Below are 110,275 nucleotides of genomic sequence, written 5' to 3' on the forward strand. Positions count from 1 at the left end.
TTGTCTCTTTCGGAGATTTTCAAACCGTGTTTATGTAACGGCAACGTAACATCCAGTTACTTAATTTATTTGCATTATCAATATGATTGTTAGTTTGGGCTTGTATACGCCTGGTTTGCTCCTTTTGTCATCCGTTAATATTCATTTAAATTGAAACAATGTGGGTAAGCTTTATGGCTACAGACAGCCAAGTCACCTGTAGCCACTGTTTTACGCAACATATCATCCTACCCTTTAGAAATTTTACCCAGTCGCGCCTACAACAACGACTCAAACGCCATTTCACAAATGCCACAACCTGTGCGTCGCCCCTTTTTCTATGAGAAAAATAATCCTATATAGCAGTGGTTCCCAAACCGTGGGTCACGTGAAGATTTTCCGGGGTCGCCTGATTTCTGGCGAACATGCGCACACAAGTGACTAAGATTTGAAAGTTGGAAAGCGAAATTTGTTTTCGTCGGCTGGTATCGTAAAAGTGCCTGATTTCGGCCGATTTTCAGCAATAATTCGACCATTTATTGTCCAAACGGCGCCAAAATTGCTCAATAAAACTTTCATGTGTACCCAACCTTTTCGGCTGGTCGGCAGGTATCGGTATTAGTAAATGTAATTGAGTGACAGTGTTACGAGCGCCAATAATATTTTCCTCATACTTTTTTTTTTTTGATCATGTTACATTCCAGTAGTTGACCCGCTGGTACGCGAATCGGCCTTTAACTAGGTGTTTGACAAGTATGGTATTGATTGCCAGGCTGTGTCTTGGTCGATTAATTTCACTTTAGTTTTCGATCAGTTGGGCTATTCCAGGTGACTTTAAGGGGCAATTCCAGAAATTTTGCTTGTTAGATGCACTATATGTTTACATTTCCAGCTACATGTTTTGTGTTTTTGTTCAATCAGTTGCTTTATGGGGTTGGAACAAAATTGCACAAAACTTACACACAAGACTTAGTATATATAAATATATAGTAAAATACGGGAAACGGTAATACGGGTACGGTAAACTACGGGACAACAATTCCACCAGGCATTACCGTTTCACTGTATGGTGTTGTAAATTATCACGATGGTACAGCAGGAGCCCATACTATTTTATGGTGCAGTAGCTGAAGAACACCTCTATGTGTTGCTCAAGTAACTTAAAACAATGTAGATCGATGCCAATAATGGGCACAATGTATGTGACACTACGGGACATTAGTCCACTTTGGAACAGCAGCCCCTATCATCTCTTAGAATTCTGGTAATAAATCGTTAGATAGATGAAAACATTTCCTACAGCACTGCAAACACCCAAGCTTCATTAACTTAAGTTCAGTGCATCTATTTTAAATGAAATAACTGTACCAGACAATTGAACACTAGGTGTTACGATTCTTCACAAAACATGTCGATTATATCAAAATTTCTATATTTCAGGCCACTTTGTGTGAATTATCAAAAATCTGGGTGAAATTTTAACTTTCTCGATGAAAGAAATGCAATCCAATAAAATTCAAGTGTATTTTGATTTAAAAAAAAATACAAAACAATTGTCATTGTCACTACACTTTTAAAAAAATATATGAAATTCAACAGTTGCTTGGAATGGCGCAGTTGCGAAAGAGCTTTAATTCGCGCACGTGTCTAAATTCTACGAGTAGGTTATGTACGTCTCTTTTGTCCACATCGCTTCCACATAAAAGTGAACGTTTTCGTATTGCAATATTACGTACACTGCTGGAATATGCTAAATAAGATTTTTTATTTATTCATATATATATTTAGAAACAATCTTACTATTTCCGAAGTATCGCGTAGGCTTCCTTACGATCCATCACATTTTATCAATTCAGATATTTTATAATCAATATGAGGCAAAAGAAAAACACAATAAACTAAAAAAACAAAAAACATTGATTCATTGCAATTGACGCGGGGTCGCGAATAGACTCAATGAGTCATCTAGTCAGCGACACCTTGGTGCTGTATTAAAGCAGCAAATATAGCAATGAATTATATAGAACAACAAAAAAAGGAAAATTTATCTTCAGAAATACACAAATCATTGAAATACAACAATAGATTCAAAGTAAAATACACAAATCATGGAAAGACAACAGTAGATTCGACAACAAAAAAGGAAAAATTATCTTCAAAAATACACAAATCATGGAAAGACAGCAATAGATCCGAAATAAAATACACAAATCAAGTCCGTCTATGTTTCGCAAAAGAACTGTCATAATTCTGATCTAAGATATTTTACACCATGGTTTTCATACGATGCCGTGTGTTTTCAAATCTTCTGAAGTTTTCCGGCGCATTGTCGGACTTGTTTGTATATTTTTTTGGGACAATGTTCACCGTGAACGTCCACCTGCGGTCAATATAAAGGTAGGCTACACTGTTCCCGTTGAGGCAATCGAAACTGATATACTGATTTTTGAAGTTGCTGAACGTTTTTAGTTGTGAGTTCGCGAGTATTTGTAATCTTCGATTTTATGAAAATTGGGGTCGCGAAAAAAAAGGTTTGGGAACCACTGCTATGTCCCTCGGACCGCTCGAATCCCTGCCCATTTTATGGGTATTTTTAAACTTATTTTTTTTGTCAACCATTAAAGCATACTGTTAATATGACGTTAATATCAAGTCACCCCCATAAAGGCTATCCTAATGGAATTGAATTTCCTTCATACCGCCAGTGTAATGCAGTAACGTATATGCAGTATACTCATTGCAAAAGTTACCTATTTGAAGTATAGTGTTATGCCGGTAACTTTCTCCCGTTAGTCAACAGTTCAACCATAAAGATTATTTGAGTGGCACATACAACTCAATTACAATTATGCAAGACCTATATTTCGCACGACAATGTTTGTTAATCTACGAAACAAACAGCTTAGCTTCGACGATTAACAGATTTACAATATTGTTTGCAATGGTCCAGACATCTAACTAGTTTCTTTGTTTGCGAGTCTGTTGTAAATAGTAGCACACAAATCGGACTTTGACTCATTGATCTATGTCGAGTTGCTATTCGCTTACCAAGCAGTTAAATACTATCAAACTTTTTGCGGCGATTGCCACATTCCTCATCATAACAGTCAGTTCGCTGCGGTATAGCCAACAACATATCCTAAATGGAAAAACGCGGGAAGCCATTTCGTTCACGATCATTCAGTTTTGGTTCACTGCGCACAAAAAGGCCCGGAAGTATCGAAAGAAACCAGCTTCTAGATGTCGTGACATCAGTTCCATTTAACAACATGGGTAAGTCTTGACATTTATCTATAATTCGCCGCTTATTATTTCTAAATTTTCAGAAAGTCTTCACAGTGCAGCCGATCATTTATCGGCAGAAAGATTGATAACGAGAGCAACGCATGCGCTTATTTGAGTAATGCCCCATTTGGTTATGTGAATGGACCAGTCATATTCGAGTCACTTGTTAATTTTAAATATCAGTCAAGGTAGGCTAGAAAAGTGGCAGAGGCAACAGTCTAACTAAATAGGCCAATCATAACATTTAGTTTAACATTTTGGTTGGTGTGAACTAGATGAAATTCCTTATACAGATGCGCGGGACACAAGCGCACCACGCAGGAAGAATTCATTTTGTGAGCGATGGAATAAGACGATGCCATATCACGAAATTAAAGCTTACAACAAACATATAGAGATGAAACAGACCTATTTGCCTGGCAGGTGGGATTCTAGATATGTGACTATCTTCGGTGATGCAAGTTTGATTTCTCTGCACTTCATAATTTAGCTGTTAAAATTAGTTGTTTTATATATAAGGTGGCTTTTTGAAAGCAAATTGCGAATTATAGGATAGTATTTCCTTATAGTACAATACAATTTTATTACGATGAACATAAATTTTTCAGAAGCGTCTGTCGATATATTTGCAACATTTTAAGATTCGTTGCCACAATATTGATTTCTGTTGCCTTTGCATTACATCTCCAATATCACTGGCAAATGGGAAATTATGCGGTAGAAATTATTGTTGTCAGTACCACAGGAATAACATCGTTCACGTTTGTCGTGATTCTATATATTTTCTTTGGCTTGAAAGGTGAGATATTAAATGTAGCATCACTTTCATCATCATTTTTTTTTTCTTCAAACGAGGTCTCGAGCCCTGGGATTGGTTGAGAGAGTTGCAACAAAGATTTTAAAGGATGCCAGAAGAAGACAATACGTGTGCTGGTCCAGAATCCCCCTCATCTCGTAATTTGGTGAATACGTAGTCGAAAGAACCCGGTAGTTTCCACTGGAAATGCTCAATCACTATTTTTTTTATTTTTTTCAACGTTCTTCAAGTTTCTTCTCTTGTGTTTATTATGATTCCGAAAGTTGTCATGTATGGGATGTTTTTTTCGTGAATTTTATTATATAAACCTGGGGGGGTTTTATGTACTTAATTTAATATGAATTATATTTTGCAGCATTTTCTCGAAGTATTGTTCATTTCTGGATCAGTCTGATGTATGGGATTCTATTCATTCAGCAGACACATTTAAAACTTCTGAATAAAGCAATTTTGATTTGTGTACTTTTCAGCACAGCTATAAGATGCTTTTGTTCGTTAGCAGAAAGAGTATTCAAATTGACAATGCACAGGTAATTGTCAAATACACAACTTTAATTTTTAGTACGTCACCTCAAACTCGTGAAATATTGTACATCCATATATATACTAAGTTTTTTGTTTGTACAGATCCCAATTTCTTTCAAAAACAGAACTTTGTGATTTAGTTGCTTTTGGAAGCACTTGTTTTCTTCTACCTCCTCAAAAATGCTTGGATTTATTACTGGAGATAGGAACTTTGGGATTCATTGTAATGCATCTGCGGATGAAGTCTCCACTTTGTATAGTCACAGTTCTTATTTACGGAATCGTAACTGGTAAAATTATTGATTTGTATGTTCCAAAACGCGTTCTCAAACGGTGATGCTAGTTTTTTTTTTTATAGTGACACCAACAATCTTAACCACTTGGTTTATTAAGCAATTGGTCCAGTATAGTTTAACAAAAAAGCGATTTTTTCAAAATGAAAAATAATAAGAATATTAACAACAACAAAATAACAAAGCGATCAATATGTCCACTTCGGGTCCAATAAACATGCTATTAGGTTACAATGAGGCGGCCGTAAAATAGCTAGCGTCCATGTTTGCTGTTTTTCTTCTATTCAAACAAGAAACTGTCTCAAAAAAACTAGCTATGTTTAACAATTTTATTCTAGGAATTTCCGTTCTTGGCAATCTTGGAGTGATAACAAACAAATATGCTTTCATATGTTTTGTTGTAAGAATGTTATGGGATCCTATGTTGGATCTATTTTTCTCCAAGCTCCAACCACTTACACGATGGAAATGTTTCTTCAACATACGACGGTAAGATATGCTCTTTATGAAAACTTATAGATTGCTATTATTGTGTTATAGTAAATCGTAGTACTGTATATATATGGTATATTTGATCTATTTAATCTATTTAAATAAACTGGTTTCCCTGTTCGGCCTCTGTTTCCACGGAAGTTTCATAAAAAACAGCATTTTCAATTACTTAGTTTGGTTGGAAGAAATGTGTTATAAGATTTAAATAAAAATAATTTCACGAAATTCAAATACAATAAAACACTGTTCCATAAACCATTATGTGTTCCATTATGAATATAATATTTTCTGGGTAAAATTGGCGCGTATCTGTTTTGAAATTTTATAGTAGTAATAGGTTGAATTGCGATACTTCGTCGACATAGAAGCTATTTATAGTATATTATACTACTCTAATGCTACTTCAACGCAAAAATCATTGGCAATATTAGGTTGCATGTTTTTATTTAAAAATGAAGTTTGAATTTAAGATTGCTGTATTTTATTTGTATTTCAGGATATGGATTTGCTTGTTCTTCTTTTTTCTGCTGATAGTTGAAATCGTGTTTCTCCTTGTTGCACTCCAGGTACATTTTAAAATATTTATTCCATCGGTCCAACCTGTAATACATATCTAAAAACACGACATATTCACGTAAATCGAAGAAATCATTTGTTGCAAGTAACGAAATTTTGTCTGCCACGGAGTTTACTCTGCAGAATTTTTGGATACTTTCATTCCACACTTCATGCCTCGTCTTGAAATTCAGTTTTGAATAAACAGGGCCAGATTTGACGCACCATCTTACAAAAAATAGTATCTGTAAATATTTATTGAACTTCACAAAACATTTTGATTTTACAGGCAATAACAATGCACGCCAAATACGAGTGGCCTGTATTTCTTCCATTTGTTGTTCTTTCTACCCTGTCCTGGCTGGCAATGCACTCAACTTACTTTACAATGCAGGTATTGCGACTTCTACATGTACCTGCTACAATTCTTTTCATATTGCTAAACGATATTTGTCTTTCTATCTTTAGGTGCCATTTCTTAATAGAGTCTCGAGATGTCAACGATTATTGGAAAACTCAAAATTTGAAGAAAAAACTCTGTACCAAGTTTTATCAAGTCAAGGTGATGAGGTTTACAACATTTAGAAATCGTGCTCGGTAAATGTGTACCCATACCTTGCTCCAATTGACTTTAAATTGACAACCATTCCATGAGACTGCATCTAAAGAAATCTTTCCCTTTGTTCAGGTGTAAAGTTTCTTTGTGGAACTTGTCATGGCGTTACATCAGGATGTGTATTCGGCACTGGAATATTGGGAACAGTTTGTTGGAGAAGAAATGATGGAACATATCCTGCTCTATTTCTCTTTTTGTTGACGATCGAATCTTTGTCATTAGCGCTGTTTGCACATCTGGCAACCTATCTACGTGGAACTTCTTATGGATATGGCATAGTAGCTTCATCGGACAACTATTCGAGGTACTGGCTATGGTATCGAATGTCTTAGATTCAAGCATTTCATAAGAATGCATTTAATGTATATTATGTTGTTACAATCGATTACTTCTTCAAAGTTGAGAACTGTACTCGACTAATGGTTTTGATGCATTCTGCCTTATGCTCTTTCACGCAAATACAATTTGGTGTTGTGCTTTGGTTAAAATAAATAGGAAAATTTTTCCCAGCTGATGGTCAGTGGTAAGCACATGTGGGATTTTTGATAAATGGTCATGTAAAGTTTAGATTATAAAGACTCCATGGTGAACACTAATTCAAGAAGCTTTCCCTTATTTTACTATCTTTCGATTCCTTACGAAAATCCAGTGAATCATAATCAGCTTGATCGCGTTCGTTTCATCTCCCATCGAGGGACAACCAAATAAGAAATCATGAACTATAAACTACCACACTGCAATTCTTGAAAACCTACCTCAGTCAGAGCACATCCATATTACGTGTAATCGAGTATTCGCAATATAAATTAATTTTACAGAAACAAGCTTAGCCTGACCCTACCATCAAGTTCTACCGAGGTGCAAACGATGTCCGCAAGTCGTATGATGAATGCCATTCAGCAGTGAGTTCTATTATCTATCACTTACCAGAATGAATATTGAACTTTATATGGGTTTCTTTCGAGCATATCAAGATTGGCATATATTGTCCATTTTATCGTTGTAATTCACTCATACTTTTTAATAAATTTTCAGTTTTTTCCGAGATCAACTCATTGATAGTCTTGGATGTGATTGTTGGTCACGTGGAGCAAAGTTAACTCTGTCATCTGTTGAAACTAAACTTGCACTTCTTTTCTCAAAACGAACTTCCCGTGACGAAGTTCCGTACGATAACTACGTTATTTACTTCAATGGAATCGCTGATGAAAATGGATCATGGATATTAGCAGGTTATAGATTAAGTAGATTTTCTATAAAACACACACTCATCTTCTTACGATTTTTTATACCGTCCAACAAAGCTGCACACTAGACAAACAGTCAACACACGCCGATTCTCGTAGAATAGTTTGATTGCCAACATTGACTCAAACCCAATCCGGGATGTCAACAACGCAGGATCATTGCGGCTGCAACTTTAAATTTAACAATGATCATCCCTATATATACCTTAGATTTGTATATGCACATTTTCAACCCAATCAAACGCACCATAGGTTTTGCGTACTGTTCACTAGCCTATCGCTTTCTTTTTTCATCGTGCGTTCCATAGTAATTATAAATGTAACATTGCTTCAAAAGAGAAGCTACGGTTGTCAGCAATATAGTTTCATCGCTTTCTGAATCCATCAGGCAAAATGGGATATCTTATATTTAGATGGAGGTAGATTATCTCTGGACCGACTTCTTCAAATATGGAATGATCGACCAGGCGCTGGTAGTCTTGATAGAAAATCAAGTCGAATGATCATTATATCAGACGCTTCAAATTCGAAAGCTTGGATTGATTCAATAAAGCGATCAAAAGTCTCTATTGTTTTCCAATGTAGCACATATGCATGCGATGAAGGCTTTAAAACCAATATGATTTCTGAAGAAGCTTGCGCCAATCGTGGTGATTTTACCTTACTATGGACAGCATTTCTGAAATCATTGCAAAATTTAAAAAACGAAGAATCGCAAGAAACTTTAACACAGAACTTCATTCGTGAAGTAGAAGGGCAAGGAATTCGAACAAGATACACGTTATCTAAAAATTATATAACATCTACTTTATCTCCACCAAGCGGTAACTTTTCTAGTCACGGATGCTTGCTATGCTGCCTTCCGACGGTTCTATTTACGTCTTTTGTGTCGAAACATTTATTTTGGTTTATGAGTTTTGGACCTTTGAAACTTTTATGCTTTCATATAAATAATCAGTGCTTCAGGCAGAAGATGCATGACGTCGGACAATTTCTAATTTTAATAAATTCTAAATAAAATTGCATACGGATTATGCTTGTCTTAAGAAATTCAGTTACATGTTACTATATATAATAAGAGTCGAATACTATTGTCTGTTCTTGGTTTCTGGTAGTCAAATATACACACACCAAAATTAAAATTGGAAATATATGCGGCCATTTAGCAATTTTGAAGAGCTATTAAGACAAGCAATGCTCAAATACATAGACACGTTAATCATAGCGAAGCAATTCTTACCTTTGACGCAACCGGTACCTACGGCGCTGTTCGCCATTCCCTTTAACAAATCTTAGCAGAGCAAGGACTTCGTTCCATACCACCGACGTCCAATGATCAAAAGAACAGGAAGAGAAAAACGATCCATAAGTCCACTCCGTGTCCAGTAATGAAAAATAAAAGTAATAGATATATATTATTCAAACAATTCTATTCAAAACTATATATAGGTCCACTGACGTGTTCAATAAACACCCAGAATATTCTGTCATGGTAAAAGTTCATGTTTGAGCTTCGTATAGTCTACGATGCCATTACCAGTAAGTAGGCTAAATATTGACACACAACAAAAGCAATGACGTTGAAATTTTTTTGCTTCAGGCTGTTCTATGGATACGAGTTACGGCGATAACTAGTTCTGACGTAAGCTGTTTATATATGTATATTTATATAATCGGTATATATATATGTGTGTGTGTATTGCTAAAATTACGCCAAAGCGGTTTACATTTCGCGAATCAAACGGTTTGTAATTCGCTGCTTACTGTATTCTTGACGTATAGCCGCTTGTTAAAATAGCACTTAATCAGTATTTTGAGAAAATCCATATTATTTATTAATCGTTCCTATAGCGTACAGCATGTGGATTGAAATGGCAAGAGCCCGAGATGACAATTTATGATATATAGAATAGCAAAACTGTAAATTGGTAAAGTATACAAAACTGACGGAAGAAGTGTAAATTGATAGCACAACCGATGACAACACGCGAGTACAAAAGAATAACTTTGGATATATATTTGATTTTTCTGCTTTACCTCTCTTCACATCAACATTTTGGTTGTTTCATTCAGTTTGCGATTCACTATGTTCTTCCGTTTTGTTGTAACAATATAATTTAAGCCCGACCTGTAAGAGTGTCAGTTGTATATAGTTGACTTTGGCAATGAAGCTGTTTCGACTCGATTGTAAAAACTAAACGAAGTACAAGTATAGCTACAGTATATCGTTTTGAATATTGTTAGGTGAAATAAAAAAGCATCTGAAAAAAAGATGTTCATTTCAAATACTGACTTACATCTACATTATAGTGTTCAAACTATGAAAATTATTGCTGCAATTGTATTGTACTGGATTTGCTTAAGTTCCTGTAAAAAAGGTACGTTTTTCTACATTTATTAAAAATTTTCCTAATTTTTAACATATCAAATAATTACGAATTCAACCACACATTACATTGTGGTATTTATTGTATTATGAAAAGAAAACGAGAGAGCGATGCTCAAATATATGGGCACTAAGAACAAAGTGGAGAAGTAGTCTATCTAATCTTTTAACAGTAGCGGTAAAAAAACTTCCGGTATTCGCGAAGCAAAAAAACCGAAAGAGAGAGGGCGAAGAAATACTACAAATAATTTGTATTAATTTCACAGGAATGTAGGTCATCGCACAAAATTTCGAAGTGAAAAACGTATCACGTAGAGAACAGAAGTTGTGAAATAGATTAAAATTGGCGAATACCTTAATATTTCAATCCAGTAGTTAATGAGAAAAGCGATTTGTTTTTCATACGGTAACAACAAGTAGAAATATAACAACAACCAAATAACAAAACGATCCACAGGTCCACTCCGTGTCCAATGAGTTGTATGTAGTATCTGTTAAGAATCTATTTATTTGCTTAATAAAATTTGGAAGATTATACTTTGTGAAAATTGCTAAAAAAGTTTGTATGAAAAGAGAGACAGAAAGAAACTAGTGAAATTTTCGACGTTACGATTATGCACAAAAAAAGGCAAAGTCAGCTGAAAAAACACATTCGTTCTTATTATAGTAGCTTCTAATATAGAAAGAAGGGTGGAGTGAAAAGCTAACAGAACCCAAGTCGTGTAAAAAATACAAAAAAGAAGCATTATGCATGGACATCATGGCAAGCTACGCATATCTAAGAGAACTGATTTAGCCTAATCACAGCCGGTCCCTTTTTAAATATTATTTGCTTATACATTTATTTCAAAATATTAACACATTTCAGTTTCGCGCCAATGCATCCACAAAATCGGTGACACAAATGATAAAGTTAAATTTCCGGGAATGAGGTTTAACGACGAAGCGAATAACATATTTACAGAAGGAAGAAGAGTGAAAGGAATTTGTATCATACATGGAAAAATATCAGAAAATAAGCAGTTGATATTGAATATAGACCCGTCAGTCGCCTACAAAAACTGGATATCGGTATGCCCAATTTTGCTTGCTATGTACCGATAAAGGAAAATAAACAAGTTCAGTTTTACCTCATTTATGCAAACTGAAATAAATTGGTGTTCAAAGAATAAAATAAATATAGCATGCCAACAATTTTTCTTTGTTCCTGTTTTCGTATTTTGTTTCTACGTCAGATAAAACCCAGTTATTATATTGCTGCTGTAATATGCAATCGCATTTTGAAACAATTCAAAATCGAGCTTGTTTCCGCACCTTTTTGAGCAACTGTTAATGAAATTATGCTACATAACTCTTTACCAACTTAGTCATTGGCAAAGTAATCAAATTATTCTATTATTGAAAAAATTGTTTTCATCAAACACAGCATTGAATTAATCTTGTATTTTTATGTGCTTCCAGATCGGTGGAAGGATTTCAAAATACGGCGACTGGAAAAATATGGTTCTTTTATATTATAATTATCAAGGATTGATTGATATGGACATCGACCACGAATATCGTACATTTACAAGAGATGGTAAAAACGGGACAAAAGAAATACTGCTTTCAGGATACAAATTTGACCATTTAAGAATTGTCTTCCCTCGACAACAAACAAATTTTACAATTACGTATTCGTGGACTAACTACCGTGAGTTTATTGTCATATTTTGACAATTTTTCGTGTTTTTTAAATCAAAAAAAGAAAGAAAATATGTGTTCGTTTATCTCGAACTAAAGCCCAGTATAAGACGACTACGAACTAAATAACGTGACCAGACACTTAGTTATAAATATCGGAAATATTTGCCGGAACATCAAAAAAATAATACGATATATATCTACAATTACTTTTTGAGTAGGCATATGAATTATCATATCATTATTGAAGAGCAATTAAGCATCTTGAATAAATCTATCAAACCAATATGTTTGTATCGACTAGAAAAAAAAAACTGTGTATTATTCTCAATACATAAATAATTTCAAAATGCACCATGAATTTAATCTTTTGATCTGAATTAATGTCCCATAAATTTGAGATTACCTGCACGTTACCAAACCGGTTAGTGTACTGTATTTCTAAAACAAAACAAACACTACTGTAGAGTGATTAATGTTGCAGTAACTAAACAATGAAAAGTCTTTGCAATGAATGAGTGAATATTTCTTGCACATACCTATAATATATACTCCGAAAAAAATTACTTTACTTGAAGGAAAAGCCTGTAAACCGTTACCCGACATCGTGGACATAGTAACATGTACTAAGAGAAAAAAAGTTAATTCAGTTTGTACAGTGAAGTGTAAGACTGGATTTGCTCCGTCACCGATATTATACGAACGAGCAAATGATGAAATTAAAACAAAACTGCCTCTAATGTCGACAACATGCAGGTAATCTGACTTTCATTGAAAATGTAATATTTATTGATTTGATATTTTTTTTTATAATTTATTTTACATTCTATATATTCAAGTACGCTCAAGACGCCGCCTTGAAATAAAATAGAAAAAAAGATCATCGATAGACTGATGAGCTATGTATTTAAATATATTTATAGTTATCACCCCGTGGAAAAAATAACAAAATTATGCATTAGCAGTGCGTCGAATTTTTTCGAGCGTTCAAATGTTGACGTCGGACAACTCCTGATAGTTGGAATGTTTATGAAAGTTATATTCTATTGTTTTTAACGGTAATAATTATACATAATCTGCGCGGTACAAAAACAAAGGATCGCAAAAGTGTCCATCTATTCAACTGTGCCCATTCTGAGTTAGAGCAGTGACTACAGATGAGCAGTTATGTACACACAGACTGATAACACCGCATTAGAATAACGTTTTCTGACATGTTTCACAAAACGCACTTTGGGCATATTATGTAATATTTATCGAGTATTGTTTTAAATGATACAAATTTTGTTCACATCGCAAACCACCGTCTACAAAAATTAAATTATGGCAAATGGCAGGTATTTGAAAAATCACAATTATTGTCATATTTCTAATATATTTCGTGTTCATAAATTTTACATATTTTACAGGGGAAATGGTTTTGAGCCGCCAGACTGGTTTCCTAAAATTGCATCAACCTACTATGAACTGAGCTTCAAGGCATTACCCTGCATCGCTTCGTTCATTCCGACACAGATGATTCCGATACAGATAGTGTGAGAAAAATAGTTACGATTGACAAAAGCATTTTCGCATAAAAAAATTCTGTATAAAAAAATAGTAAGTTTTCGATCAAAAATTATAGAATGAAAAATGGGAATAGAAAAATTGACCTTACGAATAGACAAAGCATCAGAATTCCCTACCATTCTGTAGGGCCGACGCCCTTAACTTTATCTTTTGATGTATAATAACTATATCAAGAATAGAACGATCAATAAGTTGAAATCTTTGATGTTTGGCAAATGTTACTGAATTAAAGTACAAATGTGCTCAGAATGTCGAGAAAAGTACTCAGCCACAGTCAATAAAGAGGAAGTTGCAAGAAAAATAGTACGAAAGCGTAATGAGGCTACGTGTACGATCAGTGGCGTTTCTGGGGTGTTGCAGCCATGGCTCTTGTCATGGGCGCCGCTTGAACATGGGCGCAAAAACGGCAAAAAGTTTTAATTTAAATAAATGTTTCAATGAAATAATTTCAAATTGGAAATAAGTGAAACTTGTACTTTTACTCGAATAACAACGTACAAGTACGTCATTTCAATAACAGTCATTATAAATTGTCAACCAACTATCAATGGGCGCATTTTCAAACTTTGCCATGGGCGACATTTTACGTAGATAGCCACTGTGTACGAGTTACCTGGGTCTGGAAAAAAGTGAATTCAGCTTGCTTTTCTTCGCTTTCTAGTTTTGAGAGCTTGAGTTCAATTTGGGCATGATGAATGTGTTCTCAATTTTTGTCACCAGGGCACCCGAGGTCAAAGAATGGTATCATGCAGTGTTAATCAAGCCAAATTTCGATGATATGTGGAAGGAAGATGTTATAAATTCGCACAAATGCGTTGACTTAGAAAACATAGCTGATGCCTGTTTTCGGGCAGAGCCAATATTCGTCACGGATGGGATAATGGTAAAATTTGTTGTATGGATAAAAGTAACTTTATAGTGTTATACCGCAAAATTAGATGGAGATGATTGTTTCAGAAAGCAAAAGTATTCAATATGGTAAAATGAACTAAATATCGCTAACGCCGAATACAGACTTAACATAACTCTGAGTGTAGTTAATATATATATTTTTTAAGCGATGGTCAAGCACCATTTTAGTACTATCCGATTTGCGAATATTTTCATAAAACGTAAATCTTAACTCGCCATTATCTGACTGACAACTGCCAAAAAATAATGTTGTCGTGTAAAAATATGTCGCAACTTGAATGCACTGTATAATCATTCAACTTTTGCGCATAGAATTTTAGGCTCGACAAGTGCCATTATCCAAATGAATATGTTCTGGAGTTATTCGGCGAAGATGGGGGCACTGGAGTTGATCCCGACACAATTCCAATTCCAACTCAACCCACGCCAAAAGATCGAATTCAACAAATGGATTCCGAAGCGAAACTGCATCTACTTTTGAAAGTAATTGAGCAAAGAGAAACTTATACGAAATATCTTCCCAGTGAAACAGAGGTGAGGAAAATTGAAAATTTCCTGTCGCGTATACCTACCAGGATAACACAGACAGCATCTTGTATTTTAGAGCCCTTGCATAGTAGATGAGTACGAAGATCTATATAATGTTTTGCGTAAACAAGCTACGACCTCGAAGATTGACAACATTTGGAATGAATTCAAAGAGTATGCAGATAAGGTAGGTCAGTGCTTCTGGTTTTAGATCTTCAGTACTGCAGTGTTGATATTAAAATGTATTTTTAAAATCTTGTTCAATATATATATATAAGAAAAATATGGAACTAATGGCTTTATTAATTTAATTTTAAAATACAGGACATAATCAACAAATTATTTCATGATTTGTTGAACTTATTTGGGAAAGTGGGAAAGGTTGGGACACTTTTTTTTATTAATTTTAGCCCCATAATCTGCTTATTTATTTGACATTGCATGGCTAAGTCAGAGAAGGATAAATGAAGTATTTATTCAGCGACTAAGAAATTCTAAAGCGAGACATATTTTACCACCAAAATGCTCTTAAAGACGTTTGTTAAGTGTCCCACTGCATCTCACTGGTCAGGTACATTAGGACACACCCTGGTGCACAATGGAGCAGTCTGTTAAGTATAATGAAATATACTGTTAAAAATGAGCAACGAATCAGCATAAACATTTGAAGAAACTGTGCGACTTCAAATTCAACGATTTAAAATTATTGAAACTTATGTTTAATCTAAATATTTCAGATCTTTTTAAAAAAAAATTCTCAAAATTTGCATTGGCAACATAAAACTGAAAAGGCGTATCTATAAGGTCTACCATTGTAATCGTAAAACTACTTGTTGAATTTTTTAGATTCTTTTTATTAAATCAGGAATACATTCATTACTTTTGGATTATGCTTAATTCTAATAAATTGGAAAGGAATACGAAACTTTCATTCTTAGTAATGACAGTTCTTTGTTAAAAAAAAGCCATAAACGCCAAATACGGATTTTGAGTGCCCAAAAAGAACAAAAACGAATGTGTGGTTTTCTCAATCCCTAAACTGTTCACTGTTTCCAATAAAATAACAAGCTAGTAATTTAATATCAACAAGTAAAGGGTCCAATTCTAGCCAAAAGCAAATAATTTACTCCTTCGAATACACTTTGAAAATATATTTTTGAATCTAAAATATATTTCAAATCGGGCCATGGGCCCAAAGACAACCTAATATTACACAAAGCATAATGCTGTAGGCCTCTGAGCACTCAATTGATAACACACTGTCGAATTGTGCCCATGGGAGCATGTCCCGTTGAAATCCAGTCTATTGTTTCCATGGGCACCAAACATTTTCAGACTGCTCCATGTCAAGATCATCAGGACACATTTCACAGTGGACAGGTTATAATATGCCAGACAGCAGTTCGTTCTGTTGGAAAGGCTAAAGTAGAAAAATGAAAAGACTGAGATGGCGAAATTTTAGTTTCAACCCCATAAAAACCAATTCCATCTCATAGCTTGCGTCGCTCGTTTGTGGAGACGTCGTAAGAAAGACGGAGTCAACCTCCAAGCGAATGACTGATTTTGGATATAGTATGAGCATGAGAGCTGATTTTTTCACTGTACGCTATGTAACATCGTGCTACATTTCTCGTGACTATAATTAAAAACAAATGGTATATGTCGTGTTTTTTTCCATACAGAAGTGTTTCAAAGTATTATCTGCTGGATGGAGACCTCACTGTTCTTATAACATTTGTGAAATGGTCGAATTAAAATTGATTCGTGGGGGAACAGCGCACGAATATAAGTACAAGTGTGCAAGCTTTAAAGGTATTTTCTTTGAACTTCAGAAGCACTTTAAAGCGTAAAAAAGCAAACCGCTTTGATGAGAATAGCAATATCCTATAATAATAATATCCCCCAACCCCCATACAACTAAATAAGTTTGTATCGAATCGGTTAAATCTGAACTTTGTATCATTTTTGTACTTGTTGCAAAATTTTCATTCTAATGGGATAGAAAACTTAATTCGCAATTTGGTGGAACGTTGACACTTTTAGTAGGAATAGTCTTTCATCGATATATCGAAACTAAACTAAATAAAAATACAGTATATCTTATCAATAAAATTTAAATTTATGATAGAAAATAAAAATGCGAGCTACTTTCAACAAATCTCGAGTTTTGCCACAATGGAAAGATATTGTGTGTGAAAAAACTTATGACCCTGACCCTATTAGTACAAATCGGTAGAATGACAAACTAAACGAATTTTTTGTTCTAATGCATATATTTATTTTACAGAACCTGGCCGACGCGGTGAGTGTATTATTTGCAGACACGGAAAGAATAAACTCTGTCAAACTCTAAAGGCATATGCATAATCGGAAGACAAATAATCAATATATATATATATATATATTTATAGTGTTCACACGGTGAAGTAACGTATAATCAGTTGAAAACATAAATCCATGCCAAAATCATTTTTTACCTTAATAGAGTAAAATACATTGCGATTCTTTTGCATAACAAATAACTGCTTAATATTAATGTATTAGTAGAATATAATATATATCGAAAACGTTGCAAGAACATTATATCGGGGATCCATTTAATCAGATTTATTTGTGTAGAGAGATTGCAAGTGCATTAATGCAAATCGACCCAGAACCAGGACTAAGAGGTAGAAGTTTAGCGTGTTTTTGCTGGAGCCGTATCGTAGACTCAAATAGCATTAAGATATACATACACAGCCACTGTAATGTGCATATACAGCCAAATGAATATACATATACAGTCATTTAGATAATGTACAAATACGGCCAATCCGTTTCATGTTTATCCAAATTTTCTACACGTTAATATAACGAATTCCGCCGCTCTTGGAGCATGCATACGAATAGTAGGTTACTTTTCAATGAGGCTTTTGTTATTTGAAGTGCCAATTTACTATTTTCAATAAATAACCAATTCGGAATTTGGGGTCTTCCGATCGAACAACCACAGTAGCAGAGCCTAAACTGTTACACATCGACATTGAATTTCTCATTTTAAGAAACTTATTATTTGGCCATTGGCAGTGAACTGTCTACAGTGTGAATACTGATGAAAAACCAGGAACAGACGGGCTGGAATCTCTAATGAATTCTATCACACATTTTACGCGCTTCCCAAAAGGCAAAATGAATAAAAAATAATAACAGGAGACTATATTTTAGAAACACAAAAATGTGCCATACCAGGCAAGTCAATTCAGGACTCTTTGCGAAACATTCAAACCGTTCGGGAATATTGTAAAACTCATCACACACTATGCTACAATGTCAGCTTTGATCAAGAAAAAGCGTTTAAACGAGTAAATCAAAAATTCCTATTTGAAATTATGGAGATAATATAATAATACAATACAAAAATACAAAAGCTAATCAAAGAAATGAATAATAACATATTTAGACAAATCTATGGAACAACAACTGATAAAATATAGAACAGCAGAGGAATAAGGTAATAAACAAACGAACATATTAATCAAAGAATTTACCTTACTTTGTTTACCTCAAACACAATGTCATTTTAAACTAGTTTGCGGACGATAATACCACCTTTGCTGCCACTATACCGGACATAGCAGAAGAATAGCATAGCATGGAATTTGAAAAATATGAGAAGACAACTGATCAATGTCTTAACGACACAAAACAAAAGTCTTGTGCTCAAATACGTTAGCCAAGAAAAGAACACAACATACTCATTACGTAAAATACGTATGCAAAAACAATAAGATATTAGAAAAAAAATATTTGACAAAGACCACGTGACAAAAACACGTAATTAGTTACACATCGTTCGGTAAACTGCAAATATTAAACGCGCTGTGCATATCACAAATAATTAACCATGTCAAAATAATCCCGATCCCTACTTGGTAAAGAAATAAATTCAATAAAATAGTCTTTGAATTTCTGTGGAAAAAATAATAAAACTAATAAAACAAGATAAATTAATATGAAGGCTTGTAATGGAGGAATTGGAATACCACGCATAAATAGCAAAAACGATAAAAAGTAAAAATAATGAAAAAACCGGACCATCCTAATGAAATCTGACACACTGTTGAACGTTATAAATTGAGAACGATAACCAACAAAATTAACAAAGAAATTTACACCAACCAGATGCCACACCACGATAAGCAACCAGTAATATGGAAAAATATTTGAAAAAGTTTGAACTACTAACGAGGAATAGGGAACAATCTCTCTCAAACAGTTATAGCAAAAAACATTTGAACTAAATTTGGCCATAAAGAACAAAAAGATAAACAAAGACATAAATTGGAAAGAAGTTCTAGAATGAGAAAGGGATGTAAACAATTTTAACAAATAAAGAGAAAATAATTTCTTATAGATTGGCGCACGACGGAATACTGAATGGTCAGAAAAGAGAAAAGATTCAATTGATTGCATTCAATTGGAGAAAAAAGAGTAGCTTTATTTGTCATTTTTTTAATAGTAAACAAGACAACTCTGAACATTTATTAACAGAATGCCTCTTTACATGGTGAATAATGTATAACATCCAAAATATATTAAATACAGTATTCTGAATACATCATCCTTTTTTGAATGAGACAATCTACTACGATAATTATATAGGAGAAAAACAATTAATAGCGAAAATAACAGTAAACATTCTGAAGGCTGAAATATGCAATTTCAGGAAAATCAATTAATCAATCAAGAAAATCAAATTAAAACCGTGGGCACCAAAAAAGGGTGATTTGGATAAGAATAACGTTTTTTTTTAGCTGTTTTGAGTTGATTTCTCCTGTAATATTTTGGACATATTTTTCAAATTCTTTCCCGATAGGTCGAGGCGTCCTCACCACCACCGGTATTGTTAAAGTTTTCAAATTCCCACATCTTCTGTATCTCGATTTCTGGATATTTGTATTTTGAGAGTTTTCAAATATTTTTAGAGGTGTTTCTTTCGGATGGTATAGCTACATCAAAGATTGTTGTTGTCGCAAAAAAGCTATTACACTTATTTATATATTTCTAAAATTTCAGTGAGCTCCATGGTATTCGTTTTTCACTTTAAAGTGTTGTGCGATGATGTCATCAAAAAATTGCTCACCGTTCATACAATTAATATGAGTTCACCATTTTATGGCTAGGTTTCTGGAGCTAGGAAAATTATTAAAGACGCTTTTATAATATTATGTATTAATACTATATATATGTAAAGTGTAAATATATATACACATACATACATATATAGCTTCAGAAATGGTATATTTTGTTTTTCTTTACCCGGCCATATAATTTGCCTCGTTCTCGAAAATTGATTGACTTTTTGTCTAACATGAGGTAAAACTAGATTGAAAAAGTGATCATTGGTCACTGATTATTTACAGTAAAGACATAGAGAATAAAGACTTCCACCCGGGCATTGAGATAAGGATGATATGGCTTACTGATTCTTTGGCCAACGTTGCACTGCATCCAATATTGGGATTTTGTTTGGGATTTAGTTTATTTTGGTGATGCGCTGATCGCGCAATCAGTTGTACTGTATTAATGTAGCTTAGGTCTTAGTATTGATTAACACCATTTTTTATATGAATTTACAGTTATGGCTTCTTTGCAGTAAATGGCTACATGCGTGTCGCCAAACATTTGTTTCATCGTTGATTTGGAAATTTCTATGAAGTAGCAACATTTTACTAGTTTGAGGAGATTCATGATGTGATCTAGTCAATGCTAGATTAATCAATAAGAAAAGTGTGCTTAGGGCACCATGGAGAAAAGGAAACCACAAACATTTCAAAATTATGATTTACTCTTTTTTATTTTTCATTTTTTGCTTTTCCGGTTTTTTTTTCGTTTGCTTTTCTAGTTTTATTTTATTATTTTCATTTCAACACTACAACATTGTTGGGTATATTGAAATTTGATATTCCAACTTCATAAATATGCTTTTCGCTTTTCTCCAATGCGACGTTTGCATAGCGGACAGTCTGAAATAGAATTTGAGCATTCTTCACAGCAGCAGACGTGTCCACATGGAGCGAAGTACATATCTTTACTCCGATCCCTACACACTACACATCCAACCGACGCGTGTCCCTCGGCTGTAAATACAAATATGATTAGACTGTGGCGTGCATATCGTATGTGGGAATGCTTAAGTTTATTCATGGTTATCTTACGCAAAAATAAACCACATAGAATACAACAAATATAAACAAAAATATGTTACTTGTTTTCAACGAAAATTTGGATTGCATACATTATAATTTGAATTTGTTGGACTGAAATTAAAAGGGCCCCGAACGTTGCAAAGTTAAACTGCCTATTAACACTTACATTCACTCATATTTATAAATAAATATAGTACTACAACATGAATTTTAGCAGCAATAAAGATCCAAAAATGTGACTTCGTGTCATCTATTTCTCTGAAACCATCGCTTACCGAGTTCCTAAAATTGGCATTCACACAAACCTATTTGTTGCCCCTTGTAATATTGGACACGAAATGTACATATGGATCGTTATGGGGAATTATGGAAGAAGTCGTTAAAAAGCTTTTTTATGGGTACATAGAATGCGATATTTCACCAAAAAAATTTTGCTGTTTCATTTTAAAAGCGGAAAATTTTTTTATTCCTTATTGCTCTACTCCCTCCCTATTGCTTGCCCTCCTATCTTTTTAGCAAAATTGGTGCTCTCATGCCGTACCTTTCGTGTTCATATATATTTGAGCCTTGCTTTTTTCTTATCATTATCAAAAACATAAACTACTCACTTCTGACAGCTGTTGCTGGATTGCTGGGGTTCCCATCTTCGCTAGTATCTACAACAAATCATGTACATGGAGTTCGATTGGATATGATTATTAAGTATGGTTACTTATTACAACCTGAATTTTGAGGAAAAGCAGATCTGAAAACTCACTACGTGTGTTCCCTCATTTTTATCTAAAAAAAAACTACTTACCATTTCCTTGCCTTGTTGGTCACCCGAATCGCCTTGGCGCACATTATTATTAATATTATTATTATACAGATATGAGCAACTTACTTGCAACTACAGGATTACTAGAGAAAGTGGGGTTACCGTCTCCATTGTCATCTGTAACAAATGACACAGATGTATAGCTTGTTAGAGATTATAGTTAAACCTGGACGGTCATCAATATTCTGTAGGCCTACATTGGATTCAATTCATGTGTGAATACAAAAGCGTGAAAAATTAGACACTATGAATATTTGATTAGAAAGATATAATTAACATAAATACCTATAACAACATCGTCAGATATGCTATGCTCTCCGTCTATCTTGTGTTTGTTTCGGGCCCAAACTTCGAATTTGTATGTACTGGACTTTGATGGATCTGCCATCACATATGGGGAGTGATTGCGAACTGCTACTTCCTCGCGTGGGTTTCCGTTTTTAATAGTTTTAATTCTATATTCCACTTCATCTTCTTTGTCTTCTTCCCAAGTTATACAAATTTTATCTTCCCAAACACAAGCGACAACATTTTGAACTTGTATTGGAGCTGTAAATTGATTATTAAAAGGAGATTTCACGGCAATACAATATATATGTTATATTTTATACTATTAATCACATCACATTTGTACCCATAAACTGCAATCAGGTAATTTGCACCTGCATAATTTAGCGCTCATACATTTGTACTCACATATTTTAGCACACATGGATACATTCTAATTTTTCAAGTTTCACTTTCATTTATAATACACAAATCTTGTCCCATGTAGAATGGTCTGTAATATTTACTGATTTATTAGGTAAAATGTATTTCCAGGATATTTACGGTGATTTTCACGAGATCTTGAAGAATGTAAATTCACTCAATTTAAAAAATAAATTCACTGGCTCTTTTCGGTAAATATTACCAAGGATTTTGAATTGTGACAATGAGTGCCGGAAAAGGTGGAAAGATCACAAGTAATATCCTGTGACATTTACAGGTGATCCATGGTAATTTCAGTAAGAAATTTTTGTTCATTACGCTAGAATGGAGGTAATTTTTACCGATGCATGGACGATTCCCGGTAAAAAAAAATTCTGGAGTGATACTCACCAGTAAAAATTGTCTCAGATTCTGTGTATTTACTGCGTCGATTATTGATTACAGCACACACTCTGAAACTGTATTCCGTAGATTTTCTCAAATTATCAAATCTATGTGTGGATCTTTCTGTCGTTATGACTTCTTTCTCTTGCTGACATTTCATTACAACTAGACGATATGTTGCAATCCCACCATCTTTGTTACCATCCCATGAGACCGAAATATCTCTTCCACAACGTGCTATCTTTTTATTCCTTGGTGCACTCGGATCTCAAAATAAATACATATTTATTAGCTGACGAGTAGTTAATGTTTTTTCGAGATTTTAGAAAGGATACTCATTGATTTGAACAATTAAATTTAACGATCAATAATTGAACAAGATTGTCAACTCGCATCAAATGCTGGACTTTATATCGTTATTTTATCCATCTATAATGAGTCTACTTTTGCAGGCAGATCATTAAAGAAAGTTTATATGATCATTTTAGTTCAAAATTCCTGATGCGTCTTCGGCTAAACATATATAGGCATAATAATTTCTTATAATAGTTGTTTTATTTAGATTAAGCAGCAATACGAGGTATCTCGTACGCTGAATCGCTTTTACCCCAGTCACATATACGTCTAATAAGATACAGTATTAGACTCCAGAACTCTGAAGTGAAATGCTAGTTCTAAGTGTATGAAATACCGGCCGATTTTGAGCTGAAGTACCTGTGAAAATTTTTCTTGAACACGCGCCGACTCCAGAATTGTATCCATTGTTGGCGATTACTTCAAAGTGATAACGCGTAGCGGGGAGAAGATTTTCAAACTTCCAAATTGTGTTTTCGATCCAATCTGATGTTGTTCTACCATTATCGCATACAGCCGCGACCTTATATCTTATAATGTATTTATCCACAACAGGTTGCCATTCCGCAGTAATATTACCATTCGCCTTTTTTACGATGACACCAGTAACTTTTTTTGGACCTTGAAAGCAATGTTAAAATCGAACATTTTTGAGTTTTAATTAATTCAGTCATGCTAAAAAGTTATCGGAATCTACAAACATATAAATTTCAGTAGATTGATCAGTGGTATGATTGTAGGCAGCATATATCTTACAGCACCAAATCAAAAATGTTACTGGAGTAAATTTATCGGTACCAACAGGTTTGTGTTCACATATTCGCGACATGCTTGGTGCCACAATTGGTGCCACATTGATATGCGATTGAGACCACGTTAAAGCAAGTGAGATCACGCACCAAATCAGTTTTATAACGCTGATATCACCTACCAAAGTGGCACCCAATTATGATGTACATATACTAATTAGTGAAAGTTGGTTGATTTTTAAACTATTCCAGAACCGCCTACACTTCCAAAACGTCAATCCTCCAAAAACTCAATCTCTCCAAATCATTCACCTGTTATCACAGATTCGAATGTTGAGTATTCTCCAGTTCCCCATTTATTTTCTCCCCTAATTCTGAAAATATATTTGGTTGAGGTTTGAATATCGGATACTATACACTGATTTTCACCGCATGAGCCAAGTATTGACCACTGATTACTACTCTTCTCCTTTTCTATCTTGTATGTTCCTTCAAAATGTTGAAGTTGATCCCAATTTAAAATAATTTGTGCATCTTTCGCTGTGGCTACCGGGTTTTTAATTTGTCCCGGACCTGAAAATAGAACCATAACGGTGGTTCCAACTATTTGATTTGTTAGAAACTCATTACTGGCATGGCGCTTGTTCAGTTATTTATTCGCTGGTACATTAATGAAATTCGGAGCTGAGATTGTTTGCTCACAATGCAATCAGAATCTTGTAGACTATTTTATATTTATCATACCTAAAGTCCATACCATCAATTGTTTGGTGGATGTGTTGAATTTTGAAAACTGTTCAGGAAAAGAATTTTTTGGGGCTTCAAAAACAATTAGTTTACCTTTCAGAACAAAGGTTGATGTTTTCTTTTTTCCATGAAGACCATTGACTACACCATGTATTTCCACCGTAATTTCTGTATTAGTGCGTGCTCCGATACATTCATACTTGCTGTCTGTTGTCTCCGTCAATACATCATCTATGCCACAAATTACCCTCACATTGTAATAAACAGATTCCTTTCCTGTTAGATCGTCCCACACGATGAAATGCTTTCCTTCCACAGCTTTGTACGTTATATTTTGAACCTGTCGTGGGCCTAAATAAAAAATTCATACCGTGTTTGTCTCCTTGTCTCAAACCCAACCTAACTAAATTGGGCTAAAAATATATTTGGCATATCTGCCACAAACCGCAATTGATACACAACTCACCTGAATGTACAATACACAGGTCGGACTTGTTGCCATTTCCATATTCGTTACGAGCTTTCACCCAAAATTTGTATCGTGTGTCAGGATTTGGATCAGCAAGTATATATTGATGAACGGTTGTATTTCTTTTTATGAGTTCATTATTTGAAAACACTCCGATAACGTACCCATGTGTCGCATTTCTATTTATGTTCCACTCAAGTTTAATATTACCATCCTTCGTACAATATCCTTTTACCCTTTTAACTTTACTCGGCTCTGAATACGATACATGTATGTATTTGTATAAAAAAAATGAAAACGAACTAATGTGGATATATTTAATTATCCAAAATTTCAAATATAAAACACAGACAATTTGATACTACTGATACTACGCAGACCACACAAAATAAATTATCGGACTCACCAATATGCATGTAATAACTTACTTCTAAAATTTCTTAGGACACTTCGGCACATTTTGAACGTTGTTTTTTTGTGTTTTCTTCTCGCCAATCTAATAGATGCCTATCAACTGTAAATGCCCGACCATTGCATCAAAACAACAATACGATAATTTTCAAACGCACAGTGAAAACATTCTCTGGCATGTCCTATGTAGCATATTAACTTCTACATAAATGCTTATATACATATATATATATACTTGCCATTTCAAGATATTGCACCATTATGTTTGCTAATAAACAGTCAGTCGTACCTGTTACAGACAAAGTTTCTTTGTTTTATTTCATATATATTTGACCTGGGGTTATCTCGAGATAGATCGGTCATTGCACTTTGTCGAATGACCGTTCAGGAAATTACTCCCTTTAAGGCGATTTCACCATCTGTTCGTGGGCAGGAATGAGCATGTCAGCGTAAAGAAAGTCTGTTATCGGCCTTTTCTTTTTCTCTCGTTTTTGTTTGTTTATTATTTTGAATAATTGCCAGTCGGCTGTTTATCATTTATTTCGTGTTAAGAGTTAGCTGTTGAAGAAGTGCTAATTTATTCGCCGCAATGAGCGGATTTGTTTACTTGTCCATCAGTTTAATAATAGGGTTAGATTCATTTTGCCTATCTTGTATTTTAATGTTGCTATTGTTTGCATCGTTTAGAATTAAGTATGTTATTAACCTGCCTGTTGGGTTGGTCGTAAACTTTAGCAACCCTCAATATTGTTGTAATCAATTGATTATTGGACCTCAACATTGCTATATCAATTTATTCGGACTTCTACATTCTGCAATACTGGAATCGTTTGTTTTTTATCACCACACAATTTCCTATTTCACGTGACTTCAATAGATTTCAATCATATTCAAGCTGTGGAGTTGTTAACAGCGAGAAACCAGGCAGGTTATACATAAAAGAAAGTTAATAGCGCGAAGTGTCACCGCCCAACACGTTATAGGCTTCTTGTAGAGCCTCATCATAAGTACTAAGTCGCTTATAATCTACATGTGTTGCTAAAATATTGGCTTCGTGACACTCGCCATTCGTGGATACTTTGATCGTGTGAACTTGCGTTTATATTGTCGAAATGTCGTCGTCTCGGACATCGATAACATCGTCGATGACGTCGGATCAAGCCAAGGCCGAGCGTAATCTACGTTTAGCGCAATTAAAGTTGGAGCGGGCGAAGAAGGAAGCTGCGCTTGAGAGCGAACGTGTCCAACTTGAACTTCAGCGAAGTATATTGGATGCGGAAATGGAAGCAAAACAAGCGAGGATAGAATTGGAAAGCGTCGGGGCAAGATCAATCAAAGGCTCAACGCGGGATGAAGAAGAAGAAGTGGAATCCCTAACCACCTTATCACCGAAGAGATTGATGGAATATGTGAAGACACCAGCAGGGGGGAAGGGACTGTTTTCTGTGCCAAGTCACGATGCACAAATAATTAATAAACATAAAGGTAACTCGGAAATATTAGATTTTAATGAGGATTGTGACAGGAGTATTTTCAAAATTATAAATTCGGATCAGGATAAACGTTCTACTGCAGAAAAAATTGTTCAGCGGCCTATTTGTATGTTGGATCCAGGCGTACCTCTCCATTATTCAAGTCCGGAGCGTGAGGTGCCTGTGAATCAAAGGATATTGGTGAGTCAAATTTTACCTGATAATTACGAGCAACCACTAGATCCACAGATTAGTGCGGGGCAATTATTGTTGCCTAATTACGTCAAGCCAGAGATTAAGCCTGAGTTCAAATCTGCCAAGCATGATATCGTGTATGAGGATAAGGCAGGCATGAGGGCGCCATATGTGGCCAAGCCTCTTGCTACTGAAATGCCTAACATGACACTGAATGCTGTTGCGCAATTGACCAGGGCGATGATGGCGGGCATGACTGATGTGGCAAATATAATCAAGCAGGGATTCACATTGCCTCAGATAAAACTTTCTGTGTTTGACGGGAACGTACTAAAATATCCTGAATTTGTTCGTGAGTTCAATAACTATATTGGGTCTTGCAAACTGGACACTGCTACAAAATTGAATTATCTAATATCTCATTGCACGGGTGAAGCAAAGGAAGCTATAAAATCATGTGGGAATTTACCATCAGAAGAGGGATACAATTTGGCACGTAATATTCTTCATCGAAATTATGGTCAGACTCATTTAATCATTGATGCACATCTTAACTTGTTGTGTGAGGGACCCGCAATAAAAGTTAATGACATTGAAGCTTGGGATAAATTGCTTACTCAAACAAGAAGCACATTTATAACATTTTCACAATTTGGTATTAGAGCCAATTTGGATGACTTAACTGTACTGAGAAAAATTGTCAAAAGGTTTCCATCTCAGCATTTGAGGAAATTTGCAAATTTGGCCAATGATCGTTATAATGCTGGAGACTTGGTAAACTTCGATACACTCTTATCATTTATGGAATCTGTGTCAAATGTCAATCGATCAGGTTTTGGCAAACTTGCTCGCGAATCACAAAGGAAGAAGAAAGTTGACGATTCTGGAGGTACTCGTAGTAATCGCAAGATGTCATCCTTTCTCATATCCGAAGAAAATTCTGGTAAAGACAATTCAAACCATAAAAATCATGAGTTGAAGTGCATGATATGTGACGGTAGTCATCAATTGTGGAAGTGTGCAAAATTCAAAGAAAAATAAGTTTCTTTCAGACACAGGTTTGTGCGACAGAATAATATCTGTTTCAATTGTTTGATTCCTGGTCACTGGACAAGCCGGTGTCAATCTAAAATTCACTGTAGAGTGGAACAGTGTTAACTCTAAGCAAATTATGAGTGCGAAAGTGCTTCGCAGTCGAAAAAAAAAGTGCGAAAGTGCTTTTGCCGATTTTAACAAGTTAGGTGCCCTAGCCTTTCATATAACCCATTTAAAAGGGCATAGATACTCAAAAAAGCGATCCTCCGGTTAATATTATGAATTAAAAAGAAGCCTTTTCGTTAACCGAGTTCCCTTTAAGCGAATTCATGTTTAATTGAAACAAGCGAACGCATCGGCAACGAAATGACATCTGCTAACACCTGCCGGGACAAAACTTTCATGCAATGTATCACGGTGTCAGTTGCTTACTCGCGTAAACAGCAAAGACTTTCACATTTGTTACTCTTTCCATCTAACAGACACGAGCCAGGCTGGAAACCATATTAGTTACAGGGTGGATCGTTTGTACAAATCCCGTGCAAAAGAATCCCCCCCCCAACCCCCCCCCCCCCCCCCCCCCCCAAATATAAATAGCAATCAACTAATTAGGGTTAGGTGCGCTGGAAATTCAACTTTTCGATTTATCCCTAAACCTAATCTGATAATTATTAATTTGTGATTTTGAACCACTTTGAAAGTCGCCACCCGCTGTTTTAAAAGATAAGTTAACCTACGTTCCCTCCGAAATATTATGCTGGATACTCCCCTGTTTTAGGAGATAGGTTGACCTACTTTCCTTTCAAACCTTTTTCTTTTTCTCCGAAATATTACACAAGATCACTTTGAAAATCCTCCCGTTTCGTGAGCTAGCGTGACCTAATTTCTCATTTACATTTATATTATACTATTTCAGAGCTTACCCAAAGACAAGTAATTTTTAAATGTCGACATGCCTTGGTTTGTGTGCGAGTTAGTTTAAATCGGGCAGAAAACTTCATATATTGGCAAAATGTTCAGTAATGTCATGTACTTTCAGCATTCATAAATAGCACTCTTTGTAATGCTGCTGACTGACCTAGTATCAAATATTCGCATCACAACGCCACTTGCGAGGTTTCCATATATTTCAATTACACTAATAGGAACGATGATACCAAAGAGTTTTCTTTTGCGAAGGTACACTAAATATAACGAGGGTGATTCTTGAGAAAAACATGAATATAAAAAATAAACGAATGATATGATAGTGGATCCCAAATAATTTTGAGAGTGTCTCGAAATACCAATCCATTTGAATAATAATATTATTCGACCACATGAACGCTGATATCCTGAAAATTAATGTTGAAAGAGAATTACGCATTCTCAGATATCGGACATCCAGTCGCGATATTCAATCGTTCATATGCACAAATCTCACATTAATAGTAATTGCTACCCAAGTTTGTGAAGTTAGAAACCAACAAACAAAAAATAACTTATCCTAAAACACAATTAAAATTCAGTCGGCAATAAATTCGTCGCCAAGACGATGCAATACAAAGCAAAAAAGATTTGGTCGCGAGAGTTACGTGAGATGACTGCCGTTGTTTTTTAAGCAGAATGTAAAAAAAATTATAATTAATAAACGGGAGTTACGACGCCCTTCACACATCGTGTGTATTAAACTTCCCTGGTAAGTACTTTGGTAAGTACTATTATTATTGTACTTATACACCTGTTGGAGTATTTCGGACAATTTTGAATTTAAAATAAATGAAAACCCGACATATAATAATGACGCAAAAGTAAAATGAACATTTATTGAAAAAGTTATTATTTAAGAAAGACAACATGATCGTACAATTCCGCCAAAACCTCAATGTTCGCAAGTGAGATGATAAATAAATACTTCCCTGTATTCGATCAATTAACTTTAGCGTATCGTTGTTCTGCCAACAAACAGCCGGGTGCAAAATATTTCCGTCCTGTGATATGCTCACAAATATTCTCGATATTAATATCATACCCTCGCGTATGTACTTTCTATTAGCTCTTTAGTGATCCCTTCCATCCTTGGCCAAGTCATGTTTCGAATATGTGAACATTTTATTCGACCCAACGTGGCCGGCGTGATGTTAAAATTGTAAACAAGAGAGAGGTAAAATCAATCGCTAATTTCGTTATAACGGCTCGGCTCGTTTACGAATTGTTGCGCCTGTTATCGTCGAAAATGATTACATTTGTTGTATTTTGAGGCATTTAAGCAGTAATAATTAGGGCATGACATCATCAAAATCGCCAAGTGAGATCTTGAAATTGCAAATTCCGTAAATAAAATTGTGAATTATTCGGTAAGGAATTCAGCTTTAATGACCGTCGGGGTATTGTTTTGTTGAAAATTATTATTAATGTGAGAGCGCCAAAAACATACAGTCCATACCGATGCGACTGCAATTTATATGGTCGCAATTGGTCTGGCGCGTTTATTAATAGTGTAAAATAAATTAAACGAATATCAATTATAACCAAGCCTGTCAGCGTGTTTATTTTCTGTTGGCAGGAATCATAATATACCATCTTGAGACAAATTCACTCCTATTACAAAATCTTAATTTTCAGTTATTATCGTTATACAAATAACGTGTGGCAACTTTTTAATTTATCGTCGACCAAAAAACCGCCCCACACTCGTCCAAACGTGTGTCGAGCTTGAACGACAGGAACAGATTTATCGACGACCTTAATTAGGGAAAATATGCATTTTATTGGGAATGCAAAATAAATGTAACTGAACGCATTTTTTTGTGATATAACTTTGTATTTTCGGAAACGGGTTGCCGTGAAAGGTAAAATTTGATCTAAATTAATCGCAAAAATGTTTTATTTTAAATGTAACAAAACACATTTTGCGATATAATCTTGTATTTTCGAAAACGGGTGTCCTGGAAAGTAAAATATGATCTAAATTAATCGCAAAAATGTTTTATTTTAAATGTAACAAAACACATTACAACTGTATTTTCGGATACCGGGTGTCATGAAGAGTAAAATATGATCTGAATTAACCGTAAATAATGTTTCATTCCAAATGTATCATAACGCATTTTTTGCGATATAACTTTGTATTTTCGAAAACGGGGCGTAACGAAAATTATTAATCTAATGTTTTATCTATCGTCTAACTAACGTCAAACACATCATTTTCGGGGAGAACTCTAGCCCGCGAAACGTCATTTAATTTAAAATAGAGAATGTTTCACGCATTTCAAAACGGAAAATCACCTGTAAGTGGACGGGAATTCAACCATCCGGATTCAGTATTCTATACCCCCGTGTCAGAACTTTCTGAAGAATGGAACAAAGAACATGTCAAACCGCCGTGGAAGAAGGGGGAGTATTTTTTGCACTAATAATTAGGGCGTGACATTATCAAAATCTTCAAGAAACTGGTGAATTTGCAAATTCCCTAAATAAAATTGTGAATTGCTTGGTAACATTTTAGCTATAATCATCGCCGGGGTATTGTTTTGTTGAAAACACGTTGAAACTTGAGGGAATTAGTTACAATTAGCGCCTGAATTCTATTAGGCACTCGAGCACTCGAAAAAAAAAGCACTCGAGCCCAATCTTTTTAGCATTAAGTTGCATACGTAAAATATCCTGTAAAAGAAGTGCTGTTCATTAACGTCATCTCGTCTTATGACCACGCAGAAATGCCTTTATATCCGAATTATTCAATCACTATTTTAAATCAACATTCAGGATTGGCACAATTTCAGATTTGCGAAGTTTATCGCCATAGAAATACATGAGAAAGTTAATTATCGTCTCAATAAATATCTGCATCACGGTATGGACAATAATATTACCATTCGCATAAAATTGGGACGGTAAATTTACAAATCTTGATAGGTAATATTAAAGCCAACGCAAATGTTAATTTGAGTCCTCAATGTCTTCAACAGCTGTTGCCGATGTGAACGAACGGGTAAACCCGAAATATAAAACTTCAATGTCCGCCGACCCACAAGAATTCATATTTGTATAAAAGAGAGGGCGGGAATATAGATTACCCAAAACCTGGATATCGCCGCCAAAACGATCGCTGACAAGAACAATTAGCGATTACAACGGAATTAACCAGTAAAAAGGCTTTGTTGCCGATTTTTCAATGTTTCCACCACGTTTATTCGGTACTCCTTAAAAATATTCGATTCAAAAAAATATTGAATTTTGCCGACCTCGCATATCAATGAGAAATAGTTCTGTAAATATCGCAAAATTACGGAAAATGCCACTCCTTTCAACATTGTGATTACAATAAAATGGCACTTAATAATGGTATTTTGTGAATTTGGTGATTTTGCAAATCTGTGACATGCTGCTAAGAGTTTCGTCTGATTTGAAAATCGTGCAGTTTGGTCACAATTCATTCAAAGTGACTATAACACCTAACACTTTTATAGTCATTTTGAATTCATCGATATCATTGATAGTCACATGACTACTCTCTTCAAAGAAACGCACTGTGTATTATTCCAACATCTGGTTTCAATCACCCGGGAGCTTTTGCGAGAGAAGCGGAATGGGTGTGCTTGTATAATAATCATATTATAAACAAGAATTTTGCCGTTAATGCAAAAGCTTTATCTCCTATGTCTGCATCTCATAGGTTAGAATTCCGGTAAATATCGTTATGATATGCATAATTGAGTTACAAAAGTACTAGTATGTTACTTATTTGTCAACTTAATACTCGAAAATATTTGTTAACTTTGAATTTTTATTCCATTCAAAATCAGAAAAAAGTGCTATTTCTCTTCAAAATCGGAAAAAAGTGCTATTTCGCAGTCCCTAAAAAAAGTTGCGAAAGTGCTTCGCAATTTTCGCAAAAAAGTGCGCTAATAGTGAACACTGGAGTGGAAGGCTGTGACCTAAAACATCATACGCTGTTACACTTTAAACATTCAAAGAATGGACGAAAAAACGCTAAAGTTGACTTGAATAAATCAACTGTCGACGCTCGGTCTGAGGAGCATGGGGACGTTCATCATCGAAGGAGGCCGGGTCTGAACCAGTTGAAGAGGCCGGGACTCGTGTTTTATCGTCATTTTGTTCATCAAGAGAGACAACATCACATATTCGTAGAAAGGTAGTACCAGTTAGATGTTGGGGATCGGATGGCCGATCTTGCGACACGTATGCCTTTCTAGATGATGGTTCTGATGTATCGCTATGTACAAATGATTTGATGAAGAGGCTTGGCATAAAAAGTGTCAAAGATGAAATTGTTTTGAAAACCTTGGGTGGTGTCGTTAAGACTGACAGTGCTCGAGTATCATTGAAACTTCGTGGATTGCGTGAAGTGCATTCAATTCACATCAAAGACGTCAGAGTTCTAGATAGACTTCCGTTCCATCCGATCTGGAGATTAACATTCCTACAAATGCTGATTCGTTAAGATGCAATCACATTCGGGCCCTGAATTTTCCAACGCTTGAAAATGCCAAAGTTGAGATTTTGGTAGGCGTGGATGCTACGGAGGTGCATGTAATTTCTGGGATGAGACGTGGGAAAAAGGGTCAACCATATGCCGCAAGAACAGCTCTAGGCTGGGCGTTGTTTGGTCCTGATGATACTTACAATCAGTGCGATGAATCTCATGTTGACAATATTTCATGGATTTCTTTGAACAATGACAAACTGCATGAGCAAATGGAGAAAGCGTTCGAAACAGAGTTTTCAGGTTGCGATGCATTCGATACTGCTCCTTCAATAGAAGATAAGGCTGCATTATCAATCATGGCAAATACCATCTGTAAAGTGGATGGTCATTATCAAGTGAGCATTCCTTGGAAAAGTAAAGATCCGAAATTGCCAAATAATATAAAAATTGCTGAGTCACGTCTTACCAATTTAAAGAAAAGATTGCTTCGTGATCCAGAATTGCATGATAAATATAAGAAGAAAATGGAAGACTACATATCGAATGGGCATGCAAGTAAAATTTCAAATGACAAGTTGAAACACACCAAGAAGACGTGGTATCTTCCTCATCACTGCACAGGAGGAAAGTTTCGGATTGTTTTCGATGCTTCTGCTAGATACCAAGACACATCTCTTAATGACAATATTCTATGTGGACCTTCTCAAACTAATTCGCTAATTGGTGTCTTATCAAGATTTCGACAAGAAAAGATTGCTGTGGTTGCTGATATCAAAAGTATGTATCACCAGGTTCTGGTTACACCTGAAGATCGCGAAGCTTTGAGATTTTTATGGTGGCCAGATGGTGATCTCAAACAACCAGTAGCGGAGTATCAAATGAACGTTCATCTTTTTGGTGGAAATTGGTCGCCAAGTGTTGCATGCTACGCTTTAAGACGGGTAGCTGAAGATAATGCAAACCATGAAGATGAAGAAACCTTAAATGCGATCAGAAAGAGTTTTTATGTCGATGACTTGGAACGATCTGAGCTGACTGTTCCTCTTGCATTAAAACGAATTAAGGAAGTTTTCGGTTTATTGGAAAATGGGGGTTTCCATCTTTCGAAGTTTTCCAGCAATAGCATTGAAGTTATGAATTCTATACCTGAAGTTGACAGAGCTGTTTCATCAGTGAATTTAAATCTTGACAAAGTGTCATCGCAAAAGGTACTCGGACTGTCTTGGAATATTCCACTAGATTCTTTTGTATTTGAAGTTGATATTCAGCAGAAACCATATACTCGGAGGGGATTGCTCTCAATGCTGAGTCAAGTTTTCGATCCTTTGGGTATGCTGGGCCCATTCCTGTTGCCGATGAAAAGGTTATTGCAGCGTTTGTGTACCCAGGATCTCAGATGGGATGATGATCTTCCTGTAGATGCAATTAAACTATGGGAGAATTGGATTGGACAATTATCTGAATTGACAAAAGTGAATGTACCAAGATGGCTACATGGAACCAGGTATGATTCATGCAAGATGCAGTTACATACTTTTTGTGATGCCAGTGAATCTGGCCTTGGAGCAGTTTGTTATGTAAGAGTTGTCGGCACTTCTGGAGCAGTTCAATATGAATTTGTTGCAGGAAAATCTAGAGTAACTCCTCTGAAGGCAGTATCAATTCCTCGATTAGAACTGTGTGCGGCAGTGGTTGCATCAAAACTGAGTGCTATGATTCAATTGGAATTGGAATATAAATTTGAAAAGATTGTCTACTGGACAGATTCAATGTCTGTTTTACAGTACATCAATAATGTGTCAACCCGATTTAAAGTTTTTGTTGCAAATCGAATTGCCACCATCCATGAACTTTCAGAGCCATCGCAGTGGCGTCACGTGGGAACAAAGAATAACCCAGCTGACATTGCTTCAAGGGGAGTAATGCCCAGGACATTGAACAAGTGCAACATGTGGTTTCATGGACCAAACTTTCTTAGTGATTCTGAGGAAAACTGGCCTGAAAGACCAAAGATATTACCACAGATTTCAGATAAGGATCCAGAAACAAAGGCGACACGTCAACTGTGTGCAACAACTGGAAAATCGAAGCCAGCTCTATTCAAGATCTTGGAAAGATATTCATCATGGATAAAGCTATGTAGAAGTGTTGCCTGGTTGTATCGCTTCAAGAAATGTATTCTGTGGAAGTATGGTAAGAAAGATAAACCTAAATTTCATCAAATTGGATTGAGTGTTGATGAACTCAAGATGGCATCAATTATTATTAGACTTGTACAAGATGAATCATTTTCTAGTGAAGATGTGAAACTGACTAAATCATCAAGTTTGAAGAGTCTGACACCATGCTTGATCGATGGGGTAATTAGCGTTGGTGGACGACTTCAACGCTCAAGTTTATCTCAAGAATCGAAGCATCAAATGATTTTACCATATCATCATCATGTTACAGACTTGATAATCGACCATTATCACGATCAAGAAGGACACAGTGGTGTATTACACATCTTGTCTGTGATCAGGGAAAAGTTTTGGATAATCAAAGGACATTCAGCAATTAGAAATCGAATACGAAGATGTCTAAAGTGTAAAATCATGCATTCCAAGTCTGGAGCACAAATTATGGCACCATTACCAGAAGTTAGAGTAACACCAGGAAATTCTCCTTTTGCAAGTACAGGAGTAGATTTGATGGGACCGGTATTGATCAAGTCTGGCCGGAGTGAAGTCAAAAGATGGGCTGCTATTTTCACCTGCATGGCTACCAGAGCTCTTCATATTGAAGTTGTCAATTCTTTAGACGCATCAGCATTTCTTGAGGCCTTTGATCGTTTTACTGCAAGACGAGGTTTACCTCTGGAAGTGTTCTCTGACAATGGTACAAACTTCACTTCCTCTAACAAATATTTGAAGGAAGGTGTTGAAAGATGGAACAAGTCCGTTCATCAGAGTCTCAGCCGAAAGGAAATAAAGTGGAATTTTAACCCTCCTGCTGCCAGTCATTGGGGCGGTTGCTGGGAACGCATGATACGGTCTGTCAGAAAAGTGTTAACTGCTCTTGTTGGGGAACGGCAGCTGACGGAGGCATCTTTCTACACATTTCTGACACAAGTAGAAAGGATACTGAATAACCGACCAATCACAGCCGTTGGAGATGACCCTAAGGATTTGAAAGCATTGACACCTGGAATGTTGCTGACTGGACGTCTAGATCCTGCATATTCATCTGACATATTTCTCAAGGCTGATGGATACAGAAAATCATGGAAGTTGGTTCAGTGGATGGCAGATCAATTTTGGACTCGTTGGGTGAAGGAATATTTGCAAATACTACAGACTCGTCAAAAATGGCAACAACAAAAGAGGAATTTTGCTATTGGAGATTTAGTGCTTGTTTCGGATGAGAACTCTCCTCGTGGATCTTGGCCTAAAGCTCTTGTGGAAGAAGTTTATCCAGACCAATATGGAAATGTTCGTCGAGTTCGTGTTAGAACAGCAAAGTCGACTTACATTCGGGACATAAGGAAGCTGTGTTACTTAGAGTCACCTTGATTTGTACATATTTATGAATTACACATTTTGTTTCAAATTGCACCTAATGTTAACTAGTGATCGGGAAGAAACTTGTCTGTATTTGTTAAAATGTTTGAAAATAACTTTTGTTCAATTCGTTATTTTGAGGCCGGGAATGTTACAGACAAAGTTTCTTTGTTTTATTTCATATATATTTGACCTGGGGTTATCTCGAGATAGATCGGTCATTGCACTTTGTCGAATGACCGTTCAGGAAATTACTCCCTTTAAGGCGATTTCACCATCTGTTCGTGGGCAGGAATGAGCATGTCAGCGTAAAGAAAGTTTGTTATCGGCCTTTTCTTTTTCTCTCGTTTTTGTTTGTTTATTATTTTGAATAATTGCCAGTCGGCTGTTTACCATTTATTTCGTGTTAAGAGTTAGCTGTTGAAGAAGTGCTAATTTATTCGCCGCAATGAGCGGATTTGTTTACTTGTCCATCAGTTTAATAATCAGGTTTGATTCATTTTGCCTATCTTGTATTTTAATGTTGCTATTGTTTGCATCGTTTAGAATTAAGTATGTTATTAACCTGCCTGTTGGGTTGGTCGTAAACTTTAGCAACCCTCAATATTGTTGTAATCAATTGATTATTGGACCTCAACATTGCTATATCAATTTATTCGGACTTCTACATTCTACAATACTGGAATCGTTTGTTTTTTATCACCACACAATTTCCTATTTCACGTGACTTCAATAGATTTCAATCATATTCAAGCTGTGGAGTTGTTAACAGCGAGAAACCAGGCAGGTAATACATAAAAGAAAGTTAATAGCGCGAAGTGTCACCGCCCAACACGTTATAGGCTTCTTGTAGAGCCTCAACATAAGTACTAAGTCGCTTATAATCTACAGTACCCATACAAACCAGTTAAACATTTCTAGACTTTTATTAGGTTATTTTCTCATTATTTCATGGGCTTGAGCACACATAATCAGTGGCGTAGCCAGGAGGTGGTTTTGCGGGTCGAATGCCCATAGAAAAAATAGTTGAGCTGTTATTACGGTTATAAAAATAGGATAATGCACTTTTCGCTGACAACTCATATGATTACAACAAAGTTTTGCAAAAAAACTGATATATATATGCTGAACATAACAAAATAGGTCTTTAAATGTTTTCCATATATGCTAATTTCAACATGTATCATTACGCAATGCATAATACGCAAGCAACAGAAAACAAGCGAATATGTTTTTAGTTTACTTACGGAATGCTTTGAATAATATGATTAGGTACATTTACATTGAGGAATTACTTAAGTCAACAAACGTCACGCGCTATCACTGTAATGTCAGAAGAAGGGGATATAATTAGCAAAGTCGCTGTTATGCACCCGAATCAAAATCCCTCAAGGTTGAATAAATACAATACATATTAATAAATTACCGTTTAGATGTAGTAGGCCTATACTGCCACGAAGAATCGTACTACTAGCGCGATGTTTTCCGATGTGGCAAACGCCATTGAAATGATCTGACATAACAGCCACTAGCAACCTTTGTATCTTTGATAAAGGAATAAACAAGTCTGTGAAGTCGACTAACATCAAATCAACTGAACTAAAGCCAAATGTGCCTTTATCATCACAATATCATTTTCATGTATCCCCAACAGCGCCACCACCAATTTTAATCGCAAGTATAGCCACGAGTTATTACCTAATATATATATTCTTTCTAATACATATTTATACCTTGCTTATCTCACTTCACCTGTACATTTCCACATAGAATCCCTGAATTTAAATAACGTCTAACCGCAAATAAGGTACGATAACTTATTGTATTGTAAAAAAGTTGTTTTATATTTGTACAATAATGATTGGATCAAACAAACATCGTAATTTTTGTGTCGACTGATCAATCATTATGTCGCAGACAACCATATTTTTTAAAGTATCTGATTCAGTTTAAATATAAAACGAAATATCTTAGAATATACATTGCGAAAGCTAGCTTTTAAAATTGCATCTTTATCTTTCCACTCTAACAGTTCTTGAATCCGAACACTTTTCCATCTTCATTTTTTGTTCTTCCCTTATACCGATATAGTTAACCCCTAGTGTCAAACTCGAAAAACACCAACTCGTTGTCGACATTTAATGTCCGCGACAGGTAGTTTATCTCCAGTCCACGGCTTATAGTACATCCTGGGAGCGTCGTTAACATTCAAAGGCTCGAATACCTGAAAATAAAGTAGCAATGCTTATGGCCACGGCTATCATGCTCAAGAACATATTAGTGAGCTCTGAGAATTTCAATTGATTAATTAGGACTCCAACTCGTTCGGATATCCGGCTATCGATTGACAATATATTTGTGCTTGTCAAATTTTTACCTCGAATTTACTCCCTATTTTTCACGGATAAGAATCCATGGATTCATGGATAGATAATGAAATTTCGCTAACAAACTTTGATACTATCAAATATCAATTTATTTTAGTTTCAAATTTTCAACTTGATCTGACATTTCTAATATCTTGGAGTCTGAAATTTATATTCCGGAGAGATAATAATTTTTACTCTAAATCTTGCAAGTCATAGAAGACTTCGTGTCCAGTTCTATAACATAAATGCCAGATTACTGACTCCAAATCCAAATTATGAAAGAATTATAAAAGGACATAACAATAGCCTTGTGTTAAAAATTTGGCTTACTCTAAGACCATGAACTTGATGAGCGTATTCAGAAGCAGATCTTCGCCTTACAAATGCTACATCACGTTGACTTTTTACCGATGGTGACGGTGTAGCATAAGACAATTTCGTCATTGGAACAACTGCCAGTGAAGCACGTCTCATGGGAAGTGTGGGGGACAATCTTGTAGAATGTTGTGGATGAACTAAATTTGGTGGGGCGGACATGGTACCGTTTTGTCTGCCGGGGACAGTAAGCAAGGGCCGGGAAAATGTAACACTTGGTCGTTTCTTTACATAATTTGATGGAGGCCTGGAAAAATACAAGAATGTTTTTTTTTTTGAAATATCATTCATTTTAATTCTAAATCTACAACAATGGTAAATTATTAGTACTTTTTTGGGCTTGCAAAAACCAACCTATAGGCTAAGGTCGCAAATATGAGCACACCTGAGTTGCCAGAACTGACTGGGTGGCCAAGTTGGCCTGGAATCTTTTATAGATCTCGAGGCATCGTTTTGAACTTTCGGTATTCGGGTAGGGTTACCATATTTTTGTGACCTCAAAGCGGGACGCCTATACGAAGACCATATCTGTGATTTTTAGGGGCCTACATTCAAAAACATCCCGGCTGTCTTCCTTGACCATATTGTCATCGAGAGTTCATGCGATGTCCGTCTAAATATCGGTTTCGGTTTGAAAAATAGAAAGGAATTTACGTTGACGTTAAGCACCCTTTTGGCATACGCATGGTAAGCCTGTAATTGGGCATTCAATAAAGTAAGCCACCATGAAGAATACCTTGGAACAGGACTCGGCGACTGACTTTGTGTCCTTGATGGCAGTATTTGAGTTGTGTTTGCTGTTTGTGGTCTGGGTTGATTTGCAATAAGTTTTCCGACTTCATTTGTCGCTATAAATCGATAAAAATCAGTATGAAATCCAAAGTTAGCAGCGTTCTATCTTGCTCTAAAGGTAAACAAACTATCTATCTGAACGCAATCTGTAAGCTGTTTCTGGCAAGATACCTTTTAGAACAGCAGAATATGTGCGCAAAGCTTCTCCGTACGAATGCCTCCTCTTGCAATGAACTGAATTGCGTCGAATGGTCGGTGTTCCGCATCTGAAAGGTGTAACTGGACTTCTAGGTGGCTTTTTGGAAAAGTTACTCTCTGACGTTCGTGATGGTGTAACTTCTGTTTCTGTTCCGTTAATTTGTATGATCGGCATGGTCTTATTACGGGTTAGTTCTGTGAATATTAGAATATTAAAATAAAATATTTCGCCGGTAACAGACGCAGATACAACTAAAAAATCCTCATTTATTTTTTCACATTTCTAATCTGTTTCATTTCTAACTGGGGTAGATTGTTACATTCATAACGCTGTTCTAATTAAGGAAAGAGAATGATGAATGCAATCGCCTCTGCCGTAGATCAAATATCAATATATTCACGGTATATATATCAATAAGAAATAACTACAGGTAAAATATTCGTACCAGGCATCTGATGCGTTGTGCCCTTTGATCGATCCCTTTTAAAACCTTCCATCAATTCTGGATGAACAATATTTCTTGGAACGCTTAGAGACCATAGAAATCTAGAACAACAAAAAATTATCAGAGTGGAAAAATCATACAAAGACAGAGATTTTCGTGACTGTTCATATAAATATTTTTATTTCTCAAACATGGAAATCTCAGACTGTTGTTAAAAAATGGCGCTAAATGTATATATATCACAGCCGGCTTGCTAAACAATTCAATGAGCGCTGTGAAATGTAAAATACTAAGCTAGTTTTGCTCTCATTTACTGACCTGTTCCAGAGCTTGATAAGTTTCTTGCTGTGAATAGTTGTGACATCTAAAAATTGAACCGCTTGTGGGCTTATCTGCTGGGCTTTTACGTGATCTTTTTTCATTGACTTCTCGTTGTTTTGGAGCCGCAAACCTTCCATGAAATTGAATGTCATCTGCGAGGAAATAGAGAATTTAATAAATTCAACTATAGACTATGCTATGAAATCAGTGATGTTTCAGTATAAAGATTAAATATCCTGAACGAATTAATTGGGCCGAATAAACAGAAGTCAAACCTCGTTACGAAGCCTTGTGGAGAAAAACTTCCAGCATAATCTAAAATGAGCAAGTCCGGAGCACCCGAATGACCTTGAAACATGAAAAATATTATGGGAGTTCGTACATATAGAGCGGAGTTTCAAGACGATTGTGAAATATTGTGTTTTATAAATTAGTAAATGCTATTACCGGAACGTGAAAGTCATTATACCCTTTTAAATTGAAGTGGACACATTTTCTCCCTTTAAACCGGATGGCGGGAGGATAGTCTTACGAGAACGTTTGGAGTTCCACCGAGACGAGAATGACGTAATACAACTACATTTAACTCACTCAATTGTTTAGTAAATAATATGCATATTACAACTCGTGTGAAAATGTTACCCGAAACGGCTGGTCAATAGATCCTCGCAACAGTAACGCGCATACATGGCATGGATTGTATCGCAAAGCTCGATTTAGATCATCCACAGCTTTTTCTGTGTCCTTATTTGTGTTCCACAACAAAGCCCTGAATTTACAAAACGTGTTTGAACACAATGAGAGTAAGCTTTGTAAAAACATCGTGACAGGTTGTCAAAACAAGTATGGCCAGTGGAAGGTAGCACCACTCTTTTCAAAATTATGTAATCCTCATGTATGGCATAATTTTAAAAAAAGGATAATAGTCTATGTAATTGGATGTAGACCAGACGAATAGGCTGGACCATTGTGTCATAAGGTAATCCATTATTTCGAATCTTTCACCAATAGAAACATAATGGTGTTATTTTAGGACTAATAGGATTTCCTTGCCATTGAGGTTGTGGGGAATAAATGTCACAAAAATGTAACACAACTTAAAAATGTCCGTATTTATTACTTGAAAACAATGATTATCATTACTCTTTGGTGGAGAAAGCTATGATTCATTAAATAATCAATTTTACTAATCAAAAATACCTTATACAAAATAAGTCTGAGTTCCTGGTGTCCAAAACAACTGCTTTTTCGATGTCAACGAAAGCGTTTTTCATATCTCCCGCCCGTGCGTGGGCATACGATCGTTTGGCCAAGACCGGAGTTTGGAAGCAAGAGTTCGAATTACATCCAGCTAGACAGCCATTCTGTACGACAAAATTATTACACAAATGTAGAACAGGATTCATGTCTGTTCAATTTCCAAATTGAATTACAATAGAATGACAGAAAAATTTTCATCAAACACGCAATTATAAAATGCAACTTTATGTGAACTCTGATACATCATAGCAAATTTATTGTACACTTTCGAAACACCATCCGTTAGGTCTCGATTCCACAATAGTTGCCATCTCCTTATACACATATAAAGAAAAATTTAGACAATAGCAAAAATATATTTCATATTGTTACAGCTATAATAATAGGTATTATATGTTTAACAGAATTATTATTTACTTAAAATCAATCGATACGAGTCATCACATGTACCTGAAACATAGAATGTAGCGAATTTACTGAAAGTGTAAGAAAATGGAATTGACCAAACCTTATGAATATTAACAGCGTTCATTGCTTGTGTATATGCACCGATAGCTTCTTTGTGTCGCTCGAGATTCTGTAATGCCACTCCCAAGTGATAGTACGACTCATATATCAACATCACATAAGAATCTGTTATCGTAAAACCTTGAGGCATTGACGGTCTTGATATCAGTTTCAGCAAAGCCCTATACACATCAACAACCTGGAATGATAATAACGGAATTGTTTTAATTTGAGGAAATTCTTATGATCGGTTAAATCAATTGGTTAAATCAATTCTACAGCGATTGAAAATAGACTTATAGTGATTTTGTTATAACGTCTTTGTCAAAATGAAAAGGGTCGAGCATGGCTTGTATGAAACTAAATTAGTTGACTGGTAAACGTATATATAAGTCTTGCATATAACACTTCAATTTCCGATATGACAAGATCTGGCGATCAGATCAGAATTCCCGATTTAGGCACGGCAATTATTTCACAATCCCCTTAGAATACTACTGTGACAAGCTATATATGTACAAGCACCTAGATATTATTTCGTCTGTTGAAATCAATATTTCCCACTTGACCTTGGTGTATATCAAAATCAAGTATCGTTATAAGAGCGCAGTGATATTAACAGAATACTTATACCACTTATATTACTATTAGTCACAAAGTAAAATAACAGTTTATCTAACTTCTAAATGATTTTGAAATGCAACAAAATGTATATGACATATCATTAGCGCGAATATTTGATCGGAGTACACTCTGTATTTTTTTTGAAATAATATATTTGTAAAACAAGATGTTGCCACTAGAGATTCATAAAGAATTTCATGCTCATTCAATGAAACATAAAAGATCGTAACAAGTTATGTTTCAATTCAGTGAACATATTAGTTATCGAAACACTTTAACTGTGACGTACCCCACGTGTACTTATCCCACAGTTATCATATTCATCTTTCAAGTCATCGTATATGTTACGTTCATACGAAGATCGATCCTTGCACCCAAGTATTTTAGAATAATAATATGCGAAGTATTTGTAATCTCGGATTTGCATATAAATCATCGTTTTGTAATAGTACATAAAATTTCATTCTCCTACCTTTTCCCATCTTCTGGCTCTTTCATTCATGATTGCACTTCTGAGATAAAATTCCGCCTGCGACTGGATTTCCACCATCTTTTCCAGTGGGTCAATCGCCATTTCTTTCGTACGTGTAGGAGGGCGCATGTTGTCGTCACCAAATTCTTCTAAAGCTGTTGATGCTAGACTGCTTGCAATACTATAACAAGACGCACGTCTGTTGTCGTTTTCTGAATACCCCATGATAATTGATGAAATTATAAACCTCGAAAACTTTCTTTTATTTCAGGATATCTTTAAACCACGGATTTCATTCAACAGGTGAATAAAAGCACAATTAAGCAATTACTGACGTCGACGAATTCTCCAATTAAAATTCCACACTTTGAACTGGCTTTAACTTCTGCTCCCAACTGAACCTTCCATCAATTAAAATAGGATTCGAAAATCTTTGGACGGCCCGATGTTACGGATCTAGTCGCGACTATAGATAGCATGGGGTCGTATTTATAAATATTCCTAAGCGATTTTTTCTTTGATATTGATGACAGCAATATGGAATTTAATACTTTAGATTTTATTACGAGTAATACCCAGCCCATTGGGGCCGCGATATATCATCGAATTTCTATTCATACAACACGATACAATTACAATTGTTTTCACAGGCATTTAATTGTTGTCAAACACGCTTACTAAACAAGGTATAGTATTATTTATGGGATTACACAATTCTCGACTAAACAATATCTGGAAACAGATCGGTTTGCCCCAACAAACATTACGTAATGCGGCATTCTGATCGATTTTCTGATAAATGAGCGCCATCTATTATGTCAGAATACATATAATTTGAGCGACATCCATTGCGATCATAAAAAATAAAGTTGTGGTGAATTTGTCAGTCAGTCTTTTAGGAGTAAAACTACAAAAGCGATAAATTTTGGAGGATTGGCCTGATTTTAAAACGATCTCACATGTTATCTGATGTCAAATTTTTGCAAATTAGCATTTTGTGGGAAAGCATTTTGCAGAAATTCATCATTTCGAGTAACATAAATTTATCAGATACCGAGGGGGTTCTACTGTATTCCAAAGCAACGAAATCATGTCATAACCAAAGTTTGTTAACTTTTATCTTCTCCTTTACCCTGTGGCTAATTTACCCCTAAACTCTGTATACTGTCTATTCCAGAGTTACTCAAACTGGGCCCTCGGTCATCCCTAGAGGGTCCCGGAGGGGTTTTTTGGGGAGCACGAAAATCCACTGGTTATCATTTACGATAACTATATCGATTTAACGTAAATTACCTGTTGTTTGTTTCATTCTTCGAACGTAATGAACTTATTATTTTACTTTCGTTGGTTATTTTTTATTATTAAACGTCACGGATAAAATACCTGATGGAACCGATTGAAAACAAATCCATTTTTTATTGAAGACCAGGTGGTCAGACTCACAAGTATTGAGAATGTTTAGGATGGGCCTACGGTTCATAAAAATTTGAGATCTACTGGTCTATTCCATGTGTGTTGTAAGTAAGAGATGAAAGAAAATGGCGCTGGGCTAAGACAAATAACATAATAGCATCTATTGCGCAACATAGAACGTTGAATTTTGGTCAAATTCACTCCCAAGGCGGAAGTTGGGAACCTCTACTCTGAACGACTTTCACTCGTAAACGTATTTCTCAATATAACATAGAGGATGCTGCAATGTACAGGTCATGGCGAATAATATAAATGCTAAGCATAAGCTAGGGACACATAAACAGATCCAAAGTTACGATTGGTAAAAAGCACTAAGCCTGCCTGACTTTTACCTCCCATACGCTTTAATTAACCCCCTTTAATCCCAAAGTATTAAATTCAATAGTTTATTTTTACCGACTCATACTCATGATCCAGTCTAGACTTCTTGTCACACTATTGAAAGACGCCTCGAATGTACAGAACTTACATCTCAATATTTGTCAAGTTGAAGCTTTTGTTACATTGTTTACTTTAATAAACGAAGCCTCTGAATCGTGTGTGAGCCGGGTTGATTATATATATCAAAAATTGACTTTGCATTCGGTTAGCGTAAGTTATATAAATATTTGTTCGACTCGTAAGAACGTCACAACGATCTGATTTTGGGCATCCTGGTAAAGGCGCGTAAAATTGAATGGCATGCCATGACTTTCCCTCTGAAGACGCACGCGTGGTTTGACCGCTCATCTATCGTAAATAGGGATATCAAAGTAGGGGCTGTAAGAAATTTTTCGGGGTCAAAGGACATCGATACACAAATTGCAGTTCATAATTTCCATATATATTCCAAGCGCCTAGAGAATGTCGCTTACCTAGGATATAGCAAGCGAAAATAAAATTATGGCGATGGAGCTTTAGATAAGGATCGTAATGATGAGCCCTAATACAAAGCAGGCAAACTCCGACACTCACTAATTTATTATATTCAGGTGTAAAATCCAGTGGCGGCGCGTGGTCATTTTGACAACCGGGGCAAGCTACTGCGGGACCAAGTCACCCCCATCTACGGGGACAGGATGAGCGCTGTAAGTTCTCCCATCATTTTATGAGTATAAAAACCATTCCATCGGTAACAACCAATCGGCAAAAGCGACAATTTTTAACGATAAGAAAGTGTCTTTAAAATCGGTCCAAGTCAAGGGATTAATAAATATAGACATAGTTTATTTTGAAACCTCTTTCAAAAGGAAAGGCAATATTTACCCAGATAAATACAATGACATATTAACAGAAACTTCGGGAAAGCAGACAAAACCTAAAATAAGGTTTAAAACGTTACTATGAAGAAAGGAAAGTTAATGCAAAGATAAGGACATGCGTCGCTCACTCATAGATATATATGCTGGCAATGCTGCTAGACTTCTACTGCTTGAACATATATGCAACACGCCGCGGTTTCTTGGAAGCAAAATGCTCAATAACGCGCTGATTAAAGTCATGCATCCCAGAAATAACGTCTCTGTGAATGGATAAAACAGCCAAGGAATTTAATCTATCTTGCTTCATTGTGTTTCTGAGATACGTTTTAATACGCTTCAGCGTGCTGAATGTTCGCTCTGCGTCGGCGGAGAAATAGGCGTCGTCAAAATGATGTCCAGAAATTTAGTTTGATTGGTGTATATACATCGCAATTCATTTTTCAATTTACCCACGTTTATCATGGGGTAAAATATGGAGACAGTAGCCAACAAATGGATGGGAAATTGACGTGCAAATTTTGAAAAATTTTTGGGGTTTATCAAAGAGAACGCGGCAAGGTGTTCAGTGCGCAGACGATCGCCTATTTGATTCACCAGAATGTCACAGCATTCCTTCGCAGACAAAATCAAACGGCGCGGCGTAAAGAAGCACTCCATGTGTCGTCGTATTTTATTGTTTCCCGGATACGAGATACAGCATCGCAGAAGTCTGAAATACACGACTGCACAGACGCTCCATTCATTAGCCTTGACTGCAATGCGCCGTATAATACATCCACGTGATAGAATATTGTGGAGAAAAAAGCGAGAAAAAATCAAAACTCACCATCTTCGAGCAGACGCTTTAGACCTGCCGCCTCCCTCACAGAGCGTTCGTCCCAAACCGGAGAGCTCTGAATGCCATTGAAACACTCAATGAGCTCAGACCTAATTTCGGACACGCCCTGCACCACGCGTGATTGGAAGTTCCAACGTGTTGGTGCACAAGCTGGGAGACGGCGGCTACATATCTGGCGAAGGAGGTCAGAGCGCTTCGGCGAAACGGAAAAAAATGAAGAAAACCCCGAAACATTTGCAAAAAATATACGGACGAGAGGGGTATCAAGACACATATTTTTAATAACGAGGTTAAATTGGTGTGCATAACAATGTAAAAAATGCGCATGAGGAAAATCTTCTTTTATATAAACTTGAACACCATGTTTCGACCCACTCATGACTGCCGCGCCGTCATAAGTTTGAGCTATCAATTTTGACTTCGCGTTGTAAGGCTGTAACACTTCTTTCAGTACAGTCGATATCCCGCAATCCGTGCGATCAACGATTGGTACAAAGCTGTGAAATCTCTCGGTAGGTTTACCATCTTTCACGAACCGAAAAATCACAGCCAGTTGGGAAACGCACGTGATGTCAGTTGTCTCGTCAGACTGAATCGAAAGGAACTGGCAATTCTCAATTTCCAGAGCCAAATGTTGTAAATAAATTTTATACATTGAGTCGAGCAAATCATTTTGGATATCCTTAGATGTCCCTTTCGAAACAGTTGCGGCATCAAGATGATCTCTCAATACTGTATCTAGGGATGTGGTGTATTCCACCATATCCAAAATCCCCCTCTATTAGAAGAGCCAGCCTGTTCATCGTGCCCACGGAGGGACAGCTCGTGACAACCAATGAACTTCAAAACATCTATCAATCGACCGAGAACATGGCGGTTTTTCTCGACGTTTTGGTTGTGCCGACGAATAGAAACCGCGCGTCCTTCATCCAACTGTGCTGCAATATTAACATTTCCGAATGTTCGGTATTTTACTGCATTGTCCAGATGCTCCATAGAAGATTGATGATCCGTGGCACGCTCGGAAAGATGTTTAAGATCTCTAAAACCAAATTTACACCAACGTGAGTCACGGGCGGTAGCAAAAAGTAGGCAATAAAAACAAAAAAGTGCATTTTTGTCCTCGCTGTAACACAACCATTCGTGTTTTTTATATCAAGTTTCTGCGCAGAATGTACGCCGACGCTATGGGATTGTTCCAGTGAACAATTTTTTGGTTGATAAGGCCCAAGACGTTGTACCTCCAATTTTTGTTCCAGCGGCAGCTGCGAAAACGGAGTGCGAAGTAGTGCATCAACCTTATTCATTATGAGGTCTAAGGCTAAGAAATGCGAAGTCGGAAAGAAGTGAGGAGCTCAAAAGGAATGTGGAAAATCGAAAGCAAATGGACTAAAGGTCTCTAACTGATTCAAATAGCGAAACAAGCGACAAAAACGAAGGCGAGGAAACTATCAACTCTTCAAGCAACCAACGAACGAGAAGGAATGCGTGAATATGTCAACACGTTGTTGTAAGAAACGTCGGCATAGTGTCGTCATAATTTCGGGGCTAGCCCCGATGATTTAGTAAAAGAAACAGAAAACAAACGCGGCGAGTGGAAGATAAAAGAGAGAATACGATATACAATGAGCAACCGGGGCAAAATCGGCGTCGCCCCGTCGACGTTCGGCGAAGGCTTTGCGAGCGAAAAATGAACCATGTCGGGAGAATATGGCTAGTGTAGACAGTCTGTGCAACCGATATTGAGGTATTTTTCGAATATTTTTTTTCGGCCCTATTGACGCGCCGCCACTGGTAAAATCGATAGCATAATACCTATACACAACTCTAGTTCTATGCAAACTTATTGGAACAGCCTGCATCTTAACACAGTCAATTAAGTAGGATAGGATTTACATATCCTGGAAGAGAGGAAAGTCGACAAGACGGCTTAATCATATGGCGAACCTCGGCATCTCGTCCGGTTGCCAAACCATCTCTGTTATGGGATTAGTCAGTCAGTTATTTGTTTTAGGAAGCATGGACTGGGGTCAAACTTCTTCAGTCAATTGTGATTGAGCAAAGAAGTTCAATTCTTCCCAAGTAAAAAGTAAATTTCACGCAACTAGTTTGATACTCGCCAGAAGATGACAGTCCTAACAAGCGGTGAAAAATGCATTGGGCGTACAACACGCATTGAGCAGAGGTACAACACTGGGTATACAGTAAAGTCAACAGCAAGATTTATACTTTGAGCAAACTCAACCATATCGATATCTGCATATTTTTATTGAATTCTATCGCGGAATCTTGTTCAGTCTCCTGACATTTTGTTCTATATCCGTTTACAAAAGAAGTATTACAAAATTTTATTATGCGCACAAAAATTTAATTCGAACTATTTTGGCCTATCACATTGCCATGCCATGTAGGCAACATCCAACAGAAGCACCAGATCAATTGATCATGCCAATTTCACATCGGCTTTCCATAACACCTAATCATCATTGGAATTGGCTATCTGTTCAAGTGTTTGAGTTGGAAGCAGGTAACTGCCAAGGTTCATCATCATCAGATGATGAATCGTCGTTTTCATTTTGAATTTTCTGGAAAATATTTGAATTCCACAGTGAAAGAAAGAAATGAAATCTAGCTGATACAGATCACATTAAATACCCTTTTTCAGAAAAAAGACTATACCAGGTGTTAGCATTCCTAACTAGGCTAACTACTGTACAATAAACTTAGGTAGTAATATTGAATAATGCTGCATGAGACATTCACAAATTCATTCTGTTATATTCCTGGCCAAAACACCCATAATTTGTAAAACAAATGTGAACTGCTTGTCTGAGAAATTCTGGGTTCAGTCATAAAAACATTACAGCATAAAATTTGTTAAAAGTTTAATTTAACCTTTGAACCACAAAGCTATAGCTGCTTTGATTTTTATCACAGTATCCTTGCCACTAGTGCAATATGGGTGCACCTACACAAAGGCATAGAGCAGAAACGGTACTCCTGAAGTATGCGCATCAAGATGTCGCACAACCTGAACCCTAAACTGGTACACAACCGGAGTTCAGGTTGTGCGCCATCTTGGTGGGCATACTTCAGGAAGTCCGCAGAAACAGTAGTTAGGAACACACCACCACATTCAATCACTGCTGAGTAAATTCAAAATTAGTTTACCATTCTTAAAAAATCAACTAGTTTTGTTGCGTCTTCACCGCGACTTAAATCTAGGAAATCTTGTGGCATTCTATAACTCAGCGTTTCACTTGGTTGCATTGTTGCATCTCTCTTAGCAAATCTGAACATTCCAATGGGTTCACCATCTAAAAATAAAACAATGTTTTTTCTGACTAAACTGTTCGATTTTATTTATGTGCACATGACCTTGTATCCAGCAAATTCTTATGAAAAATACAATAATATACCTGGTGTAATAATGGGACAATCTTCTTCAGTTAATTGTGATTGCACAAAAGAGTTCAATTCTTCCCATGTAAACAGTAATGAATCTGTCATTGAACCCCAAGGATTAAAATCAATTATCCAGAATTTTCCCTGAAACAAGAAAAATGTTGTTTGTAGGTCATTAAGTGAGCACATTCGACAGTTTACTATGAAACAATAAAATGGGTCTGGTTCATTACTGAGAAAATAACAGCAAAACATAGAAAGCAATTGCAAACACAACTAGAGTTAGTAAATGAATGAATTTAACCTAAATTCTTAATCAACCTAAGTCTAGTCATCAAGGTAAAAAGCATAAGCTATATGTCCGCCATCTTGGTTCACATACTTCGGGAATACCATATTTCCTATATTACATCATGATCATCTAATTTACCAATTCAGAAATCCGAAACTGAAAAATATATTTTCTAAGAACAATGATCTAGTTAAATCTATTAATACTCACATCTCTCTTCTTGTAGATGTCAACAACATCTAAAAAAAATTGGGTTATTCAGTACTTTTGAATCATTAAAATAACACAGGTACTAGAGAGAATAGTAATGTAAAATTTTGCCAATGGTTATGGCATATTGGCATTCTCTAATCCTTCATGAGATTCAGATTTGTAGCACTCACACAAAGTGATCATTGGTTTAATAATGATTGTCAAGTCTGTAACATAATAAATCATTTTTAGACACTTTATATTTCATTCAATCATTTTCTTTTACAAGATACTCACAATTAGAATTATTAAATTTATGTTGAATTTTTTCTTGAAAAAATCTGCAAATTTCTACAGGTAAAGACTGTTGTTGGCTTTCAACATATTCATAATATTGTTGATGATGTCTCTGACACGCAGCAATGAGTTTGTGGTTTCGTACAAAACATCTGAATTCCATTCCAGGTACTAAGTTTGCCCATTTCCTCAAAACCAACTGAAAATATTTAATAAATCTGATAAGAAAAAAGATACGGTTTTATTTTGGATCACATTTTCATAAATTTTATTTTGTATTGTTCCATCTGACCAAAGGCAGACTTCCTCAGACAAACAGTTTACAATAATGATAAAAAAAAAAGAACAATTATAGGATGCATTATACATGCATGATATTTATGACAATATTTGCTGATATCAATATTCCGATGCTTGGAAATTGCTGATTTGATGCTGATGCTGAAATTGTTAATCTAATTTAATAATCAGATTATTAAAATTTGACATCCTTGCAGTGGGAACATGATTTATGTCAATATCATGTAATATAAATCTCAATAAAATATTCTAATTTAAATTGAATAAAATTCCAGAAAACATACAATTCGGGTGTGAACATCCCTTCTGGCGGAAAGAACGACATATATATAATTTTGAACAAATTATAAAAGATTAAAATCTTACTTCTTTCTGGAATTGTGGATCTGGTATTGAATCATCAGTACATAGTTTAAATGGAGATGTCAAATCGTAAGTGATGAAGTCGGAACTTTTCATAAGTAAAATGATGTCACCTGATAAAACAATAAATATAGAAAAGAATTCAATTTCACGAAGCAGTATTTTGAACTCTAATTTCTGATATTTGGACACACTTTAAAAAATATATTGCTGTACGAAGATTGTTTATAATTATTAAACAAATGAGCAAGGTGATTCGAGTGCATCATAGGAATAAATCGAACAGATTCTAATTGATAGTTCCTCTTTGATGTAATAATATTTGTGTCGGCATGATACGCAATCAGTGAAAAGTTTGAAAATATTTTCAACAACAATTAACATTAACTGCCCAAGTTTTGGCATCAGGCATTCTGTAACAAGCAGAAGCAAAAATGCTAGTAGTAAGCCTCATCTATGTTGGCAATAATGGCTAAGGGTCAATCAGGACCATTGTCCTCAGACAGAATGTAACAAGGAAGTAGCCAAACCTAGTTTCAAGTTTTTCCAGACATAGTGGTGTATTCAATAACAACCCTATTTCATGAAAAGGGTATAAAAACATAAAGTCACCTGGAGTGTTACACTTCAAACTATTATTCGATGTTATCCAAATAGCATCTTTGGGTGAACTCCAATTCAATTTTGGAAATGATTTCCAATTTAATTTCTCTAAAACTTCTTTGATTTGTTCCAGAAGAGCAGTGAATTGAGGTGCCTGTAAACAACAATTGTCTTCTTCAATTGCTTCTCCATAAGTATATAAACCACAATCCAATATTTCCAAGCAAAAATATTGCAATCCCAGTACTGGTATATTTTGAAATAGGTATATAATATATACATATACCAGAATTTTTTTGTAATAAATCTTCTGAATTAGTAAGTTAGGATAATTATGAATCCATTTTTTCAAATTATGACTGAATTTGGCGTCCCTACAAAGGCAAGAATATCACAGATTCGAAATCTTAGAAAATCTTCAAACCTCATTTTCATTTTGTGTTTCGTCTTCATCTGACCAATTTTCATTATCATCGAAATTACTTTGTATACTTAAATCAGCACCTTTTGGTAATATCAATGGACCATCTTTTTGCAAATATTCAACAAAATCATCCGGCAATGGTATAATAAAGCTAAAAAACAAAAATCCACAAATGACAGCCATCGATTATTAAACACATTTGAAGTGAACAATTACAGTTCTTCAACATATTCAGTATTAAGAGTTCAATAGCCTGAAAATTATGAATTTCAATCTAATAGTTAAATTATATTAGGAAATTTAGTGTTATTTACTGATATATGTCAAAAACTAATTTACATTGCATCTAGTATAAATCAAATTCACTATATAATTTAAAAGAATCCTCGAAAAATAAATCAAAGAACTGTTGAATTCAAATTAATACGAGAGATTAAAAAGCGATAAATGTAAGCAAAAAATAGATGAATATTTGTTAAATCGAAATAAAAAGATCATATGTTTTCCTCTGTTGCTGGGCCACAAACTCCGTCAGAAAATTCAGTGCCATCTTCAGATGGCCACCACATTGGAATATGACATCGAAATTTTAGCTGACCATCTTTTGAAGAAAGTGTCTCTCCTGAGTAGTTCAGTCTCACTAATGCAAGACCTACTTTACCATCAGAATGCATTGATCGAAACTTTCCTGCACTTTTTCTCTTCTCTGTGTATATTGAAGACCCAGATTCAATAGATCCTTCTCCTTCTATGCTCACAGGAACAAGTCGTTTTCTAATGACACCGGTGAATTTGGTACGAGCTGTGAGCTCTTGACCAATATAACATCCTTTATGAAAGCTGACACCATTCATAAAATCAAGATTGCATTCCAAGGGCAGACAAGTTCCAGGTGGCAAATCTAACGGACCCTCTGGAACACCAATGTAATGTCTTTTATGATGATATGCATTAATATCCATGTTAATTAATGCAGAGTCACTTTCTGACATATTTTCAACCACCAGTCTATGCCCGAGCATTGGGACCCTCGGGTCAATGGCAGAAGTGACTACATTGCTGAACTGTGGAGAAATATGAAAAGAATTTCCAGACATTGCCTGCACCACCGATAGATTATCTCTGGGTGTAATACTCAGTTTTTTTCTCAGTTTATATAATTTTAAAATTTTAATGATACTTTCGGAATTTGACGACTCACATTCAAGAAGGACTTTGTTTTCTGTGTCGTGTTGTTGATGATATAACATAATATCATGCATAATGCGTCCATGTTGGTTTAAAATCATTGCATACATGCATTTCATTTCAGGGAGAAGTTCAACGTCATTGGTTATAATCCCTTGTAAAAAATTGGTAACATCCCGTCCTTCGAGTTCAAGTAAACTCCGATGTTTCAAATGAGCATATCTGACATTATCCTGATCCTTGTCAACAATATGCATATGCCTTGCACTAGACAGCATTTTTGATTTCGAACAGAACCGCGGAAAGATACGTCGTAATAGTGTAACTCTTGACATAGCCAAAGACATTTTAAATAAAATAAGATTTCATCAACTCCTACCTTTTTATTGTGATGTCTGAAAATTGTGAATACCATTTTGAGAACATGCAATTCATCACATGTTCTTTTGTTAATGTTGTCATATTGTAGTATTGTTGAGTTTCAAATTTTGAGGAAGTTTAAGTATACCTTAATACCAGTCAATCAATAATTTTTCTAAAAAAAGTTTTGTAATCTCATGTTTATATTGACTTCAACAATCCATATTTAAAAAAAAAGATATGACTTTATTGGCAAAACTAATATATAATAAAATACAGAATATGAAAGTTCTTCATGACCACTAACAGACTACTAGAATTGCATGAACAAGAGGACAAGAGTAAAACTGTAAAATGAGACAGGCATGGTGAAAATAGATACCTGGATCTAAAGAAGCGAGTGCCTTGACGATTACGCCCCTATCCAGTTATCTGTAAATATAGTAAAGATAGTTGGGCACAATATGTCTATCTCTCAGTCCTCCATGCAGACGCAGTGATGTAAGAAAGCAATCTGGTATTTTTGTATTTCATTATTTGTCAAACAAGTATTACTGTATTAACATTCTTGAATATCTGTCTGAGCGAAACAAGTGTCTGAGTGGCCTCACTAACTTTACAGCTTTAATTGTTACGTCAATCTGTCAATATTAACTCATTGCCGATAGGCCATTAGGTATTACTGCATTACGGAAAGAAACATGGAAATTGATGCTCGTGGAAACATCCATAGCTTCCTTCACCATCAGATCCTAATTCAGTACGGTACCGGTAGGCTACCGTATTTTCACGCTCCTGGCAATGCAAACAAAAACTCAGTCAAAAGGAAAAATTTGTCTCAATTATTGAGTTTATATCTGAGTTATGCAAGTAAAATAAAAAATTAACATAAGCTGCGGCAGACGGGTCCAAGGACACTTGCAACAACATCGTGATCTTTAAATTTTGTGTCTTACCCGACATCTCTTTCAATTCCAAATATAGGCCATCCATACAAAGGTACATATGGTCTTTGGTGCGCACGATGCTAAGCGTTACGGTATCATAGCGCCTGTGATAATCATACACGGCTCGCAGCTGGACTCTTCGCAGTCTGTAGTGGTGGTAGCAAAATAGTCAAATTAGGGATGGCCGAATACGGTCACTGGGCGTCAAATTGGAGATGGAAACTGCTCGGTAACACCTACATGAAGTCTATACACCTGAAACAAATACATGACCAACTTGAGCCACCGTGTGAGAACTGAGAAGATGGTGGTTCTACTCTACACCAAATGCTTATTGTCTGCTACACGGAGATAAATATGGGAACCTATCCATTTAGTTATGGATCGAATCTTATATTCTTAATCGGAAAAAAACACGTCTGCTTCAGTGAGTCATTATTACATAGTGTTGAGCATTGCGAATGCAGAATATATCAGGACTGATGCGATTACTGGTACTTGATTTTATGGAAATCATGTGCGAAAACACGGATTCGTTTTTTCCGAAAGCAATGTATGCGAGAAAAGAACTTCAAAGTAGCGTTTAGTTCTCGTATACCCCCAAAACATTCCGGGACTCTCGTTGGTTCATATTCCACCGAAAAAGAACATCTGTAATAAGACTAATTATGAGAAATGAAAGATCAATTTCATTGTTATGTCATAAACGTTTTAATGGCATTGCTGCTAACTACATACAGGTATATTACAGTAGTTGACTTGTCGGCCGGTTATTATCAGTTTTCATTATGGAAATGTTGGTAAGTTTTGTTTTCATTAATTCGTGATTTGGTGACTCACCGAAAAAGCATGCTTCAATTGCAGTGAGCGTAAGTGGATGTAAATTCGTATTTCTTACTTATGACTAACTGCTTGCATCATTTTGTCATTTCCACCCCTTCTCAAAATGCCCGTTGGACCTTTTTATTCGGGAAGCACCTCGGCGAGAAAATTATTACGCAACAAACCCTTTGAGAAACCAAGCACCGCCCTGGCAAGTTTGCTCATCGTCAAACATTTATCACGTGCCCACGCTCATCCACGTTTGTCTGGTAATTTATTCTCTCCTACAAACGAGAGAAGAGAAAAAATGAAAGATAATGGGACTACTGGAGCATGACAGGTGACGTCACCATACAGAGTTATTTTTGCTGGAGATGGTTGGGCGAAGGAAGTCGTTGCCCGCGTTCAATGCTTTGTTCATTGCAGTTAGAGCGGAATTTCGGTCATTTGCGTAATGTTGTTAATGAATCTATATGTTAGATGTGAATGCCATGAATTTTGACAGATCGACTTGGTATACCTTACCCTGCAAGCCAGTTACTACTCCAGTACTCAGCTCAAAAATAGGCAAATCCAGCTGCAGAAGCGTGGTGACGTTGCTGTGATATCCTAGTATCCTGGTATTTAGATGTCATAAGTTGATACCCATGGTTCGTTTCGTGCTTGTAAAAATGCTGTAATCTTTATTGTTAAGTATAGTTTTTTTCAAATTAATATGGGTAGCCTATGTACCTGATTTAAAACTTACAAGTGCAATTAATTTCAGCAATACCCAAATCTGTAAATGCAGCCAGGTGTCAAAACATGCCATTTTTGAAGGTTCTATGGTACTAACCTAGTAATGAAATAGCCTAGCCTACTAACTGCTTAAAAATAAACAGAAGAACATTATTCTAAAACAGATAGCATCTTGTAGTTCAGTAGTTTGTTAGTCTTGTGTTATTGTATTGATAAGTTCTTCTTTGACCGCTTGAGGAATCAGATGTTGTTGGTTCTGTGGTTTGGGAAGTGGACAGCAGGATTTCCGTATTTGCCAAACATATTGTTCACATACGGCCATTTATATAAAATTGATGTTCTACATAAATTATAGAGTAATTTACATTACACAATCAGCACGGCTGTTGAAAAACTAAACTAAGATTTTCACATTGTTACGATAGATGTAAAACGAATTAGTTATAGAGGCATTTACTACTAAAATACGGCACACTAAACAGATCGAGAGACATTGTCTCGTTCCAAAGAATCCCATTTTGCGGATGAACAAACACTTCTCCTTTCGAGGACGTCTGGACATTGTTGTCCCTCAATATACGTTAAAATGAAATTGGGCAAAAAACTACAGAGAAGCGCAATCTAAAAACGTCATTGTTGAATTCCTCTGGAAAAAATAATAAGGAATCAGAAGGAAAAACTTTCTACCGTGGCATTCGAGAGTTTTTAGCAAAAACAGCAATTTTGATCATGCGACGGCCACGATTAATTTACATTATTATCGGGGCACACATGACGCCATATGGCACCTCTATCATTGTGTTAGACGGCCCTCGTTTGTGAGACAGATGGAGTGTTTGTTTTATTGAACCAAATGACGGGACATTCTTGGAATTCGGAAAGTGTGCTGTACTGTATTATTTTTATACTATGTTGAATGTTTTACTTCATTTTTTATATTGTGCAGCTGTTGAAACTTCTGACTAACTTAGTTGACGTCAAAACACAGATCTGTAATGAAAAACAACGCTAGCAGTGTTCGTATGCCATCACCACGTCAAAATGCCGATAAATCTTCCCCAAAACGAGGATCTAAATCTGATAATCAGAATTTGAAGTTGCAAGGTGGTTGCAAAGGTGCCAAGCCGTGCACAAAGGTACCTATAATTCCATGTATATTAATTCTATAATAATAACACGAACATATCTATAATTATTGAAATTTATTTAGGGTGGAGATACAATTGTTAAACAAGAAGAAAATTATCTGGCGAGATGTACAAATTTTCGGTTGACAACTGGTTATGAATTGAGCATTTGTAATTGTAAGCATATTCGAAAGATTCGAATTGGAGAACGACATTCGATTGTGAATCCTCAGCGATGGTTATGTGAAACATGCTTCACAACAGAATCTGTATGGGCGTGTCTAAGTTGCCCGAATGTAGCATGCGGCAGGTACGTATCTGAAGCCTACACTCTGTATGTTTTACTGTGATATGTTGTTATTTTTCGATATCCCTGTTGCGTCAATTAGTTTCAATAACACAAATTTTACTTCTGCAAATTCACAAGCTCACTCGCACATGATAGAAACTCACTCAAGAGTAGAGAGATATATTTCCTGTTTTGTGTCTTTGTACTCAGCACATTAATAAGGTCTTGTATCATCAATGTTTTTAGTCAATCCTATATACTTTTGAATAAATTATTAACTTATTGCTTTCGGACATAGATGGACCAGATATTAGCATTCCTAAATGATCAATCAACTGCATGAAAGCTCTAATTTTTTTTGCCATTTGAATTTATATACATTCATCATTTGTATATATTTATTTCATTAATTTGGTAAGTGAGATAAAATTTCTATTTGATAAAGGAATGTATTTCAAAATGATTGTATGTGAATGTGTTCATACAACTGGGTTCGAAATCAACAAATTTACAAATGTCAGACAATTGTATTTGTTCGATAATTCATCTGCTCGCGTCAGGAAATTATATCTGTCTTTGGAGCCCTCTTTTTCACTCATAATATGACATCAGAATTTTCCGTTAGTTTTGGCCAGTTGTGACTAAGCTTTAAGAAAGTTCTCCAATACTGTAATTGCTAAGCTGGCTATTACCAAATATTAGTTTGTTATACTAAATCAAGTTTGGGCCAGACATAAGATATCAAATCATGAAAATATAAGGATGAACTTTCACCTGGTATTAAATTGGTTATAAAACAAAAGGTCAATTTGTCCTATATTAAACGAGTGGTTATGCTCTAAAACAGTGGTTCTCAAGATTTTTGAGCCGAGCCCCCTTTTTAGAAAATCCCAAGTCTCATGCCCCACCTCAAAAATAACTAGCTAACAATAAGCTACGAATAACAGATAGTAAGGCGAAAGTATGTTTTATTTATAAAGCATGTTGGAAATACGTGTATACGTGTACGTGTATACATAATAAAGAAATGTTTGAGCACTACTGTCTAAAAAAAGGCTTTCTCAAACTTATTTAGTTCCATATAATATTAAATAGGCATATTGTTTTTTTATTCGACCTATTTATACACCTCTCTGGGCAAGGCTCTGTATAAGCATCCGATAGGTAAGAACCTATGATATTTTGGAAGGACCAGATTCCTTGCAATTCGTCATTGCCTATCCAATTTATTACAGTCTGAGTAAGGTGTCATACATAGGATTTGAACCCAAGATTTTTAATCAGTAATATTACTTCAGCATCTTTACCACTTGGCCATTGCGCCTATTGTATTTGTAACAAATAAACAAGAATACGTGGTACTGAATATATGTAATGTAAAAAATTTTGTTTTGCAGGTTTATAAAAGAACACGCCCTAACACATTTTCAAGAATCTGGTCATCCACTGGTTATCGATGTCAATGAACTGTATGTTTTCTGTTATAAATGTGATGATTATGTGCTTAATGATAATAATTCCAGTGACATCAAAGTCCTCAGAGAAACTCTTTTGGTAAGAAATTGGAAGGAGTAATGTCGTTAAGATAAATTTTAATTTAATGCTCTACCGGAAGATATTATATGAATTAATAAAATCAGAACGCAATTTCATATATGTACTATAGATAGAACGGATTCGTGATTGAATCTTTGTTGGAAATTTGTTTTAGTAAAATCTGCTAAACAAATTTTGTGATTTTGCCAGAGAAGAAGTAGAAAATTTTTTTATAGTATTGCAATTTGCAGACATGTTAAGTTTTTTTCCTTACGTTTCCAGATGTCAAACTAATTTTAATTTCACCTCATTTATTATTTTTGATTTGATGTGTTATGTAGTAAAATCATGAGACATGTCAGAATGTATTATATAAAATAATCTGAACAAGGCTTTCTATAAGCAACTCTGAAATGAAGGATAACTACTATGTTTCTGGTTTGGCATTACCTTACCAACTTATTACACCTTGGGGGAGGTGATTGCCATGGAATCTAAACTCAAGATTTGGGGCTCCCGAAGTATGCGAACCAAGATGGCGGACATCGGAATGTAATATGTGTACTAGGTTAGGGTTAGGCCATAATTTTATGTATAAATACTACGGGAGGCTCTTGACTAGTCTTCGAACTGATAATAGGACTAAAATAAGGAAAATTGGAAAAAATTATCGCCTAACCCTAACCTGTTGCCCATGTTACGTTCCGATGTCCGCCATCTTGGTTCGCATACTTCGGGAGCACCCAAGATTTTTATCTGCAATGCCAACATATTTCAGTCCAACCATCGCTTTGATACATAGACTTTTGAACCCACAAAACCCACCCGACCTGATTATATAATTTTATATGACAATGGCAAGTATTTGGCAGCAACTTTTCAGATAACTCTCTATAAAACGACATATAAACTTCACGATTATCAATATAATAAATTCAATTTAGATCGTGATTAGTAAATGAACTACCAAGTAATTTCGACCCACCCATATAAATTATTTAAATTCACGATCACCAACATTCATATATTCTCATCCAGGCCATTCGATACCAAAACTTCACTGGAACAACTCGCAGTGGTCATACTTTAAGGTCAGCAATGATCACTGAACAAGTTGATGTTGAAATGAGAAGACAAATGCAACAAGAACAATTAGACAGAGATGACAGACTTTTCACTGCTATTTGGCATTCTAGGTTGGTTGTTACTCTTTCGCCTTACCTCTGTTATCAAAAAGTCAATAATCAATGAAGTTAAGATATCCATCGTGTTCATTAGTAATACCAAATGAGTTAATAGTCAAGGAAGAAGTCTAGTTACCTTGGCACCAACACAGCCTATTTTAAGTTATTTGTGCAACAAGCTAGTAAATTTTCGGTTTTAGAACAGCAACATCATTCTACGTGTTATATGGTTAATCATATTACACCAATTATTTTTGCTATTTCAAAGACTATTCGAAAAATAACCTTAAACACTTATTACAATCAGTGTACTAAATTTCAAACAAAATTAGTATTTAAAGAGAAGATTATATAAGAGATTACTATTAAGAGAAGAGATATATTCCACATAATTACTTATCGATTTCAATCGGTAAGTATGTTGATAGGTATTTGTCTATCTGTTCGTCTGTTAGATGCACGCGATATCTCATGAAAGCGAGATTGAATCTGCTCCAGATTTTGCATGTGCATTCATCATATGTCGGACCAGAAGCCTATTGATTTTGGATGAATTATGTCGTATAATTAGCGAGTTATTAATTAGTGATGGGACACAAGGTGTCACTATGGAGTAAGAACGCTGTTTTGGGGGATCCCCTAACTTTCGATCGATAAGTCTTCGGTCTCTGACCGATATTCTCTTTTCGTTCTCATTGTATACAATTTTTTATTTCAAATTTTTTATGCATTATTCTTTTGTCTTAGGTTTGTTAGACAACGAAAAGCATTCCGACGATGGGTTCGATATATTCATTGGAAAAGAACAAAAACTGTGTTCCCATTAGAAAGTAGTGATGATGACACTGAAACTGAAAGCTCAGATATTGTAATGGAACCACCAGATCTCACAGGTAAAATAGTCTGTCCATTTTGATATGAACACTAATTAATTATTGACTTGAACTCACCATCTTTGGCTTGAAAAATTGCTTCTTTCAACAGTTTTCCATGTCGTAGTGACTTGAACTGGCCTGTAATGCTCCACCATAAATGTATACTGTTTGTCATTTCAGTTGTTCGTAACTTTTCTTGGAGAGGAGTCTCTTTTACTTTTGAATGAGTCCACTCGACTCCGATTTGAGTAAATCCAAAAAATTAGTAAAGCGGGTGGTATTGGTGGTATATAATGTTTTAGATAGTAACAGATTTTTTTATATTTGAGCTGAATCACAGGAGGGTTCATGTGACTGCTGTACGGTCCGTTACTGCTGTAAAGTTATGCACCGGGACTGATTGAAGGGGCTGTGATTTGCCATAATTTCCAAGCCTAAATAACTAACAAAGATTGTTATATCACATCTTTTTTTAACTGAAATAATAGAATGTTTTCGAAGTGGCATATTTCGCACAGTATTGAGCAATAGAAAATTACTTTGCTGTACTAAAATTAATTCATTTTTAGAATCATGCCAATCTGAACCGCTCATTTCTTTGCCGACTAAGGAATCCGATATCAAGGTGCTGTCTTCTTCACATCATATTGATAGTGATGATGAGAATAATTTACTTTTACCTGAAATCTCTGTAAATTCTGAATCGGATACAAAATCAGATACAACGGACACTGATGTTAGTGATTTTCCAAATATAAAATCTGACTTGCCTTTAATAGAAGAAGATATCCAAATGGATGTATCATTATCGAATATGACGGAATTATCTGAAATTACTGAAATATCGCTTACAAACTCGGATGTTATATCTTATTTGCCGCAGACTTTTTCTTCCAATCAAAGTACATCGCAGGTTATGAAATTACCCAGCGTCGATAATAATGAAGAATTTGCGATGTCCGATGCATCATCATGTCATTTGTCATCTAACGAGAGTTTACCTGGAGTAAATGAGACCGCAGATGTTATTGTTGATGTCATGCTAACTGATGATGTCATCAAAGATGATGTCACAAAAGAGGAAGAAAATTCTGATGTAACTGAAGTTCCTGTGATTCCTTTGAATATTTTATCGAGACCAAAAAGATCTAATGCGGCTGCAAGGTATTGTGTAGATCGTTTATATACTATTATTTTTTGCCGGTTTTTCCATGCATGAGTAAGCTTCAAGTCAATGTGTATATAAAGCAATATTGCTTTGAAAAATGTAAGAATAGTTTAAAAAGATAATTGCCACTGTAAAATTCCCTGTTTTGGAATACTCTGCACCTCCCAATTTAATTTTTATAAATTTGCAAAGATTTTTTCAAATTTTTCTGTTTATTTAATGTTGATTGCTCAATCAAGAATATATTCGAAAATACCCCTTTAAAATATATTCCCATTAGTAAGATATTCTATTTTGGCCATCTTTGACCTATTGACAAAAGAAAAGCACCTAAAAATTAAATCATTTTTCCTAATTATTCCCACTCAGTACCTTTGTGAAAAGAAATCGCATTTTTTTTTCCAGATACAAGGAAATTTTTGGCAGTTTAAATAGAACTTCAACAGTAAAAAGAGAAAGAAATATACCCTCGCAACCAAAGTTCGGTGAAGAAGGTTCTCCTGAACAAAGAAAAATGAGTCTCAGACCAAGACCGTCCGGTCGGCGCAGCGATCGAATAAAGAAAATTAACAAAAAGAAAGAGAGAGCATCAACGACATCTAAAAAGAAAGTTGTGCAAAGAAAACCGCAACAATCTGTAAAATTAATAAAACAAAGACATCCACCACCAAAACGGAAACGAATCGTTCCAAAGAAAACTAAGTATGCAACTTAGTAACTTATGTGAAAATAAATACCTTCATTATATGGAATAAATATTTTGTGTTATTTTTTGGATTGGATGATGTCTACTCTTTTTAGTCCAAACAATATCATGTAAGCAGCTGAGCAGACGCGGACCAAACCTGGCTCGACTGATGCTTCCACCACCAACCTAAAACCAAATTTTGACGTTCTATCAGAAAAATAGCTCAAGGAATTTTTTGAGATTGCGATTAAATTTAGTTTTGGCACGAAGCTTATTGTTTGTAACACTGTGAATATTGTTCATAAAATGTAACTTTTTAAGTCACACTCGCATCTGTACATGGCCCATCAGTCTTTGTGGGCAAATTTTTGGCCCCTGGTCTAAAAACCTTGCCCAAAGAGCTAGGCCATTGCAGTTACTACATGGGCATTCTCCCTGTTCAATTCAGTCTTGCATACAAGTGAGTTGAATTATGTTTCCATGCATTTTTAGCTTTTTCATGTATTTTCCTTTATTCAGGCCTCGACCAACAAAAAATTCGATTCGATCAATCCAAGATAAACAAAAAAAGAGAAAGAAACAGCAAGCCGCAGCACAAACATCACACCGTACTAGACGTCTAATAAGTGCAAGCGGATCGAGACAGGAACGAAAAAGACTGGATTCTTACCGACCGCCATCATTATATGATAATATACCTAATAAAGCTGTTACTTCATTGATTCCTGGTGTCACAGGTCTACGGAATTTGGGAAACACCTGTTATTTGAATTCAATAATTCAGGTATATATAATTGAGTATTTCGAAGTTACTAACTCGTCAAAATTATATAAATAATGGCTTATTGAAAGTCAAACCTCGTTAGTGGAATTGTAAATTATAAATCTTGTTTAGAATATGTTAAATTGTCTATTTATTCATACTTAACACATTTGCCATTACCCATACCCATTTCTCAATTAAACAACCTTTTTCCCTGTGCAACACATTATTTTGTCGGAATATAAAATAAACTGGCGAGTCAATGCTCGTTTACATTTTCAAGTGGGTCACAAACCTATTAAAAATTGTTTGGTATTGATAAATCAGTTCAACTTTGATTGTAGTAGCATTGAATGATGATGCTGTTTATGCTACTGAGTGGTAAAGCTCATTTTAATTATTAAATGGAAAGTGCCACATAATTTTTTGTGCGACAAAAGTGGGTTACAAAAGAAAAAATTCAGAGAAACACTGGCTTAGAGTAATAACTTTATTTGCTATTCAGGTTTTAGGTCACCTACAGAAATTCAGACTGTGTCTTCTTGCATTGAGGGAACTAGAGTTCCGTGAAGCATTTTCCCTCGTTTCGAAAGAAATTTCTACTAAAAATATAAGTGATAATTTTGTGTTTTCAACACCGCAAGCAAAACCAGCACGTACAATGAATCGAAGAACTACTGTTGAACTTTATAACGAACAGAATAAACCAACACCACTGTCTGTGAGAAACTCAGATAGAGCTAGATCAGGTTTGTCAAATTACTCTCAAATCATAGTAAATTCACCAGAAATTTTAATAGCAAAATTTCCATTTTTCATTCAATCAATGAACCCAGATTGTAACTGTGTTATATAACAATATTTGCCTTTTGATTGAATTTTGAGATTATTATACAAGAGGTACATATGGTCCAGTATAAAGGATAAAATTAGGTATAGGAGTATTCTTTATTTAAAAATTGTGTAATGGGAATCTTAATGGACCAATTTTACCGCAAAAACATGATTTTCCAAACCAAATTTCCCATGTAAATTTGATTAATAAACAAAGCTTCTGTTGTGAAATGACAAGTTTTAAAGTAACGATAATCTCCAATATCTGAATTTATTGAATCTGCCACTGATACCAAACTATATGTGAGGAGCTACCTTCTTTGGAAGGACTGAATCTTTGCAATTTGGCATTGCCTAGAAATCTATAACACCATGGATGAGATGGTGAAATGGGATTTGAATCCGAAGTGTGTAACCTGCGAGCCAACACGCTCACTTTTTCTGTTCTATACTAATTGTACATATTCTCTGTAATATCCTCACTTCATAAAACTTCATTATTTGACCTGTTTTATTTCTCTGATCAGGTCTTAACGGAGGTCAGTCATCGAACAGCATTACTGAACCCTTGCCTCCTGTATCGCCACCCTCTCCCAGCAGAATCAACTGTCGCTCGCCATCATCAGTGACAGGATCTGAGCCTTGGTCATCTTCTCTATCTCTTTGTAATGAACTAGATCACTTGTATCAAGTGATGTGGTCCGGGAAATGGAAACTGGTGTCTCCTTATCACTTCTTACATTCCGTTTGGAGTTTGATTCCATCATTCAGGGTTCGTATAAAAGCTATTTGAATTGTATAGTAGAGGAATTTTTTTTTTGTTGCATCAATGACTAATTCGTCTTTGCTTGCTTGATGATAAAATTGGATTTTATAATTCTGGTCAATTTGGTGATTTTAGTCAGTTTAAATCACGATTTATTGCAAAAAATTCTTTGCTGACTAAACATAGTTAGGATACATAGCTGTAAGAAGAGTGAACAATAGTTTCTTACATTTGTTTCTTTGGGGTTTTACATGTTTACTATGAATAAGCTCAACCAGTGTTTAGCCCTGAGTGAAGTCGAATCAAAGGTCATTAGAGTCCGAAGTCGAACTAATCACTGAGTTGAGTGTTACTGGTAGTCTACGAAGAGTCTGTGTCTTAGATGTCTCAAGTCTTCGAAAATTGTGACTCGAGCCACCCCAACAATGGTAGAAACAACATTTGGAACAGTATGACACATGTATTTTTGTACAAATTACGATCATAACTGAGTTTATTTTATACTAAAAGGGTTATACACAACAAGATGCTCAGGAGTTTTTATGTGAGTTGCTCGACAAGATTGTGTCAGAACTGGAAAGATGTCGAAATACTGAAAATAAATCGGTGCTTAGAATACTGGAGGTAAATTTTTTGAATATGATAATCTAACAAAATTGTCATGTGCATGCTTTCAAAATTTACCTTCTGGATTTATGACTCCTGTCCACCAGAAGTTGATAACACCAGGTATATTTAAAACAATTCTGTGGAGTCAAAGATAGTTTACACTCGGCTTAAAATCTTGACATTCAAAAAGCGACTCCGACTCTAGGCTTGCAAACTTGGATTAAGACTCCCTGACCCTAACTAACAAAATTTTGAAGAAAAAATAATTTGGTGTATGCATACCTTGTTTAATTGCCTGTTGAGAATGTTTAGTCAACTTATGGCTTTCTGAGATTCTGTCAGAAATTGTTACTTCTTTTTAGTATCATTATAATGCTATAATCCCTATGATAATAATTCAAAATTTTGACTAGAAATATGTTTATATTCGAATCAATTTTAAATTATAATATTCCTTGTCTTATTGAAATTCTCAATAGCTATTTAAATTAGAATAACTTCAATCTAAATATTATCAAATGCCAACCCTAAAAAATAGAATACCGATCAATCTATCGACAAAATCCTTGACTGCTACATGACCAATGTCTAACATGATTCAATTTAGAATATATTCAACATTCCATATTCGAAAATGTATTCAGAACAGTAGATTATTTGGTTTTGACTATACTCGTTGACCACTACATTGTATAAATTTATGGTCGCTAAAAATATCCGAATTCCATAAAAATAATTTTATTCATCAACCAACCTAAACCATGATTTCTTGTGTCAATAGAAAGTGGTTTCTCATTGATTTATTGATGTTGTTGAAATGTGATTTTTTATGATATCGATGGCTTCAAGAATACCGTAACAATATTTGCATATATTTTAAAAATGCATTTGACATTCAGGTTGTTCAAAAGGTTTTTGAAGGTCAATTAAAGAGCAGAGTTCGATGTCTGGAATGTGGACATGTTTCATCAACCGTTGAACCATTCTGGGATTTATCGTTAGAATTTCCTGAACGTTATCACAAGATTAATTCAACCAAGTATGTTGTGTTAGATATGATAGGACAAAGTATTTCGAATTCCGCCATAGTATGAGAAATGGACGATAACACATATTATTTGATATTTCATGATCGAAAAGTTTCAGTTTAAGATTTGGGGCCAAAATCTTATTTATATAATTGTCTTTTTTAATTTAACTAATGTATTAACCAAATACTCAAAAAAGTTACATCTTGTCATAGCTTTCAGTATTGGCTTGAAATCTATCATAAGGCCAAATGACAAATAACCTTTGATTCACTCCGCAGACGACGGCCTTCAACAAATTCCAAAGCTCCACCTGTGCCTGTTGACACGTGTACATTGCATGAAATGCTCCAGAATTTTACTGCACCGGAAACATTGGAAGGAGGAAGAGTTTATGGATGTTCTAAGTGCAATTTTTTTCAACAACCACCTATCATAAATCCGGATGTAGCAGGTAGTCAGAAAATATATCCATTTTTTATGCGAGTTTGTTCAGAGAAATGTTGCAATTTATCATATAAAGCAGGGTTTCTGGAACTAGGCACTCTCCTGGGGGCATTGGCCTTCACTAGTTACCTTTTGCGATGACTACATCAATTTAAAGTAAATTGTCGGTAATTTGTTCGATTTAATGACCTTAATTATTGAACGAGGGAGGAAGTCACAACTAGCGTTGATGTAATTTGATGGGGGCTGTGGATTGTGTATATTTGAGAACCCCCTGATATAAAGCAATTCCTGGTTTGCCTGATAGAATAGTAACAAACATACATTGCCATGCTAAAAAGTATATTTCTCTGTATAAGTACGATTTACATTTTACCTTCGATATGAAAGAGTATTCAAATAAGGAACCACCAAGATACAACTTGGCCCTCAAATTGACTTGAAGTTAGTATTGGCCAATTCCTAGACCGGACAGACCGTTTTTTCACTTTGTACCCATTCTGTTAACTCTGATTTTATATTTGAATCATGACTTTATTTTCCAGGTTCAACACAAAAGAAAAGACCTCCATTTCGGAAAAATTCTCAAAAACTCACTGAAGCTGAGAAACAGCTCAAAGTACTGGAATTGCCACAGGTAAGGTATATCACTACTACCATGGGTTATAGAATTTCAACCCACACTCAAGCAGTTTAAAAATACCGTTCCATCCAAAGCCAAGTGCCTGTTTACTGGTAATGTCTATTCTCCTAGGTTTTGAGGTTTCATTTGAAGAGATTTCGATGGATAGGACGAAATCACAGAGAAAAAATTGCTGTTCATGTGGATTTTCCGCCTGAACTAGATATGCGACCATACTGTTGGAATAACGGAAATGTGAGTTGTGGTATTATAGTATTTATTTGCCTAATTTTTTCTGCATCAGAATTTTAAAAAAAAATGGACCACACTTTGGAATTTGGCAATTCTGCTTTACTTGCGCGATACAATCGACTCTTGGAAGTACTGATTTATCTCTGTGTTTATGCATAGTTTACATAGTTGTAATCAGGCTGCTAAAAAGCCCAAAACAAATACGATATTTTAGGTGATCGTGATCGATTAGATTCATTAATTTAATTTTCAGCATTAAGTTGGCTTAAAAAATTATCAGTTTGAGTAATTATTCTTTATTCAAAAATAGTATTTTAGAACATATTCAGAGTTAAGTTTTGAATTTTGGCTATTATATCATGATAATATAAACGTTTTGAATTCCAGGATTGTAATAATGAAGTACAATACATGTACGATCTTAGTGCAGTTGTTATGCACCATGGACGCGGATTCGGTTCAGGTCATTACACTGCCAACTGTTGGAATGATATTGGAGGTACTTGTTTTTCTTGTTTCACAGTAAAGGCAAATGGCGCTCTTTGTATAAGAAAACTTATCAATATATCACATTTCAGAATTGATATACATACAAAGTATGACAATATTTTCCTTTTTAATTTAATATTTAGACAAGTGGTGATATTATTAACGACACCGTACAGTATTGAACAACATTTCATTCTTGATTGCACATGCGTATAGCAAGGTTGACCTCTTGTGCCTATCCTATTTCTCCTTGCACTAATTTATACAATTTTCATTCCAGAATTTTGGGTCCACTGTAACGATTCAAACCTTGAACTACGTTCGATCGAAGATGTGATGATGTCACAAGCCTATATTTTATTCTACACCCAGCGAGGTCTCGACCCACAACCTCACATTTTAAGCCCACCGCAAACACCAAAGGTCTCATCACCTACACACACAACACCGCCTCCATCATAGATCTGTTTGTTACTTTTTCAGTCTAGTTTTTATTAAAGTAGTGAAATATGAATAATCAACCACTGAAACAAGCGAGATTTTGAAATACTAAGTTACTCCTCGGGGGTTACATGAAATAAGAAACTAATCTGCCATTTTAGGCAATCACTTCAAAAGTGCATTCATCACCATGGATAGGCTTTATTAAAATAAGATACTCTTATCTCAAAAGCTTCAAATATGTGATACAGTCTTTCTTGTAGTTACCTATTTATTAAACATGATACTTTTATTTTAGACTTAATTTAGATAACGCTAAGTTCTTTTTCGACAAATCTCCGATGAAACAAGTTCTTTGTCTTCTCACTATATATCATTGACGTTAAAAGAAATTGGTCATTTGTCCAACTGTTGCGGCATAAAGTGTTTCTTTCTCATCGATTATTTTTGGTTGTTTAATATCAGGGATTTACTTGGACGAATTCCTAATCAAGGACCTTTTTTTTTCCTTCTGTTGCCTTGCAGATCTAAAATCTTTGATCATTAGAAATTATTACAGATCCAAGTCCAACCATATACTGTTCTATACAAAAGTGCTATAGACATGGAGTGCTTGTAACATGTACTATAAGCTTTGTTTTTCATGTTTGTTTGGGTTTTGCAGCCATTAAAATTCATTGATCCATCAATCTGCCAATGTTTATCTCTTTTTTTTCAGCTACCTTGCTTTTTTCATTTTGGGACCAAAACCAGCCATAAAATGAAATTTTGCTTGATTTTGAAATTCCTTTTTTTTTAAAATAAAACTCTTTGCTCAAAACTGGTTACCATTATTATTATAAGTTTGAAGCGACAAAGCAGTTCAACAGGTAATTGAGGTATTTTTTTCATGACACCGTGCTATGGCTGTATGGGGAGATTGGAGAACTTTCACTCTAGTCTTAGGAATGAACGCATGAGGCTGATAATGGAAATTTGGATTTGGAAAAAAACCTTGTTTGAAATTTTTGAAAAGTAATAGGCTGAATTGGTTTTGAAGATAAATTTTGTGAAAGGGAGACTTGATATTCGCCTTTTTACTGCATGTATTCGTGATATGTGCCAAATTAAGGAGGCCAAAAAGATTTGTTTTCAAGTCTGGGTATGAAGCAGGAGTTGCACAATTAAAATTGAACCCAAAATGTTTTCCTCCAATCTCCCATTCACCCTGTCGCCTTCGTATTAGACTGCAAAAGACTATGTACTTGGTCTGCGGATAATTGTATCACAATAGCTCGTATTTTTGATTGAGAGCATTGAAAAAAAAATTTCGCTTTGAATTGCTTCCAGTTTTTTGGTTTCAAACACTGCTGCCGAAAACAGCGTTATTTCTATTTAATGTAATAGTCGCTGTAATCTATGAACTAGCCTCTGGCAGATCAAACCTTAACTTTGCCAACAACGCACGAAGTCCTTAAGATATAGTTACAACCAGTGGCGGGATTCAAATTTTTCGTCGGCCTGTTTCTTCACAAAAGACATATATATTTCAGCCGGTTCTGTTACCGGCAGAACACTGACAGTAACCAGTAATTCTAACCGGTTCGCTGATCCCATAAAATTACTTGAGACGGTTCTATAGAACCGGTTGAATCCCACTACTGGTTACACACTGTCCTACTGACACATGATATAAATAGGTGATAAACTTCCATTACATATGTTGTTCTTGGAATACAATAATGAAAATATAAAAACCCCACAAGATGCAGCTACATTGAAGATCAGGTAGCATCCTATCCTTTCCCTGCAAAGTATTAACACTATACTTTTGAAAGTCAAACTACTCTGGCATGGTGGTGGTAAGACATCAATTCATTATGGTTTTGAACGCTACCAATAAATTTAGGTCAGCCCCATCCAACTGGCATTAGAAGTGTGGCTTTTCGCCAATATTGCTAAAAGTCAAGAAGATCAACCTAGTAACCGATGTACTAACATTATCTCAAGGGGTGACTATAGATCGCTTGCGGGCATTGGCAACAAATTATTAGATGGCATGATCTACCTCTGTCAAATAGTTTTTATTCTTGGTGTATTTAAACATAAACGCTTGAATTCAGAAAAACATTGTATCGTACTTAAGCAAAAATAACCGCTTCCACAATGATGGTGTTTTTCATAAAAATATGCACAAAAATTAAAAGAATCTGAATAAAAAACAAAAAGATTGTAATAGTATGAATCAATTTGGCATAGGATGGAACAAATATCATCAAAAAATCGCAACAACATTTAAATGGACGGATCACTAAGCAATGAACTTCATCATAGATTTTATATGTTAATCTATTAATAAATAATAACCATTTCCAATACACTGCAGGGCAATGAAATGTTATCTTAGTAAGAGTAATATTAACACCAGGAGAGGAGTTGGAATAAATACGCTTGTAAAATGCACATAACGGATTTAAAATTTTAAGCTCTTGACTGACATTTTTTCAAAGCCACAATTTATACTTTACATAAAGTTTGATAAGTGGATATAATAGTTATTGGATTTTCATATTTACTGTGAATGGATAAAAAGACTCACCGTAATCATATGGCCAACCAAGATCACCTCTGTCGTTAATTATAACCAATTAGGTTTTTTATATTGGTAAAGTGTATTAGAAAATATCCCCACATCTGTGTGAACGAAGTACAATAATAATATTTTGATTGTCATAAACCGATCCCAAGGTAATTCCCAGTACCATAAAATTAGTTGGGAGTATTTTTCGAATATAGAAATCATGACAATTACTACTATTTTCATATAAGTGGATGAGATGACAAAAAATACTGCATATTGGATTAATTTATATAACAATAATATTTCAGGAATGTAAAAATGTAGCAGCTTTGCGATGACCAGTCACTCGAATGCACCAATATCCATTTTAGATACTTAAAAATGGTTAATAGTATTTTCAAAATCATTATCAAATATAGAGTATACAATATTAACACAGCAAAAGGTAAAATTCATAGCTTCCGAAAGCTATGGAGTTAAATTTCTTGCCGGAGTCGTTTTTTCAAATTCAATTGAGGTCCCTGGAGTTGAATAATAACACTTTTCAATATCAAAGTGTTAAAATTTTCCAAATAAAACATGCAAATGGCAATGCTTTCATAGTTAAAATCAGGAATATGCTCAGGTGTATGTTTATATGATATCTCTAGACCCAGAAGCCAGACTGATCTTTGGACATTCTAAATCAGTGGGTCTCAAAAATGGAGCGCGCCCCACAAGGGGGGGAAAGACCATTTTTTGATGAGGCAACTAAAACTAAAAAAAAAATTGTTAGATTCGATCTTGTCCACCTTATTTTGGATATTTACATTCCATCCCCTTATTTTCAATGTGTTTTTTGAATAAAACATACTTTCGCCTCACTATCTGTTAATTGTACCTTATTGTTAGCTAGTTACTTTGGAGGTGGGGCACGAGACTTGACAATTCTAAAATGGGGCATGGCTTACAATGTTTGAGAACCACTGTTCTAAATTGTTGGGAAGAAGTCCCAAAATGCCACGTAAGCTAAAACTCACTGGCGGTTAGTTGATGACAAGCAGAGTTATCCACTTTTGATGACTCTGGTTACTTTAAGTCTTTGATAATTGGTCACTTGAGCCTCCCTCCCCAACATTGGTGTCAAAATTTACGAGATCTTGCTTCGTGGTTGACACTATATATACATACACCTTTGTAAAATAGCAATCAAAGGACTGTGCACAAAATTAATGCTCACAATATATCATGCATACTTCAATACTTTATATGAAATGGTAGATTTTCAGCATAATCGCAGATAATGACTTGATCGCTATTCGAGAGTTTTTGACAACTCAACAACCTTTGTACGTTTAACAACTATTAAAAAAGATGAAACTCAATGTAAAAAATAACAAACGAAATTGCCTTTGCAACAAGTTTGTAACCATATGAACATTTCTCCAATCAAATGAGTTTTTTCATCCATGAATCAAACCATGCAACACAACAAAAAACGTATTTGGTAGATGAATATATCATATGTCAAATAAGTTTTGTACTTTATAGACCACTGATTTAATATTCCAATAAATCACTTTCAAAAATAAAAAAAACTTTATATTATGAAAAATGTACAATTAAGTAGACTTGAATAAGTAAAAGATAAAGGTTAAAACAGAATTAAATACAACATGCCATGGCAATAATTTTTGTCCTGTTGGCTCTGAAGGGGACTTTAACAGCAGCCACTCAGACATATAGAGCTAGTAAATTACAAACGACACAGATTGCCAAATTTATCACAGGAGTGACAAAATTGCTAACTGGAATCATCACAAAATTTTGAATCGTAAATCTGAGAAAATTGACAGTAAAATTTCACTCCATTTAAAAAAAGGTTTTCAAATTCATTATTCAATACCCTCAACCGACTGCATTATCAGCCTTGATTTATCCAAAAATGAAAATAAATCGTAACTTTTTATAAAAATTATTCAATTCGATTATGTGGTGTTGTTCAACAATATATATACTCATTGTACAAACTGGCATATATGACATCACCGTACATTCTTTCCAAAAAATTGAAATACGAATTATAGAATTTCACAATTCAACAAGTTTGTACTTTCACTTTCAGTAAAGCAGAAATAGGTATAAAACATTTCTTAAATTATAAAGAACTGCATATACAACTTAATTTATATTCGACTTTGCAAATTAGAGTGCAATTTTCATTTTTTTTTTCTTTTCGCTTTTCGAAACACCATCATGAATCGATTGCGCAAGACATTCCTAATAAAGCTCCGACAGCCCCAAAATATCCTTCATGTTCAAGAAAAAGTGCTTTCAAGGATCCGCCCGACCAGTAGTCCATAGCATATGCAAGAAGTTTCATAGATATTGGATTGACTCTCAAAAAGTTTCCAACAAACACAGCTCTGTCAATATTCTAGAAAAGCAAGTTAAAACAATTATATCTTTAGTATGGATGGCCAACTGTATAAGTTATATATAGCTATGAAACAGATTCAAATAATGTCTTTTGAGTGGATTTAATTATTAATTCAATTCCTAATTTTACCCCATTTTCTTATATCTTCGTTAGCTTGCTTGATGTCAAGTTTTTAAGTTTGAAAACTTATTATATTTAAAAAAATGGTGAAATATAAAATGAAAGAATTGCCACCATATTGAAATTTTCACTAATTACATGATATGGTGAAATCTTGAATGGTATTTGCTCAATCTGTCTTTCATAAATTGAAAATGTGCACTCACCTCACGAGCAGCACAATTCATTACAATGCTTCCAATATTGTTTGTTATGGTGACAAGTGTTGCTTTAGCTAAATCTTCTTTTGTTGTTGCATTACGGAGTTCTTTTTGATTCATTTTACCAAAACTGAAACAAACATAAAATAATACTTTCAAAACGGTGAATTGAACGTTTAATTCATAATGTTTATGTACCCAAGAATCAAACGGCTGCAAAAGAGAAGACCGATAGCCCATCTGTAAGAAGCCTTTCAAACTACAATTGAAAACACCATTTATCATATTGCAATTCACCAGGGGGTCACAAGCAAAGTCCTTCGCTATGTACCTCACATATAAGCCTACCTCAAGCGACCATGTGTATGGCAACTAATCACAGACTGCTAAATTTATACACGTTAACGAATGGACATTACTAAAAATATTTAGGAGTAGAGTAGAGTAGTAGCCATTAAAAGAACAAGTCAACTCTTACCTGGATGCCACTGTGTCGCCAGACAAATTGAATTTTTTATAATCCCCTCCGTAGATATCACGAACTAACTTGTCAACTTTAGTACTGTCCCCATGTGTTGCAAGTTCGATTGCTTCTTCAAATGTCTCACAACCAGTCAATAAACAACATAGCCCAAGGAATGTTCCTCCTCCTAAACTGGTCCCTGAGAAGTAGGCAATAATGAAAAAGTATTCAAAATGGATACAATTTCCGGTGCTTCAGAAGTGTACGTACCAATATGGAGGTAACTAATTTTGTTCGCAAATTTTACATCAAGTTGTGTAAAGGGACTGAAGCCTATGGGCAGGGGGTATATTCACTTGGCTAACACAGACAGTCCCCAAACTCGTAATAGAACTAAAATAAGGTAAATCGGAATAAAATTATGGCCTAACCTTAACCTGGTACACACACTACAGGAGTACCCAAATTCCATTAGCAAAATAGGGATAGGATAAAGATAGATGAGAATAGATAATGATAGGTGCCTATTCAACAGTTTAATGACGGAAATAAACTTTTTTACATCTTTAAAATAAATAATGTAATGAAATAATTCAGATATCACAGCGATAAATAAATAAAATATAGGTATTTGCTCCGTAAAAAGCATTTGTCATTATGACATAACAAGTTTTTTTACAATTTCTAAAGCCTGTACCATACATATTCAGATATTAAAATACTCTCACTGATAGAGATTTATTTGAAGTCAAATAATAAAATCCTTTTAACCCTGCTACCTGTCAAATATAAAAAATTTTAACAAAGGATTTCATTGATTAGACAGTAACAATGGGGAACAGTCGTTAATTTTAACAACTTGAATTCAAACACGCCTCCATTTTCATGATTATAAAAGTAATTTCATTGGTTGCTATAAAAACATTACACTTGTGATAGTCAACGACACTGACACGCCTACACGCCCACAAAAATTTTCCCAGTATATACCTATACTAGTTTATTTTGTACTAAATATGATGGTATCCTGATATGTGATTGTGTTGTGAGACTAATCTAAAATAAAATTACGTTTAATTTTCAATTATATCTCAAAACAGATCAAACAACAATGACCACTTCAAAAATGATATAGAACACTCGATAGTAAAACACTTCAATTACAAAACTTTGTAAGTGTTGTGCACTTTTACTCTATAAAAAGCCTATAATGAGAAGTCACTTGTGTGTGGAAAAATCGTAACTTCGTAAGAGTGAATAAGAGTTTTGGTATAAGCTAATACGTATTCTTGTCTCGATCAAATTTTGTTATGAAGTTACTCCTTAATATATCTTCACCAGGTTTGATTTATTTTAATCAGTTTTGGTGTTTTTTTTACTTCATTTGATACACCTTCAGTTGCGAGAAGTACATCAAAGTTCTTTAACCAAATTTACTAGATATAGGATCTTCAAAAATACCTTAGCACGCACAATACAATTTCCGCAAACGATAGAATAAACTTGAAACACAGTGAAAATTAAGTAATCAACTGAATTTTTTTTTTGTTTCCAAAATTCTTCATCACAATACCTGAAACCCTTTTGCATTCTTGTTGTGAATATACCGCCATTATGCTCACACCCGATCCAATATTGCAGACGAGGTAAGGATAAGGATTTCGGAAATTGTATGGTTCTTTTTTCAGTCCGCCAGGGTCTAGGGGTTGTGCAAGAGAAAAACATTCAGATCTTCCATTGACTTCTGTATTGTGGTCGATAAAATGAATTCCTGTCGAAAACAGTAAAATAGTTACTTATTAACAAAGTATTTACAGTTGTATTTAAAGAGCAATTAATTCTGATATCCCAATCTAGAGTAACTATGAACCATTGAAGTTGCATAAAAGCAAATTTATTTATTTAGCACAAATATAACCGACGGTTATCCACAAATCATTTATGACATTAAACTAATATGCATTATGAAAAAACACAGTAAAAACATGCCACAACAGCAAAAAATATTAGTTAGTCATTCACTATTTATTAAGGGCTTGAAAAAATTTTGAAAATATCTAAATGATATTTGAATTTTTGCTTAGTTACAGTATTTTCTTAAAATTTTGGCCCTTTGGCAAAATAACAATGTCAAATACTTGAAAAATTTGACATATCTTGTGAATTCACATCGTATTTTAGTATGTTATTTATTGAACTTATTAATATTATGAAATTCAAATTTGAAAGCTGAATTCCATGATATGAAATCAACAAACTCCTATGTATTGAATTTGACTAAAATGAATAATACGACAATATTAAATTTTACCACGAATGAAAGAATCCTCACAATGCAACATTGAACTTGTTTATAAAAGCTTTCGAGGCTTATTAAAACAAACAAAAATCATCTCATAAGGATTGACTTGCAGTATACATCCTGATCGATCAGAACAAAAACATAAGAGACAGATGTACAGGCACGGAACTCTTTTCTTGGAGCATAACACATATTAAGGCTCTTAATCAATACTTGAAACTACATAATATTCTTAGGTGCATATAGTAAAAGATAGTACCGGTAATATAACTGGTGTCGTGCTGCAATCATAGTTGGAATGATGTATGTTCTTCATAATTTCATTGGTATTAGTGGTATGTTGGCAAAAGTATACCTTAACTAAGGAACTCCAACTGTATATTACATACAATGGATGAAAAAAAAATCTGGCTATTCTCAATATCAAATTATAAACTGTCATACACGCAAGTGAAAACGTACTAATTAAAATTGAAATATTTCCGCAAAAAATTGAAAATATCAATTGGTATATTTGGTCACAATATGAGAACAAAATATGAGACAAAGAAGAAAGACAACAATTTACATAATATGCGAGTTTATTCCATTCTAGCAAACAAACATATCTTATTAATAAGCTATTTCAACATGATGACGTCGGTATTATTAAAATATGTCAGTTTTATCAATAAGCTATTTGCAAAAATCTAACTTCGTTAATTGAAACCATAATTGCTACCACAAAAAGTTTATAAAAATCTTGATTTTTGTCAAGTTCCATAATACACTAAGACATTCCTGCAAAACACAAATGCCCGCTTACCTCAACTGTAGCTAGGCACATAATTAAACTATCTTTGGAAATATTTAGGGGTTCTCTACAAAGTTGCAATGTGCTATCTTTACAAATTTTTAATCTTTTATTTGGTTCGTCGTTCGTGGCATATCAACATTAACTTAGATCTAGGGTGTATTTAAAGATATTTGATTATTATTAACTTCTTCAATATAGCAACTACCATATATGATGAGTAGCCATTGAAGGGTACTTGTGGAAAAATTTTCAATTGACAGACTGAAGGGCAATTTGGGGAATTTCTAGTCTAAGAGCTAGGCTCTTGTTTCGAGGAACTTTCATGTAGGTTTCTCGTCTTTATTGAGTTGATAAAAATAGCAACGCATTAATTAAGTTTAAGAGTTGTAATTAATTTAGCCCATTGAATCATAAATTTTTGATTGTGCTACAAGAGCTGATGCGACAACGACAAGATTAGGTTACAAGAATCACATTCATTTTATTTTAGAGTGTGTTCAACATAATGTGTAATATGTCACCAAAATAGAATAAAATATAAATACTTGAAAGAGATGAGAAAAAAATTTAAAATCAAACCTCGTTAAAACTACCAGAATTAGTAAACAAAAAAAATTTTAATTACCCTTTATCAGACATTGAAATTCGTCCAACTTGTTGAGTCTTAGATTAATCTCCTTCAAAAATTTTTCTTCAAATTTATAAGCTCCTCCTCCAGTTGCATGACATATATTATGCATGGTTGAAAATTCTTTCTCTTTGACCATTCGAATAAAACTATCCATCCTGTGTGTTGGAAATCGAAGAAAGTGCATGTTGCCAACATAACCGTTGAATTTCAATCCCTGAAAAAGATCAAACTGTTAGAGAACCAGGGACATTGTTTGATTATTCTTCCATGGTAAAAGTAAAACTATAAACAGGGGGCACAAAATCAATGGAAAATTTAAAAAAGTACGGTAGTAAACATTTTTGATTTTAAAAAAACTTAAAATATTTTTAAATTTAAATTTAACCTCTGCCGTTCACATAACAAATAAACTGAGTTTTACCTCGTGCTGTAAAAAAGACTATTACGGTAATAATCAAAACAATGTTTATCTCAAACATTCTACAAATTCAATTCCTATTAATTCACAATAGCTTGTTATTAATGGTGACATCTCAAGATTGCGCTTCCTTTTAGTTCATTGCGCACTGACGGTTTGCCAATTTGTATCAATATGAATACCAAGATTGTCTCGTAAATGAGGGGTTTGCACTGACTGTTATTATTGATGTCTTTTAACCTAGGGGCTATCCTTGAAACCGGAGAACTGTGTTGATTTTATAACTTAAATGATTTTTTATACAGCTATATTAACAAAGCAACAAAAAACCATGAACCTTGATTTCTAAATGAGCATCCCGCACTCCAGTTTGTCCATACGCAATACTCGATAACAAGGTTTCACGAATTACTTTCAAAGATTCTTCTTCATCTCGTACTTCTTGTTTCGTCATTGAAGTTGGTTCAAAATAAACGAGTTTAACCAGAGTACCTCCTATATCAATCCCATACCAAGGAAATGGTTGACGTCCTTGTGGTGAATTTGTGGCATCGCTTGTAGCCATTTTTATATAAATAATATAAAATACTAAGGAATAAATAGCAATGTTAAGCAACTTCAAGACCTTATAGATACCTCTATTCTATGTTCGACTCTTTTTTCTCAGTATGATTTAATGTTAGACTCCGTCTTAGGCTGTTAGGTGATGCTGTTCGATAACCATCACTGGTTCATTGCGTCTCATTTCACACTGAAATGCATTTCTCTTATCTTCTTAATTATGTTTGTACAATGTGTGCTTTCGGCATGTGATAAAATAAACTACTGACCTCAGCCGCTGTAAGTTGTGCATCATTCAACATATCAAGGGGTGATACAGTGATACCGTACCTTATTAATGCCAATATCCAAATTTAGTACATGCATTCATAGCATCACAGACAGGGCGAATGCTGCAATATCAATCAAGCCAGCCTACTTTGATACTAAATTTTATATAGCCTAGTTATAGTTTTAATTGGACATTTCATAGGCTACATTCAGAACCACATTCAATTTGATCTAAATTTAAGAGGGACAAATTCCACACCACCAAAGTATTCATTGCATTTTCATTATTCGAAGCCCTCTAATAACATTGGTTACCGTACTAACAATACAGCAATTTAAATCCACGATCAAATTGAATAGATCATTTTATATGTTAGTACCCGGTACTACCGTACACAGTACACACAAGTCACACAATCTCGGAGCGATAAAAATAATACAAAAATGCAAGATCGTTTAAAAATCAACGTATTCTGAAATAATAAATATGCCCAGTCTTTCAATGGCAATGCAGTAATAATGCAATTTCCATTAGTAACATTAACGAAAGAACGCGATACCGGCGTTGTCGAACGCGAATTGAATGGTGATTTTGTTTTGGTTGGATTTTGGGAAACGCGGTCCGCGCTTTGCTTGCGCATCATGACTCATGAGGTACGAATTATTGCTCTCTGTCGGAAGCTAGAGGCTGTTTGAAATGATGCATATGGCTAATTTTCGTACTTTAATCTGTGTGACAAAATTACCCAAGAAACATTTTAATTACCACACTTTACTGTAATTCGATTTAATTGTATATGTCTTTTATAAATATTGTGAAATTTTAATTTTATACCCTGTCTAAATAACCACTGGGGCATATCGGTGACTGCAAACAGTGAAAGTCACGCTGGTCTGGCAGGTGCTCCGGTTTAGAAGTTAGGGCGCTTGGATGCTGATAAAAGAAATGTCCTACTGCCGTAAAGAAGGTTAGTTTCAGTTATTTCATCTAAAAGCTATTCTCACTCGCATGGAATATGACTATAAAATGTTTTGTTTGTTCAGGGAAAGACATAATAATATTCGCGACAGAGGACGATTTGTCCAGTCCCAGTACGGTCACACTTCTCCCGGATAATCCCAGCGATGTAGATACCAGCCATGAAGGTTAGCAATGCCTTTTTTATTATTTGAATGCTCGAATATACGAGTATAGGTCGTAAATCAAATGTTATAAGCAATTTATCCATGGGATTTGAGCTTGACGCATATTAATTACATTATTTCTATAAGATTCAAACGGTGGATACCCCTACTGCCCTATACTTAAAATTTGTACCCGTCTCAAACCACATTATTAATGTCCTCATCAAGTAGTGGCTATATTTTTCATGTTTAATTTTCTTGATATTGCATATGACTTGATTGAAGAATTGTTACGAATGCATATCTTTTTGACTTTACAATTCCTGTACTTATTTCTGGCTGCCTAATATCAAGGCCACACACCATGATTTTCCATATAGTTTCGTCGTATTTCATTTGCCTTGTGGTATGGGTATGAAATCGTATTGTAAAATTATTGACAATATTTCATTATTCCTAGGCGCAATACTTCCGAATGGAGATATAAACTGGGATTGTCCATGTCTTGGAAATCTACCAAATGGACCTTGTGGCCCCTCATTTCGTGAAGCTTTCACATGTTGGGTGGAAAATCGAGACGACCAAGATTCTTTTGCGGAAAAATGTTTTGATAACTTTTCTAAATGGGAAGATTGTTTATCAGAAAATAGAGACATTTATAAACCATCATCTTCAAAGCAAAATGACAATGACGATAATTTAAATATTGAAGCTAATGCTTTAAATGAGACTGAAATTGAGAACTCAAATGGTTCAGAAACGGTTAATATGAAGACCGAAAACAGACCTGCTATTGCTGCTGCATATATCGGAGATTCTAAAGAAAAATGAGTTTGTTTGCGAGGTTCTGTATTAAGACAAGTTTGATTGGTATTTTCTGGAATACTTTGTTACATTTTTTTACACGATTCCACAAGTGAGTGAATGCTTTCAAAGTGCAGTTTCCCCACTAAGGGCTGTTCTTATCTATTATTAAACATAACTGAATTGTGGCCGCTGGGTCCTAAGTGCTTTTCAGCGGTACTCTCACATGAACAAATGCTAGTCCAATCTTTTGCGACTACGGCTTTCTAACAAAATAATAAAGTCTCATTACCCAGTTGAAAGAAAATTATATATTTGAAAAACAACAAATTTTTAAGTGCTTAATTCTAGCCTAAAAACACCATGCGAAAAAATGATAAATAGAGTAGCATTAAAAGCAAGCAGCCTGGACTAGTAATTAATTATATAAGGTGTGCACTTAAGTGTTTATTTTGTGATTGGGGGGGGGGGGGGAGCATTTTATACTTCCCAGGCCGCTAGATGAAGGCAAAAAATTACTTTAAAACCAGATGCTTGCAATAGAGATAGTTATTACTAATAGGTAACACTGCTCGCTCCACTGTGGATTTTTAAAAATAAATATTCTTTATTAGGGAAGAATGAATTTTTTTGAGGTATTTCCGATACCACAACATCGATAGCAACATTTTATCTGTCCAAAACCAGCAATGATGAATCAGTTCAATGACTCAACCATGTACAGCACACTTTATCTTGATCATGCTCCTACTGGGTAAGGCAACTGACTGGTCAAGCTTCTGTTCACACCAAGCTCAATAAGTTTTTTGTGAGGTAATTTTTTTAGTTGGGGGAAAGAATTGAGCAACTTTTGCCAACATAATGTTTGAAGACTTGGTAGTCTCAACCACATTCTATAACAACTTGCAGTTCGAATGTTTGGTTCAATGCAAGAAACACCACCAAATATATACATGCGTCCATCCTAGAATTGAGGAAAATATGAAAAAATTAACTTGAGTTTTACCCAAGGCTGTAAAGAATCACAGCCTCATTGTTGGGCCTTGACTTTTTTTGGTATGGTCACTACCGTGAAATATAAAAATTGTGCAGACTTTCAAATCAATATTATAAACTGAACTAATATGATAAGCTGAGTCTGATAAGTTTTATTATTTGCATTCAGCACTACAAAATCATAAATGTGATAGAAAAAGTAGCTGTTTAGCAGCTAGAGCCACTAAAATTTCTGGTAGCACCTGGCTCCAGCTCTTTAGTCTTGATTTTACTTGTATTATTCGTCTTACCTCCCATCACAAAATCTAGCTTTACATACATACCGGAGTCACAGTTGCAGAATGGAAATAAACTGGCTCTATCATATCAGTTATTTTTGTCCATTGCATAGTTCGTAAATTGATTTTCCAAACATCTCCAGTAATACGGATACCATCATATCCACCACTTATTACGGCTTCATCTTGCAATTGCACACAACCATGGCAACGTCTGGGTGCAGGATAACCTGTAACAAACAATTAATACTAATTAGCAAAAGTAATACTTTCCCACAGCTTATTTGATATTCCATAACTAGCATGACGGGCGATTATATAATTGATTATAGAATCAGGAGAGCAAACAAAACTTCAAATAGGGTTTAAGGGTACAGAATTCAAATTTGTGTTGCCAAAAGAAGTACATGTACACTCACCTAATAATATCAAATTGGCAGAGATATATTAAAATTTATAAAAAAAATGCGAGAAACTTGAGATAAATACCTGGTAAAAAAAACTAGAAAAATAAATAAAGATTAGGTACTTGCCACACCATATAATAATACCATTACCATGCATAATGATTTTGTAACAGTCCCAAATTGAATACTGAATTAGTAAACAGTAAAGAAAAATATTTATTAAAACAAAGAAGATCAATCTTTACCAATTGTAATATGATGTATTCCAGAAATGAACCTTGGAATATATTGGATAAATGCATTCCATTATCAACCAGCGGTATTATCTGATAAAAAAAAATTGATATACCCCGTTGTTTGAAAAGTTGAATTACTTACCAGGGTTTTGTAAAGTATCTGGTTTTGTGACACGACATGTCCACCGTGTTGTTTTAAAATTGAAAGAATGCAATATTCTTAGATTATTGACAGAATTTGATGTTCCCCCGCCCAGGATAATAAGATTGTCTTGAAATAATGCAATTTCATGTCTGTACCTGCAAAAATAAAATCTCACAATATATCTATAGGCTTATCATAAATTTCAGAACTTTGTCAAAGTGAACAGCGCCCATACTTTTCCAGTGATTAATAGAGTTAGTTAGCTTTACGACTCTGATGAAAGACTTGTACCATTTGAACAAATAAATTAAATCTGGGGTCACAAGGCCTCCCAGTAAAATATTTTTCAACACCAACTTATGTTAATAACAATCAAATTTGGAACCAGTAGCAATTATTTATACCAATTGTAACTATATTATCATTGAATTGAAGTAAAATCAATAGTAATTAAACAACCTTTCAGCTGGCATTTCAGAAAACACGTTATTTGGTATGATTCTGTTCCATTTTAATGTCTTCAAGTTTAATTTGTGTAGATCAGTATTATAAAAATATCCAGATGTTCCTCCATGAACAATTAACTTTCTTTTGTAAAGTGTCATCGCCTGAATGAAGGTAAAGAAGGAGTTTTTATAATCATTAAAAAGGAATGTAGTCTGGCTACAATAAATTTGGTAGGCTATGCCAAACCAGGAAAAATAAAGTAGCTCTTTGAAAGACATCATATATCAAAGGTGTATAAAAAAGCAACCCAGGCCAAGCAAAAGAGACTTGGTCAGGACGAGCACAAAGATTAGAAGCATAATTGTTAATTCATAATTGACAAAATAAAGAGATGTATATATATCCATGATCGAGATCCTGAGGGGCCGTACATGAGCCCATGTGAAAAGTGATTGTATCAATATTTTATATGCAGCGACAATATCATTTTGTTTTGCGACTGCATATTTCAACAAACATTCAGAGAAATATTAAATCTGAATCCAAGTTTTTTATGAATAGCCTTTTAATAAATGAATATTTATATACCGGTACTTGAAATCACTATCAATTTCCAATATGTATCAATTTGTCTTATGCTCACCTGTCCATACTTTTCATCAGGTAGATTTCCATCACATTTTAGTTCTCTCCAAACACCTGATCGCAAGTTACATACACTCAATTTATTGCTACTATTTATTCCAAATGGATATCCGGTTCCACCAAATACAAGCATGTGACTGTTATCGATGATGGCTTTAGAAAAATAGAAATAAACACGAAAATCAGTATGTATTGTACTAAATATAATTTGAAAGCATATCTAAGAAAAAGAAAAAATATTCAAAATAGCATTAGTACGATTTTTCTGGACCAAGGATGAATATGTAATAACACCAAAGAAAATATTCATAGTTCATTAGACCTGTGATTAATGAACTAACAGAAACAGAGTCTTCAATTACTCTCACATAAGAACAAATACAAACACTATCAGGGTTGGGCCCCAAGTACCTAAATCCCAAGTCACAAAACATCAGAGTCATGAATCAAGTTGAGTCACAAATCATGAAAAATTTCAATAACAGTGAGATGGACATTCATATTGAAAATAGTAATTTCTATATATTTTTCGAAAAGCAGGAGTTATTTATGCATTGTCATCAACACAATGCAGCTATTTCAGGTCAATGTTACACAAGCTAGTAAGTTTTTGATTCGAAAAATAAGCCATTTTCGTGGGGACTCAAGTCATTATATTTGATGCTTAGTTAAAAGGTGAAGCTGGTCAGTCGAAAACTTTACCCAATAAATGGTATCCAAATCACTGTACTGTACCCAGGTTCAGAGATACAGATCTAAAATAAGTGATCAGTTCAAGATTCCAAAGAATAAAATGTTGTGAGACTATACTTGAATGCGACGCAAGTTCCCCTGGCATGTCTCCTTCGCACTGCATTAAATTCCATTGTCCTGTTGCAATATTCAACCTCCAAATTTCCCTGAATATAATGGATAACAATACAGCAGTAAGATAACGACAGATTGCAATCGAAATTTGTCGAGCTTGTAAGAAAACAATCAAATAGTGAATTACCTGAAAAGCGGTGTATTGACATTCCCGGGGTTGTACCCCCCAAGAACCCACATGTGGGTTTCGTTAGCGACAGCTCTGTGACCACTTCGTGCAGAGGGTGAATCTACAAAACAACATAATGCTTATTTCTATTTGGAATTTTGAAATACACCAACAAAAACCTGAAAATATCCATTGATTCCGCATGTTTGGTGTAGTTTCATACCTCAAGTATCGGTACTTTTAGTGGGCGTAGCAAAACAATTTTTGCTTATGTCACTCCCAAGCCTCACCTGACTGCGTTCACCCAAAATCGTGCTTGCTATTTCTTTCATTTTCTTGTCGTAACAATCACGATATGAGAGAGATCGCTGCCATTAGTGAGTTCATTATCGTCGGCACAGATGCCATTTCGGCCGATCATAGGTAGGCAAGCTCAATGACGAGATTGTGACATCATGATAACATAATTTTTGGATGGCGTACGTAGTCAGGTCAGGTGGAGGTTAGGATTGACATGACCCGATTGTCAGTTTGTGCTTTTGCTATTTTTGCAAAATATAGTCTACAATACATACTACAGTACCGGTACTGACATATGAATTTGACAACGCTGTTAAATCATCAAAAGCAAACACAGTTCATCAGTTAAACAAAATCACCAGTAACTTTAGAACTTAACAATTTAATATCTCACCTTGGCCTGTTGAAGGATTCAACCTTATCAATTTATTGACGCCAACAATGGTGTCATCTTTGCAATCCATGCCGAATAGGCTATAACATCAATTTTTTTCAGAATGCTTGCGTAAATGTGTAGAAGCGAAACAATCAAATGCCTGCACCCAGCAACATCATTGAAAACAAAACAGAATTAACTGTACAAGTTTTGTCTATATTTCAAATGCAGACTTTTATCAGCATTTCATTTGTCCGTAAACAAAGATGAGAAGAATCATCAGCTTTGGGCTTAAGCTTTACAGTAGCCTACAGACGCGAATCTGAAAACTGTGGAAATGAATTTCTTCAGAATAATTTCACGACCTTTGACCCTCAGTAAAGTTCAATTTCTTTTTATCAACGACTAACTTTTTGAGGCTTTTGATATAAATATTGAGGCAGCAAAAAATATAGTGCTGAATATTATAAATTGCAAAATAATCCCAATTTTTGGGTTTTTATAAATGTCTCCCTGATCCTCGACCGCAAAGAAATCTCCCAATGATTTATCATCGCGATAATTTTTATGCTTATTTCAAAAGTGCTTTTACGAGTTGTCGCTTACAAACTGGTTTACATGTTAAATCATTATTTATTCAAAATATTTACCCATCTGCCGTTTAAAAGTGCGGATGACTAATTTTATCTTAGTCCATCGCAGCTTAGTTTTGTATTCCTGCAACTCTCTCTTTTTTCATACCTCATTTAAATATGTTTGGTGCGTATTTTCAGCATGGTGAAGAAATAAACTACTAAATATTACTGTCTGAGCGGCTTTACTGATTACAGTTGTTACATCATCGTCACTTAGTTAAGGAAGAATGAAAATATGATATATGGAATGCACACCGGAAAAGATCTGATTCAATGTAGCTACTTTTAATGGAAAAAATGGGATTAAAATCAAAGCTACGTCTAAGGGCCGTAATCTACTTATCTGGGAATGTGATATCTTTAGAAGAAGCTCGCGATAATCATAAAGAAACAAAAGTTATCCGAACTGTAGATCAGATCAGATTTTCACAACTTGATTTTCAAGCGTTTGACAAAAAGAAATGATAGTTTAGGATATCAGCCGACCTGTTTGCATACTGAAGATTTTGGTTTGGTAAAACTGGTTAAAAAGGAGTTAATTTCATGGCTTATCGTCATTGGCAAATTCTCAAGATTATAAATTTTTAAATGAAAACTTTCCAAATTCGGACCATTTCTTTAAACAAAAAGCAACGCCCGAAACTAGTTTTCGAGTTTTTACATTTGTTTGTTGACTTTTTAGCTTTGTTTATTTACTAAGAAAAACAGCAGCTGATGCTAATCACTTAGATTTCATTATTGGGATTCGCATTTTGGCACATGCACCAACACATACCTCTCATTCTACTTATTTCGCAATCTTCACCACTTTCACCCACCAAACTTATATACAACTGTAAAAGTAAGCTTAGCCCGTGAATATAACTTTCTCGTGTTCATGTATGCGGTTTATGAACTTTTCTTTTAGTTAGATTGTCGTGATGTGTTTTTTTCACTTGTGTGAGTGTTTGTGAATGGGCACACACGCTGGTTAAAGCGTTCGCTATGACCGTTCTCTAGGTTTTGCCCATTTTCCCGGCTCTTCTGTCGCCATTGTATGTCTATTGTTTTTTTTTTATGCGCGTTCAGTGTTGTAGACGAAAGATAGAAATAAAGTTGTATTGTATTATTGTAGTTATGCAGGGCTTTGTGGGCTAGCCTACGAAATTGCGTCATGAGATGAATAACAATAGCAAAATGAAAATATCTACCACTATGGTGGGATTGAGAAAACATCGTGTTAATGGTTTATTTTCCTACGTCGTTAATGAGTTGAATCAACAAATACTCGTTATTCTATAAATACTTAACACGTGGTGTATTTTTCCAGATGTAAAAACAACAACTTTTTGATTTCTCGTTCGTTTGGGAACCACTGTGATAGAACATTGAGAGATTTGTTGTAGGTATTTAATAGTTTTCCGAAGCCGCTTCAGATTACAGAAGGTCAACTAAATCTTCTCCGAAGACGGAACGACAACTAAGTTCTTCAATTTCTACATGGGTATAGGGAAAATAGAAAAGTTACAGAGGAGTCAATATTTACATCAACATTTCATGTTGAAAAATCTGTCGAGTGAAAAAAGCGTTCTAGGTGTTTAAATGAATTTCGATTATTGTGCAACGGTTGAATTCTAATCGTAGAATTCAATAAATTATTTCAAAATTCTGCAGTAAAACGCTATCACGGAAGACGAACTCCTCCACTTCATCAAACGTGTGGCAAACAGGCAATAACACTTTCTCACATTTTACAACATCAATATAAAACAGAGGCAATTTCATGTAACGGGAAGGACAACTTTTCCTTCGTGTGTTGGCTATATTGGAGCCTTGGTTATTACCCCGCGTATCGAATAAACCATCATGGGCCAGCGTTAATTCATATTCTTGTATCACCTCCAAGTAAATTAAAAACAATAATCAACATAAAACCAGTGTATTTCAGTTCATTTTATTACAAAATATGATGTAACTAGATGCGTGTAAAGAGAACTTATCTATTTGATTTCATCATCACAACATGACAGGGATGCTTAATCAATCTTGATAACACGCTCCAGTTTAAAAAAATCAACAGAAAATTGAGTTAGGAAAATAAACATCAGAAAATAGACAACAAAAATTACCATCATTAAAAACACAGAATGAATAGAAACAGAAAATGAGGTTTGAATTCTTCTCGAAATTCCGCCATTTCAGATTCCGAACAATTCGGATATTAAGAAGCATTTCGCTTATAAGTTTTTTCTCACACACAAAGCTAACAAAATAGCACCTCCTACTTTTACATTTTTATATCATTTTTGTGACATACTGGAAAACACATTAAAAACGTGATAGCGAGCGAGTGTACTGCAAGCGAGCGAGTGAAGTACTGTACAAATGTCAATGTAATATCTCAAATATAAGCTAGCATTATATAGGAAACATTGTAAATTCTTTCAAATAAAAGTGTCTCCAATATTCAGAACACTACAGTTGGTATGTATAGGGTACACCTGAAGATTAAAGAGGTTTAAATGAAGGTAGAATTAGATGTTTTGCTATTTATAAAACATATTACGGGAATTCGGACAATGAAAATACCTGTCATTCAGTACTTCCGTAGTGTATGTGCCAGGTTAGCGTCGGGCCACAATTTTATTCCAATTTTAGTTATATTACGAGTTCGGGGACTGGCTATGTTAGCTAAGTGAATATAGGTTTCAGTCCATTTACACAACTTGATGTAAAGTAGGCGAACAAAATCAGTTATCTTCATATGGGTACATACACTTCTGGAGAGCCTGTCATTCTTGTGAAGTTTTCAGGCCAATTTCGTCCTAAACAGTGTAAAACTACTTCATATGGCATCAGTTGGATACGTATGTGTGGAAATAGGTAGCGAGTGTTGGAAGTATTTGAAATGAATTACAAGATTTTCGTCAAATCTAGTTAGGCAGATTTGATAAAAAATTATTACAATGGTAATGTTTGTTCAGATGTGACAAAATTTTCTATATCTTATTTCTCGTTTCTTGAAAATAAAAAAATTCTTGAAAATTCGTCTTTGGGTGTGATATTGGTTCTTGCATAGTTGATATTCTGGAAAGTTTTGGTGTGAAAAGAACTTTCTTTTGTTCAAGAAAAGCTAAAAAGTAGCACTAGGCTCTGGCATGGGGCATGTACAAATGTAGTTTTATCTATGTACCATGTATGAGCCGAGGTACCAAAAGTAAAGGTTCGTTATGTGGCGATCAGTAGAAGCACATACATCACTCCGGCACTGATTAGCCCCGATACTGGCACAGTGACAAACCAAGCGATTGCAATGTTACGTACAGTACTCCAAGTTACAGCACTGCGGGATCGAAACCACCCGATAGAGACGACAGATCCAACCTAAATGAAATGAACAACGAAATTAAGATATTATGATCGGTTAAGACTTTTTTTTTTTAAATAAAGAGCACCTGTACGTGTACCGTAAGGTAAGATATCTTATCTGACTGGGCACTGATTTTGCTCAAAAAAAGGCGGGATAGAGTAAAAACACTCCCATTCTACGAACACTCATTCTGTGGAATTTATTTTCGTATAACATCATGAGGGTGGTAGAAATATTCATGTCTAAACAGATTTCTTACCTTGCAATGTGTAGTTGATACAGGTATTCCAATGTTTGAGGCAATTAGTACAGTCAATGCAGTCATAAGCTCGATACAGAAACCCCTGAAAAGTGAGAAAGGGGGAATATTATATCGGTATATCCAGTTATAATGCAAGGATGTCAGTGAAAACGTCAGTTTAAGTCAAAAGCAGTGATATTTGAGAAATATCAATCCTAAGAATCCAGACATTAGAATTGTTGTTTTATCTTTAGACTAGCATAAAAATCAATTTAGAATACCCAAAATCGCATGAGTATTCACAAGAATAGACTTATCATAACGGCCAGAATTGCAGCAGATACATAACTAGTATTAATGCCACAAATATATTTTAGGGGGTACGTGAGCTTTGAAAGTACAAGTAACCTAAATGGCAAAATGAAAATATTGGCCATTCGACAATGTAGAGCAACTTGGAAAGATGACAAATCAAGGGCAACTAGGCTCACAGCATAACGAAATATGTTATTCATTTAATTATTAACGAACAGGTTCGTTTCCTCAAGCCTTATCCACGTTGTCATTTGATCAGATCAATGGTGCGTTTGACAATGATTTATTTGCGGCACTGGTGCTCCCGAAGTATTCGTACCAAGATGGCGCACAACCTGAACATAGTATGAGTACCAGGTTAGGGCTGTTCAGGTTGTGCGTCATCTTGGTACGAATACTTCCGGAGCGCCGCGGCACTTGTATATTAATTGCTTTTGATAGGGGTCTAAAGCCCTCAAAAAAACAAAGAAGTCTGTGGCGCTGAATGAATTAGGAACCACTGACTAAAATGTCTAAAAGGATTGGACAATACCGAAGCGACCAATCTCAATTCTTAGCATACCTGGAAGGTGTGATTTTTGTCAAGTCGCTTCCTATCGTTCTGATCACCCTTCTTCCAAGAATCCACAGCCCAGCAATGATCCCCAATCCCCCATATAATAACAAATACCACGGTGTAGCTGCCTTCTGAACAACATTGCCAGAATGGTAGATCAACCAAAGTGCGATGAGTGGCCCAATTGCATTGCTGAAAAGAATAAGATGAATAAGACAAAATGTTATCAACAAAAACTTGGATTCATGGAAGCATCTTCCTGTTCAAATTTTCTTTGTATTTATTGCCTTTTTGAGTTCCTGACAAAAACATTTGACTCCGACTCCCACTTATACAAGTTTGAAATTCCAACTGCGGGGAATGCAGAAGAATTGACTCTAAGTCCAACCCACGGATACTGGAAATAAATGCGACGCCGTACCTCATAGTTTATATCGTTGAATACCCGAGACAACGACACTCAACACATGTCCCAAGATGAGTCAATTCTGTTAGCAAACTTGCCACCAGAATCCTAGTTTTAATTTGAACACAAAAATAATTACAACAGTGAACATACCTGACATCATTACCACCGTGTGCAAAACTTCCAAAACAAGCCGTTAAGATTTGAAGTGTGGAAAATAACAAACGAACAGATGGTGGATCTTCTTCTTCCTCCTTGTCGTCTTCATCTAGTTTGTCTGTTTTGTCTATCGAAGGCTCTTTCAATTGCGACTAGGATTAGTAAAAAGGGAAATCTTTATTTGACCACCAAGCGCTGTATTGCTATGTTATTCGGTGGATATTATTCAATTTTAGACACCATATAGTGTAGAATTGAGGCGGTACTGGTAGGATTATCAACTGAGCCAGCATTAACTATTGCCGGGCCAGATTGCGCTGGGCCTAGTCCACAAAGAGGTAAGAATATTAACTGAAAATTAGGCTTAGAATGAGCGCGCAGCCCACTACGATAGCACAGGTAGTAGTGGCCAAAGGCTGGCGCTGGTTATCAAGCATTGTCCCAGTGCTAAAGGCAAAGTTTACGATCCCGCCGACAACCAACGACACCCAGCGTGTAATAAATTAGGTAGGCAATGCCGAACGGGAAAGATAGCTTCTCGCATATCGTTAGATAACAGTGCTTGTACCGGGCCTAGTTTAAAGCGAAAAACTATATACAGCGTCGAATGAGTTGTTTTATTTTTTAAAATTCTTATTATTTAGCCATTACAGTATTATTATTTTTTTCTAATTTACCGATATCACCCCCAAATTTTGCTCTCATATGACATTCGACACAAGTCTTTTAACATTTCGCAGATATTTCATTTGCCATATTAGTAGCCATATTATTAGTTTACATTCACGTGCATATATTTGAACATTGCTCTCTTGTTTTACATTACCTTGTTCATAATAGGATCTTCGTACGCCGAATCGTCATCGCCGTAAGATTCAGATTTCTTTATTGAAGGTGATTTCAGTTTCAATTTCTAAATTGAAGCATAAAATATAAAAAATAACGAGTTCTATATTACACGCATTTTAGGTATATTTGATGTTGGAAAAATGGGATCAGGTACCTATAAAGGCAACCTTTTTCAGTCTGAATTTAACAAATACAAGTTAGAGTTATAATTCTTTTTTTATTCAGCGCTTTTCACGCCTTTTATGCTGAATACGGCTATGTACTAGTAGTCACTGAAGAACGTTTTTTTGTGGAAGAACTGGAATCATTTCATTTCCACTCAATTTTTATACATGAGTGAGGTGGCATACATAGGAATTAAACTGAAGATTTGAAACCTCCGATAACAACATAGTCAAGACCAACCCTTTAACCATTCGGTCATCGCCACCACTAAATAACAATAAGTCGATTTATGTACCGTAACAAACACAAGATTTATAGCTTTATTTTGCCTCATAGGCGTTTGGTAAAATGACCTTTGGAACTTGGCGACTAGCTCGACTTGAAGTATTCGTCAATCGTCACCATCTATTGCCTCGATGATCATAAACTCGGTTAAATTTGGTTCCGATAAAAGTTATAAATAACAGAATAGGCCAAGTATATTTAATTCTGATATTTCCATTTTTATGTGGTTTATACATGATTCAAATTTGAACGTGTTTTATTGTCGAAACCCGATTTATTTTTTTGTTTAACTTTAATCAGGAACTTTTTGACCTGAGATAACAAAATAACCCTAAGTCCAAAGTCCTAATTTATCTTCGCGGTTGCTTTAAAACATAATAATAATTGTAATTTACCGTCATGTCATCATCGGCCTCTGAAGTTTTATCGCCTGTGCTTGAGTTGTTGTCTTTGTCGTTTATTTCTGAAGAAAAAAAAAGAGCGATAACATAATCGGTGTTTGTTGGTTTGCTTACGGTAGTACACCAGGGGGCGTGCAAATAAGAAACGTCTGGTTGTTCGAGACGACACGAAAAAGGGATAACGGAGATTCAAGAGCTTTGTAAATGTTTAATGAAAATAGAATATGTTAAACTGCCCTAACAACGACAAACAAATGATAATTTCTCTCTATTTTTGGCACGAGGCATATTGTTTTCCACTCTCGCCGTTGTAAATAATACACTGTAAATAAAATTCTGTTCATAAAATTTTTACATCACACGCACATGGTCCGCCAGTCTAGATGGGCAAAATTTTCGGCCCCTGGCCTGGTGTCTCCCAAAATTGTTATTATTTTACACCGTGGTTGTGGCCGTAGTCATGATTTGCAACCGAAAGGAATAAATCATTGAGTCTTGTGCGTAAAGCATTAGGCCGCCGGGCCAACAATATTTAGTAAAACATTTGATATAGCACATCTATCTATCTTATACTGCACGACAAACAAAATTTGCCAATTTACTTTCAATTAAATTTGGATAATAGCAATAAGTAGGAGGGAATTAGTCAATGTTTCGCATGTAGCACAACCACGTTGTGGTCAGGTCACCTTCAAAATTCCCCAGTTATTCTACAGAACAACATTTCGCTACAGCTAGGTCTATGCAAACGGGAAATCCCCCGTTATTCGCTGCTATTATGGCACATTTAATGCACGGTAATTTTTAGTAATAATATATAACAATTGCAATTAGTTAGCTCTTTAGTAAAATTTATATGGTATCTATTTGTTGAATTTCTTCTCCCCGATCTGTCAAACTAGGTGTTAGAACCGTGGGTGTCGCAGCTCGATAACCAGTTTTGGTTCCCCGCGGCTTCCCTTCCCCAGTAATTTAAATATCATTTTTTCTATATATTTTTGCATGTGTTTTTTGTTTTTTACTGGTTGGAAAAAATAAACTTGACTTGACTTGACTTGTATGTATATACATTGATTGTTTATTACCAGCTATACATGCATTCCACGAGTAAGCCTGGCGGTAACAACTTTCCATCAGACAGAATAATTGCGCCCAAAATTTCAAAGAATCACCTTATTTGAAAAAAAAACGTTACGAATTTTGCAATAATATTTTTGAGGGTAATACTGAAAACCACAAACGAGCGGTGACTAACAATTCTATTTTGTATACAAATTCTTCAAATAGACGCCGTTGATCGCTTAATGCACATCAGTAAATATCGCTATCTCAGCAGTTTAATTTTCAGTCAAAAACATGATGAAATATTCAATTTTTAACTTATTTTTCCATGGCCAAGTGTTTACTAACCAGGCTTCACTCCTTGTTGATTTCCCCCAACCCCCTTGAACTCTATTTTGGGGGAGAAAATTAACTTGGACTCAGAATTGTTTTAATGGCGCGTGAACTATTGCGATAAACCGAGTTTGTTTTGAAATACCAAGAAGTTTAAGAACAACATTCATACCAAGGTCGCTAGAGTACGACAATTTACCTCCCATCTGGATAAAATAACATAGATAAAGTGAATGTGTTCTACGACCTACAGTAAACCGAGAAGGAGAGTACTTTTACGTTGAATTAGTGCGGTACTAACTAGATTAAATGTAAATCATTAAGAAAGTTTTTTCAGTCGTATTTTTAATTTTATTATTATGAGCGCACGTATTGTTATTTTGTCGGCCCGTTTCTGGAGGAAACTCGAAGCAGAGCTATTGTAGCTGAAGCGTCATTGCGCATAGTTATTAGTTTAAACCTTAAACAAAGTAACAAACACAATAATCGAAATAATCGAGAAAATGCCACAATGGACACGCGGCGCGAAAGAAATGCAAATATATAAGTAGAGGTGTAACCACGCAATCTTGTCCTTAAAAATCTCGTTCATGTATGCCATTGGAGGCGAGTAAAGACAAAAAATTATGATCGCTGCAGCATTAAGAAAAACGAACTGAAGAATATGATGGCATTGCTCAAATTTACCATTCTTTTTCTATTTCAGAACCTAATTTCACAGCGCAGAATTAATTTCGCTTCACCGAGAACACCGACCTTAAATACAGAAAGCACCAATGCAAATCTTTCTGGCGCACTCCATACATAGATCACGCCAAAAACCTTGGTACGACGACAAAACTCAAAGACCAATTGGAAATCAGCCCACGGGTACACCTACCTCTCAACATACGCTGCTTAGAACATTCCAATCGATAAACACATCCTGTCATGCGTGTGTCACGTTGCTACGAGGCCCGACGAATGACGTGGACACGCGGTGACGTCACACGTATCACGCAGACTCCGAGTGATCCTGTTTCGAGCGCGCGGCCGTTGGTCAAAAAGCACCGTCTGTCGTATCCTCAACAATGACGTACCGAGTTGCTGAATATTTAAAAATGGCGCGTTAAATTTCAAATGTGAATCGGTTAGGATTAATTGCCAAATAGGTTCGGGATTATGATCGTTTCATGTACGGTCAATAGATAAGGTCGGATTTTTTGTTATGCAGACTTCCGTAACTTTTAGGTCAAATTCCAATAAAATCCAGTAACTAACGGAGGCATGCGGTAACGTATATCCTATTGGCTAAGTATTGCGAAACCAGCCAATGCACGGAAGAAAGATCCATTAATGGCCCGTACTCGAAAAATTGATTCAAATTGAAAACGTTTGATTACGATATAGTTAGTATACAAGGAATAGGCTTGACATTGAACATTTAGCAAATAACACTTCAGTTATTAATTGGCGTACTTGACACTTGACATTCAACGCGTTTACTGTTTTGATTCTCTAAACTTCGTGCGGACGGAACATACATATTAATATGGTAGTTTGATGTTTTAAGATTAGGATTTTCATATTTACCACAAGAAGGAGAAAAAAAAAGGGGGGGGGGGGTTTCCCATCTTCGAAAAAAATAAAGCACCATGGCGTTTTTTTCATGTTGATAAAAGTTTTAGGTACCTAATACATCAACGATATTTTAAATACAAAGTAATTTTCGGAAATTTGGCGAAATTAACCGACGAAAAATGTGTCGAAATCGGGAATTTTAGGAAACAGAAAAATATTTTTCGTATCTTGAGGCGTTCGATAATAAAGATATAAACCAATATATATGGATTATCCTTACCATCTAAATATTAAATACCACATTATTCGTTTCGTTTTTTTAACAATTTAATATTAAACCAATCAAGATACCAAGACGCAAAGTATTCCCGATGGTTACCCAACTAGGCACCGCTCAGTATGAGAAATGGCTATCGAACAGTATATATTCACACCATGTATGAACTACACGTAAAAGTATCATCGTTATGTCCAAGGACATTCTCCAATAAAGTATATAGCACCGTCTTAGAGACAGACAAAATAACATTTTTAATATTCACGTATAACTAACTGCTTGAGCGAAATGGAAATTTATAACACGCCCATCGTCGCGGAGTAGAGGAAAATACTTATGCCAATATTGACTAAAAGTAGTAGGTGTGGCCAAAGTAAACTTTTATTAAGTTAAGATTGCGGTTAGTAACGTTACTTACGTATCAAAAGTAAAGTCACAATACCTCACCAGAGTTCGAAATATTCCCGAGTCTTAAAAATTTCATAACTTTACATAGTTAGAATTTATCAAATATTTGTTAAATGTGCGACATTCAGACAAAATAGGATGACTATACCACGCATGCGACTCATGGCTTCTTCGTGGTGTTAAATCAACCGCAGAGAAGTACAGTAGCCACTCCCCTATGTGCTGATTTGTCCTTCGGTCTCAATTTAAGTAACCACGAAAACCTGCAAGCCCTACTTACTCATGGCCTGAGCCGTTTTTGTTTTTACCTCGAAGTTTTTACCTCAAAGTAATAAACTAAATAATAGGATTTCACAAATTGCAATAAAATTGCAAAAGAAGAAAACGTACCGGTTTCGTATTGCTGCAAAAGACTGTCGTTTGCAGATTCATCGCCGATGATGACAGGAAAGTCAGATTGGTCGACGACAATATTCTATAAAAAAAAAATTTTTTTTACGCAAGGAAATTTACTCAAAGCACACTCACTCAAAAATGAAAAAGATTGATCCCTGAGTGAAGTTACCGATGACTAATAAAGTGCCAAGATCTACTGCGACTATTACGAATAGGCGTTAGTAAATACCGAATACACTCAAATATATTATACTTCAATTCCTAATGAGAATACTAAAATCTTTAAAATTAATGTCTCGAATTATCGTTTATATCGAATTTTCATCACATTTAATATAGAATAATGGAATATTTCCATATCCTAAGATATAAGTGGAAGCTCGCAATGGCCTTTGTCAAAGAGAAAAATGTGTGAAGATTCGCCGTATAAAAAATTCATCGAAATAATACACTATAATTAAATTTACAATCATGATTTACTGTATTTAATATTCAATGATCCAACCCACCGTTCTTTTTCTTGGATCGTTAGGCGTTTGGTATCCAGAATCGTTGAGTACTGAATCGGTTTTGTTCTGTGACTTTGTCGGGGTTTGAAATGGGCTTGTGTCATCAGATGACCGACGCTTTACCATTGAAAGGCCAGTCAAAGATTCGATATCCATACCTGTAATAAATACGGTACAATATTATTTTTGAGTATAACAGTTAAGTAATTTTTATAGTGATTTCTTTATCGCGAAAATAAAATGAGGGAATCTAAATAATCAAGAATAAGCATATAAAATTATTAGTTCAAAACGAGAAATAATCTAAATAGGTGAAAAATGAATATTGATTGTTATGTTTTCTATTTTTAACGCTGTCGCACGAAATGCTTAGTTTCAAAATTTACAAAATAAATAGCAATATACGAAATTTCAGAGAAAAAAGATAGCCCATTCACATTTTCGAGAAACTAAAACCCTAAACCCACCAGACAGAGTTATGTTAATGTCAAAAGTTTATCCCCATGAACCTGAATTATTGGCTAAATAAAAGACCGTCTTCATGATACATCAGTTATCGGTTCAGCCAAGTACGGTAAACAAGCGAAATTGCTGACTTTTGATTTTTTTTTTACCTTTTTCAACTTATTATTATCAATCTATTTGTGCCGAATTAGGTTACAGAAAATCCGAAAACCGAGTATTGCGAAACCACCAACTTCGTAATTTTATTATTTAAAAAATGAATTATCAGGAGAAAAGAAAAGCGTCCTACAATCCAAATCGAAGCATTTTAAATGCCTGTTGCAATTCAGTTTCATAACACTATAGAGAAAACACGATGTCGGTAAACGACGACTATCTCTCCTTGATTTTCTCGAATTCATATTCGAAATATCAATGCGAAAATTGCCGATTCAATGTTACTGAATTAATCCCCGTCTTTTATCTATCATTTATCGCGATATCGCGTTGAAAAACAGTATAATTCCAACCGCCGATGTTTATCATTTTAAAACTTAGTTAGGTATGGGCCTAACTTAGCCCACTTTTAAACTAAAAATAATGTAAAAATAAATAAAAGTAATTTATAACAGTTATAAAAATAGACAATTTTTGAATACTTTCATGACGCATTGACGAGAAAAAGGGTCAGGGTCGTCAAAAAATGAGATTAAGATTTATCGAAACAACAAATTCGAGTTTAATTACCTTTTAATGCTTTTCTCCTCAACCTCGGAACAACCACGCATTGAACAACAACCCCAACGATTATCATAAGTCCCAAAGTAATTAATACAACCATCCATACTTCCAAATCCAGTCCAAGTACTGTGAGTAAAATGTGATTTTTTTAATATTTTTTTATTTTTTATTTTAAAATAAAAATTGTTGCTATTGGTCCTCGGGTTGTGGAAAAGACAAGCTGTTTTATTACCAACTTTCCGAGAACAGGGCAGTCGAGTTTTGAGTTGAGTATGTCCGTTTGTGTTGTTTTGTATATATGTTCTAAAGAGAATCTAAACCCTTCCTGTCCTTTCTCATATAGTCGTAATATAGTCTAAAACTGTAATATTACCGAGGCATATCGCTCATAAAAGATAAAACAAAGTAACACTTGCGACATATTTGCCTACTAAAAGATGGAAAAGAGGGTGAAACGCCCTTAAGAAAAATATTTATTACTCCACTTTGATCGGATTTGAGCATAGGTATAGCAAAAAGATACTTACGTGGAGCTCCCGTATAGAAAATCGAAAAACAGTTGATACCGAATGTAAAGGCGTAAAAGAACGGCAAACATTTCAGTCCATTTTGCAAAGGGTTATCCTGAAAATTAAGTAAAAAGGAAAATTAAGCGGAAAATTATTCGATCGCATTTAATTAATTATAGTATTGAAACGTGTGTAATAACTAATACGCCTTTCTTGTTTGATTAGATTTTTAAACCAATCCATTAATTGGATCGCCAATCGCTATATTAAATTTCATGAGATAATTATGAAAATTCTATCTTCCATCCTATATGTGATTAAGAAGACACCAAACTACCGTATCAATATTTTTCGTCCGTACGTAGGTAGATTTGGAGAAAAGCAAACAGTGTCAAGCGTGGTACGTTTTCGTGTGAATTTTTTTAAATTGATCCAGCAGCTAGTGCAACTCTTTATTCTAATCAAATTTTTTAATTAACATTACTCTTATAAAATAATATAAATCAAATATGGGATGAATATTAATAATATAGATTATTCTGGATCGATGTGAATTAATAACGAATATTAAAGACGAATGTTTTCAAGTACTACATAGCAAAATCAAAGCATTCCAAATTATTTAGATTAGAACAAGCCCTAGTTTCATAGGGAAACTTGCTAAAGTGAAATGCGTGTGATGCAAGAATTATTATTGAAATTAATTCGGCATAATTATATACAATCAGCCAAATATGTTTTAATTTGACATATCTTGGTGTAATACCAATTGCTTAGATTTTAAAAACAGTAGATACAAATATAAAAGAAATACAGAAATTATCTTACCTTTGCCAGTATAAATTTTGATACGAATATATAAAGAGAAACTGCCATAATTCCAGATAACACAGGCGATATGAACCAGCTACCAACTGAAAAATAAATCCAACATATAGTCGATGTGCAAACTATACAGGAGGCTAGGATTTATATAACATAATTACATAATGAACATATTTTAGATAAAAAAACAAGTGACATAGACTTACTGATGAGTCCGAGTTTCTTCCAATTGACTCCTGTAGCACCAACAGCAACAAGAGAGAATCCGATACAAGCACCAACAATACTGTGAGTTCCTGATACTGGCAATCCAAGGCATGTGGCAATTAGTTGCCAGATTGCTGCTCCTGTTTATCATTAAAAATATTACTAATTATGACTTCCATTCAAATATACAGCTATTAAAACTGGCCACTTCAAATCAATCAGCACCGGTGGTCTCGGTTATTGTAGGTCGGTTTCTAACACCATTGGGAATAGGGGCACATTTGGAATTCAAATGTGACTTTTCTTGTACTTATAAATATGCGATGAAAGCAATTTTTAAAGATATGACCACGCCACATACACTCAGTGGTATAAGTGTTAAATACGGCAACACGTTACCTCTTGAAACAACCCGACTGAAATATATTTTGATATATATTTCTTTTTGTGAATATACCAATGAAAACTTTCTCTGCGTCACTGGTTCGATTTTTAAAAGCATTCGCTATAAAATTCCGCTAATCAACGGAAAAGGCTTTATAGCGGATATTAGTCTTGCGGATTTGGTTATAGGGGCTGCCTTTCAAAATAGTATCCGCAACACTTACCAGTCATTGCGCTGACCTCGCCAATCATAAGCAGTTCGCGGCCTTCCTCAGTCGCATTATAGATGGTAATGTCGATGATGCCTTTCCTTATTGTCTCACCCACTTTTGCGCCCAGCAAAACTGCACCGAGCGTTTCGAAAATGGAGGCGAGGATGCACGCCTAAAATGGTAGTTTGTTTTTGGATTTCCAAATGTAAGGGTGTTTTTGTCCAAAAGTTTTATACTTACCGTTTTCAGGGTTAGAACTTTAGCGCCCACGGTAGTTCCGAAACTGTTGGCCACATCATTTGCCCCAACAGCAAAAGCAAGGATGAAGGCGACGATAAATCCAAAGATGAGAGTCCATAGCAGATCGTCTGTTGACCAGGTTGCAATAGACGTAAAAGTAGCTGTAGGATGAATATAGGCTGTTATATGGCTGAAGTAAATTTTGATATATATATATATATATATATCTTTTTTACGTGACAAATTTTTTTTTTCCGCGTTTCATTACAGGCATGTGTTAAGTACGCTTTACCGCCGTATCATTTTGTTACACCGTTAGTTAGACAGAAACTCTCAGAAGTGTATTTATGGATAATACAATTATACAACTTGAAGGGACGGATAATAATCACCAGAAGAAAATTCGCAGAGAAAAACAGTGAGTTAACTTTTATCAGGGAAGGAAAGGGATTTTTATCTAAAAGCAAAGAAAAAAACGACAAAGAAACGATATCTGTGTTCTTGTATGTACTTGCGCTAACATAGGAATTTAGTGCCAAACGGCCATATTTGAAAGATCAAATATAACAAGCAGATGAAAACGATCGACTCCCGATTTCAGGTTGAAGAAAATATATACTCCAGTTCCCAACTCTGAGAACCCCAAAGTTTGGCCAGAAAAAAAAAACTATTGCGTACGCGCATAATTGTTTTGGTGAAATACAAGGTCAACTCAGTGTTTTTTTTTTCGTCGGAAACTTCGATTAATCTTCGACTCATACGACACTCCGATATGTGGTGGATTGTATAAAAGTTGGTCGTTGCAAAAGAAAAATTAGTTGCCGTCTTCACTCTATCTCAAGTAAGTTAATATAAAGATAATTTTTTAAATAGACATTCCACTAAATCTTACAAATTTTTCTAACTTCGTATAAAAATAGCTAGTTTTTATACAGTTTGATAAGATAATTTTTTAACTAGACATTCCACTAAATCTTACGAATTTTTCAAAAGCGTATAAAAATAGCCACTGGGCAGTTTTAATTACGGAGATTAATGTGGCCAATAACAATGTTGTCATTTTGGAGATATTAAAATTTTAATAGCTTCTCGCAAAGAATATTAATAAAGTTGGATCATTTGGAACCGGCATATTAAAATTGCTTTACTCCCCAAAACCAATCACAGACACAGTAATCGCTGTAGAATGCGAAATATGTTTTATAACATTCCAACAAATCAAACAGATTACAACTTTGAAGCAATTTATTTCGTGATGGAAAAGTAAATATAACTTGCTGTATCATTTCAATTTTATGCGTAATATGTCTCATAATTCAGAAGTATTTGTACAATTACGTATCGTTTATTCCAGAGTTTCCTACCCCCCAAGGGGTACGTGAACTGTTCCAAAGGGGGTGGAAGAATGCTGAATCGTCGTTAAGTATGATCAAAAATACATGGCCGCCATAGAAATAGCATAGTTGGAACAACTCTCACTGCTTTAAATAAGACACTGTAAATACTTTAGATTTTAGAATTGTGTTCTTTAATATTAAGTGTCAGATACGCAAAAAGAATTGAAAATAAAGCAATGTTTCAGCCATTTACGTACAAGAACAATTTCATTTTTCTATAGTTGTGGGGTTGATCATTAATATTCACTGGTTTATTCACTATTAGTCGGTATTGGGCAGCGATTGTAACCACGCGCAACTATCGTCTTGCACAAACACGTATCGTTGAGTCGTCAGAGTCATTACCGTATTTCGGATTGTCTGTGTCGGTAATCCCGGCGACTCTGGCGTGACACGTGTCGGTAAAAAAATCGTCAATTGTCGTACTCGTTCTGGGGAAACAATTTGGGCCCTAATCGGCATTGATCGCTAATATGTGGTAAATGTATTGAAGAGAATTTATACAACGCTTTTTTACGCCTTTTCTTCTGAAGAAGGAACTGCATAAGCATGCATACGCTGATATCCAACGATATGTAATTGGCTAATATTTTTCGAAAAATCTTCCCGTTTTGTCCTTGCCCACCCAATTTATTACATTCCGGGTCTGGTGGTGGGCAATCTGAACCCGGGATACGTCGACGAACTCTCAATTCGGGGGTCTCATTGTAATTTAACAGGTACATAAATAATCGAAATTTGTTTTAAAATAACGAAAACTCAAATTCACTGGCAATTCTGCCAATCTCACCTCCGATTGTCGAGTCCGTGAATGTCATTCCACTTGTGGCAATAGTAGTTGCTTCCATGACGTCCGATGTAGAAATGCGGTTCGTCAATTAGAAGTTTAAAGTTTTAATACTATACCGCTAGCGGTATATATAGATAAACAGGCTGCGACTGTAAAATAGCAAGATTTTTTGTTATGAACTCATGACGAATCAGAGTTGCTTAGTGTACGACTGTACGCGATATTAGCCTCCAAACTTTTTTGCGCACGGAGAGATTTAAACGTATTCCAAACCGCGTTTATGACTACGAGAAAAAGGCTGAAGGTGCTGAAGTGGGACGTACAGATGAAAATTGACGAACAAATTACTTGTACCTGAGCAAGTTTCGTTTGCTCATGTTTCACAGAGTAGTAATTGTCTGGTAATGATGAGAAAACATTGAGAAAACCTAATAAGATTATCAAATATTTCAAATGATAAACATGTGATGCGTCATGCTAAAACAAGTTACAATCTACACGTTGACATGTTGAGAATATTAAGCTGATCGAAAACATTGGATGTTTTACAATTAGATTTATACCTAAATGTACATGACACAATTTTTTTCACTAAGATTTTCAGCCTACACTTCTCACATCATTGCGTAATATATCTAATCTAGAATTTATCCATCCCTATGATGTGTAGTCGCGTCACGCAAATTACGCAATCCAATTTGCGTCACGGCATTCTAATCCGCAAAACCTGCTCGTATTTGCCCAGCGTGCCGGTCTAACCCTGTTTATTTTTTATAGGAATTATAAGACTCCATATCACGACCGTTTCGGAATCGATACTTCTTGTAATGTAAGGTACTAAAACGATTCAAGTCTATTTCAAGTTTTTAACCCTAGTAATTAAATTATAACCGCATCTATAATAAATTAATCGGATTTTATTGACCACTATAATAAATCAACAGTACGGTGAATGCCTATCAAATATCATTGTGCATGCCAAGCCTGGCGAGAGAAAACCATTCCACGCGAAAGTTTTCATACTAACAGCATCCATGTCCCTCATACGTTTAACTGGTTAGCTATTCACCAGTACCGGCAGAATTTACCGCCCCCACAGTTCTATTACTCCAGACCCATGTAAATATGAATATCACATCCCAGCTGTAACGGATAGATTATGTACTAGAATGAGAATAAAAAAAACACTGTAGCTAAATTAGCTGTCAAGCTATTCTAGAGATCTAAGATTATATAGTAAACCTTTAAGCGGAATTTACCTGACTATGAACAACACTCCAAAAATTCGTCGCGGATACGTTTAATTAACAGTAGCTGCCGATACACAAGGAAAGCGAAAGTCATCCCATATACTGCCCTTCGCGACAACACTCACCACATGTTCATTGCACCGGCATTTTATGCTTCGTTCCACATCACATAACAGGCAAATGAGTGATCATTCCCAAGGGGACGATCGTATGGAAATAGATCAATATTCACGAGATGATACGTGTACACAATAGGTAGGTATCGGTCGCCTATACCTTATACATAGCAATTAACTCTTAGCGAGGTATTAAGTGAATATCAATATAGAAAATGTGACAAATCAGTTATATTATAACACAAGTGTAAAACTCGCAGTATTTTAACCTGTTCGTTCGCTGTGACACGATACTTGCAAGTTGCAACCACTACATAAATTATACATCCCCCCCGGGAATTTGATAGCATCTCTTTGTCGTAATTTTATTGGAGAATAACACGCCATACATATATTTGCTACGACCCCAACTTATAAACATTGAAGTTTCCATGAACACTTAAAAAAGATTACAATCAATTATAATAAATATTTCGTCGCATTTCAATAAACATTTGTTGCATCTGAACTCACTTGAGTTTAACGTAATTCATTTATCGAGAGTACGACGAAACGAGGGCTAAATATTTTTGATGAGCCCTAAATTTCGTCTACTTATCTAAAACAGATATTCGCGTCAAATAACAAATCGAAATAACCGTATTTTGTGGAATTATTATTATTATTGTGAATTATTTTTTACGAAACAGCTCGTTAGTGTACATACAGGTTTCCGCATTGTGTGAGTAGCAGAAATATTTGTAAGAGGGAACTCAGCTTTGCCTTGTCAGAAAACTTCCATGACGATCCAACCAATGTGTATCCCGCGTGTCGACTGCGATCCGGTATATCTTTCGCGCTTGTATTTATAACGTCCCTCATGTTAGTTGGTCAACCAAACACGCCCCCTTCACGCCTCTAAACTCTGCTAAAACAAATACGCCTCAAAAATGATAAGGAGACTAAGTATCCTTCAAAACAAACTGTGTATCAAGAAAAAGCTGGCGCAGGCGACGCCACATAACGTGAGCACGCTTTGACCGCATGTCGAGGACAAGTTACCACGTCAGAACTAGTGACGTCAGAGCTTCCAGGAGAAAAAAATGAAATGATATCTGAATCAGTAATACAAATACAGTATGAGCTCATTTTAATATATCCAACCAGTGATGAGCTGTAGCCGGAACGCACCGGAGCGGCGTTCCGGTTGTTAGACATTTTATTGCATTTGCGTTCCTGTTGTTAAAATAAAATTATGTTTCAAAAATTCTAGTTTCTTTGGTAAACCTGGTTAATAATTTATGTATTGTTGCCCCATAATTCGTAATTCTTTTTACTTCACATCACGCAAATAATTAGTACATCAGTGACGTGTAATAGATGTTTTCACGACCCCATGAAAAATCACCTCATACCGTTCTAATAATAATATTTGTATTGAATTGCTATTAATATTCTTGTAATTTTACACGGAAATATTTCAGGTAATTTATTCGAATTTCATTGCAGTTCTTCGACTCTATCTTAGGACAGACAAAACTTTTTGTAAACGTTGTGTTGTAAATATATTACCTTTTTTGCGAATTAGGTGCGTTCCGGTTGTGACAATTTTTCCAGCTCATCACTGTAAATACCGAACATAAAAACATTCGTTGCAAATAGATTTTTGTTTTTTAATGAAATACGAACTACCTATAGAAAGTAATATTTAAGTTATAGATAACCAAGTAACCTTCTAAATTTAGGCCAATAAATATTTCGAAGGTGGTGTTCACGAACAACTAATTCTAAGCGTTACCTGTTGAAAATGTGAACACAAAAATCTCGCACACAGACACACCAGAAAAAGTGTAATGACGGAGACGGACAGACCGATGTGTAGTCTGATATGCTCAGAGTAGGTGCAAGTATACTTCACTAGTCTTTCCATAACTAGGTGGAAAAATAAAATCGATATAGATAGGGTTATCCCTCCATTATATATACGGCTCTCATAATATTGCCTCACATTTATCGGCGTAAAATCCGCGTAAGTGAATTACCCGAGAATATTTTAATCACGACACAAGTTATTTATGACTAATCACATACATATGCTTGTTTATACACTGTGACATGAAATGAAAAATATATTGGAGCGTATCATCTAGAATGCTGAAGTACTACTACTGAATTCTGTCAAACTTGCCACCCTATATCCATGCTGCCATACTACTTTACAACTAACATAACGGCGTAAATTGTAAAATCAATCTCAACCAATCACGGAATTATAGTACAACATGCAGTAAACCACATTTGTATGCATGTATGATTAATCATTCATCTTGTAGACTGGTAACTAAAATATCGAGACTCCGTATAAGTCATAATCACCTATCACTGCTAATTACTGTCTGAATTTGATACATCAATGCTAGGTTAACGCAGTACGATGCTGACGACC

At 35.2% G+C, this 110,275-nt stretch overlaps 13 protein-coding genes across 15 annotated transcripts; 6 read left to right on the forward strand and 7 right to left on the reverse strand.

Annotated features, from left to right (window-relative positions):
• Positions 1–2,783: 2,783 nt before the first annotated feature.
• On the forward strand, positions 2,784–8,967 carry LOC120339967 (transmembrane protein 168-like). The gene is made up of 13 exons (XM_039408212.2): positions 2,784–3,252; positions 3,558–3,687; positions 3,873–4,063; positions 4,437–4,611; positions 4,709–4,896; positions 5,238–5,388; positions 5,888–5,957; positions 6,236–6,340; positions 6,415–6,508; positions 6,635–6,866; positions 7,381–7,464; positions 7,598–7,794; positions 8,223–8,967. Exons 1-13 carry the CDS (start codon positions 3,123–3,125, stop codon positions 8,825–8,827), a joined length of 2,352 nt encoding a protein of 783 aa, XP_039264146.2. The 5' UTR covers positions 2,784–3,122; the 3' UTR covers positions 8,828–8,967.
• Positions 8,968–9,632: 665 nt separating this feature from the next.
• On the forward strand, positions 9,633–17,418 carry LOC120339968 (uncharacterized). Its single transcript, XM_039408213.2, has 10 exons — positions 9,633–10,187; positions 11,064–11,266; positions 11,657–11,888; positions 12,457–12,634; positions 13,288–13,413; positions 14,168–14,330; positions 14,672–14,893; positions 14,964–15,074; positions 16,570–16,699; positions 17,175–17,418. The coding sequence occupies exons 1-10, from the start codon at positions 10,082–10,084 to the stop codon at positions 17,252–17,254; spliced, it is 1,551 nt and encodes a 516-aa protein (XP_039264147.2). The 5' UTR covers positions 9,633–10,081; the 3' UTR covers positions 17,255–17,418.
• A 3,325-nt stretch (positions 17,419–20,743) lies between these two features.
• Positions 20,744–25,979, reverse strand: LOC120339309 (receptor-type tyrosine-protein phosphatase eta-like). The gene is made up of 10 exons (XM_078116303.1): positions 25,735–25,979; positions 25,304–25,561; positions 24,931–25,188; positions 24,403–24,663; positions 23,702–23,962; positions 22,994–23,254; positions 22,178–22,441; positions 21,959–22,009; positions 21,684–21,731; positions 20,744–21,006 (listed from the first exon to the last, which is right to left on the reverse strand). Exons 1-10 carry the CDS (start codon positions 25,763–25,765, stop codon positions 20,840–20,842), a joined length of 1,860 nt encoding a protein of 619 aa, XP_077972429.1. The 5' UTR covers positions 25,766–25,979; the 3' UTR covers positions 20,744–20,839.
• LOC144427306 (uncharacterized) lies at positions 25,977–28,527 on the forward strand. Its single transcript, XM_078116304.1, has one exon. It carries the CDS (start codon positions 26,830–26,832, stop codon positions 28,423–28,425), a length of 1,596 nt encoding a protein of 531 aa, XP_077972430.1. The 5' UTR covers positions 25,977–26,829; the 3' UTR covers positions 28,426–28,527.
• Positions 28,528–33,966: 5,439 nt separating this feature from the next.
• LOC144427394 (uncharacterized) lies at positions 33,967–37,401 on the forward strand. Its single transcript, XM_078116566.1, has one exon. It carries the CDS (start codon positions 33,967–33,969, stop codon positions 37,399–37,401), a length of 3,435 nt encoding a protein of 1,144 aa, XP_077972692.1.
• A 1,804-nt stretch (positions 37,402–39,205) lies between these two features.
• On the reverse strand, positions 39,206–46,904 carry LOC120338726 (uncharacterized). The gene is made up of 10 exons (XM_039406651.2): positions 44,754–46,904; positions 43,659–43,856; positions 43,091–43,254; positions 42,533–42,659; positions 41,888–42,042; positions 41,570–41,670; positions 41,097–41,318; positions 40,870–40,981; positions 40,089–40,380; positions 39,206–39,613 (listed from the first exon to the last, which is right to left on the reverse strand). Exons 1-10 carry the CDS (start codon positions 44,976–44,978, stop codon positions 39,494–39,496), a joined length of 1,716 nt encoding a protein of 571 aa, XP_039262585.2. The 5' UTR covers positions 44,979–46,904; the 3' UTR covers positions 39,206–39,493.
• A 3,644-nt stretch (positions 46,905–50,548) lies between these two features.
• LOC120338727 (translation initiation factor eIF2 assembly protein-like) lies at positions 50,549–57,736 on the reverse strand. 2 transcript variants are annotated; one of them, XM_039406653.2, is made up of 9 exons: positions 57,575–57,736; positions 54,182–54,332; positions 53,767–53,911; positions 53,158–53,267; positions 52,492–52,690; positions 52,213–52,241; positions 51,725–51,854; positions 51,477–51,622; positions 50,549–50,890 (listed from the first exon to the last, which is right to left on the reverse strand). In XM_039406653.2, exons 1-9 carry the CDS (start codon positions 57,595–57,597, stop codon positions 50,810–50,812), a joined length of 1,014 nt encoding a protein of 337 aa, XP_039262587.2. In that variant the 5' UTR covers positions 57,598–57,736; the 3' UTR covers positions 50,549–50,809. The 2 variants fall into 2 exon arrangements, with proteins under 2 accessions (XP_039262587.2, XP_039262586.2); XM_039406652.2 differs by lacking the exon at positions 57,575–57,736 and adding an exon at positions 55,749–55,907 and having other exon boundaries at positions 50,560–50,890.
• Positions 54,333–55,751, reverse strand: LOC120338728 (iron-sulfur cluster assembly factor IBA57, mitochondrial-like). Its single transcript, XM_039406654.2, has one exon. It carries the CDS (start codon positions 55,714–55,716, stop codon positions 54,676–54,678), a length of 1,041 nt encoding a protein of 346 aa, XP_039262588.2. The 5' UTR covers positions 55,717–55,751; the 3' UTR covers positions 54,333–54,675.
• On the forward strand, positions 57,438–72,043 carry LOC120338725 (ubiquitin carboxyl-terminal hydrolase 44-like). Of its 2 annotated transcripts, none has more exons than XM_039406647.2 (18): positions 57,438–57,545; positions 59,183–59,372; positions 59,447–59,673; positions 61,050–61,206; positions 62,227–62,384; positions 63,120–63,265; positions 63,817–64,411; positions 64,821–65,117; positions 65,623–65,887; positions 66,372–66,615; positions 67,228–67,472; positions 67,977–68,090; positions 68,975–69,114; positions 69,385–69,557; positions 70,096–70,187; positions 70,305–70,427; positions 70,812–70,923; positions 71,194–72,043. In XM_039406647.2, exons 2-18 carry the CDS (start codon positions 59,232–59,234, stop codon positions 71,373–71,375), a joined length of 3,411 nt encoding a protein of 1,136 aa, XP_039262581.2. In that variant the 5' UTR covers positions 57,438–57,545; positions 59,183–59,231; the 3' UTR covers positions 71,376–72,043. The 2 variants fall into 2 exon arrangements, with proteins under 2 accessions (XP_039262581.2, XP_039262583.2); XM_039406649.2 differs by having other exon boundaries at positions 57,455–57,476.
• Positions 72,044–73,398: 1,355 nt separating this feature from the next.
• On the reverse strand, positions 73,399–81,860 carry LOC120338935 (pantothenate kinase 3-like). Its single transcript, XM_039406947.2, has 6 exons — positions 81,601–81,860; positions 80,840–81,059; positions 78,690–78,887; positions 77,132–77,315; positions 76,660–76,783; positions 73,399–76,330 (listed from the first exon to the last, which is right to left on the reverse strand). The coding sequence occupies exons 1-6, from the start codon at positions 81,826–81,828 to the stop codon at positions 76,148–76,150; spliced, it is 1,137 nt and encodes a 378-aa protein (XP_039262881.2). The 5' UTR covers positions 81,829–81,860; the 3' UTR covers positions 73,399–76,147.
• Positions 81,861–82,904: 1,044 nt separating this feature from the next.
• LOC120339552 (mitochondrial intermembrane space import and assembly protein 40-like) lies at positions 82,905–84,063 on the forward strand. The gene is made up of 3 exons (XM_039407700.2): positions 82,905–83,062; positions 83,139–83,240; positions 83,680–84,063. The coding sequence occupies exons 1-3, from the start codon at positions 83,026–83,028 to the stop codon at positions 84,048–84,050; spliced, it is 510 nt and encodes a 169-aa protein (XP_039263634.1). The 5' UTR covers positions 82,905–83,025; the 3' UTR covers positions 84,051–84,063.
• A 424-nt stretch (positions 84,064–84,487) lies between these two features.
• On the reverse strand, positions 84,488–89,168 carry LOC120339551 (kelch domain-containing protein 10-like). The gene is made up of 8 exons (XM_039407699.2): positions 88,848–89,168; positions 88,172–88,274; positions 87,988–88,076; positions 87,176–87,330; positions 86,545–86,693; positions 86,083–86,240; positions 85,343–85,527; positions 84,488–84,987 (listed from the first exon to the last, which is right to left on the reverse strand). Exons 1-8 carry the CDS (start codon positions 88,915–88,917, stop codon positions 84,763–84,765), a joined length of 1,134 nt encoding a protein of 377 aa, XP_039263633.2. The 5' UTR covers positions 88,918–89,168; the 3' UTR covers positions 84,488–84,762.
• Positions 89,169–91,366: 2,198 nt separating this feature from the next.
• On the reverse strand, positions 91,367–106,633 carry LOC120339345 (sodium-dependent phosphate transporter 1-A-like). The gene is made up of 15 exons (XM_039407450.2): positions 106,485–106,633; positions 104,298–104,458; positions 104,070–104,229; positions 103,461–103,601; positions 103,258–103,343; positions 102,448–102,544; positions 101,927–102,046; positions 100,736–100,893; positions 100,221–100,305; positions 96,185–96,252; positions 95,317–95,403; positions 94,485–94,642; positions 93,932–94,117; positions 93,073–93,157; positions 91,367–92,827 (listed from the first exon to the last, which is right to left on the reverse strand). The coding sequence occupies exons 1-15, from the start codon at positions 106,540–106,542 to the stop codon at positions 92,672–92,674; spliced, it is 1,806 nt and encodes a 601-aa protein (XP_039263384.2). The 5' UTR covers positions 106,543–106,633; the 3' UTR covers positions 91,367–92,671.
• Positions 106,634–110,275: the final 3,642 nt, after the last annotated feature.

Source organism: Styela clava, chromosome 9 (assembly GCF_964204865.1).
Source record: "Styela clava chromosome 9, kaStyClav1.hap1.2, whole genome shotgun sequence".
In the NCBI taxonomy this organism is placed as follows: Eukaryota; Metazoa; Chordata; class Ascidiacea; order Stolidobranchia; family Styelidae; genus Styela; species Styela clava.

Bases quoted from the DNA above. Each gene is read 5' to 3' on its own strand.
- LOC120339967 (XM_039408212.2), top strand. From the start codon at position 3,123: ATGGAAAAACGCGGGAAGCCATTTCGTTCACGATCATTCAGTTTTGGT. The intron at 3,253-3,557 runs GTAAGTCTTGAC...TTCCTTATACAG, and splicing joins AGTTCCATTTAACAACATGG to ATGCGCGGGACACAAGCGCA. The intron at 5,958-6,235 runs GTACATTTTAAA...TTGATTTTACAG, and splicing joins TTCTCCTTGTTGCACTCCAG to GCAATAACAATGCACGCCAA.
- LOC120339968 (XM_039408213.2), top strand. From the start codon at position 10,082: ATGTTCATTTCAAATACTGACTTACATCTACATTATAGTGTTCAAACT. The intron at 14,331-14,671 runs GTAAAATTTGTT...TTTTGCGCATAG, and splicing joins TCGTCACGGATGGGATAATG to AATTTTAGGCTCGACAAGTG. The intron at 15,075-16,569 runs GTAGGTCAGTGC...TTTTCCATACAG, and splicing joins TCAAAGAGTATGCAGATAAG to AAGTGTTTCAAAGTATTATC.
- LOC120339309 (XM_078116303.1), bottom strand. From the start codon at position 25,765: ATGTGCCGAAGTGTCCTAAGAAATTTTAGAA. The intron at 23,963-24,402 runs GTGAATGATTTG...ATTGCTTTCAAG, and splicing joins ATTCGAATCTGTGATAACAG to GTCCAAAAAAAGTTACTGGT. The intron at 22,010-22,177 runs GTATTTATGTTA...CATTTGTTACAG, and splicing joins ATCTGACGATGTTGTTATAG to ATGACAATGGAGACGGTAAC.
- LOC144427306 (XM_078116304.1), top strand. From the start codon at position 26,830: ATGTCGTCGTCTCGGACATCGATAACATCGTCGATGACGTCGGATCAA.
- LOC144427394 (XM_078116566.1), top strand. From the start codon at position 33,967: ATGAGACGTGGGAAAAAGGGTCAACCATATGCCGCAAGAACAGCTCTA.
- LOC120338726 (XM_039406651.2), bottom strand. From the start codon at position 44,978: ATGGGGTATTCAGAAAACGACAACAGACGTGCGTCTTGTTATAGTATT. The intron at 43,255-43,658 runs GTTTGGTCAATT...TTTGTCGTACAG, and splicing joins ACGCTGTTAATATTCATAAG to AATGGCTGTCTAGCTGGATG. The intron at 41,671-41,887 runs GTCAGTAAATGA...TTGTTGTTCTAG, and splicing joins CTTATCAAGCTCTGGAACAG to ATTTCTATGGTCTCTAAGCG.
- LOC120338728 (XM_039406654.2), bottom strand. From the start codon at position 55,716: ATGTCTTTGGCTATGTCAAGAGTTACACTATTACGACGTATCTTTCCG.
- LOC120338727 (XM_039406652.2), bottom strand. From the start codon at position 55,831: ATGACAACATTAACAAAAGAACATGTGATGAATTGCATGTTCTCAAAA. The intron at 54,333-55,748 runs GTAGGAGTTGAT...TTTGTTTTTTAG, and splicing joins TCAGACATCACAATAAAAAG to CTTTATTATACCATTGCCGG. The intron at 53,912-54,181 runs GTTTGAAGATTT...TGTTGTTTACAG, and splicing joins AAACACAAAATGAAAATGAG to GCACCTCAATTCACTGCTCT.
- LOC120338725 (XM_039406647.2), top strand. From the start codon at position 59,232: ATGAAAAACAACGCTAGCAGTGTTCGTATGCCATCACCACGTCAAAAT. The intron at 68,091-68,974 runs GTAAATTTTTTG...TTTGACATTCAG, and splicing joins CGGTGCTTAGAATACTGGAG to GTTGTTCAAAAGGTTTTTGA. The intron at 70,924-71,193 runs GTACTTGTTTTT...TTTTCATTCCAG, and splicing joins CTGTTGGAATGATATTGGAG to AATTTTGGGTCCACTGTAAC.
- LOC120338935 (XM_039406947.2), bottom strand. From the start codon at position 81,828: ATGGCTACAAGCGATGCCACAAATTCACCACAAGGACGTCAACCATTT. The intron at 77,316-78,689 runs GTATTGTGATGA...CCTACTTCTCAG, and splicing joins AGAATGCAAAAGGGTTTCAG to GGACCAGTTTAGGAGGAGGA. The intron at 76,784-77,131 runs GTAAGAGTTGAC...TGTTTGTTTCAG, and splicing joins GGCGACACAGTGGCATCCAG to TTTTGGTAAAATGAATCAAA.
- LOC120339552 (XM_039407700.2), top strand. From the start codon at position 83,026: ATGCTGATAAAAGAAATGTCCTACTGCCGTAAAGAAG. The intron at 83,063-83,138 runs GTTAGTTTCAGT...TTGTTTGTTCAG, and splicing joins GTCCTACTGCCGTAAAGAAG to GGAAAGACATAATAATATTC. The intron at 83,241-83,679 runs GTTAGCAATGCC...CATTATTCCTAG, and splicing joins TGTAGATACCAGCCATGAAG to GCGCAATACTTCCGAATGGA.
- LOC120339551 (XM_039407699.2), bottom strand. From the start codon at position 88,917: ATGGATTGCAAAGATGACACCATTGTTGGCGTCAATAAATTGATAAGG. The intron at 87,331-87,987 runs GTATAGTCTCAC...ATTTTTCTAAAG, and splicing joins GGAACTTGCGTCGCATTCAA to CCATCATCGATAACAGTCAC. The intron at 85,528-86,082 runs GTAAGTAATTCA...TGTTTGTTACAG, and splicing joins AGATACTTTACAAAACCCTG to GTTATCCTGCACCCAGACGT.
- LOC120339345 (XM_039407450.2), bottom strand. From the start codon at position 106,542: ATGGAAGCAACTACTATTGCCACAAGTGGAATGACATTCACGGACTCG. The intron at 100,894-101,926 runs GTAATTAAACTC...TATTTATTACAG, and splicing joins GAGGAGAAAAGCATTAAAAG to GTATGGATATCGAATCTTTG. The intron at 95,404-96,184 runs GTAAATTACAAT...GCTTCAATTTAG, and splicing joins AGGCCGATGATGACATGACG to AAATTGAAACTGAAATCACC.